General features: G+C 38.0%; 1 protein-coding gene across 1 annotated transcript; it reads left to right on the top strand.

Moving 5' to 3' along the window:
• The first annotated feature begins 699 nt into the window (after positions 1 to 699).
• Positions 700 to 102,483, top strand: PAWR (pro-apoptotic WT1 regulator). The gene is made up of 6 exons (XM_025438724.3): positions 700 to 1,387; positions 65,254 to 65,385; positions 75,641 to 75,675; positions 93,909 to 94,053; positions 96,461 to 96,565; positions 99,890 to 102,483. The coding sequence occupies exons 1-6, from the start codon at positions 872 to 874 to the stop codon at positions 99,974 to 99,976; spliced, it is 1,020 nt and encodes a 339-aa protein (XP_025294509.3). The 5' UTR covers positions 700 to 871; the 3' UTR covers positions 99,977 to 102,483.
• The last annotated feature ends 19,413 nt before the right edge of the window (positions 102,484 to 121,896 follow it).

Below are 121,896 nucleotides of genomic sequence, written 5' to 3'. Positions count from 1 at the left end.
GGGGGGGAACGGGGGAACGGGGGGCGGGGGGACGGGGGGGCCACGGGGGTCGGCCCGAGGGGCTGGGGGCTGCGGGGGGCGGTCGCGCTCGCAGCGGGAGGCGCGGGGCGGGGAGCGGGCGGCGCGCACCTGAGCGGCGGGCGGGCGGGCGGGGCGGCGGCCAGGACCACCCCCCTCGCGCGCCGTCTCGGCCCCTTCCGCCCGCGCCCCGGCGCCGCTCAGCTCCCCCCGCCCCTCCCTCCGCCCGGCCGGCCCCGGGGAGCCCCGAGCCCCGGCCGCTAGTTGGCGGCAGCCGCTTCCGCGCCGCCGCGGGGGCTCACCTGGGCGCCCCCCCACCTCCTCCCAGGTAAGGGGCTGCCCCGACCGCCTGCGCCGGGGGCGGCGGGGCGGGGCGGGGCGGGGCGGGGCGGGGCGGCGGGGCGAGCGGCCGGAGGTGCGCCGCGCCGACAGGTGGCGGGGCCGGGTCTGAGTCCGGGTCCCGCGCAGACCCCGGCGGGGCGTGGGCGGGGCCGACCTCGGGGGCGGGGCCAGTCCGTTTCCCCGCCCCTTCCCCGCCCCCGGGGGCGGCGACCGGCCCGGGCCGCCGTGTAGGTGCGTCGGAGCCGCTGGCAGGGAGGGGACGCGGCGGCCGCTCGCGGGGCAGCGGGGGCAGCGGGGCAGCGGGGCAGCGGGGGCGGCGGCGGCGGGCGGACCGCGGCCGGCGAGGACTCAGCCTTCCCCTCCCGCCCCCCGTGTGCGCCCCGCAGACCGTCGGCCCCGCGCCCGGGCTCGTTGCGCCGCAGCGTCCCTCCGGCCTGTGCAGGGCGGCGGCGGCGGGGCCGGGGCCGGGGCCGGGGCCGGGGGCGGGGAGCGCGGCCGCTCCGCGGGGAACATGGCGACCGGCGGCTACCGGGCGGGCGGCGGCGGCAGCACCACGGACTTCCTGGAGGAGTGGAAGGCGAAGCGCGAGAAGATGCGCGCCAAGCAGAACCCCGCGGGCCCGGCCGCCGCGGGCGGGGGCGCGGGCGGGGGCGCGGGCGCGGGCGGCGGCGACGCGGGCGGGAAGCCCCCGGCGGGGACTCCGGGCCCCGCGGCCGCCGCCGCCGAGCTGGGCAGCCACGCACCTGCCGGGCCGGGCTCCGGGGGCGTGAACTGCGCCGGGGGCCCCGCGCCGCTGCCCCGGCCCGGCCCCGGCCCCCGGCGGCCCGAGGACGAGCCCCCCGCCCCCGCGCCCGCCGCGCCCGCCGCCGCCCCCGCCGAGCAGGAGGAGCGGGAGGAGCGGGACGGCGCGGCGGGCAGGGGCAAGGGCGCGGGCCCCAGCGCCAGGAAAGGCAAAGGGCAGATCGAGAAGAGGAAGCTGCGGGAGAAGCGGCGCTCCACCGGCGTGGTCAACATCCCCGCGGCGGAGGTGAGCGCGCGGCCGCGCACACGTGCTCCTGGGCGGGAGGGCGGGCGGGCGGGTCCGCGCCCCGGGAGCAGCCCCGGCGCAGCGCCGGCGGCCGGGGGATGGCGACGCGACGCGCCCGGCTGGCGACCCACGCGTCCCTCCCGAGCCTCCGGGGCGCGCCCGCCGTTCCCGCGGCCCGTGTCGGGGGCACCTGCGCGGAGCCGCGGCCGGAGCGCGACCCCGCCCCGCCCCCCCGGGCCCGGCTGGCCTCGTCTCTAACCCGAGGCCCTAAGTCCCCGCGGCGCCCCCTGCGCCGAGCCGCGGGCCGAGCGCTCCCGACGCGCGCCTGGGCCTCAGGGGTGCTCGGGGCCACGGGAGCGCTGCGGCCGCCGCGGCCACGGTGCGGGCGGCCCGTCCCCGTCCCCGTCCCCGTCCCCGTCCCCGTCCGCAGTGCGGGGCTCCGTGCAGCGGGGAGACGGCCGCAGCGGGCTTGGTGTCTGGGGCCTGCGAGCGCCTCCACCCCCTGCAGGCTGCAGCCTCTTCCTGGGAGGACGAGTCTCCGCACCTCTCTCTACCCCCAAGGGAAAAAACCAAAGCAAAACCCAATTTTGGTGAAAAAAAAACCAAAACAAAGCCCAATTTTGGTGGCCTTAATAGAAGCTCCCCGGTTTTGGGAAGTGGTTCCACAACCTTCTTTCACCCAAAGTAGTACTTGCATTTTTTTTCCCCTTCCCATTGGCTCTTTAGGGTTTCTTTCTTTTTTCCCCATTGGCTCCTTAGGGTTTCTTTCTTTATTTGTTAAAACTTTTTTTTTTTTTTTTTACTCGGGGTTTTCTGATTTTTTTCAGCTTTGATACCCAGTAAATAATTAATAAGAATGTATTAACTTTGTGGTTCAAGTGAAAGCACGCACAGTAAGTTAGGGGGAGTGCCAGACATACCCAACTTCTTAAGTGTTAATATGTTTTCCATACCTGGAAAAATCACGGTTTGCCCTTTGAAGGGTATATTTTTATATGCAAGTTTCAGACAGATTTTTATCAGCCAGCAAAACTGCGGCTGTCCTCTGCGGCTTGCTACTTGCACAAAAGATCTGTTATTCATTAAATTGCTTTAAAAGGAATTCATGAAAGTGGTAATCAAATTTCTAGGGTTTTCTTTTTTTTTTCTTTTTTTTTTAAGTTAAAAATATGAAGATTAAGGGGGAAACTAAAGACAAGGCTTTGGAAAAGCTACATTCCTCAACTTTATTTTTAAAAGTAGCTGATGGTCCAAATAAAAGAATTAGTCATTTTCAATCTTTTCCTCATTGTTCATCTGACAGGGGTCTTATTTTGGGAAATATCTTGGCAGATGTTAGACTTCATTTTTTTTTTTTTTTTTTTGTCTGGCTGCTTGTGCTGGAATTGTTACTTTTCAAGTACCTTTTCTGTTTTTAACAAGGGTAATGTTTACTGGGGGAAATAAGTGTGGTGTATCTTGCAGGATCCTAAGAAACATCCTTTGTTAATACTCCTGCTTCGGGTTAGGGAACATAGTGCCGAGAATGTAGATGACTCCCCACTACAATTGAGTCTAATACTCTGGAATGTTTTTCGTTTGGGTGTTGGCAACTCCTAAATTTAATCTTCCTTAAAAACAAACAACCCAGGGTACCATTTTTTTTTTTTTTTTTTTTTTTTTTGTCTGTGGAATTTGAACCTTTTTTTTTATTGAATAGGGAATTGAGGACTGCTTTCTTTTTGTGGTAACTATGGCTCTATCTGTCGCTGTAGGACGCAACAAAACATGGTAATGTTTTACTGCAGGATCTAATTAGCAGGCATACTTCTGGAGGGCCTCCTCCTCTTTTCATAAAAGCCACTTAAATCTTTCAGATTATTTTAATAGTGGTAAATATATGACACAACACCTTAAAGGTGGGCCATCCTTATATCTTTAGGCGGTGGTTTGTTTTAGGATTGTGTGCCATTCATTTCTCTTGGTAGTTTCAACATTGAGAGGGTCGTTGCTGTGGAGTTTCTTGTGTAATAGAACTTAGCACTCCTGGGGGAAGCAGCCATAAAATGTCTTACAGAATTTTCAGGTTTGTAAATATCATAAAAACAGAAGATCAACAATCTGTCACTATTCAAGGGTAGACTTGTACTGTATATATTGTTGAGAAAGACTCCTATTTTCGGACAGTATTGTCAACCAAGTTTATAGTAGAGGAGTAACATGTAACTTGCATGCAAGATGTTTTGCATCTTGCAAAACCATCTATTTTGGTGGTTGATAAACATTGAAGTTCCTTCAGGAAGTATTTATTAAACGTCTCAGTGGCATATTCATGGTGACTTTCATTAGCTTCTTTTACTAATTACAGAGTATTATAAAATTGTTGTAGAGATACCTGACACTAGCTAAAGAGCCTACAGCCAAGCAGAAGATAGTTTTAGCAGGGAAGCAAGTCAGAAACTCAGAGTAGTGGATGGGGATGGGAAGCTGGGTGGGCTACTACTTGTAAGTGTAATAAAAAGTGCAAATATTCAGTAGTTGTTAGACAAACTTTGGCTTTCATTTACTAGGGTAAAAATTTAAAAAATTTTTTTCCTGAATTTTTACTTTCTCTATTTTTTAGGCAGTAGCCCAAATTGGATAATTTGGATATACTTCCTGCCAATAATTCTGGTATATGTTTGTTAGATCAGTCAGATGTTCATTACACGTCTGTGTTCGAGGCACTCTCGTAAGTGCTGTGGAAAAAAAGAAGAGTGAGGCAGTGTATATTCTCAAGGAGCAGGACTGTAATCCAGGAGGAGGCATAAGGCATAATTATATGAAAAAACTCAAGTACTGAGTTAACAGTTGAAAAGCCATCCTAACACAGCAGATTGTGAAATAGGACTATTTTGTGTGTAGGGGTGCCTGACTGGCTTAGTTGGTGGAGCGTGTGACTCTTCATCTCAGGGTTGGTAAGTTCGAGCCCCACGTTGGATGTGGAGATGACTTAAAAATCTAAAAAAAAAAAAAAAAAAAAAAATCTAAAAAAAAATCTATCATCTATCTATCTATCTATCTATCTGTCTGTCTGTCTGTCTGTCTGTCTTGTGTTTGGAGGGAAGAGAGGATTGGGCCATGAGAAACTTCCGAGGAGGGTCTTGAGCTGAGGCTTCTGTTTCTGTAGTTACGTGTCTATACATGTATATATATATATATGTATATGTGTGTATATATATATATGTGTATATATATATGTATATCCACACATACATGTATACATACCTATTTGTATAGTATTGTAAATATCAGAGGGCAGTGCTTCTTAATTGTGGCAGAGAGTTAATATCACATGAGGATCTTAAAAGAAAATGCTCCCCGTGCAGAACACTTCACTTTTCCCTCCCTGACCCCTGTTTGATTTAATGGGTCTGGGATGGATCCCAGGCATTAGTATTTTGATAAACTTCTCATGTGATTCTAGCGTGAGTCAGGGTTTAGAACTGTTGGGCCACAGTCTGGGGATTTGGGCGTGAATAGAAGCCAGGCCTTGTCCGCAGGCCTCTCAGGCTGTAGAGAGCTGGGCGCAGTCCTGGAAGTGCGGCCTGTTGCTGAGCCAGGGCACCTAGTTCGAGGAGGGGGCAGGTTGAGGGATTCCTAGACAGGACCACTGCTGTTTTCAGAGTGCTTATGAAGTCACTGCCATTTAATAGGTTTGCACGAGGACTTAACAGAGAGGGTTACCCTAGAAAATATAAATATCAATAGGTAGAGGTGGAATGGCACTCCAGTTTTGATTGAAACCATAAAGTTAGCATATATTGAAGCTTACTGTTTTCATAGTGGTTGGCTAGAGTGCTGCTTTATGCGTTGTTTTAATTAATGCTCAGAGCAATGCCATGTAGTAGTTACAGTTTCTCTCTTTATCCTCCTTTCCAGAGAAGAAAATGGAGGCTTGGAAAATTTAAACGACTCAGGATCCTATGGAAAGTGAATCAGTGGTAGAGCAATATTCTAAACGTTTTTTCTTTTGTTGTTTTTTGGTGTACATGTGCCTCTTGGGAAAGTGTTTTTTAAGAATTAACCTCCTCTGGGGGCACCTGGCTGGCTCAGTTAGTAGAGTGTGAAAATCTTGATTTCAAGGTCCTGAGTTCAAGCTCCACATCGATTGTGAGGCCTACTTAAAATTAAACAAAACAAAACAAAAAAAAACCTAAGAAAAATAAAATTAAAAAAGAATCTACTTTGCATTATTTAGCTTATTTCCTGATAGCTTTTTAAATTTTTTTTGTGACTTTTTATTAGAGGTTATCTTAAGTAATATAAACATCTGGCTGGGGAGAAAACAGTAAAAGGAACTGAATAGAAATTAAGGTCAAATTTGTAGATTCAGGTCTTGTGTTAGACCCTCTTACTTTATAATTGACTTGGAAAAATTTTGAGCACCAGGCCACCAGCAAAATCTGTTTTTTGGCTAGAAGTCAGAAACTATGACTCTTTGTTTTTATTTAAGTGTTACGTTGTTTTTCTGTCAGGATGGGGCTAAAACAGTTACCCTGTTATTTAAAGGAGCATATAATATATAGAAAGCACTTTTAGGTGAGCACACTTTTAAGTCATAATTATTCAGCATATTTAGTGAACATTATGTAGGACAAGTTCTACTTAGTAAATCATGTAAATCCAGGTAGATTAAGAAATGTCTTTTGGTATGCCCATTATATTCCAGACTGTCTACCTTTCTATGTGATGAGTCAGAAAAGGAGCTAATAGTGACTCAGGGTTGGAGAAAATTGGACTTGTCAGTAGGGTAGGTATAGTGTGAACACTAAGACTGCCTTAATAAGATAGCCCAACTTCCCTAAATGTTTGAACTCATTGGTAAAATAAATGGAAATTTTAATATTCTCAGGAATTGTAATGAGTTGTCTAAGGTGAGAAGCCTCTTTCTATAAAAAGAATTATGTAATGAAAGTAGATGACATTTATGGGGTGCTTATTAGGTTCTAGGCACTATTCTTAGCACTTTACATGTATTGATGCATTCTCATCACAACCTTATGGTAAAATGGGGTAAGTTATTTACTTGACTGAGGTCACATACGTGGTGAGGAGCAGAAATAGCCTGCCTTTAAAGCCTGATGCTTAATAGCCATCTTATCTATTTCAGTGTATCATATACTGTATACCTAGTTTAAGAAAGACAAAGGTTATTTTAGTAAACCAGAAGATGCTAACATTACTATAGACCTTGAAAATAGCCCTCTAATAAAAGTCAGATAAAGTGGGACTTCATTAGAAAAACTTGAGAGTAAATAGTGACACTAAAATTCTTACTTAAAATCATTATCAAGCTAGTGGCTTTATTTATGCTGTTTATTATTTCTACATTGGTTTTTAGCACCTGTGTTATAGGTCAGACTATAGCAAAGTTGGTACACATGTTTAATAGCAAGGCTAATTAATATATGTCTTTAAAATGAGTGGCAAATATTAGAGTTTGAAATTTTCTGAGTGCTTTTTTTTAAAGAAGTGAGATATAATTCATTTATCATAAAATTAATCCTTTAAATTCAGTTCAGTAGTTGTTAGTGTATTCACAAAGCTGTGCTCTAAGTGCTTTTGTATTTTCATCTTAATTTTTCATTATGTTTTTAAAACCTGTAGTACCTAAGTTTTAGCTTCCCACCCTATAAAATGCAGCAGTATCCGAATAATTAAATTTCAGTTTTTCCTGCATATCACAGAGAAAATGAAAGAAACTGTGATGGAATTTTCTTTTTTTTTTTTTTTTTAAATTTTTTTTTAAATTTTTATTTATTTATGATAGTCACAGAGAGAGAGAGAGAGAGAGAGAGGCAGAGACACAGGCAGAGGGAGAAGCAGGCTCCATGCACCGGGAACCCGATGTGGGATTCGATCTCGGGTCTCCGGGATCGCGCCCTGGGCCAAAGGCAGGCACCAAACCGCTGCGCCACCCAGGGATCCTGATGGAATTTTCTAACAGTTTTATGTTTCTTAAAACACCTGCTACCGTGTGTTTGTATAGGAGATTAGTATAAGAGGTATTTAACTCAAGGTAAAAATTTTAAATAAATTTTTAAAAATTTAAAATTCTGCATATCTTTCATGGAGATCCGCAATGCTCTACTGTCTAAACATATGGGAGCTTTGATTCCAAGTAAAAATGGAGTTTTAAACCACCTAAAACCTTAGTCATGTTACTTAAATCAATGTCAGAAAGGATGTGCCCGGGGTTTATGGGGATGGGGGCCACCTGCATACCAGTATCATCTGTGTTGCTTATTTGAAATGTGGATTTCTGGGATCCACCTCATCCTGGGGGCAAGGAGGGGTATCTGAGTCTTCAGTCTTAACATGTTGAGTGATTCTTGTACACTCAACTGGAGAGAACTGACTTAGATGCCCTGTAATGGTTTACTGATCTGTCAAGGGAAATTGATACTGATTGTCTAACAGGTTTGTCACCTGATCAGATAAAATAATGTTGGTGTCAGTGTCCTAAAACTGATAAAATGATAAATTATAGTTAATGTGTAGGTTTATATTGATAACTGGTTGCTGATGTCTAATGGAAATTTATTATTGGGATGCTGAAAATTCTTTTTTCCCTTCTAATAAAAAAACTTCATAGACATTTTAACAGAGCTACTTGGAAATTCAAAGCACCTTAAACATTTATGTAATAGACAGTTAGTGCAAAATGTTGCATCTGCCTTGCTTCTTGTCCTGAATTTATTAGAAGCCTAGACTACAGGGAAAAGAAAAACCAAAAATTCTACTTAATGTGTAATTTGAACTTTCATTCATTTTTCATTTTTAAATATCTTTAAGGGAAAGCATATAATTATGTTTGTAAATGTATTTCATTAGTAGCTCAAACTCTTAAAGCAGGTTTTGTCCATCTTATCAAAATATTCCCAAGTGAATGATTTTTTTTCTCTTGTTTACTCTCACATATTAAATCTATAGGCATTCTCAGCCAGTTGATTCTTAAAATAGTTATTGCTGAGGGAACTTTGAATTTAAATCTTAGGTATTTGTGTTTGTAGCCATATACCTACTGGTATAGAATTAAGCCTAAGCCACTTATCACATTGTCCTTGGGTTAAGTAAAAATACAATAGGCACCGTGTTTGAATGAAGTTGTAAGAACATTTAATTTCTAAAAGCAGCAGAATTATACACTTCAAAGGAAGAAGCTGCTCCAATGAGTTCAAAACCTAGCATGTGAAAATTGGATAGTAAACATTTATTCTGTGATAGAATTAAGAATATGTAAGTTAGGTGTGGATCAACTTTGGCTTGCACTATAAGATATCAAAAAGTCTTGTCAAGAATTTGAAACCCATGATATCTTCTTTGACTATTTCAGCTACTTTTTATTCAAGTACCATTTCTGTATGTTTAATATTGTTTTTTAAATTAAGATTTCCATTCTTTTTTAAGTACTACTAAAAATATTCAGAAAGAAATTCCAAAAGTAATAGAAAATCATTTCATACTTTGTATAACTTGTAAATTTCTCAGGTCATGATCTCAGGGTCCTGAATTTAGAAATAAGATTAAATAGTTTACTTTTATGCTCATAAGCTTAATATTAAATACTGTCTTTCAAAGTGAATTTTATTATAAAACATGTTTTCATCCTGTATTTCAAATTGTATTATTTTTATTTTTTAGTCCTCTAGAGTTTATGTAAAGAAACTGTAAACAGATTTTTAGCTATCACAGAAACGTAATCTGTAACATAAATTCTCTCCTTTCTATTCATTTCAGCAAAACCCTAACAAAATACCTTCAGAATACAACAGCCTTAAAAAAAAAAAATCCAACCGTATAAAACAAATAAAACTATTACTAAAAACTATATTTTGACCCATAAGAATTTGGTGAAGGAATTTAGTTAACCCAAGGACAATGTGATAAATGGCTAAGGCTTGGTGCTATACCAGTGGGTGTATAGCTAGAAACACAAATAACTGAGATTTAAATTTTTTCTGCTGGTAAAAATAACGTGTTTAAAAATAAAAAGGAATGTGTTCCTTGTAGTTCTCCTTCTGGAAGTCGAGGAAAAGATAAACATCACCTGTTATCTTACCCATATTTTTTTTTTTTAAGATTTTATTTTTTATTCATGAGAGAGACACACAAAGGCAGACACACAGGCAGAGGGAGAAGCAGGCTCCGTGCAGGGAGCCCGATGCAGGACTCATTCCCAGGACCCCAGGATCAGGCCCTGAGCCGAAGGCAGATGCTCAACCGCTGAGCCACCCAGGCGTCCCTTGATATATTTGTTTCTGACCCTTTTTCTCTAGATCTACATAAAAAACAGAACCACACTATACAGATTTTGTGTGTAGTTCATCATGAATATTTTTATGGTGGTGATCTTTAAAATTAAGGATGGATTTTTAAAAAAATTAGTTTCAGGTGTACAATATAGGGATTTTTTTTCTTTGTGTTGTGGTAAAATACTAATAAAATCTTACGTGCTTTGGAGTGTGCGTTCAATGGTATTGAATATATTTATATTATTGTACGGTCATCATCACTCTCTATCCCATTACTCTTCTCCTGTTGTAAAACTAAAACTCTGTAAGACAATAACTGCGTTCTACCTACCTGGCCCCTGGCAACCACCATTACACTTTCTGTCTTTAGGGATGGATATGTTTGTGTTGCTTGATATGAAAATACTTAAACATTACTTAATTGGTAAAGGACTCTACTACTTCTGTGCCCTATAGAGCTGTCTGATTGGCAAATAAGTAAGTTGTCTTAAGATAAACAGCAGTATATTTCTTTTCATGTATTGTATTTCCTTTTTTTTTTTTAAACATTTTATTTATTTATTCATGAGAGACCTAGAGAGAGAGGCAGAGACATAGGCCGAGGGAGAAGCAGGCTCTATGCAGGGAGCCCGACGTGGGACTCGATCCCGGTATCAGGCCCTGGGCCAAAGGCAGACGCTCAACCACTGAGCCACGCAGGTGTCCCATGTATTGTATTTCCTGAAGTTTCCTGAAGTGTACTTCAAGACAAGTGTTTGGATCTTTCAAAACACCTCATAGGTACTAGGACCTTCAAATAATTGTGAAGGATGCCCAGTTATATTTTTTAAAGATTTATTGATAGAGGTAGGGAGAGAGCGAATCCTCAAGCAGATTCCCAGCTGAGCTCAAGCAGATTCCCGGCTGAGCACAGAGTCAGACGTGAGGCTCGATCCCAGGACCCTGAGATCATGACCTGAGCTGAAATCAAGAGTCAGATGCTTTACTGACTGAGCTACCTATGTTCCCCATGCCCATTTTTTTAAAACCTCCTCTGTAGCCTTTGATTTCAGTGGGAAATTAGTAATCAGAGCTGCAATAGTTGTGTGTGTATAAGTAATAACGTCATATAAAAGTTCCTAATCATATGTGCAAGATCACACAATTAAAAGTATAGGACATAAGGAAAAGTGGAGTTTAGGGGCATAACACTCAGAAATTTTGTAAGTGAAGTGTAAAAAGATAGAAACCTAAAAAGACTAGCACAATTTTACATGTTAAATGCTTAAGAAATGTATAAATACTACAATAGATGTGACCTTGAAAAAGACTTGAGTTTTCTTATAGAAGTGGGGGTTGGGGGTCGAAAGGGTGGCAATTTGGAAGTGACGGAGGAAGAGTCATCGTAAATTGGACTGAAGCCATAACACTAGATGTGGGTGGGGAAGGCCTGTAACAGGAGCGCACGTCTGAGATGTGCACATTCTGTGATGTTCTGTGGGACTGGTTGCATTTTCTGTGCTTACCTAGTATTTCTTTCAGTTGCCCACAGGCAGGTGTGAAATTTGTATTGTGCTCAATTTGCTCCCTAATATATCTGGTGCATTGGAACGAATCCAGTTTTCTAAACCAATATTCTAGTTTTTATGTATATACCCATATTATACATCTGTTTATACAATTATGTGCACACCTATGTTTGTCCATCCAAAATCCATGCACCAGTGGCTTGAGAAGGTCATTCCAAGTAATGAGATGGAGAAAGGGTCAGGGAGCAGATGTGACTAGAGATAAGAAAACTCATTTAAGAGCATACTGATCCTGATTGCTAGGGCAGTGGTGGTAGGGAAGGAGAGGAATGGGTGGATTAAGAGGGATTTCACTGGTAATTAGGAAATTACATAAACTTTTGAGCTGGAAGATTCAACCTCAAACTCCGAACCTGTAGCTGAGCCAGGGCTCCCTCCCCTCAGGGCTACCTATACCCTGATCCCTATCTAAATCTTGCTTACTGTTTTCCTTCTTTCTTGAATACTTGGCCTATTCCTCTTGGTTTATCTTGCCATGAAGAGCTGTTACCTTAATTCTCCTTCACTTTCAACTTTTCTTTTTTAAAGATTTTATTTATTTATGAGAGACACAAAGAGAGAGAGAGAGACAGGCAGAGGGAGAAGCAGGCTCCATGCAGGGAGCCCCACGAGGGACTCGATCCCAGGACCCCAGGATCACGCCCTGAGCATGAAGGCAGACGCTCAACGTTGAGCCACCCAGGCGTCCCACTTTCAACTTTTCTTAATTGCTCAACTTGCAGGCATTGTTTTCACCTGCTGACTACCATTACATTGCTTATTTCCTTCTATGTAATTGAAGTTGGTCTCTTCAAGGTTGCTTGTGACCTCCTAATGGCCCAATGAGGCGGCAGCTTTTCTACTTTGAGCCTATTTGACTCTCCTGTAGTGTCTGCCCTTATCCTTCCCTCCCTTGGATTCTACTGCATTTTTTGTTAGATTCTTTTTTACTTGGTTTACTCGGAAACATTGGAGTGCCTGCCATGTGTTCCAGGCTCAGTGCTAGGTGATGCAAAGATGGATTACATGCTCACCAGTATTCAAGGAACTTTCAGTCTTTTCTCAGAGAAAAAGGTGATGACTTAGTTCAGGCTGCCATAACAGGATACCCTAGTCTGGATGGCTTACAAACGACAGACATTCTCACAGTTCTGGAGGCTGCGAAGTCCAAGGCAACAGCAGAATTGGTGTCTGGCGAGAGCTGCTTCCTGGTTCACTCTGTCCTCCCATGGTGGAAGGGGTGAGCGAGATTACTGGGATCTCGCTTATCAGGGCACTAATCCCATTTGTGAGGGGCCCCATCGTTATGGCCTGATCGTCTCTCAAGGGCCCCATCTATCATAATACTGTTGTACTGGGCGGTTAGGGTCTCAACATAGGAATTCTGGGGAGCCACAAATGCTCAGTTCATAGCACGTAAATGGAATTTGATGTAATAAGAACTATGGTAGAGAAGAGCATAGAGTATACTGAACCAGCTCAGAAAAGGGAGCCATCAGCTACATGAGGGAGTCAAGGAGGGCTTTACATAAGATAAAGTAGTATTAAGCCTCGTGTCTTGACTGATCCAAAGGATTTCCCAAATGGAGAGGGTTGACTCGGTAACATTTTATGTAGAGGAAAATAGCATTTGTGAAGGCACAAAGCCAGGAAATAATAGCATTTTGTTACATATACATCCCTCCTGTCTACCCAGCACTGTGCTGGGGGATTTCTATCTGTTAGTTGTAGTCTCCGCATTAACTCACGAGGTAGATTTTAAAACTATATTCCTTATTTTATAAGACCCCTCAAAGAAGTTGTGACTTGCCCAAAGGCCATACTGACAGAAATTGGATTTGCTTTAGATTTGTTTGGGTCCCAATGCACACACATTGGTTATCATTGGTGGAAAGAGAGAGAGATGTGTTCTAATAGAGGAAACTTTGGTGTGCAGAGAATTCATGGTGGGGAGCGGATGAAGAACAGCCGAAGAGGAATCGGGGACCAGTCGTGATGGCTCTGAATGTCATGCTGAGGAATTCAGACATTACTCTGCTGTTCTCTGCTAGTGGTGTTGTCTGGGTGTTTCTCTCCACTCTCTGCACCTGTATATACAGTAGCTCTGACAGCTTCTGGAATGGAAATTGCCTGCCTAGTTTGAAGTCATTAAGGGGATCTTCTTGTTTGGAGACAGGCATCTATTCAAGAATAACAAACAACACAACATCATGTAAAAATTATATGCATATGATAAATAAATCCCAAATTTCCATGTGGGTTAGAAAGAAATGAGAGGAGAGAATAGCCTCTAAGTAAAGTTGTGCCCAAGTAATTCTCTTTATTACAAAAATAATTCTGTAGTGTAGATAGATTTGGGAGTGACTTTGTTAGTGGAGCATGATGGAGTGGAGATGGGGGCTCTGATGCCATTAAATGGTCAGGCTCTGTACGGAGTGTTACCGTGAAGAAGTTCATAGTTTAATATTGTCCCTAGGTTCATATTTGGCCCTGTGCTTGATAGAAAAGCTGGTGTTTTTTTCCATTCCTATATTCTTCCAGTTGATCTTGCAATATAGATGCTTAGAATGCAAGTGCTGAAGAGTGAGCATTGCCTTTTTTTTTTTTTTTTTTAATTTATTTATGATAGGCACACGGTAAGAGAGAGAGAGAGGCAGAGACACAGGCAGCGGGAGAAGCAGGCTCCATGCACTGGGAGCCCGATGTGGGATTCGATCCCCGGTCTCCAGGATCGCGCCCTGGGCCAAAGGCAGGCGCTAAACCGCTGCGCCACCCAGGGATCCCCGAGCATTGCCTTTGAATTTGTCCTCCCATATTATTTGTTCAACTTCCACAGAAGCTCCCTGCCCCCCTTCATCCCTCCTGCTCTCTTTTAGAGGAATCAAGTGCTTCTGCAAACCATGTTTTAGGAATAGTGTTCATTTACTTTTGGTGATACAAAGAAAATGCCTACTTATTTGTAGAAAATTAGAAATAAACAATTCTAAAATAAAAATTAGAAATAAAATTTTAAAAATTATCAAAAACAGGATTGTGCAAAGGTTAGCTATAGATTACTATATCAATTTGACTTTTTTTCCCCATTTTTACTTATGCAATAAGATTATATTCCATGTATATTTTCAGAAACTGTTAAACATGACATCATTAAATATGGCCAATAATAATATTACTTTTAAGCTTTTTGAAAGATATTAAAAAATACTTTAAAGGAGATATTAACTGCTGCATATTTTTTTTGTTTCATAAACATAATTTCCACTATTCAATGATGACTATAACTTTATAGTTTTGGTATACAATTCTTGAGTATATTTTTAGTCATACACATGAAAAATACATCTCCAGAAGTTTAATCTTTCTACAAATACTGGGGGACACCTTGGTGGCTCAGTGGTTGAGCGTCTGCCTTTGGTTCGGGTCGTGATCCCGGGGTCCTGGGATCAAGTCTAGCATCTGGCTCCCTGCAGGGAGCCTGCTTCTCCCTCTGCCTGTGTTTCTGCCTCTCTCTCTGGGGTCTCTCATGAATCTTTAAAAGAAAAAAAAAAGACCATTCTACAAGTACTATTAAACCTTTTTGTTTTCAGTATTTTATGAATATCTTTGTATGGCAGTAAATATATACTGTGCTGTTTTTTTTTTTTTTTTTAAGTTTATTTATAGTTTTTAGTAATCTCTACACCCGGTGTGGGGCTTGAACTCACAACCGTGAGATCAAGAGTCACTTGTTCTGGTTGAGCCAGCCAGGTGCCCCACTGTGTTGTTGTTATTCTTAATGGCTACGGATTATTTCATAATTTGGATCTCTGATAAAGCTACAATACATTTACCACAGTCTAAGTACATATTTTATTTATTTTACTTTTCAGTCTCAGTACTTATTACATTTTAGACACTGAAAAAGGCCTTTTGAGCATTTGAATTGCTCTATCTGTTCTGTTACCAACACTCAGGATTTGGATGAACTCTGGTTCATCCTTTTGTCCTTGAACAATTTACAATCTTATTTGGAGAAAGAAGAGTACCTAAGATAATTTTGAAACATGAAAAATAAATATTAAATGTTACGCTGTGCTGTTAGTACAGGGAAGTGAGAGAGATCCCTAGAGAACTGGATGGCCCAGAAAGTTTCCTGGAGGGAGTGTGAGATTTGAGCTGATTGTGAAGGACTATAAGTAGTGGACACATAAAGAGGAGTCATTGTTTCAGACAGAGAGAGCAGGGTGGGTTGAGGTACAAAGGTGGGAGTTAGCAACCCCCACGATTGGAATAAAGGGTTTATATTAGAACATAATAATAGTTAGAAAAGTTAAGGAGCAGAATTGTGAAGGATCTTGAAAACTGGGCTGAAGGTTTTAGGCTTCTTGTATCAGCCTGTAGGAGAACCTCGAGCAGGATGTTTTGATATTTGTGACACCAGGAATGTAACAGGATCAGCTGAGCAGTGGTGTGTAGACTAGGTTAGAGGGAGCAGAGAACAGTAGTAAGGAGATGAATTGAGAGGCTGTCCTGCACCAGGCGGGGCAACATTGTGTGTGAAAGCGTTAGCACACGGTAGTAGAGTGTTGTTCATTAACATTTTCAGTTTTATGTCTTGTTCAATGGACTATTACTGTCTTCAGTTGAAGTGCTTAGGGGAGCTTATTATGAGTCCATGATAATTTCAAAGACAATAATTAAACCAGAAATTACTTATACTACAAACTGGCGTTTAGAATGCCTTACTATTTTGATTGTAGGGGAAGAGAAAGGCATTCGTTTCTCAGGATTAGCGGGCCATGTTGGTAGGTAGGTAGCACTTGCACGCTTACTGGGCCAGTAGGCACTCTTCTAGGTCCTTTATGGGTATTAACTCACTACATTTTTAGAAGACTCCAGCAGGTCAGTGCTCTTCCTGTTTTACAGATCAGGAAAGTGAAGCACAGAGATATGATAAACCATACTGAATTTCTGATTTGAGGGATTAGTTGCCTCTTTGGTTTTTTTCCTCCCAATATCCCCTTAGCCCGAGCAAAGTTGACCTCCTCGTATTTAACTTGCTTTCAGATTTCTATTTAAGTATTTTGTTTTAAGAGGTTTTTCTCTCTTTTTTTTTTGCTTATTTTGGGGTAAAAGCTACATGTGAGAGTCAGAGGCCTAGCAAAAGGCTTGGGAAGGTATCCATGCACTGATGAACAGTGATTCTCTCTGGATGGTAGAATGAAGGAGACGTTCGTTGGTGGAATGTTCTCTGTGTGATCTTTCTCGTGGAGGTTCTCTCCATGACGTAATGCACGAGACGTTTCTGTAGATATCCCTGGGGTATTTGAAGAGGTTGTGTATTTTCCGGGTCTAGAATTCTAAATATTTTCTCTTAAGCCAGTCTCCCAAATTACGTTTCAAATCATTAAACCTTATTTCTGGCTTGTTTGATCTGAAGACATACTGATGTTTACTGCTGTTGGCTTGTTAATTTGTCCTTGAACTTTGAGAGAATTTCATCTTATAAGCAGAAAATTCATAACTGAAAATGTACATACTATAAAATCTCAATCTTGAAACACATGGTAGAGGGGTACAGGTAATATAATTGGTAGTTTGCTTTGATTTTTTTTTTTAAGATTTTATTGATTTATTTAGAGAGCATGAGTGGGGGGAGGGGCACAGGGAGAGGGAGAGAGAATCCCAAGCCGAATCTGTGTCCAGCTCGGAGCCCGATGTGAGGCCTGATCCCACAACTCGAGCTAAAGCAAGAGACGCTCAACTGACTGCCACCCAGGGGTCCCTGATGTTCCTTTCAGAGCTCTCTCTACTCTGGATCATTTGAATCACTCACATTAGTTCATAGTAACATGTTGGAGCAGTTTTAGGTTTATAGAGAAATTGAGTAGAAAGCAGAGAATTCTCACATTCTCCTCGCCCGAGTTTGTCTCTTAACATCTTGCATTGGTACATTTGTTACACCTGATGAACCAGTATTTTTTTTTTTTTTAAGATTCTATTCATTCATGATAGACAGAGAGAGAGAGAGAGAGAGAGAGAGAGAGAGAGAGGCAGAGACTCAGGCAGAAGGAGAAGCAGGCTCCATGCAGGGAGCCCGATGTGGACTCGATCCCGGGACTCCAGGATCACGCCCTGGGCCGAAGGTAGGCACTGAACCACTGAGCCACCCAGGGATCCCCTGATGAACCAGTATTAACTAAGGCTGATACTAGAGTTTGCTCTTTGTATATACTTTTTTTGGATTTTGAGTGTATGTCATATATGAACCATTACGGTATCCTAGGGAATCGTTTCACTGCCCTAAAAATCCTCTGTGCTGTACCTGTCCAGGCTTCCTTCCCTCCCCTGTCAACTAACTCATCTTTTTACCGTCTCCATAGTATTACCTTTTCCAAAATGTCTTATAGTTGGAATGCTGCCGTATAAAGCCATTTTAGACTGGCTGCTTTCATTTTAGCAATATGCATTTAAGGGTCTAACGTTTCATTTTTGATCGTTAATTATTTTCCTTAACCTAATAATCTGAGTAACCCAGAGGACCTCAGATAGATTTCAAAAAGTCAGATCTACCCTCAGATGACAAACATTTGTTACCATTAAGGAGTTAATGACACAGCTGAGGTGATGAATTGATTTATCAAATGAACAGTTGTTTGGAAAATATACCGAAGCTGTAATGGAAATTCGAAAAGAAGGTCACCAAAAAATACTTTGGTTAATGATGGTATTTTCATTGAATGTGTACAGCTTCGTAAGGTGTATATAAAGCTTTGAGAAGATACTAATGTTTACCTGATCATGTCAACTAGAGTATGTTTATGTTAAAATATTAATCCTATCACTTCTTGGTCCACATTTTAGTTCTTATGTGGCTTTCCTCTAAATATCTTTTTTTAAAAGATTTATTTATTTTAAAGAAAGCTCGCATGCACATGTGCAAATGGTGGGGAGGAGCAGAGGGAGAGAATCCTCAAGCTGACTCCCCGCTGACTGTGGAGCCCGGGGCAGGGGCTGCAGTCTCAGGACCCCACGAGAGCATGACCTGAGCCGGAGCCAAGAGTCGTGGCTTAACTGACTGGGCCACCAGACACCCTCCTCTAAATATCTGATCAAGTGTTTTCACAAGGAGTCAGATCTACCTGTGACTTTCCAAAGATCCTTAGCAAGGGATACTCATTTGCATTGATTCCGTGAGATGTGTAGAGTAAGTATTTGTAGTTTAAGTGCCTTCTTTCTGCCCGGCTTCGTTTCCAGATGGCAGTACGTGTGCATTCACGGAAGTTACTTCCACCTTCAGGACACAGACAGAGGTCCTGTGTTTCTCGCATGTTGATTAAAATCTTTCCTGTGTCAATGAAGTCCATCCATTATCATTCTCACAGAGAAGGGATTCAGCTCTGAGATTAGTAGAATATTTGAGATGGTAAATTGATTAGAGAAGAGACTGTTGTTACATTTCTCAGCACTTCACCTTGCTAAGTTCAAGTTTTTAAAGCTTTTAAGCATGAAGGTAGAGGTGCCTGGGTGGCTGACTTGGTTGAGCCTCTGACTCTTGGGCTCAGGTCATGATTTCAGGGCCCTGAATTGGGTTCACCTCCAGGGGGGCATCCATGGGATTATCTGCGCCCTCCTGGCCCTCCGCCCCTCCTCCTGCTTCCTCTTGTGTGCCCCAGTGCTCTGTCTCTAAAGTCAACAGATCTTTAAAAGCATGCCCGCAAAACAACTTTAGGCTATGGTTGATTATGAAGTGAATATTTGAATATAATATTTTCTTTTTCAACTTAGTTTTGCTTGAGAATTTATTTAGTATTGTCAATACTCAGCTCATTGCTTGCTGTGTACAAATAAGAATGTTTATTAAGAATGTGGCACAGATGTCTTGATTGAGAAGTGATTTCATATATAAATTGTGTTTTTGCCTAGATTCCTGCTTTAACATCACAGAATCTTGAGGGAGACTTAAAATTTGGAGTTGAACCTATGATAGCCATTTTTTATTGTGAACTGCAGTTTTTTAAATAGTACTGTTATTCATTCCAATGAATATTTGAACATAAATAGTAGAAAATAACTGCCAAAAATTTTGTTTGGGCATGAGAAAGAGTCAGTCACAGCAATTGCTGTTATCTTGATATTTTGCACATTACTCCTTTTGCAGCATTTGCATCTCAGGAAACCTCATTTTTTTTTAAAATGTAAAATAGAATTTTTCAGAATGAAACTGAATAAGCTACTTTTTTTTAAAGCAAAGCTTAATTTAATTTTACTTATTTATTTTTAAGTAAGCTCTACACCTAATGTGGGGCTTGAATTTACAACTCTGAGATCAAGAAGTCGTAGGCGTGCTCTAAGAATCCTGTGGACTGAGCCTGCCTGTCAGGCATTCCTGAATAAGCTATTTTTAGTATTCTTGAAACCCAGTGATTTTTCTGTGAAGAGTTTTCAGTCTTACTAATTGGAATTTTTTGTTCAAGAAAAAAAATTACAATACAGAAGATGAGCATTTTATATGTATTTATTTATCTTAAAGATTTTATGTATTCATGAGAGACAGAGAGAGAGGCAGAGACACAGGCAGAGGGAGAAGCAGGCTGAGTGTGGGGAGCCCAATGTGGGACTGGATCCCGGGACTTCAGGATCACGAGCTGAAGGCAGGCAGGCGCTCAACCGCTGAGCCACCCAGGCATCCCAAGATGGGCGTTCTAATGTTAAGATGTTTGACTCATTTAATTTTGTTTTGGTTCCAAGAACAGAGTTGATAGTTTTTTTAAATAGATTTTATATTTTAGAGCAGTTTTAGGTTTATAGCAAAATTGAACAGAAGATAGAAAGATCGCCAATACATCTTTGCACCCACACATGCATAGGGCCATCCATTATCAGCATTCCCCACCAGAGTGATACATGCGTTAGAATTGATGAACCTGCTGTGACGCATCATTACCCAAAGCCTATATTTTTTATATTATGGTTCACTCTTGGTGTTGTCCATTCTGTTTGTTTGGACAAATGTATAATGGTGTGTATCCATTGTTACAACATCATATAGAGTAGTTTCACTACCTTAAGGACCCTTTGTGCTCCATCTGTTTAACCCACTTCCCAACCCTTGACAATTGCAAAGCAATCTCTGTAGCTCTGTCTTTACCAGAATGTCATGTAGGAATCATACAGTATGTAGTCTTTTCATACTGACTTTTTTCACTTAGTAATATACATTTAAGCGTCCTCCATCTTTCCATAGCTCTTTTTAGTGTTGAATAATAATATTCCATTGTCTGGATATACCACACTTTTTCCACTCACCTACTAAAGAAGGTTGCTTCCAAGTTGTAATTAAAATTAAAGCTATAACAAACATCCATGTTTAGGTGTTTGGATATAATTTTCAGTTTCTTTCTTTTTTTTAAAATAAATTTTCAGTTTCTTTAGGTAAATACCAAGATTGATGGATTGGACATGATTGATGGATTGAATGGTAAGAGTATGTTTAGTTTTATTTATTTATTTATCTTTAAATTTTTTTTTTTTTTTTTTTTAATTTTAGAGAGAACACATGCATGAAAGCAGGAGGACAGACAGGGAGAGAGAGGATCTCAAGCATACTCACCACTGAGAGCGGGGTTTTATATTTTGTATTTAAGTCTGTGATACATTTGTGTGTGTGTGTGTGTGTGTGATTCATTTTGAATTTTTTTTTGAAAGTTGTGAGGTGTTTATCTAGATTCATTTTTTTGCATACGGATATCCAATAGTTCTAGCACCATTTGTTGAAAAGACATCTTTGCTCCATTGTAATGCCTTTGCTCCTTGTCAAGTGACTATATTTACGTGGATCCATTTCTGGGCTGTCTGTTCCATTGCTAGTATTTGTTCTTTCAGTGGCACTACATTGTCTTGATTACTGTAACTTTATAGTAAGTCTTGAAGTTGGGTAGTGTCAGTCCTCCATCTTTGTTTTTCTCGTTCAGTATTATGTTGGCTATTCCTGTTCTTTGCCTCTCATATAAATTTTAAAATCAGTTTGACTATATCCACAAAATACTTGCTTGAGATTTTGAATGGTCTTTCATTGAATTGATGGATCAGTTGGGAGGAACTGACATCTTGACAATGATGAGTCTTCCTAACCATAAATAGGGAATATCTGTTTATTAAGCTCTTCTTTGACATCTCTCAACCAGAGTTTTGTAGTTTTCCTCATATAGATGATGCATGTATTTTGTTAGATTTATATCTAGGTATCTTTTCTTCTTTTATTTTTTTTGGTGCTAATGTTAAATGTATTGTATTTCTTTTCCAAATCCACTTGTTCATTGCTGGCATATGAGAAAACATTTATTTATTTATTTTTATTTAATTTATTTTTTAAAGATTTTATTTATTTAATCATGAGAGACAGAGAGAGAGGCAGAGACACAGGCAGAGGGAGAAGTAGGCTCCCTGCAGGGAGCCCGATGTGGGACTCGATCCGGGGACCCTGGGGTCACACCCTTGGCCCAAGACAGGCGCTAAACTGCTGAGCCACTCAGGGATCCCCTGATTTTTTTTTTTTTTAAATCATGTATTCTGCAACCTAGCTATAATTGCTTATCATTGCTAGCATTTTTTAAAAAAAGATTTTGAGAGAGAGTGAGCAAGAGAGAGAAAGAGCGAGAGCACTAGTAGGGGGAGGGCAGAGGGAGAAGCAGAGTCCTGTGCTAAGCAGAGAGCCCGATGCAAGGCTTCGTTCTTGGACCCTGGGATCATGACTTGAGCCAAAGGCAGAAACCCAACTGACTAAGCCACCTAGGTGCTCGATTTCTGGCATTTTTTGTTGTCGATTCAGGTTTCTGTGTAGTCAGTCATGTCATCTGTGAACAATGACAGTTTTATTTCTTCCTTTCCAATCTGTATACATTTTCTTTTCTTAATTACATTAACTAGGATGATAGTTTCATTTTTTAAATTTAAATTAGGTGATTCCATGGTAATCTTTGAGAATAAGGTCTTAAAAACAAACAGAAAAACCCTTTTGTAATTCTCCCTTGTGTTTTTCTTTTAGACCTTGGTTACATACTATCCATTAGTTCTTTAAAACTTATTGTTTCGGGACACCTGGGTGGTTCAGTGGTTGAGTGTCTGCCTTCAGCTCAGGGCATGATCCCAGGATCTGGGATCAAGTTCTGTATTGGGTTCCCTGCGAGGTGCCTGCTTCTCCCTCCACCTATGTCTCTGCTTCTCTCTCTCTGTGGCTCTCATGAACAAATAAATAATAAAATCTTTAAAAAAAAAAAACCCTTTTTGTTTTGTGTAAACTGTTTACATTGCTAAAATGAGGGGAAAATCATAAAAATTTGCTCTAGTTCAAGGAAAGAAATGGTGTCATTAAAGAGCTTTCTTTCCTGTTTAGAACAAACATCATTCTTTAGCTTTTCGTCCATCCATAAATAAAAATATTGGATGTATATAAAAATACTTTTTTTGGAAAAGTAATCATTAGAAACAAAGACTAACTACCATCCATAGAGAATAACTTACTTAACAATTTCAGTTTCTTTTTCCATTTATTATAGGATTTTTTTTTTTTTAAAGAATACTTAAGTGAGAGTTATTCAACTCAGGATAGATTATTGATAGAGTTGCTTCTTTTGGAGGTCTTGAAAATGAAACATATTATTAGATGGGGGAAAATGTTAGATGTTATTTATTTACTTATTCTGTTAGATGTTATTTAAATATATTTTTTAGTTATTTAAGTTCCTATGGATCTGGTGACTATATTTCCCAAACCAGTAGTCAGAATGTAAGACCTGATGACAAGATAGGATACTTGAAATGTAGATGATCCTGCATAAATAGACGTGGCCCTATTCTGTGGCCTACCCTTTCCTTCCATGCTGGACAAGTTCGAGGCCTTTGTGACTCATAAGTTTGTCATACAGATTATTTTTTAAAAACAAATAATATCAGTGCAAGAAACTCAGTTTAAGATTATTGATTTTAAATCCTTAATCTTTACATAGTTTCTGTTGGATGGGGTATCCTGTACATAACAAAGGCAGTACTTTTAGGGTTTGCCTTTCAACAACTCTAGGACTGAAGACTTTCAAATCAAAATGTGAAGACTACTCAGTCTTTAAAATGCACTCATTCCTTCCTTTCCCTTTCTGTTTTGAACTTTTCCATCATTTCTGGGCTGTAATGGACAACATGTGCCTGTGTGTAAGCCTGCTGGTATTTGTTCTATTAGGAAGAGATTATTTCCTTCTTGTGTGAAGTCCCCAACTTGTCCTGATTCCTCTCTTTGTCCTCTCTCAGTTTTTTGTTTTGTTTTGTTTTAATATTCTTGGAGGTGAAGAGTTTAGAAGTGAGATGCTGAAATAACCAAAGACAAACTGTTCAGGGCTATTATCAAGCTGCTTAGAGGAAACACTGATTATTGTTCTCTTTGGTTACGGTGTGAGTGAATGAACTTGCCTATGGAAATACATTTTCTCCTAACTTGAAACATTAAAAAGCAACAACCTAAGAGAAAAACTAAAAGAACAAAGGTAAACAAAATAGTATAATGAACCCTGTGTACGACCATAGCTATCTGGGTTCAGTGATTTTCATTTCCCTCAGTCCTCTTTATTTTGAGACATCCTTGAATCCTATCATTTCATTTGTAAATAGTGCAAGTTTATAAAGATGAAGACTCTTTTAAGGATATCACAGTATTACTTTTTTTTTTTTTTCACAGTATTACTATTACAGTACAATTACATGTAAATAATAATACCTTAATATCAAATATCCATTGTTCGCATTTGCATGATTGTCCCATATATGTTTTTTGTATTTTGCCTAAATAAGGTTTATACGCTCAGTTGGTTACTATGTCTGTGTTTCTGTGTAAATGTCATTTTATCTATTGGTGTTTACTTTATTAGAAATTAAAACAAGTTTAGAAATAATCAGTTATTTAAAAATAACAATAGTTGCATGTTTAAATGAATAACATTTTTGTGAAAACTATTTTCCAAAAGAAACTTAGAAAAGTGTCATTGTTTTCACATTTTTGTAAATCTCTTTATTATCTGGCTTAAGGAGGGGTTGCTGAATTCTCATATCTACTTTATCATTTAGCTTTTTATGATACCTATATCATGTAGCCTCCGGAAACTTCATGTACAGTAATGAGAGCATGAGATGGGGAAAATGTAGGTAACGTTTTAGTATTATTGTAATAACTTTGGCCTTGCAGATTCTCTGAAAGGGTCTTAGGGACCCACAGAGGTGTCCAGACCATGCTTTGGGCAGTACCCCTACATTTTATTAGGGGTTGCAAAATGGTTCTATTCTAATTCGTTCCTACCTTTAATAATATATTAGCTAGGGGCACTTGGGTGGCTCAGACGGTTAAGCAGCAGGCTTTTGGTCTCGGCTCAGGTCATGATCTCAAGAGTCCTGGGATGAGTGAGCTCTGCCCTGTTTGCTTGCTCAGTGGAGAGTCAGCTAGAGCTTCTCTCCCTCTGCACCCCCTATACTTGCATGTGTGTTTGTGCTCGCTCTCTCTCAAAAAAAAAAAATTATTATTAGCTGGAGTATTTTATAAAGAGAACTTTTCTTTTATCAACTATTTAGTTGCTCTGAGATATGGTTTGTACAAATAAGGTAGGTTAAATTATTTATTCTTTTTCTTTAGGGAGATAGAAGCTTTATTGCATTTGTTTCACCTTGTGAGAAAGATAAAGAGGACCACAAAACCCCCTTTGTACTAATTGAAACTACTTTCAGTTAGACTCCTAGGAGGGAAATGAAGCCCTCTGCTAATCCATTTGAGTTGCCTTCTTAAATTATTAAGATGCAGTTTGTATCTTACAGGTTGCTTATTTTAGTAGTATATCAAATAACATTATAATCTTTAAGACACTCGAGTTTAAAAAGGATTGGAAGCTTCCAAGTCATCTGATGTTTTTACCTATTTGCTTCCTTATAGAAATGTTGTAGAGATTAGCAAGATAATGTCTGTGGATAGTTTGAAGCTCTTGGTTATTGTGAAATACATTATTAACTCCATAGAAGGAATAATATAGGTTCTGTAATGTGATGTTAGATTTTGCTGCAGTTTGATTTTAGAAAACTGAACTGTGTCATCTACTTCCAGAATTGCTTCCAAAATTTGAGCACTCTTGAAGCAAGACTGGGAGTTGTAAGCTGTCATAAATGATAAAGCCCAGGGACTAAAACTTGGAATGGAATGAAGTCTGGAGAGAGGAGATGTGTTTCAGAATAGTGTAAGCAATAGATTAATTAGTCATAATAAAATTTCACAAGTGGAAGAGGGGAGGTCATCTTAATTCCTTACTTGTGTATACTTGAGATGAAATGTGGCATCAATTTTCCTGTACTTAACAATTTTAATTTTAATTGACTTTCGGAATTTTTACAATACAATAGAACCATGTTGAGACAAGTTTATTGAGCCAACTATCTATAGATCTTAAAATATTTGGCAGTTCAAATTGTTGTTTAATGTGGGTTAGAAGTGAGAAGGATGTGAGTTGAAGGATAGAAAGAAGCTGAACCACAAAGAATAATCTGTCAGCAAAGTAAATCTTCTCTAGTTAGACTTACTCTTTTGTTGTTCTTGGACCTGATGAAAATTATTTTAGAGATTAGAATTTAATAGCATAGTAATGGTTTGAAGGTATCTATTTTAGTTTGTATTTGTAGACTATAAGAAGAATTTTTTAAAAATATATTTTTCAGAATTTTTTTTTTTTTTTTTTTATGATAGTCACAGAGAGAGAGAGAGAGGCAGAGACACAGGCAGAGGGAGAAGCAGGCTCCATGCACCGGTAGCCCGACGTGGGACTCGATCCCAGGTCTCCAGGATTGCACCCTGGGCCAAAGGCAGGCGCCAAACCGCTGCACCACCCAGGGATCCCTATAAGAAGAATTTTAAAAATTTAATAGTTTTTGCATTTATACAGTTCCTTTGAAAAAAAACTACCTTTTGGGGTTTTTAAATTTTTTTTTATTTTTTGAGAATCTTTTGAATAACCACCATCATTTCATGGACACATGTCTAAGTTTGAAAAGAAATTAAATGTTTTTTTCATTGTTTAATCTGTTTTTAAAGAATATATATATTTATATATATACACACACACACATATATTTTAAGAATTTATTTACTTATTCATGAGAGACACACAGAGAGAGAGAGAGAGAGAGAGAGGCCGAGACACAGGCAGAGGGAGAAGAAGGCTCCATGCAGGGAGCCTGACGTGGGACTCGATCCCGGGTCTCCTGGATCACACCCTGGGCTGAAGGTGGCGCTAAACCGCTGAGCCACTCCTGTTTTTTAAAGGCTGTCCTGTTTTTTAAAGAATATTTCTTGGAGGTATATATCAAAATTGAACCCTAAAATATCAATAAGAAGTTTTGGAAAAATATGTGCCTTCCTGGAAATTAAAGAGGAATTGTCTAGTTGTAAATGATGAATGCAGTGAGTGAATATTCATTACAAAATTAAGATTTTTGGTTTATTAAAATAATTTGATATCAAAAAAAGGAGAAGTAATTTGGTATCACATTTACGACTTCCTTTTCAATGTTATGTTTAAAAACATTAGCTTTCTGGGGTGCCTAACTGGCTCATTCAGTGGAGCACATGACTCTTGATCTCAGGGTTGTGATTTTGAGTTGCATGTTGGATGTAGAGATTACTTAGAAATAAAATATTAAAAAAACAACACTGACTTAGTAAAAAACAATAATATGACCCAAAACAAGGTAAATGTCATGGGTTTAAAAACAAATAAAAATATACTTTCAGGGCATGTTCCAGTAAATATAGATTCAGTTTAAAAACTTGATAATGATAGTTCATGGTAATTAATAATCCAAAAGCACTACATGATCCTAAGTAATTAATAATCCAAAAGCACTACATGATCCTAAAGGGCCAAAATTTAGAGAAGATTCTTAGTTAAAGAGACCTCATTTTTGAGTATTTAATTTCCTAAATTTATTTTTTTTTTAATTGAAGGGAAGGTTTTGCTGAGGTGTAATGGAAGAAGAGGATCATTCAAATCCTATCTCCAAATCATTTTAAGTGATGAAAACTCACTTAAAAAAAAAAAAACAAAACTAAGGAGTGGGGCGCCTTGGTGACTTAGTCAAGTTAAGTATCTGCCTTTAGCTCAGGTCATGATCTCGGGCTCCTAAGATGAAGCCCCAAGACAGGATCCCTGCTCAGTGGGGAGTGTGCTTCTGTCTGTCTTTCCCTCCCCCTGTCTGTGTGCCCAAGCACCCCACACTCTCTCTCTGTCTAGCAAACAAATAACATCTTTAAAGAAACATTAGGGGCTAGTTGCCATTCAGCCCTTGAAGTGGTGGGCTTTGGTGACTTTTTTTCAGGAGATTTGTACACCTCTTATGAAAGTGATCACTTTTGAAAAGTAGGTAAATTGTAAATTTCTTACTAGGTCTATTTATCTTTGATGGGCAGTTTTTTGTTTAGAACATTAAAAACAATTTCTTTATAAGCTGGTATAGATGAAATGTTTTCCCCCAAAATTAATCTGTGATGATTGTATTTGGAGGTGGGGTCTTTGGGAGGTAGATCATGAAGGCAGAGTTTCAGGAATGGGATTAGTGCCCTTATAAAAGAGGTTCCAGTGAGCTCCCTTGCACCTTCCACCTTGGGAGGAGAGCAAAAGAGACCTCTGTCTGTGAACCAAGAATTGGGCTCTCACCAGACCGCCAGTCTGCCAGCACCTTCATCTTGGAATTCCCAGCCTCCAGAACTGTGAGAAATAAATTTCTGTTGTTTGCAAGCCATTTAATCTGTTGCAGTTTGTCGCAGCAGCCCAGAGAGACTAAGATCTGAGCTATGACTCCCTTTAACAGCATCCTATTTTCCAGCACTTTTCCTGTAATGTATGTTTTGCATATATGCTTTGCAGTTGGATTTTTGTCAGTTTATTACGTTATGGATACATAGCTTAGTTAATCATACTATTTTTAATTCAGATGTTAGTAAATCACTATATGTAGCATAACTTATTTCTCTTTTAAGTTGCTGTGTCAATTCATCCTAGGCTGTTTAAAACAAATGTTCCTACACCTTAGCTGCCATACAATCACTAAGGGAGAGTAAGCCTAGGATGGGACCTGTGAAATCTGTATTTTAAAGATCTCACCAGATAATTGCGATGAAAAATGGACCATCAAGATCTATGAGAAACATTGATTTACAGAATTTACTAATAGCTTCATGTTAACTAAAACAGATTACCCACTTCAAGTCTGGTTTCTTTTTTTTTCCATTTAAAAAATTCTGATTTTTCTTAGATTTCTTAGAGTTACTAAACTCTTGGTATTTGATGTATGAAGGTGGAGTAAGGAAGCATTGAGAAAATGCTATTTAAAAAAACGCTAATCCCTCGGGTGCCTTGGTGGCTCAGTCAGTTGGGCATTCCAATCTTGGTTTTGTCTCTGATTTTGATCTCAAGGTCATGGGTTTGAGCCCTGCATCAGGCTCTGTGCTCAGCAGAAACCTACATGAGATTCCCTGCTTATGTCCCTCCTCCCACTCACTCTTTCTCTTCTCCCTCTCTAAAAAGAAAGAAATCTTTAAGGAAAAATAAAAATTGCTAGTCATTGATCATAAGGAAATAATAAAAGTGATACTATATCATCATTGTTAATACAAATAGATACTATTTGAGAACTGTTAAATGGGAGATATTTTAGATAAGCACTTTTAATTTATTTAATCCTGACACTAGAGAGAGTTGAATGAGGGGCAGCCCAGGTGGCTCAGCGGTTTAGCACTGCCTTCAGCCCAGGGCCTGATCCTGGAGTCCTGGGATTGAGTCCCACGTCAGGCTCCCTGCATGGAGCCTGCTTCTCCCTCTGCCTGTGTCTCTGCCTCTCTCTCTCTCTCTCTCTCGTGAATAAATACATAAAATCTAAAAAAAAAAAAAAAGTAAGTTAAATGAATCTCCATTTTTCTAGAGTGCCACCTGTGCCCCTTCCCAGTTTTAAACAGCTACTAACTGATGGTGTCAAGATTGAAATTCAGATTTATCTCACTCCCACAGCCATCCTTCTTAATAACTAACATCATGAATAGTTAGCAATATTCAATAATAATTACTGAGAATTAGTATGAAGAACATATTAATAATTAATAAATCTTAATAATTAATGTTAAATTAACAATACTTTGTGTGGTAGGAAAATGATAAATGGATAAGATCAGTGTTTCCATGGAACCCTAGTCACTTACTCTGTATTTCACCAGCGGTAAGGGGATCTGCTGAGATTCTTGGTGGTGTCTTACCCATTTTTCCTGTCTCTCTTATGCTTTTAAGTGTTGATTCCCTGTTGATTTTAGAGCTATTTCTATGTTTATCTCTGTTCCTTTGTTCAGTAGGAGTTGGCCTGATTGGAATAGATGCCATTTTATCACGAGTTTGCAGATGCTTAAAAGGACTTTATGTGATTTGGTTTAAGCCTTCCGTAGATTTCTTACTCTGGAATTCATAAGAGCTGGGCTCCTACTTTGGCCTTTATGTGTGAATAATACTTTTTTTTTTACCTTGCGGAGGGAAGCAAGCTGAACTAAATTCTAGTTGTGAATCTGTTGGTGAATGGGCCAGAACAAGGGTGTGAACGGAAGCAAAAGATTAGTACTCTTAGATGATCTAGATTTCCCTGTATGCAGATACCGTAGAAAGTCACAGGCTAAGGGCTAAAATGGTTTTTACTTTTCTGTGGCTGACTGAGCAATTAACCTAATTTTTCTGATCTTTGATTTATTTATTAGAACACATCATAACTGACTTATTCTACTTATAAGGTTGTTGTGAGAATCAAATGAGAGGTTATCTGTAAAAATTATTTTGTCAAATGTTAAGTATTACCACCACAAATGATTTTTACAAATGTGTCCTGTCCCAAATGTCTGGATCTTCTAAGCCCTATTGTACTTACAGACATTTTTCTGTAATTCAGGTAGCATTTCCTGCATTCAGTGGGCCTTTTGGAAAAGATTGCTTTTTAGTTTGAGAATCTTTTTTTTTTCCCCAAACACGTAATTTATTTATTATACAGAGAACTTATTTTTTAAATATTTAGAAAAAAATAAAGAATTTTAGTTATTTTTATAAACTGAAGTGTAGTTGACACACAGTGTTATATTAGTTTCAGATGTGCAACATAGTGATTTCAGTTTGAGGATGTTTTCTAGCATTTCTTTGGAGTGGCAGCATTTGTTTGAGGTACTTTTTTTTTCTTTAAGACTTACTTATTTATGTATTTGTTACAGAGAATGCCCGAGCGGGGGGAGGGGGAAGGACAGTGAGGGGAAGCAGACTCCTCACTTAGTGGGGATCCTGTTGCAGGGCTTGATTCCATGACCTCGAGATCATGACCTGATCCGAAACCAAGATTCAGACACAACCAACTGAGCCACCCAGGTGCCCTTGATTGAGGTACTTTTATTTTTATTTTTTATTGCTATACACTTTACTTTCTGGGTATGATTAACCAGACTGTTGTAACTCTCCTGTATTATGATTTCCTGAACCCTAAAGTCTCGGAGCCCTCCTTATGGTATGACCCTGACTGACTCTCTTTTACTGATGACACATGAGCTTTTCATAGCTGCTTACTGAAATGTTTATGAGGATAAGGGGCATGGGGCTTTGAATTAATGCACATAATGATGCAAAGGCAGGAGCAGACTTTGTCATTAGCAGTTTCTCAGCTTCATGCGGCTTTATTTTTATTTTTTTTAAATAAATTTTATTTATTTATTTATGATAGTCACATACAGAGAGAGAGAGAGAGAGGCAGAGACACAGGCAGAGGGAGAAGCAGGCTCCATGCACCGGGAGCCCGACGTGAGATTCGATCCCGGGTCTCCAGGATCGTGCCCTGGGCCAAAGGCAGGCACCAAACCACTGCGCCACCCAGGGATCCCCTTCATGCGGCTTTAAGTCAAAGTGTTACTAATAGAAAATTTTTATAAAAAAGTAACAAAACAATCTTCTTATTACTAAAAGTGCAATATTACCTTAAATGTATTAATTTTTACAACTTATGACAAAATTTCAAATGGTACACACAGATAACCACATTATTTTCTTGTGTGCCTTCTAGGGATATATTTTTTTTAACCAACAAAAATGTTTGGATATCCCCCGAGATTCTTTCTTTCAAGGCTGATAATGAACACCATAGTAAATTTGAAATCTTTTGTTGTTTTCTAGTTAGAAATATTATATATGGTTAAGAGTTGAAATAGTTCTTAAGGGCAGATTATTTTCTTAGCTGTCAGTGAATATTTACTGTTTATATTAATTCTCTAGTTTATGTAAATTCCATCTTTAAAAAAAGATAAAATGGGATGCTTTTTGGCTGTCCTGCTGGATAGGCCGAGTCTGTGTTTCAAGGAAGAGGTGTGGCCGAGAGATAGCAGTTTGGAGCTGGTAAATCTGTCTGTGTCAGTGGTTCTCAAACTTTAGCATCCATTGACATCACTCAGAGGGCTTTTGGTGTAACACTCATTGCTGGGGGCCACCCAGAGAGCTTCTGACTCAGTAGGTCTGGATTAGTGTCCAAGAATTTGCATTTCTGACATGTCCCCAATTGATGCAGCTTTTCCTGTGGGGACCACACTTTGAGAATTAATGATCTGTGTTAGTTTAAACCCTATGAGAGTAGATAGATCATCTAGGGAGGTAGCTTAGGTCTACAAGAGCAAAGTTCTGAGGGCTGAGCACTGAGCATCTTTAGTTGATGGAGTCAAGGGATGGGGTGAGGTGGGGGTGAGGTCTTGTCTAGGAGGAGAAGGGTTCTGGTAATTAGATAAATTTGGAAAAATTTTTGTGTTCTATTGCTGTCTTGGAAGGAAGCTTCAGAATACACACGGACATGGTAAAGGATTTAAGAAATTCCTGAGGAAAGAATGTAGGTGTTTTAAAGCAAAGGTCTGTATACCTGCCTGGAGGGCAGAAGGACTGTTCCATATCTAGGCTGCCCAGGGGAAGTGGGTGTGGTGTAAAAATGGGGGAAGTGGTGGCAGTTACCAAGATGAAAGTCATTTGATTTTATGACAGAAGGAACAGGGTACCAGCAAGAAAGTTTTAGTAGGGTTTCTAATTCTGGAGTTAGTCTGCCTGTCTTTGAATTCCAGCCATGTTGGAGAATCGGTGATAACTTCTGGTTGTGTTTTTTAAAGACTGATATTAGACACAGTAGGTACTCAGATAATGAATTTTCACTCTCACCATATGGTCTTTTTTGGTTTCTGGATTGTTGATGTACCACTGCTGAATCTTTTCGACTTTGCTAGTGCAGAGGTTTATACTTTTTATATTTATTTTGTTGAATTACATCTTATTTTGCATTCAATTTCAGTTTTACTCTGATATACAATAAAAGGAGATGGAGTAAAAGTTTTCTCTCTTAATTTCTTTAGCAGTTTAGATAGGCACGAATGTCAGGAATTTGTAGTGTTCGGGTCAGTGAAACTTGTTTGTGTCGCCCTGTGGGGTTTCTGTATCTAGTATGATAGCCACTGTTACAGGTGGCTGCTCAGCACCTGACTAGTCTGAGTTGAGATGTGCTGTAAGTGTAAAATACACACTGGGAAAAAGAATAAAATATAAACTGGATTTTGAAGACTTTATTTGAAAAAATACTAATATAAAATTGTGAAACATTAAGATACTAAACTTTGTATGAATTACATATTAAAATTAAACTTTTGGTCTATTGGATGAAATACAATATATTAACAAAATTAATTTTACCTGTTTCTTTTGACTTGTTTTAATATGGCTATTAGAATATTTACAGTGACAATCTGTGGCTTATAATTTATTTCCATTGGACAGCACAGATCTGGGAATGGGGAAAATCACAATAGAAACATCTAACTTTTAATATTCTGGTATTAGTCACAGTAGTTGAAAAAACTTTGTACAGGAGTAAAGAGGTGAACCTAGATAGTGAATCATGTAATTTTATGAAAAGATTAACACAGGGGCGCCTGGGTGACACAGTCTAACCGACTGGCCTGACTCTTGATTTCGGCTCAGGTCATGATCCCAGGGCCTGAGATTGAGCCCCAGGTTGGGCTTCCCCCCTCCTCAGCTTGGAGTCCACTTGAGATTTTTGCTCCGTCTGTCTTTGCCCTTCCACTCATGTGCACATGTGTGCTTTCAGATAAATAACTCAATTCTTTAAAAAAAAAAGATTAACACAGATCTGTTATCTTTAAATGGCTTGATGATAGCAGTTTGCATAGGTATTCTAAAAATACAGTGGTAGGGAATCATCTATAAATGTCAATTATAAATATGACTGGAGAGAAAAATAGGTATTTGTTACATTGAGGCCTTTTTTTGATACCTCAAAAAAAATCATAATTTTTTAAAAATGAAGAGGACATGAATACTAATTTACATAGGTAGGTCTTGACAGTTTGAAGAAAATGTACGTGCATTATCTGATTTGATCCTATTGACCTCATTTTTGGTAATTGTAGAAAAATATCTAATATTGTACTGCTGACAGGTTTGTTATAGAAACCAGTGCTTCTCAAACTGCCACCAAATGACTCCTCGGCAGGTGAGAATACTGTTCTGTGTATTTCAAGTGGCCCGAGTCGTGCTGGTATGGTTGCCCAGTTCTTTGAGCTCTCCTCTCCTCTCCTCTACCTACCACCCCGCCTCCTGCATCTTTGAATGCAGTTGGTGCTATAAGAATAGATCATGCATGTATTGTGCCTCTACATAGCAGGATTTCATGGTGTATTTCTAGGAAGGTTGTATGTATCCTAAACCGAGATATACAGCTTCCAAGAAAGTAGAAATAGATCAAATCAAGTATATCTAGAGGGCCTATATTTTTATTAGTTTCGGACATAACGAGATGTTGTCTTCTTTTTTTTTTCTTTTATACTACCTCTCTCTTCTTACTTAGAGGTTCATTTTGTTACACAGTGGCCTCCCCGCCACCTGCCGTCACATACACAAAATCTTTTCCTATAAATGAGAAGACTCCATTCTCTAAAGTTTGTAAACTGTAACTTAAATAACTTAGTAGCGAGGCACCTGGATTGCTCAGGCTGTTGGGTGTCTGCCTTCCGCCAGGGTCATGATGCCAGAGTCCTAGCTAGAATCCAGCCCCTCATTGGGCTCCCTGCTCAGGGAGGAGCCTGCTTCTCCATCTCCTACTACCTGCTGCTTCCTTTGCTTGTGTTCTCTCTCTGTCTCTGTCAAATGAATAAATAAAAATCTTAAAAAAAACCTCAGCACTTTGAATATAGATAAAATAACCAAATTCAACGAATACTTTAATAGATATAGTTCATTATAGATCCTAGGTCCTATTCTCTTTTGGCTAGGACTAACATTCATCTCTGTGTTGATAATATGGATTAATAGTAATAACGGCAATGATGCTAATGATAATAGATGCTAGGTTTTATTGCTAGACACTCTTCTGAGCCCTGTGTGGCTGGTGGTCTTATTATTATATCCATTTTATAAATGAAGAAATTGGCTTTGTCTGGAATTTAGACCCAGGCAGCATTCAGTTCATTGGGTTTACACTTTGGTGCTCTCACCACCTCGTTATTGAGCACACAGGGTACTCATTAAATGCTAAGTTAAAAATAAAACAAAGCAACTGTAACAAAAAACTGACTTAATGGAAAGAATAAAAGTTCAGGAAGAGGTTAAAAGGCTAAAATATTTGCTCAAGGTTATTCTAGGGACTCAGGTCTAGGTCCTTCTGACTCTAAAGGCAAATGGTTTCATCAATTACGGTCTAGTTTCCTTATCTGTAAAAGGTAGAGAACAGCATCTAAAGTGGTTGATTAAAAGTAACTGCTTAATGTAGTATCTGACTCATAGGTCCTTCATGAATTCTTGCCATTGTGATGGTGATTAGGATCTTAGCTATCTAACAGCAGTAGGCCCATAACAGATCCTCTTCTCCACCTGAATGTCATTTACCACTATTTCCTTTTTAAAAATAATCTTTTTCATGATACCAAATACTCTGATTTTTCTTCCTTTACTTCTATTTCATTGTCACACACCTTTCTCTAGCTTATGACCTGTCTGGGAAATTACTGTACAGTTGCTGCCGTTCTCATTAAGACTTGGGCAATTCTTATTGTAAGTTCTTGTAAATTTATTGTGCTTGTTCTGTACATCTTTGTACTTTTAATTCTCTTTCTGGTGAATCTCCCCCACCCCCCGCCTATTTACTTCTGTTCTATATGCATTCCAGGTTTTTCCCCTTGGTCTTTATGCCTTGAATAATATTTGGAGACTATGATAATATCACCCATTGTGCTGGGTGATAGCCATACAGTGATGGATTGAACAGTCTTTCCCTTCCCAGATAACAGATAAATATTAAAAATATTATTATATTGTATATTATAAATATATTATAAATATATTAAAGGGTGATGACTAGGATAAGTGTTAAAAAAGGTAAGTAGAGAGCAATACTTAAACTCTGGTTCTGGGTCTGGCAGCTTCATCAAATGTTAAAATTTCTAACACCCTTGTTAGAAATTAAAATTCTTGTGCTTCGCTCTGGGCCTCTTGTTTCAGCAAGCTCCGTGGACACTGTTAGGGGCTAGAGCTTGAGAACCTTTGGTTTGGGCCTTTCTGAAAGCCTGTGGCAGGAAAGGGAGGTGATGGTGGTGGTTAGTGTGTGTGCAAGGGGGTTATCCTCAGGAGGGTTTTTTTTTTTTAAATCTTTGCTTTCCATCGTTCTCCTCTCTTTCTGTGGTTCCCAGTGCCTTCTCTTGGCACTTCTGCTGCTGCAGGTTCTGTCTTGTGGTACCTGATAACTATGTACCTTCATTCTCTGCCTCATAACATGTTCTTAGCTGATCAGGAAAGAACCAGATTCCTGGCCATGTCACTTTGAAGTTTACCTTAGGGGAAAGCCCTTTACTGTGCTGTTCCTATTTCCCTCGCTTCCCTCCCTTGCTGCTCCTGACCAGGGTAAATCAGCAGAGACTCTGGCTGCTCATTGTAGGTGGTCGCAGAGCTCCCAGGTACTTGCATCTTTGACTTTGTAGTAACATTTGCTTTTACTGCCTTTTATTTTGTAAAGATTTTATTTATTTATCCATGAGAGAGAGAGAGAGAGAGAGAGGGGCAGGGACACAGGCAGAGGGAGAAGCAGGCTCCATGCAGGGAGCCCAATGTGGCACTCGAACCCGGGTCTCCAGGATCATGCCCTGGGCCAAAGGTGGTGCTAAACCACTGAGGCACCCAGGGATCCCCAATGATAAAATTTTTAATTAACATGTAGTCTCAAGTGACTATAGCTTATTTTTCTCTTGCCCTTACATAAGAATGCAATAAATGTTCCAAGTGACCACAGATAGAAATATGCATAGTTGTAAAATGAAATTTACTATGAAAAAATTTTTTTGACACTAATCATATTTAGGGATCAATCAGTTGGTCTGGATAATATGTGAACTAGTGGATTTTCTCCAGTCATGTATTACTACTGTACGGGTGGAGATGATGCTGCTAAAATGAGGGAGAGTGTTTTTCATGAGAAGATCAAATAAAGCCTGTCCATGTTTGTGAATGTCTGTGGCTGTATTTGGCCTTCTGTATTGGCTTATTTTATCCAATATCTAAACTGCTCCTGCTAAAAGTAGTACAGATATTTGTAGCTTCAGTTTAGATTAAATATATATAAATATATAATATATATATAATGTATAATATGTATATATGTTAAGAGTCAAGAAACATAGAATCTATTTTATAACTTTTTCATTTTGAGATATTTAGTAAGTTGAATCTGTATAAACATTTAAAAGGAACAATAAAACAATCACTTTCTGGTATTTACTTTGAAGGATGACTGGTTTATTCTCTTGGAATTTTAGTGTTATATAACATAGATAAATCTGCATTTGTTTTAAAGAGTGTTCACTAACTTTAATGCGTACTGATGATGTGCATCTGTATGTAAACATAAATTTTTATTTTAACATGAGGCAAAAACAGTCCTGTTCTGCTTGGTTGGTTGGTTGATAGGAAGAACATAAATAACCCTATTACTCATTAAAAAAGAAAAACTGGAAGAATTTCAAGTATTTAGTTTCCTATTAAATTTAGATGAGAAGATAGACCTCCAAGTTGGATTTTTCCTCATGCTTAATGAGGATAATAACTCTTAGCCTGATTCTGATTTAATTTCCTTTAAAGGCTCAATTAAGGAAAATTAATTGCTGTTGTTTATGTTGCATATAGTATATTAGGAGGGTGCTAATGCCAGATGTAACAAAGTGTCGGCACCTAGGATTCATGGTCTTTCTGAACTGTCAAACCTAAAACAAAATTTCACCCTGTTTCTTAGTCTTTCTTGTTAAATTGACAAATTATTGGATAAAGAATGTCTTGGTGCTCTTTCTCCTAAACCATGTTGCCTACCTCATAATCTTCGTCTCTTTTGCACATTGAACCTTTCTTAGGCCTTATCTTACATTTCATGTTACAGACTGCTCTTTCCTTAAGAGACTCCCTGAGAGAAAACTCTTTGTCCTTTGCTTCAGAGATATCATACTCTCCAGATTTCTCCTCTAATTCTTTGGAGACTCCTTCACAAACACTTTGCTCTATTACTTCTTTAGATGTTGGCATTCTTTGTGGTCCTATCTTAGATCTTCTTTTGAGTCTATATGTGATTGCTCAGCAAGCTCAGCTACCCTCATAGCTTCAGATTCTATATATGCTGATAGGTTTTTTTTTTTAATTTTTAAGATTTTATTTATTTGTTCATGAGAGACACAGAGAGAGAGATAGAGACACAGGCAGAGGGAGAAGCAGGCTCCCTGCAGGGAGCCCGAGGGTGGGACTTGACCCCGGGTCTCCCAGGATCATGCCCTGGGCTGAAGGCGGCGCTAAACCGCTGAGCCACCCGGGCTGCCCTGCTGATAGTTTAAAAAAATTCTATTGAGATGTGATAAACACAGTGTAAACCACATATTTGAAGTGCGTGATATACAAGTTTTGACATTTGTATACACCCATGAAACCATCACTACAATTAAGATAATTGAACCATCCATTGCTCTCAAAAGTTTATCCATTACCCCTTTGTAATTTTTGCCCTATCCAAGGCAACCAGTGATCTGTTTTCTGAAACAATAGATTACTTGGCATTTTCTAGAATTTTATATGCCTATAATCATACGGTATGTATTCTTTTGAATCTAGCTTCCTTCGGCACGGTGGCGGTGATGTTGCCTGTTTCAGCTGTGTTTAGATTTGTTCCCACTAAGCCTCACAGACGATTCTCTCCCCAGCTTTGGGGGTGCTTCCTCATGCGCATGCACTGATCAATATTTAGCTTAAATCTAGAGAGGGGATTAGATTTAGAGTCTGCCCTGCAACTTCTAGCCACCTCGGTCTTCCAGGACTCCCACATCCATTCCTTCGGTTCTGGGAGCTTGCTGGGCTTCACCCGCTTTCGTCTGGGAACAAAGCAGTAACTGTGGAGCTTACTTTGGTAGTTCTTTCTCAGGGGTCATGATTGTGTGCAGCCTTATGTTCATTGTCTGAAAACCATTATTTCGTATGTTTGATCTGGTTTTTGTTGTTGTTTTTTCAGACAGAAAGGTAAATCTGGTCCCTATTACTCCAGCTTGGCCAGAAATAGATGTCATCACTATTAATTTATGGCTGTACTTTCAGTGTCTTTTTTCCTCTTGAGCCTGAGATTTGTATGCCAGGCTGCCTACTGAATATTTCTGCCTTTTTCCCTAAAAATTTATAATCTGTTCCTGCTGAGCTTTATTGTTCATGTGTTCTCTAACTTGTGAGTAGTAAGAGCATCACATTTTTCCAAGATATTGATGTGAATGCTCAGAATCCACGTGATTATCTTCCATACTTTCTTGCTCCACCTCCAAGTCACATCTGTTCATTCACCATATGTTGTCAGCTTTAGTTCCTGGATATTGCTCAGATTCACCTACTTTTTTCCCATCCCCGTTACTACTGCAGTAGTGCAAACCACCAGTATCACTTAATTTGGATCACTGTGGTAGCTTCTCAGGAGTTTATCTGTCTCTAGTCTGTTCTCCGTCCTGTAACGAGAGCTGGATTTCAAAGCACCAATCTGGTCATATTGTTTTCCCATTGGAAAAAGAGTTAGGAAAATTCCAGACTCTTCGTTTATAAGACTTGATGTTTTGGCCTTTGCTCCATCTGCCCCTTCGATCTCGTCTGTCAGATTCTCTATCCTTCACGTTCTGGACTTCAGACCTAGTGAACACCGGGTTCCTGAAATGTGATGTGCTCTTGCTCACCTCGAGACCTTCACGTGTACTGTCCTGTGCCCGTGGGCGGGGAATTCCATCCCAGATATGCTCGTGGTACCTCTGCCTTATGGTACTTAAGAAATCTCTCTCCATCCCAGGGTCTGCGTTAGGAATCTCCATCAGCACTATTTTAATTGCTGATCTCTTTCAGGTATCAGATGATCCACTCCGCAAGGGTAGGAAGTTTTATGTATCTTGTTAAGTTTTTGTAGTGGTTTGTCTAAAACAATGTCTGACACATTACGTGAATATTCTGAATTTGGAGATTATCCATAGTCACATTTGACTGTTGAGAATGAGGAGAGCAAAAACGCAAAACCTCTGTTTTTGACAACCCGGTCCTGCATTGTTGGACCACATGGACAGAGGCTGAGCTGTTCCTTCTCTGAGTCTTCTTGGGAATGCAGTATTTCAGGCCTCAATCCAGAGAATGGATTGGCATCTGCTTTTTTACAGTTTCACAGGTGATAGGTGCTCTGAAGTGTGAGGAGTCAGATTCTAGTTCTTTTATTTATCCTTTTTAGCTGTATATTACAGTCCCCTGGGGGACTGATGGTTGGCATTTCATCCTGTGATGTGCATCTTGGGCATCAATATTTTTGTAACACTCCCAAGAGGGTTGTAAGGAGAGCCAGGAATAAGAACCTACACTTTCATTAAAGTTCTCTCTCATTTTTCTCTGGTAATGGAGAAACTGTTCATATTCAGATTTTGAGCTACTTTTGCACTTCTATTTTATTTTATTATTTTATTTTATTTTTATTTTAATTTTATTTTATTTATTTATTTTATTATTTTTTTTATTCTTGAGAGACATACAGAGAGAGGCAGAGACAGAGGAGAAGGAGGCTCCCTGAGAGGAGCCTGATGCGGGACTCGATCCCAGGACCCGGGGATCATGACCTGAGCCAAAGGCAGACGCTCCAACCATTGAGCCACCTGGGTGCCCCTGACACTTCCATCTTAAAGTTTAAAAATGTTTGGAGAGTGATGATGTGTTTATTAAGCCTGGGCTAATTGGGGATGTCGGGTTGGCAAGTGTGGCCCTTTTAGCCCGAAACATCTCAGACTTTAATATGCTTACACATTACCCGAGGCTTTTGTAAAATGCAGATTTTGTTAGAAGAATCTGGGGCAAGGCCTGAGATGCTACATTTTTAGCAGTTTAAATTCTTTGGAAAACTAACAGAGACATTAAGTGACTTTAATAAAAACAAATGAACTTCTTTCAACTTCCTCAGTTTCTTCCTCAGCTACGGGAGAGCTGCTTCCCAAGATGAAGGATTCCTTGATGGTCACCAAAAAGAAGAGGGTGGCGAGGTGCCAGCAGCCTCCAGTACCCAAGCCATAGCTGCCCCTTCAGTGAGGTCATAAAGCACCATTAAAATTGGGCTTTTTGAGCATTTTCCACGTTGAGGGAAAACAAAGTGCATGTGATGTGACCAGAGCCGTCCTAGGTCAGTAGATTGATGGGAAGGAGAAACACCTTGCTTTTGTGCTGAGGGACAAGGGTGCTCTCATTTGGGTCGTAGTCTTATAGTTGATGCAAAGCTTCGTCTGTTACACCGGAGCATGTCCCCTCCCCCCCCTTTTTAATATATCGAGCTCAGAGCCTGCCTTATGAGTACTGTTTCTGTATTTGATCGTATCTTATGACCGATGGCTCAGTCCACGTCTTCTTCCCGACTCCCACACTTTGCTAGTGCTTTAGGAGAATATTATTTATAATTAAGGTGAGTTTTAAATGCAGTCAGGCTTAAGCAAACAGTATTTATGAAAATGGTGGGTGATGCCTTTTTGGGTAGACTTTTCATCCATTTTTCTAAACTCTGTTATTGTGCCAATAGGATGCTGTTTCCCTGAGTCATAGGACTGGACTGTTCTTCACAAGGATCTTTTGGTTTTCCCCCTTTCTATTCTTCAAGGACTGTCAGTTCATTTTTGTTAATCTTTTCATCTTGTTCTCTTGGGTTTACAGCAGCTGTTTTAACATGTTTGAGTACTTAAATTAAGCTGATCTGACAATTTGGCTCTTCTAGGGAGATTTTGTATCATTCAGATAGCACCTGTAGTGGTACTTGATTTTCTGTAATTTACCACACCAGGAATAAGGAGCCATTTCAGTGTTTAGGTGTAAACTAAATGTTGCAGAATTAAATGAGTGTCTGTTGTTTACAGTTAACATAATTTGTCAAATGAATGTTAAGAAAAACCCTAAGAGTTTGAAATAAAAGATAGAGTGGATTTATTTTTAATAAGCAGTAAACATCAATTCACATGAAATGTTTAAGGAGATTAAATTGCATCATTTAAAAAAATCATCCTGCTTTCTAGTAGAGAACTAGTTCAAAAGTAGATGGGTTAAGAGTTTTTATTATTTATTTATTTATTTATTTATTTTTTTGGTTAAGAGTTTTTAAATGACGGATTTGAAATAGGATTTCCTGTTATTGGAATTTTTAATTTATTCCTTTTTTGCTAAAAATAGCAATGTCATTTCAAATACAGGACGATAGTATAAACAGGTAAAGTCAGCACAGTAATGTGTAGAAATTTTAATTGAAATTCTGTGTTATTTTATTTCTTTGCTAATGATGGAGAACATAAATATGAAAACTCATGATAGAACATTTTAAGTTCTTTAGAAAAGAAACTCTTTGTCAAATTCTAAATCCAATTCTTTGCTTTTAAGCCAGGTTTCAGTCTCATACAAACTCATTTAAATCCTCCCAGGAATGCACAGTGTCCCTGCCAAAGGTTTTCACATGGTGATTGATGAAAAGATTTACTGCAGAATATGCATTCTTTGTAAATACATTTCAGGAAAAGGTTAATATAGAGGTCGGAAAATAAGTAAGTGCATGATGGTCCATATTTTTATCTTATTTTATTATTGAACTCTTTCCAAAGAGCTTTTGAAATGACATTCTCCATAGAATCACAAATCTGAAGCTTGTTCCATATGAAAGATTTAAGTGACTTGTATTGAAAGCCTTTCATTTATCCGCTCAAATCCTCACATTCATCAGGTTGTAGTCTGTATTACAAGGTGCATCTAGCCAAAGAATATCCTGTATTACTCAGGCAGTTAAATATTTAAACTCCACTGTGCTTTTGAAAGTCTTTAGGGTCTTTGCAGTGCGAGCTTAATTGTTTTTATCTTCCCTTTACCTTTTTTATTCTTGGATAGAATATACATACCATAAAGTTTACCATTCTATCTTAAAATGTACAGTTCAGTGACATTAAATATGTTCACATGGTTGTGCAGCCACTTTATCATCATCTTCCCAAACTGAAACTTTGACAGTTATTCCCCATACTTTCTGTTTATGAGTTTGACTTCTTTAGGTACCTCACAGAAGTGGAAGAAGACTGTATTTGTCCTTTCGTTACTAGCTTATTTCATTTAGCATATGTCTTAAGGCTCATCCATGTTGTAGCATGTGTCAGAATTTCCCTATTAAGGCTGTAGGTGTGTATACACACACACACACACGTATATTTTGTTTGTATACATGTATACTACTGTTTGTTCATTCCTCAGTTGAATGACGCAGAGTGCTTCCTTTTCTTTCCTTTTATAGCATTTATTTTATTATAATTTTTTTTTAGAGATTTTTTATTCTATGACAGAGCACAAGCAAGGGGAGCAGCAGGCTCCCCCCTGAGCAGGGACCTTGGAATCAGTACCTGCGCCAAAAGCAGACGCTTAACCGCTTAACCGACTGAGCCATGCGGGCGCCCCTATAGCATAAATCTTAAATACTGATCATATCGGTCCTTTCTAGTGTTTTACAATATGAACAGTGGTGTAGAAATCTGCTGTGGAAGGGACCAAAGAATTTAAGCCTTGGGACTATTCTTTTCTTCCTCGATTTTCTTATTGTTACTGGAGTCTTTGTTTTGCTAGTCCAGCCTGAGGTGACAATAGCCTGACCCTCTGGCTGGATGGAAGCTGAGGTACCACATGGAGCATCTCTCAATACAGAGAGATTAAACCAAGATATAGAAGAATAAAATACGGGATTGAGGATTCAGGGGAAGCTGCAAATGCAAATTGTGTTCCGTAATTTCTTTAAGCAGTTCTTTTTCTTTTGGTTGTAATATGCTTTTCTTTGTGATCGTCCATGTTTATACTTACTTAACCGGGTGTTTTCGAATTCATGTTTACAGTGTATTGGCTCTTCAGTCACGCAGAGTAAAAATTTAAGTCAGAAGAAAGAAAATACTTTAAATTTCAGAAATGTAATATTTTACTTAATTTTTAAAATGTGTATTTCATATGACTATACTTCATGCATCTCCTGGACACCTAGTTCTTTCTGTTCAAGATCATTTACTCTAGTATCCAATTAGATTTACTAATTGCAGATTTATTACTCTAGAATTGCATAGAATTATTTCTTCCCATCATACTGGCCTTGTTCAGCTGTGCTGAATATTGCTGTGTAGCATACAATGAATGATTATTGTGACATTAAAGCTTTGAATTAGGGGTTGCAAGTTCTTCCCGAGCACTTGTATTGTAACTTGCAAATTGATGTTTGCACAATCTAAATGGAAAGCATGGAGTATAAAAATCAGCTTTTGACTAGTTTAGCTAAGTCTTAACTCTGGGTATGGGCTTGCTGGAAACACCGTAAAAGGGAAAGGATGTAGATAATGTTTAAAGTATTAGTTGGAAAAAAAAATATTAGTTGAACCTCTTGTGTTTTAGTTGAAGGGATAATTGAGATAATACGATCTCCCATTGCTCTATGTAACAAGATTTTTCAAGTTAAATTGTGATTGGCTTCCAGTTAGGGAAGAATGTTCATCTAGATAGAGCCAGTGGTATTTACCAACTGTGCCTGTGAAAACATTCCTTTTTACCCTCAGATGCTCACTCAGCCTTCTGTTTTCCAAGTGACATTATTATAGCCTTTAGTAGTCAGAAAAATTAAAAGCACATTTTAAAAGCATGAATAGCAGAGTCTCCCTTCAGTTTCACAAAATTACTACTTTTTATGATAATGCAAATATGGGAGGATTTCTGAAAACTGAATTTAACTGCTAAACGTCCTTTGACATTTTAAGGATACAGGTCATAGAAATATAAAGCATATGGCCAAGTTGTTGGGCTGCTCAGTAACTTTTGACTTTGTTTAATTGAAAAGTAGATATGTGACCATTTAAGTTTTGAGCATTCTTTTTGCTATGACTCTTCATTGGCTGAACCAGCAATGTAATTAAATCCTCAGCTACAATAAGACAAACATGATGAATCTATTCTATCAAATTGAAGGTTTTTCTGGGGATAATATCTCCTTGGAATGTTAATTGTAGTAAATCTAATTTATTGACCATTTTGTTTGCCAACTAGTCTTTGGTCATTTACTGTATGGATTTTCATAAGTATTTTTGGTTGTTAGGAATGTTAGAAAACTATAATGAGAATTTAATTGTGATGCTTAGTTGGTTATCAAATAATGTTTTCCCTTATGTCTCAACTTTTTCCCCTTCACCTTACCCCCACGGGGATCACAGCTATATTATTTCATCTCTGAGTTTTAGATTTTTAACCTGTTAATGGAAGTTTTGTAAAGACTGCTTGTTTCTGTTGTCTGACTCAATATATATAATAGAACCTCAGTAAATGGTAGTCCCTATTAATATAACTTCTAATTCTCCTCTACCTTTTTTAAGTGCTTCCTTGTTTATTCATTATTATTTTGTTTTCAAAATAAAGAGTTTATTTGAGAGAGCAAGAGAGAGCATGAAGGGGGAAGGGGCAGAGGGAGAGGGAGAAGCAGACTCCTTGCTGAGTAGGGAGCCTGGTTAGGACTCGATCTCAGGACCCCGGGATCAGGATCTGAGCTGTAGGCAGACGGTTAACTAATTGAGCCACCCAGGTGCCCTGTTTTCAAAATTTTAAATTACTGTAGTTCAAAGAATAAATTTTGTCTAACATTAGATCCTTTCTTTTATTTTTTAAGTAATCTACACATGGGGCTCGAACTTACAACACTGAGATCAAGAGTCGCATGTTCTACGGACTGAGCCAGCCAGGCGCCCCTATTAAAAATGTTTTTAGAATCATAATTAAGAAATCCTTGGAGTTTGAAGGAATTTTATCTGGTCTTAACTACACCAGCCAGTTTAGTCACTGCGTCTACAGTAGTGTGCCTCAACCTTTAGATATTTACATACTGCTCTTATTTCTGCAAAGTGTCTTGTTAATACCTACAGTAATATTTTTTTAAATTTAGCCTTGACTAAGCAATAATATCTGTGAATTTTATACTAGCAATATTTTTTTCTAATGTACGTTAAAATAACTGTATAACCATTTGTGTGCTATTTAAGATTGAGTAGATTACCTTTTTACTCATTGCCTAAAGCATCCCTGACAGAGTGTTTTTCTAATCTCTAAAAATGATTCCTTATGTTCTCTTTCTATATAAACTTGAACATAATAAAAATATTATTTTGATAGTGAAATATGGCTTTTTGGTGAAGAAGAAGCATAATTATAAATACTGTATTTAGTAAGTTGGAGAAGTCTGAAATTATGGGGAGTACTTATACTTTTTTCATTTTGATGTTTTGAGATCCATGTGGTGAAAGGGGACTAAAAAGGACACTTTTTTTTTTAATGACACTATTAAAAAAAAATGACTCTATTTTATACATACAGATGTTCATTCCTGGTTTCAGTGTGATTCATTCCCTACCTCCACCCTTGACTGTTACTATAAGGTCTGAGTCCTAGCATTCTTTGGTTCAGTATTTGTAGAGAGTAAACCTCCCTCTGTTGGAGAGAAGATAGTTGACTGAGGAGGGTAGGGAGTAAGTTGTCCTAACTTTCTTTTAGGCAGGATTTTCAGTATTCCTCCTTTTTTTGCCCAATCCCCCACCCTCTTGCCTTAGGGGCAAGTACTAAAGGCCTTTAGTACTTACAGTTCCTAAGCCTTTTCTTCAATTCCTTGGTATACTTTTCTTTTTTTAATTGATATGTAGATCTCAGCTTTATCTGCTCTACTAAATCAGCAGTTGCCCATCTGCTTTCTGTGGTCCAGGATTTTAGCGGTCATCTCTCATTTTGTTGCCTCACTTTTTTTGTCATTATGTGCTAGTATCTTTTTATCATTTCTTCATTGTCACTTTTAGTGGGAGGAAACTGAGATTAAATATATTAATTATTTCCACAGCTAGAATCTCAGTTCCATGAAGAGAGGGGTTCTTTCTGTTTTGTTTATTTCTCAGTCCCCATTGCTAACACAATGCCCTGCATGTAAATATTTGAAGGAATGAGGTATCCACTAGATTGTGTAACAAGTAACATTTTATGAAGTGTTTTAATAAGCATGATTTCATTTGAACATCACTAAATGTGGTTATATAAAAGGGTCCCTTTTATGGTCGAGGACACTGGGACTCAGGAGTTAGAGAGACCAGTCAGTTTAAGGGTACCTGCTAGCAGAACCTGACTGCAGCTCTGAGATACTGGGCTTGCTACTGAAAAAGAGCTGTTTGAATTGCTACAACCAGATCAACCTTGAATTGGCTCCATGGGCCTTCAAATTTTACAAAGCAACACTATAGTTGGGATAATGAGGATACTGATATTTAAGGATATGGCTCAGAAAGTATTTTGATAAAGAGAATAGGAAAACAACTAAGATGAAATGGAATTTTTGTTACCTAATGTTTTATTTAAATCTTTCGCATTAAGTGATTTGGTCAATAGGAAATGTGTTCTGAGCCCCGAAAGAAGGTATGTAAATGAGTACTTCATGTTTGTAATTGTTAGGCATATAATTTGATCTGAACTATGTAATAGGAAAAGCATATTATTATCATTCTTTGAAAGGCTTTGAAAAGTACGCTGTACAAGAACATTTTTCAGTAAATGTCAGAATTAAGACAAAATGAACGTACCATTTTCTGTAGGCATTTTTGTTTTCTCTGTCATTAGAGAAGTCTTGTTCAGTTCTTCTGACATACGAGATCAAGAACTTTGGATCCTTTTAAAATAAACTAAAACTCAATGATATGGGATTTTGGCAATTTAAACAAATCTTAAATTTCAGTTACAAAGACAAGAAACCGCATAATAAGCACATCGGTACTGAAGGAATGTTTTCCTTTCTAAATAACTATTGTGTGTTAATGTTCATTGATTCAGATGTGTCAAGTCAAAGTGGCGTTATTACTATTTGCTTTCATACTTGTCTAAATTTATGGAGAAGCATGAACACAAATAATAAACTAAAAGTAGTCTACTTTTGTTCATGTATCTATTATGGTTAAGACCCCAACTAAACATTTATTTTAAGTGCCCATGAGCTACTGCAAGCGTGCCAGTGTCTGGGGGGTAGGGGTGGAGGAGAGGGAGAGAATCTTCAAGCAGCAGGGAGCTTGACCCAGGGCTCACTCTCACCGTGGTGAGATCATGACCTGAGCCTAAACCAAGAGTTGGATGCTGAACCAACTAAGACACCCAGATGACCCTCAGCCAAATATTTAGATACTGCTTTATTTTTGGTTTGTATATACATTCTGATACTCCTTGACAGATGAAAAATAGCAGGTAGCCATTAAGAATATTTCTTTTCACCTATCTCGGGCCTACTCTGTGCTTCCACTTTTCCCCTTGTAGAGTGGAGACATTCAAATGATAAACCCTGAATGAGCTGACAGCTTATTTAGTGGAAGGTTTCTGAATATCTAGGGGTTTAGAGGAGGCATTATATGTGTTTATGAAGGCCCTTTGGGGGACAAAGCCGTTAGAATTTTGTAAAAGTTTCTTGTTGAAACAGTAGAATTAACAGGCTTCAAAAACTAGCTTTTGAACTAGTAGACTTACTGGCAGTTAAATAGACCCCCTAAGCTTTGAAAAGTCTTTCTAAACTGTGTCTGTTTTCTGCTTTCAAATAACATTTAAATGCTCATTCAGGGGGAGCTGACATTTTGTTTATAAGATTTTCTTTCTACTTCAGTGAGTTGTAACATGAAACTAAGAACTTGCTGAGGTGTGTGTTAGACCTTAAATTTGCTGTATCTTTATACCTTCTCTGAATGTTAAGCACTTTGGTTCAAGTAATCTGCAGAGTATCTACTAAAAGCTGGTAAGAGTTAAGAGTGCTGTATCTAAATTGACAAATTCTTCTTCTCTTTCTCCAGTTTTCCCCTTCGGATATTTATTTATTTAGTAGCTACTACATGCCAGGCACTTTGTGAGGTGCTAGTGAGTCAAAGGTAAATGGTGATTCTTACCCTTAAGTAATATAGAGAATAATGTGCAAAAATTCCCTGAAAGCAGTATTTGCCATTGTAATATAAAACGTGAATTGATTCTGTGAGAATATAGCAAGAACCAGAAATAAGGGCATTTTTTTGAGCTTTAAACAATTTTTTAAAATCCCAGGATAATTTATTTTAGTCTCACATGAAGAGCTATTACGGTTGTTTTGTTTGAGTTGTTGCTCCTAACATAGAAATGACTATACTGAATACTCTTACCTCAGCAGTAGCTTCCTGTAACAGCAATGGTGTTTTGCATTCTAGGAATGGGTTCCACTAAGATCAGCTCTTGTATATTGTTAGAGACCGAATTTTGTCTCCTCCCACTCAACCAAGTCCTAACCTCCAGCATGACTGTATTTGGAGATAGGGCCCTTAGCGAGATTATTAAGATTAAATGAGATTCTTAAAAGTGGGGCATTAATCCCATATGATTGGTGTCCAGAAGAAGAGAGAGAGAGAGACACCAGAAAGACAGACACAGAGAAAAGGCCGTATGAGGATACCATGAAAAGACAGCTGGCCGCAAACCAAGGAGAGAGGCAGCAGTAGAAACCAAACCTGCTGGTGACTTGGTCTTGGACTTCCAGCCTCCAGAACTGTGACAAAATTAAATTTCTCTTCTTTAAGTCATGCGTTGTATGATACTTTGTTATGGAAGCCCCAGCTAATCTAGGCATATGGTTGGTAAACCAATTTTTCATATAGTTTTTGAAATTCTCTACAATCTCAGTTTAAGCCCGAGTCTTAGGTTGTTTTCAAATCTTTAATTTCTCCTATGTATGTAGACTCCTAGAATGATATAGCAGATTAGAAGAAATAATATTTTTGTTTTACATGGTTTCATCTATTAAGCAGCTGTATATTGACGTTTCCTTGATAAATGACTGTAGCTCATTGACATAATTATACCTTTGTTCACTTTTTATTTAAGATACGTTTTAAAATAACATTGTATTATATTTGGCAGAATTTTTTGGTGAGTGGCATGTAAAATAATGGTATGTTTTCAATCAGTGGCATCTTTGATTTAATAAAATAGGTTTTTCCTATTTTATTATTTTATTCTCCTCCACCTTCATCTTATATAGCATCTCAGATAAATATGCATGATGTTTCAGAATGCTCAGGAGAGGAGATAGACAGTTCCCCTTGGTAAATCATTAGATTTTCTTAATTTTGTTAATAGACATTGTATACAATATGTGCTGTATTTGAGACTTTTTAATAAGAAATTAAAAAAACAAAACAAAACAAAAAACCTAGGCTCTGTAGCCACATTGTCTGAATTCAAATTTCACTTCCATCACTTGCTAGCTTTGTGACCTTAGGTAAGTTGCTTAACTGCTGCCAAATTTGTCAAGTGGGATTAATCATAGTAGTTATCTTACGGGGCTGTGAAGGTTAAAAACATTATTCTCTGAAAAGCACTTAAAACAGTGCCTGACACAGAAGTGATATAGGATTGTTAATTGTTACTGTTGTTACTACATTTGAGTTAGCATGATCACTTACTAACAAATTAGAAAAAATAAGTTTATATATGTATAATCAATAAAGTCTGAGAATTAAGGGCACAAATAGAGTTTCATGTTATCTAATAAGATTGAGAGTAAAATGAATGGTGGGTGTTATATGGTAATTAGACAAAATTGAGATTAAATTTTTGGTTCTCCCTTTATTTTCTTTACCAGCCATCTAGCCCCTGCTAATACAAAACAGTAGTTTTATAGTTACTCCTCTTGATCTCAGGCTCTCAGGTACATATAACTCATAAGCAATCGTCCAGGATCCCTACCTGTCAAACTCTTCTAGGATTGACTTCCTTTAAGCCGCATCCTTGTGCCCCCAAGCACTCTTTCTCCAAGGTTCTTTGTCTCCTTCTTGCCTGAGATAGGAGTACCCAAAGTACTAAAGAGTTCAGGAAATCAGAATCCCTTGGTTATGCAAGTTGGCTTGCCTTTTTGGTTCACACTGTGACTGTAGGCCTGGATGGAAGAATAAGGTACAGCAAATAGGACTTGAATCTTTGAGTCTTGGGGCCAAGGGATGGAAGCGAAATGGAGGATCTAGGACTAAGGAAGAGCTTCGGTGGGTGGGGGCATGCTAGGCAAAAGTGGAATCATTAGTTCGCTTGTTAAGTCATTCATTCATCTACTTAATTTTTAAATACCTGTAGTGTGCCAGCATCTGTGCCAAGTGCTAGCTTACATTCAAGGTCAGTTTTAGTGTGTTTTATATAGACATACACTTTTTATTTTTTTGTGAGAGAAACCATTCTTAATGGAGTGAATATATATAGAGAGAGGACAAAGAAATGGAAATGGAAATGTAAAGCTTCCTAAGGAGGGGTTAGATGAATGTTTCTAAAGGAAAAAAGAAGACTGAAGCCGAAAAGGTAGGTTCTCTGTGGAGCCTCTACGGAGCTTTGTGCTGTGTAAGTGGAAACTTAGCAAGACTATGACGCTCAAGCTGTTCTTCTCTAGGATTCCTTTTCCTATAACCTTCCCTTATTTAGTAATTTCTTTTTAGTAGTATTGACCAAATGGTGTAATGTTCTTTATTGAAAATTGTGGCTAAAATAGAGAGAGAGAAGCTGTTTGCTGGTTTTGTTTCTCCAAGCATAAAAGAGATTCCAGGATAATTACTCAGTTCCAAAGGATTCAGTGCTATCATTCCTTTTGTTCAAGTATGTATACAAATTATCCTGTCATTGTGTTTATCCAAATATTTCTAAATTCTCGGAAAAAGCACATTGCATTGGAGAAATCTCAACATGTGGTAGGTTGCCTTCCGTTCCATAGTCTCTTCTCTCCCTGCTTTCCAAAATCTCAATAGGTAGTTCAAAGGAAGTTCTAAATGATTTTAAAAATAAACATTCCCACAAAAACCAGAAAGACATAACTTATTTTAAAAGTTGAAACTTCTGCCTGCAGTCTTTTTAGGTTTAATTTTAAGTCCTCTGAATTTATTAATCACTACTTTTCATTATTTGGGGGGGGGAGGATTTGAGGTGGACGGTGACCCATATTAATTACTTAGGACGTAGGGAAGTTTGGCTTGTTCAGTGCTGAAGAAACAGGCTTTACCGCATTTGTATAGTGTTTCTCAGAGCATGGTATGTATGCGAGTTCTTGAAAATCCCGTGTTTCTCATTAGAATCTGTAATGAAATTGGAATAAAAAAGAAAAGTGGTTACCAGAAGTTATTTCTATATGCCTGAGGATCTTTTGAATTGTATCTTTAAACAGAAGGAATGTCCTTGAGTAAGTGAATAAATTTGCTGTTAAAATTATTTTAAAATATAGGAGGTTCTCTGGAAATATTAGAATATATACATTTGTAGGTATTAGTGACAAGAGACTGAAGGATCCACAAACAATACTGGATGAGGTCCCTGCCTTGGGGAACCTGAACGTCTGATTAAGTAGGGAACATGAAAGGAAGAAACAGCGCAGAAGTACGTACTCAGGAACTAGAATGAGTTAAAGGTTAAGGATTTGGGAACTTATAAAATCTGGTTTTTACATTTGAAATAAACAGGCAAGGTTTCATTCAATAAATATATATATTCCTACAATGTGGAAGAATTGGGTACTTGGCGGTTGGAAGCGTAGAGAAGAAGTAAGGAGGAGATTCCAGTGGAAGCAGCATTGACCAAATAAATTTGTAATAGTACCTACCTGTGAGGATTAACTGAAATATTAGAAAAATGCCTGGTGCATAGTAGGTGTTCAGTAAAAGTTAACTATTACTGTCATTAGCGTGTTGAAATGTACAGCTGAGTTTCTTTGACGGAGTCACGGTGATAGAACATTTACCTAGTGCTCTGTGTGTTAGTGTTCTTAGCTTTTCCACACACATCATTTCCTTTAATCCTTACAGTTCTGTGAGGGCACAGTTACTGGTGTTCTCTCCATGTTGTAGAAGAACAAAACGAGCATAGAATGGTTGAGTATATTACCCAGATATCTTGCAAAATAACAAATAATTACCATGAGAGTAGATTGCATCATTGGATGTAGCTGAAGAAAGCCTGTGAATCCTGGATTGTTTAAATCTGATAATAATTGAAAACTAAAAATAGATAATTTGGATTATTCATTTTCTTTGATTATTCATATTGCTCTCTAGGACTATAATCAATAATGTGTGAACTATTGAGCTAAAGAGTATGGTGCTTATTTTTCTGATCTTAGCACTATGCTGAAGAGCCATCATTGATACATTTAAGATCGAATATGTCTTGCGTATTTTTCTGTTTTGATAATTCCTTCGGAAGATAGTCTCTTTACTTGTACTGGTGTCTGGTTTGTTTTCCTAGTATTTGTGTGACTCATGTTGAGGAATTTTTATGTTATAAATACCCAGGCCTATTACTCCCTACTGCTAATAAGCATCAGTATAAGTCTAATTAGGTTGAGACCTAGGTTGTAGATAATAGAAGAAAGTGTATAATATAAAGCTGTGGAAAGAATTTCCACCTAAAAGTAGTATGATCCTGTAGTAACTTTAAAAAGATTCCAGAGGGGAGTCAGATATTGATGGAAAATGATACTAATATAGTTAATATATTCAACTATAACTGCACAGTCACTATCTTACTGGTCAGGACTTGCTTCTGAATTACCTGTTTCAACAATTGAGGGATAAGGGAAGACCCTTTTTCACATTCACTCCAGAAATAGACAACTTGATGAAAAAAAATTTTTAAAGATTTTATTTATTCATGAGAGACACACAGAGAGAGAGAGGAGAGAGAGAGAGAGGGAGAGGGAGGGGCAGAGACACAGGCAGAGAGAGAAGCAGGCTCCATGCAGGAAGCCTGATGCGGGACTTGATCCCGGGGTCTCCAGGATCACGCCCTGGGCTGAAGGTGGTGCTAAACTGCTGAGCCACCCAGGATGTCCAGAAAATTTTGATAAATAAGTTTTCTTTATAGAATTGGACTCCTAGCCCTGGTGAGCTCTAAATACCAGAGATTAGCACTGTTTTGAAGTCTTATGTTCCTCATGCTGAGCTAGACCCTCAGCACTTGCCCGAAAGTCCTTTTCATATTTTTATTTCATTCACTTTTATGTTTCCTACTATAGGTATTTTAAACTTTTAACTCACCTCACACCCATTACCTTATCCTAAACTTCTACCCATGACTGTCAGCAGAAAAGCATAATTAACTTCTCAAAGAAGAAACTAGAGAACCCCTCAGTCAGAATTCCCTCAATTTTTTTTTCACCTGTATTAGTATTGTCTCACTTATTGCATTTAGATTCATATTGAGAACCTTCCCTGCAGTTTTAGAAGAGGTTTAGTTTAGCCTTTAATCTGTACTTTGGTCTTTTTCTTTCCTTTTACATCTCCCACAAATATTTCAAATGCTCAACGCCAAACTCATTTCCCTTTTTAAATTTTCTGTGTGCATGAATGACACCATGAGCTAGATGATTAGGAGTCCTCTTGTTACTGCTGCTACTTGATTGCTTTTGGCTCTGCCAGTCCAGTCAAGTTCTACTTCTGTTTGCCGTGTCTATCCATTGTCCATATCTACTTTCATTTCCTTAGTTCTAACTCACTGCTAGCGCATATAGCAACAGCCCTATTGTGTGGGCACTGCTGTTGTCCCCATTTTACAAGGTCACACAGCTAATAAATGTCAGTTTTCTCCAAGTAATTTATATATTACTTCAAATGTATTGAAATAATCTACTAGGAGAATGTGTTGGCTGGGAATGGCCTAGAGAGTTTTAAGAATGAATAATAATAGAACTGCCAGATATTTACTAGATCCTGTTAACTGTCGTGATCCTAGGATGGGGCCCACATTGGGCTCCCTGCTCAATGGGAGCCTGCTTCTCCCTCGCCCCCTGCCCTGCCCCACCTGTACATGTGGGCACCCACTCTCTCTCTCTCTCAAATAAATAAAGTCTTAAAAAAAAAAAGGAAACACATTTGTTTCCAGCCTGACTATATGACAAATTGTGAGATGAGTTAAAAAGTTAATAATGAGATAGTAAAAATTAGAAAGTATATTTGTTTCAAAAGGAAAACTTAAGCAGAATTAAAAGGTGAGCTAGAAAAAAACTGGCTGTATGACAGACCGAAGTTACCATCTTACTTGTATTAAGAGCTTTGAGAAATACTAGGGAAGTGAAGAAGCTGGCATAAAAATTTGAAGACATAGTGAAGAAAGTAAAAGTACATAAAAGCCAGTAAAGGGACGCCTGGGGGGCTCAGTGGTTGAGCATCTGCCTTTGGCCCAGGGCGTGATCCCGGGTTCTGGCATCAAGTCCCTCATTGGACTCCCAGCATGGAGCCTGCTTCTCCCTCTGCCTACGTCTCTGCTTCTCTCTGTGTGTCTCTCATGAATAAATAAGTAAAATCTTAAAAAAAAAAAAAAAAAAAAAAGCCAGTAAAGATAACACAAGTTCATTCTGCTGACCACGGCTCCATCAAACCATTGTTTGCCTAATATGTTTGGAGAGAGTTAAAAATAAGGGTGAGACAACTTTCTTGGCAGAAGATTTGGCAGCATGCTTAAAAAGCCGTGAAAATTAGAGACGTACACTAGAATTTACGTGAAAGACGATTCAGCTTGTATGACCCACAACCAGCTATGGTTAAACAGATCACGATGTATTCATAATGAGCTATCATACCATGCAGCTACCAAAATGTTTGTTGAAAACGAAGAAACATACAAATACATCTTAACAGGATGCCTGTAATTACCTGAATTTAAGAAAAAAAACATAGTAGAAGATTTGTACCAGAGTGATAACTTGCCAATTTTTTTTAAGTTTGTTTATTTTATAGAGAGTTGGGGGGGAGGCAAGGGAGAGAGGGGAGGAGATAAGCAGACTCCCCACTGAGAGCGGAACCCAATGCAGGGCTTGCTTTCAGGACCCTGTGATCATGACCTGAGCCAAAATCAAGAGTTAGACACTAAACCAGCTGAGCCACCCAGGTGCTCCTCTTTTTTTTTTTTTTTTTTTAAGTGTTTGGTCATGTACATGAATTAATTTTATAATCAGGAAAAGTGTCATTTTCTGTGTAAATGTATCTAACGACAGTTTTAAAATTATTTTTAAAAAACTTTATTTTTAAAAATATTAATATTAGTTGAAATTGCTGAAAATGAGAGTACTACCTGTCTAATCATGAATATTGCTATTTAAGCATTGTAACGCTGCTTTGCCCTGATGTCCAGTGGGATCCCAGCACAAGATGGTGTGATTGGGTCTGACCATGGATGAGTTGTATCTGATGGTATTGGTGTAGCTTCTAGTGGTGAGAAAGGTGCTTTAAAACTGTAAGAATGAAATTCTGATCTCATTTCCTGTTATTTTGGACGGTTATATTTTGAAATTCTTTACAAATACGATTTTTTTTATTTAAAATGCTAATAACTTATTGTAAATTCAGCTTTTTAATCTCTGAAATCAGAGTGCTTCTGTTAGATGTTTCAGTGTTGTTAGAAAGCATAACTAATTCAGTTACTGAATTATTGTTTAATAATTTATTTTGGAAATTTCATACATTTGAATTTACTCCATTTAGTTCTCATACTGTGTGTGTGTGTAGTAGTAGTAGTAGTAGCAGTAGTAGTAATAGTAGTAGTTTTTAATCATTGTGATATAGATAACATGCCTTTTTTCCAACCACCTGATGAGTGAAGACAGGCATCATTTGTTCATTTTCCTTCACTCTTTTCATGTAGAGATACTTACTCGTTTGATCTTATTTCCGTTTTCTTTTTGTTATGTTGGGAAGTTTCTTTTGCTTAACCATTCAAAATAAACCTCTCAGCTTAGGAGCAGGGGAGGGAAGGTAAGGAAAAGCTAGGCAGGGGTTGAGTGATGACAGACTGGTATATGCTAGATAAAGGGCTAATGGAGGATGTGAAAGGGTATTTACCAGGGAGGGAGGCAGATAAAGAAACAGCAGCACTAATGGGATTGACATGGCCTTACTGAAGAAAATCTCAACTTCTCTCATGCCTTTCAGGGATATGGCAACTTCATTTTGGAAAGCACAGCCACTTACCCATATTCATGGTTTGTAATGGTGTGATCCTAAATAGAAACTTTGTTCATTCTCTTGGAGCTATATAGCTTTTCTTTCTTTTCCCTAAAAGCTTTGCTAGGATTGCTTACTTAATTTTCTTTTAAGTACAAAGGACAATCCAGCATGCTTTTAGGGCCACATTTATATGATTTATTATACATAGATATAGTTAAATTTACTTGGCTGTTTGAAATATGCATTTCATTTTAGTTCTGTTGTAATTTTTGTCCTCATTCTGATTCATATGAAGAAAATGTTGCCCTGTTCCCTGGTGTTAGAGCTTTATAGAGAAGTATTTATACTTTGCAAAAATTTATTGAAAAACCAGAACACCTAAGGAATTTGTGTGGATTATTTCAAGATCAGATGTGCATATGTTACATAGACTTTAGCATTTGGATAGAAGAGAATATTAAAATTTAGGGGGAGGATTCTGAAAATTGAAGTAGCATTTTTTTTTAAACATTTAATCAGGAGAGACAGAGAGGCAGAGACACAAGCAGAGGGAGAAGCAGGCTCCATGCAGGGAGGCCCGATGTGGGACTCGATCCCAGGACCCCAGGATCATGCCTTGGGCCGAAGGCGATGCTCAACCGCTGAGCCACCCGGGTGTCCCAGAAAGTAGCATTTTTTAATGGGTTTTATGAACTATTCAATATTCTTTGGAGATGAATGAATTATTTCATTCTTTATAAGACTCATCACTTATGAAAGAGAACAGATGTGAAAAAATATAAAGGAATGTGAAGCATTATCTAGCTGAACTCTTCCAGGAACTAGATAGTGTACCACAAATTTATTCTGTCAAAATATCAAAGTCACAAAACTTGGCTTAAGCTTTTATATTTAACAAAAATAATTTTTAACAACTTCTACTGTGTTTGAATCAAAATTTTTAAACTGTATTTTGTTTTATATGCATAGTGTTAGATAAGTAATAGTTGTGAATGGTGATTATCTGTTATGCTTAGCTATAGCTCTACTGTTCAAAAATTCCTACTAATGTAAGTGGAAAGTCCTATGGAGTATGCTGTTTTCCATATATTAGAAGCACTTAAAAATACCTTAATAAAATTATGTTTATTATTTATTTAATATGTATATTTAAGATTTTATTTATTCATGAGAGACACAGAGAGAGAGAGAGCCAGAGACACAGGCAGAGGGAGAAGCAGGCTCCATGCAGGGAGCCCGATGAGGACTCGACCCCGGGGACTCTGGGGTCACACCCTGGGCCGAAGTCAGGCACTCAACCGCTGAGCCACCCAGGTATCCCCAAGGCTTTCCTTTATTGAACATCAAACCATGTCATGGTCTCTTGGACTTTTATTAAATAAAAAGGGAAATGAGTTTGAAATGAAAAAAAAAAAAAAAAAAAAAAAAAACCTTTGAGGTGTGGTAATAGGAATTTGAGTCGTAGTGGGGAACTGAGGCCTTAAGATGCCCAAGTCAAGTTGATGGGCCTGTTTCACACATACACAAGAGTGTCTCTCATTTGTAGAAATTGAGGGATACTTGGTGGGTTGCTTTGTATCCAGGACGTGAAGCCACACCTGCCCCTTTGTCCCAGGGCCCTTGTTACCTGGCGCAGTCTAGTCGGGGCCTGAGAGGCGCCCGGGATTCGGGCCAGCACACACTGACGGCGTACTACGCAGGCCACCTTTCCCGTGCCATACGCTGTGGCCATGCTGCTGCTGTGGTGGCCCGTCTGTTGCCTCAAGCAGAGTCTCAGAGCTAGGAAAACACAGTGCCGCGGCTTTCAAACTTTGTTTTGGAGTGATAAAAGTGTGCCTTATTAACGACTCAAATACCATGAATAGTTTGGCTGTTAGTGACATTTTCTGAAATGTCAAGCAAATTTTTTCATAAGATTACTAACAAAATGTCACTTACAGGACATAGTGGTCATCCTGGAAAAATCTACATATATTTTAAGATGCTGCATCCACCCGCCCCTCCCCCCCAAACACACACACCACACACACACAGTGTTTTAGAGGTAATACGTGGTTAGGCTCAGGTAATTATCCATCGGTTCTCACCTGCTGACTGTTCAGGATTACGTTGTGAGGTTGAATGACGTGTGGGTCGAGTCTTTCTGAGAGGGACTGATGGAAACTGCAGGCTCCTCCGCCCACGCTCCTGACCCATAAACCAGTCGCATCCCTTGTCCTCGATAGGACCAAAAGTGCCTTTGCAGAATTCCATGCCTTGTAGGGAGTAGCAGCGACTGACGGCGGGCGAGCCCCTGGGCCCTGCGGCGGAGGCGACCCTGGCGCTAGAGGGTGGCCGGGGAGCCCCAGGGAGCTCACGGCTCCGTAGCCTTGGCTGAGTGGCTGCCGCGGAGAGGGGTTTTTCAGGGACTTCATTCTGCAGCCGAGGAGAGCAGACTCCCAATCCGCAGGGACTCCGGGTACAGTGGAACGGCGTGGGGGGAAGAAGAGTCGCAGCGTTGGCTCAGGTGCCGACGCACGGAGCCAGGTGGAAATGAGGTGCGGAGGCGGCCGAGGTCCGAGGAAGCTGGGCTGGCCGCGTGGCCGAGGCGGATGCGGAGAGGAGGCCTGAGGGGCTTCCTCCAGAAAGTCTCCGAAAAATCCGAGGAGGAGGAAACACGAACAGAACACACCTGCGTAGGACTGCAGGTCGGCAACCGCCCGCCCCGCCGCCCGCGCCGCCCCGCGGCTCCCCTCGGCCTCTCGGCCCCGCAGCCCGGAGCCCGCGCGTTCACAGATGACCCGGAACAAGTCTCACAAAAAAAACAACGTTCTTTGCTATTTTCCATTCCGTTTTCTTTTTCCTCATAAAAATCGTGGGTTGGGTTGCTCTACGTGAACCCCGAGGCCGGGAAGTAGGTGCAGCTTGGAGTTGGAAGGGAGTCGGGGTCAGGCTGCAGGTCCCAGCTTCCGGCAGCTTCCGCCTCTGAGCCTCTTAGTCCTAATCCTCAGATTCCTCTTCTGCAACGTAGTAGGCGCCTCCCAGGGTCTTTGTGGGAATTTTACGTGATATTAGATGTTAGTGCTAACCAGTGCCCTGCACACCTGGAACCTACTTAATTGTAGACGCGATTAAGTATTCTAAGTGACGGACGCGGGATTCGAATCTAGGGCTCTGGGTTCCAGACTCTGAGATCTTATCTTAAAATTTTCTAATGAAACATAGTGCCTTACAGACAACTATAAAAAAAAAAAAGACCTAAGATAATGTGTATTTTTCTTTGTGTCATTTGTATCTTTTTCCCCCCACTCTACTTGAAATTACAAACATTTCCCATTTCTTGGAAAACACTTTGTAATACTCCATCATTTTGCTCTCCAGAGGCAGAAGTGTTATACTACGTAGAATAAAATATGTCTACTTTTATTTAGTCCTGATCAGCTAAATTTTATTGCTTTCCTAAGACTTTATTATGGGATTTTTCATTGTATGCAAAAATAAGAAAAATGGTATAATGAAGTCCCCCATGTACCCATCCTTCAGCTTCAGTGGTCATCAACTTCTGGCTACGTTTATCTGGACCACCACACACTACCCATTCTATTTCTTGTGTTATTTTGAAGCCAATCTCAGATGACCTATTATTTTAGCATGTATCATAAGTATATCTAAAGACAAGGAATATCCTTTTTTAAAAAAAATTTTTTTTTTTTTAGATTTTTTATTTTTTTATGATAGTCACACAGGGAGAGAGAGAGAGAGGCAGAGACACAGGCAGAGGGAGAAGCAGGCTCCATGCACCGGGAGCCCGACATGGGATTTGATCCCAGGTCTCCAGGATCACGCCCTGGGCCAAAGGCAGGCGCCAAACCGCTGCGCCACCGAGGGATCCCCCTTTTTTAAAATTTTTATTTATTTATTATTTATTCATGAGAGACCCAGAGAGAGAGAGGCCGAGACACAGGCAGAGGGAGAAGCAGGCTGCATGCAGGGAGCCCGACGTGGGACTCGATCCCAGGACCCCAGGATCACGCCCTGGGCTGAAGGCAGGCACTTAACTGCTGAGCTACCCAGGCATCCCAAAATCCTTTTTTAAAACCAAATCACTACACCTAAAAAAGTTAATCTCATGAAACTCCGGAGACTTACTTTTACCATATATGCATTGTTCAAACTGTCTCTTAAATGAAATTTTAAAAATGTTTTATTTTAATGAGGATGCAGAGAGGTCAGTATGTCGGTATTGGTTCACGTGTCCTTTGAGTTTCACATTTATGAGTCTCTTCTTTCTCTGTCCCTTTCTCTTGCAGTTTTTTAGTTGTAAAAGCTGGCTATCTTTTAAGCCCTAGTAGAGGCTTGTTTCTGTATGACAGAGCTAAGAATGGTTTTTGTTTTTAAAGGATTGTTTAGAAAAAAAAAAAAAAGCAACAGATCTTATGTAGCCCAGAAGACTAAAATATTTCCTTGTTTTTTTTTTTTTTTTTTTCAGTTTTCTGACCCCTGCTTTATTTGGATTTTCATGATTACATCTCCATGGGGGTTATCGAATATATTTTTGTGTCCCCTCTATTTTCTGTAATTAGTAGTTGGATCTAGAAACTTAAACAGATGTAGGTTCAGGTTTTTTTTTTTTTTCTTTTTTAGCATGTTGTTTGTTCAATACCTCCACCACTATATCTTTTATAAGTCATTTATTGTCATATATTTACAGTATTATGCTACTGTTTGAAAAATACATTTTGATGAATTTTGACAAACGTACACATCTGGGTAAACCATCCTGAGAATCAGGGTATAAAACATTTCCATCACTCCTTCTGTCCCTTTCTAGTCAGCCCCATCCTCTCACACTCAGCTCTTGGCAACCACTGATCTGCTTTCTGTCACTAGGATTTTGCTTCCTCTGGAATTTTATGTAAATGGAAGCATACATTATATAATCTTTGTTTTCTGATGCCTTCCACTTAGCATAATGCTTTTGAGATTTCATGTATTTTGTTACTGAGTTAGTATTCCACTACATGGCTCTACTACTGTTTATCTGATTACTAGTTGGTAGACTTCTCAACAATTTTCAGTTATTGGCTATTATGAAAAAAGTTGATTTTTTTTTTGTACAAGTTTTGAGTGAACATGTTTTCATTTCTTTTGGTAATAACTAGTAGAATTGCTGGGTCATATGATAAGTGTATATTTAAATTTATAAGGAACTGCCAAACTATTTTCCAGTTTTAGTTTTTTTTACCAGCGGGATAGGTGATACTCATTTGTTTGAAATCCTCATTAACACTTGATATTACCAGGGCGCCTGAGTGGCTCAGTTAAGTGTCTGCCTTCAGCTCAGGTCATGATCCCGGGTTCTGGGATCGAGCCTCACATCAAGCTCCCCACTGACTGGGGAGCCCGCATCTCACTCTTCCTCTCCCTCTGCCCCCCTCCTCCTACTCATGTTCTCTCTCTTTCTTTCTCAAATACAAAAAAAAAACCCAAACACTTGGTATTATCAGTCTTTAATTCTGATCATTCTGGTTTTATTTCACATTTCCCTAATAACTAATTCTACTGAGCCTCTTTTCCTGTGTTTATTTGCAACACCTGTATTTTCTTTGGTGGAGTGTCTGTTTTTGCTCATTTTTAATGATGCACTGAAATTTATCCTGGTGTGTGATACGTGGAATAAATCTGATTTCATCTTTTTAAATACAGCTTTCTAGTTATCCCCAAACCACATATCAAAAAGTTCCTCTTTTCCCACTGGTATGAGTTTCCACTTTTACTGTAAACTCAGTTTGTGAATTTGGATCTATTTCTGGATTTCCTATTCTATTCCTGTGAATTACATTTTTTGAGTCTCAACTAATAGGACTTTAAAAATATCCTGATTTCCTTTTTACTTGGCTACACTGTCAGATGTGTAGCAATAATCTGAATAATTTTTAGAACATATTATAGCATGTTAATGTTAGTAATTTGTTATTAGGAATGAAAATCATACTCTTGTTTTGTTCGGGGGTTTTATTTGTCAAAATATTGGTGCTCTAAAATGCAGTTTTGGGAATAGCAAAAAGCTTGGTGACAATCAGTGATACTTCTCATTTCTGTTTTCAAAATGTCAGTTTATAAGAAACAGCTTTTTAGTTTCAATTTAAAATAATTGTTAACTCAGTTCTCATACAGTTCTTTCTCTCTCTAACCTATGTAAAAAGAGAGAGTAAGTTTGACATGATTAATGTTTATCTAGAAATGAGAGCTGGGAAGAGAGAAAGGGCATTCAGTTCCATGTTATTGGTATAATTATAAAATCAGCATCTATTTTCATCTCATTTTTTTCTCTCTCCAATAAGAAGCTTATTTATTAGTAGAAAGAGACTTTTAAAAAGGTTTGGGTTCTTTTTGGTTCTCTTTTGCTGGTACTTATTTAAAAATTACGGTGGGGGAACTGGGCTGGCTCAGTAGAGCATGTGACTCTTGATCTTGGGGTTGTGAGTTTGAGCCCCATGGTGGGTGTAGAGATTACTTAGAAATAAAAAAAATCTTAAAACCAAAAATAACTTTGTCTCCCTTAAGGATGCCCTCAGCTGTGCACTTAGAGAATCATGAATCTTTGCAAGAAATACAGGTAGAAAATGTATTAACCAACCTTGGTCCAGTAACTCAGTTCTCTTTTGTTTTTATTCTTATTTATCACCATTTCCACCAAAGTATTCCTCCAGGAGTATTTATCGCAGTCACATAAAATAACTTAAAAAATATGTAGGATGCAAAAAAATATATATATATGTAGGATTCTTGTTGTGGAAAAAAAACAAAAAACAAAAAACTGTACCAGTTGCTAGAAGAACCTTGGAGGGAAGTTGTGATTCGTCAAGTAATCCCTATTCTCAAAGCTGCCTGGAATGTAAAATGAGATAGTATGTGTGATGACTAGGTTCCCTGGTCCGTGAGTGACAGTGTCGCCATGGAAAAGAATATTCCATTTTAACCTGAGGTGACGCCGCCCATCTCCCTGATTTGTCTCATCTTGGTAACTCATTCATTCACTTACCAAGCATTCACTGAATTTTTCTTCTTCTTTCTAATGCACTGGTGAGGGAAAGGAGGGGAGGTCAGTGCTGAGGGACTGGATCTCAGGAAGTGAAAACAGAAATAAATAAAATCCTAGTGTTCAGGGAGTTCACGGCTACCCGCTTCAGCTTTTACCTGCTGTCTACACTGCTTTAGGATTTAAGAGTTCTTAAGCTGCTGACGGTTTTATGGTCAGGGCTCCAGGTACAGGAGACTGAGATGATTCCTTCACGGAGTAGAAGGCTAGAAATGAGATCACTCATTTTTTCCAGATTTTACACACTTGCTTCTCAGCCCCCACTGTGCATTAAATGATTGGCCTCTTGTCTCACTATTGTGTATTGACCAGTAAAAAAATCTAGTAAGAGTACTAGAAGTTTAATTAGTCCTGATTAGAAAAAGAATCTTTTTAAGACTCTTTAAAACCTTTCTCAGACCAACAGACGGTATCATGTTTAATGGCAAAATATCAAAAGAAGACAACTTTCTACGATTTTTTTTTTCACGTAGAGTCGGGAGAGAGGTAATGCAGGTGTTGATCCATTTTTTTAGCAATAACCTTTCCATATGCTCTTTCCACCATCTGAAATTTTATTTTTTTTTTCAAAGATTTTATTTATTTATTCATGAGAGACACACAGAGAGAGAGAGGCAGAGGGAGAAGCCAGGCTCCATGCAGGGAGCCTGATGTGGGACTCAATCCCGGGTCTCCGGAATCAGGCCCTGGGCTGAAGGCAGGCGCTAAACCGCTAAGCCACTGGGGCTGCCCAGTTTTCTTTTTTCTATGTCTGCAATTCCAAATTTAACCTATGCCTTAAATTATAAATTTTTCTATGGAGTTTCTGTAAAGACTTTTTCTCCAGGTGAAAATACTCTTTCGGTATATATTCATAGGTACTACTAAGCCGAAAAATGGCCTTTATATTAAGTTATCTGCATCTATATCTACATATAACTTAGATCTTAAATCTTAACTTCCCACTGGACTATAAATTGTGTCTTGAGTGTGTCATTTGTTACTCTCTGAATAGTGTCTTAAGGTAGACACCATTCGTTTACTTGTTGAATGAATGTAAAAGAATGAGTAGTAGATCTTACCTTTAAGCAAGCCCTGTCTCTGCTATTTAGAGTCTAGAGAAAAGATAAGTTGTCAGGAGTGTGAATGTGGACGTTGGTGTTTAAGCAGATAATTTAATTTATAGGAATTAAATGTATATATTGCTGAAAGGACCACCTTTGCCCAGATACTTCTTTAGTGCTATCAAATGTATCTTCATATAACTATCAAAATATTCTGTTAATATTATGTGGAAATAAAATGGAAACTATTCTTTCTTTCAGTGCTTAGATGAATATGAAGATGACGAAGCAGGGCAGAAAGAGCGGAAACGCGAAGATGCAATTACACAACAGAACACGATGCAGAATGAAGCTGTCAGTTTATTAGATCCAGGCAGTTCCTACTTGCTACAAGTGAGTATTTATTTAAATTAAATTAAATTAAAAATTTAAAAAGACTATTTATTTGACAGAGAGAGTGCACACAAGCAGGGGGAGCAGTAGAGGGAGAGGGAGAAGCAGGCTCCCCACTGAGCAGGGAGTCAGAGATGGGGCTCAATCCCAGGACCCTAGGATTATGACCTGAGTCGAAGGCAGGCGCTTAACAGCCACCCAGGCGCCACTTAAATTTAATTTTAAAAAATTATCTTAAAAATTTATTTTCTTATGAGTTACTATTGATTGTGAGCTCTGAAACAAGAGTCACATGCTCTTCCAACTGAACCAGCCAGGTGCCCCTAAACATTTATTTTTTAAATTTTTTAATTTTACAAATGAATATTTAAAAATACTGGGATGTCAGTTGCTATTTTAATAATAATTTTTAAGTAGCTTTTAATAATTTTTTTCTAGTCTCCTTTTGGTTATATCAGCTCCATTTAAGTTTTTTCAATGTATTTAACCATTGATTATAACTTCTATCCAAATACTTCTTGACTTATAAGCTCTGGTTCTTAGTTCTTGATCAGTGAATATTTGCTGTCTGACTGGTGAAGGAAATAGGAATAATAATTTAGAAATAGGAAAAAAAAAAAGAAATAGGAAAAATAATTACCTCTTTGCTTTTAATAAAGTTAGAATTAGTGAATTTGAGTGGACAATTCTGCTGTAGTCTGATATTTGCATTAGAATTACATAGCAAATAACCGAATAGGCAAGTTTATACAAAGTCAGATATTTTAATGTAGTAACAAAATACCATATGTAGTATGTTTTTTAGGATTTTATTTCTTTAAGAGAGAAGAGCACAAGCTAGGTGAGGAGCAGAGGGAGAAGCAGACTTCCCGCTGAGCAGGGAGCCGGATCTAGGGCTTGATCGTGGGACTCTAGGATCATGACCTGAGCCAAAGGCAGAAACTTAACTGACTGAGCCACCCAGGTGCCCCCCCCCAATATGTAGTATTGTGAATTCCCAGAAGCATCTGTACTTCTGTATAATTATACAAATCAAACTCAATTTCAAATTAGCTGTTATTTTGGGGTTTTTATGGCAAAGGAGAAATTGGGAGTCGATGGTGTTGGAATGCCTCTACCTAAAGCGAACTAGTCCGCAGAATTGTTTAAACTGTAATTTGAGAGTGATCTTGATTTTATGTGAATTTAATGACATTTTGAGACCTTAAGCTACTCTGTTGTCTTTGCAGAGTTCAGTTTGGACTTTAAAAAAAAAATATAGGGCAGCCCCGGTGGCGCAGCAGTTTAGCGCCTCCTTCAGCCCGGGGTATGATCCTGGAGACCCTGGATCGAGTCCCACGTCGGGCTCCCTGCATGGAGCCTGCTTCTCCCTCTGCCTGTGTCCTCTGCTCTCTCTGAATAAATAAATAAATAAACAAATCTTTAAAAACAAATTTAAAAACCCATTTATGTATTTAAGTAATCTGTATACCAATGTGGGGCTCAGACTCATGACCCTGAGATCAAGAGTTGCATGCTCTTCTAATGGAACCAGCCTCCAGTTTTTGACTTTTAAAATGCATTTTGTTCTGATGCCACTTTAAAAGAAGTTTCTGAGCAGTACAAACATCTCCCCATTTTGTTGATGTAAAAATGAAATATAAACTTCTCTATGAATTTGCAAGGTTATGATAAAAAGGCATTTGACAGAGAGAGGCAAAATATTTTGAAGTAGTTTGGAAATGCAGATGCAAAACTCCTTTGTTGTCTGCTCTTTGAGGCAGATAAACCGATGTGAAGAATGATGGAAGTGATGCAGATTTATCTGTTCCTCTGTATCTAGGTTGATGTTACTAGAAGTACCTGTCCTGTTAGAACATGGTGTAAGCTAACAAGCAATGTTTCTCTCAGTATCTGTGTGACTGTTCATAGTCTAAAGTATCTTTGTATTCTTTGTTTAACAAAATTGAAGGCAAACCTAGATATACTCCAGGTGAAGATAGAAGCTTAATTTATTGGGATAGAGACAATACAGTATATTTATTTAGAGTGTAAACCTGATTTTAATTCTTGGTCATGCCACTTACTCTGGTATACTCAAATAGCACCAGGGAACAATAGCTTTTAGAAAGAGAGCTGTTATTTTTTTAATATAAAGATACATGTAAAAGCAAAACTGATAAACATTTTGTTCAACTTTAGAGTATCCTTTCTTTTTTTAATGTGTATAATAGTTAACACAAATATCTTACTGATGGAAATCCTCAGTGGTCAAAATTTTTTACTCTTGTAAATAATATTGGAATTAAATCTGTTATAGACTAAACTGGTGTTTTGAATTATTTGGCCAAATTTCCAGTAATAAACTTTTGGGCCAAAAGGGCTTAAGTATTTAAAAAATTTCTGCTTAAGTATTTAAAAAATTTAAGTATTTAAAAAATTTCTGCTACATATTGCCTAAATTTAAGAAAAGTTTTTCAGTTTATATAATCAATGGCATTTTGTGGGAGGGCAGTTATGAGTTTTATGTTTCTTCTGTTTTTTTTTTTTTTTTAAATATGTTCATTGATTTTCCTCTTAAAACAATTTCAATCTTAATGAAGTTACAGGTACTGTATAGAGAACTTTGGCCCCTAAATTGTTTGAGAATGAGTTGCTAATCTCATGCCCTATTACCCTCAGTATTTTACTATGTATTTCCTTTCTCCTTTTTAAAAAAATTCTGATGAAAGCCAACTTTAATTTTTTACCCTCACTCTTAAAAGGCTGTTTAATAGCTACCAGTTTCCCAATCCTAGCATTGATCACTAGCCCACAAATCTTTTTTTTTTTTTAGCCCACAAATCTTAAAAGTAAATACTTCTCATTTACCTAATGTTCAGTTCCAGTATACACCAGTGTAAATACCCTTACTAACTGTTGTATATACAGAGATTTAGTATTCTACAGATCCCATAGGGTTGTGGGATAAAACCAGAAGCCTCCATCTTTTATAGGAACTCTGGCGGTGGAGACCAAGGCAGTTTTGCTGAGGTTAAGCAGGATATACAAATTTGTAAGAGAACCCTCTTGCAACAGATTTATTCAGTTCTCCTAAAAATGGTGGAATTCTCTTAATTTATTCTTTCAGAATCATCAGTTACATAAATGGAATATTAAATTAAACCTAAAGATATGGGCCATAGTTAACTTTATTATTCTGCATGTGATTTTACATATATATTTAAGATATGTAAAAGATTAGGAAATTCTTCACGTTTCTAAATGAAATCCGATTCTAAGAAGCTTCTTACTGAACCCCTAGAAACAGCCATTTGAGAGTAAACCAGCATTGTGTTACATCATCTCAGTGAAACTGTAGGTTTTATTACATGCACCAACAGATCTACGTGGCTAGCTTCTGCAGTCCACTTTTACAGAATTTATATTATACCTGTTATTCCAAATAGCACTGTAAATATTGATGTATAAACTCCATAATAAAATAAAGCGAAGATAAAAGCGTTTATCTTACAAGAAACAGAGATATGCTACCACTTACAGTTTTCAAACATTACACTTTAACTTTCATAATTTGACAGTGCATTCATGGAACATTCTGCAGACAACTTATTTTAACAGATATATTAAGGAACACTTAATTTTACAAGCATTACTTATCTTAGCAGTAATTGTGGAGCTGGAGAGCATTGCATCTTCATGTCACACAGCAAGAACCCCCAATACCTACGGTAGAACTTGTAACTCTTTCCAAGGCCACATTCTTGAGGTCTGCAGATGTCAGTCCTTGTATCTCCCTGTGGTTTGGTGATCCCCTGGGTGTCAGGATTTCTTTTGATAGCTTTTTGGAATAGGTTAGTGAAGATAACCTCAAAGAATTTATACGTGGAATCTTTGCCAACCCAGTAAGAATTCAGGACTCTCAGACCCCACAGTGGTGTCTAGCTCTGTCCTCTGCAACAGACTGAAGGCTCTAGGCAAACTTTAGCTGGTTAACATCATGATGGACAGGTTTGCCATAGGTCACACCCTTAGAGACTGGGTGTTTGCGGCCACCACATTGTGCATGAATCCTATATATGATATGATCTTGCTTGGCCTTTTACCCTGGTCTGTGTGCTTTTTTTAGGCCAGGTTGGGCAGGGGCCTCGTGGAGCGCAGAGAGCTGGTGGTACTGCCAGCAGTGCACCCAGAGAAGAAAGTACATTACAGGGGACTGCTTCTTTCTCCGTAGCCCCTGGGTGTACTGCTGGGCGCCCATCATAGCTTACCTTTGGGCTGATGACTGCCACCAGACCGAAAGGAAAGAGCCTCTTTCTCCTTGCTTGGGTATTTTCTGCAGTCTCCTATGTAACCACAACATGGTCCTTAAAAATAAGAAATTAAAAATGACACATTCTTACCATCCAGTACTCAGACCTTGTTTGGGTTTCACTAGTTGTCCCAGTGATGTTCTAAAGTTTAGCAAAAAGATCTCATTCAGCATCACGAGTTGCATTTAGTTGCTGTTATTTCTTTAGTTTCCTTTAATCTGAAGCAGTTCCACAGTGTCTCTCTTTAAATTTCTTAATCTTCCCATTTTAAAAGACTACAGGGAAGTTTATGATATTTCCCTTCTGTTTGGGTTACCTAATATTTACTCTAATTGTATCCACATTATAGATCTTTGTCAGGAATATCGCAGAATTGATGCTATGTTCTTCTCACTGCGATTCCTATTGGGGCACATAATTGTAATTTGTTCTATTGCTGCTGTTGATCATTCTGGTCATGTGATTAAAGTAGTTGTTTCCAGATTCTGCTTTCCCTTTCTTAATAAGTATTTTGTGGAACTGCTGATTCACATGAAATCCTTTAACAGGAAAAATATATATTTTTTTATGTATAAGTGCTTTGAATCCTGTAGATATCTTAATCCCCATCAGACTTACTTTCTTTCTTTCTTTCTTTCTTTCTTTCTTTCTTTCTTTCTTTCTTTCTTTCTTTCTTTCTTTCTTTCTTTTATTTATTTATGATAGTCACACACAGAGAGAGAGAGAGGCAGAGACATAGGCAGAGGAAGAAGCAGGCTCCATGCACCAGGAGCCCGACGTGGGATTCGATCCCGGGTCTCCAGGATCGCGCCCTGAGCCAAAGGCAGGCGCCAAACCGCTGCGCCACCCAGGGATCCCCAGGCTTTCTATCTCTATCATCTTCCTGTGCTTATATCTGTATTGACTCGCTGTTACTATCTTCTCTGATGGATTATATCCTGTTAGCATCCATATTAGTTTTCTATTGCTGCTCTAACAAATTACTACAAATTTGTTGTCTTAAAAACAGTACAAATTTATCATCTTAAAGTTTTGTCAATGGGAAGTCCTCCATGGGTCTCATTGGCCAGCATCAAGGACTAAAATCAGAGGCTAAAATCTGGACCAGGTTCGTTATTGGAGGCTCTAGGGACGAACCCATTTCCTTGCCTTTTCCAGCTCCTGGTGGCTACCCACGTTCTTTGGCTTATGGCCCTCCTTCCATCAAAGCCTGCACTGGTGGGTTGAGTACTTCCTACATCTTGTCATTCTGACCTTTCTTCTTAGTCATATCTCCCTCTGACCTCCTTCTACCTCTGTCTTACACTCATTTAATGACTCCTGTGACTATATCGGGCCCATCAAATAATGTCCATGTCTGGCTGCTGTGCCTACCTACCTACATCTATTTCTGTGGATACTAATTTATACTGATAACTTCTAATCTAATACTATAGGGTTTTATTGTAGTAGTTGTAACTCCCTTTTATGACATTGAGAAACTTGTTTCCCATTCTCCTGAATGTCTTCTTATTTGTTCCGTCCCCTTATATGTAACCTATCTCCCATTGCCTCCCCTTCCCCATATTTATACCCTCTTCACCACAAGTGGGTTCTGACATCCCATGTTGGCTGTCTTTGCTCATGAACACCCTGCTGACAGTCTTCAGGCTTGGGCATCGCATGCAAGGCTGGCTATAGGATGCCCTCCTTACGTTGCTTGAATTGTGACTCTCCATACTGGATCCCCCCACCACACACACACACACACACACACACACATATACACACAATCCCTGGGATTCCCTCCCTACACTGCTTAGCCTCTGTCATCCTGCAATAGGCTCCTCTTCCTACTATCCTTGTTCATGTTCAGACTCTGAGACCTCAGGCTGGATTGTTTCTCCATGGAGACCTCTTATCAACCTGATTGGGTTTTCATACCTCCAGGCCAGACTACTACTCAGTATGGACACTCTCTTGATCCTGTTAGGGCTCTGGTATGTCACCCCTGTTCATCTCTTTGCAGAGAGGCTCTCTGCAAGGGCTATGAACTCCGCATGCCATGCTGCCTTTTTTTTTTTTTTTAAACCTTCTGAGGCTCTAAAACTCTTATGTGCCACCCTCTTGAAAGAATGACCATCACACCCTACCTGGGCCTCTTGATGTCCCTACGTGGGACTCCCTTCCTGACGTTGCCTCAGGACCTGACTTCCCTTCCCACTTTGTAGATACCCTTATTTCTGCTCTGGCCCTGATTTCTCCAGCCAAGCCAAGTCCCCCTGCTATGTGGATGTTCTCTGCAGTTAACTTGGACCCTTTCTCTGTGCCAGGCAGCAATTCATGTAGTGTTCCAGTACTCTGATACTGATTTGGGCCTCTTTATTTCCCTCCCATCTAGCTCTGCCTCACCTAATGGCTTTAGTACTGACTCATTTGGAAAGGAAGAGGAATAATGGGTTTTTCCTTTTTTAATCTTTGTTACTTTAATAAAGTTCTTGTTTAGTTTTTCATTTTCTTAGCTATTTTATCAATGATCCATTACAGATATTTTGTTCTGCATTCATCTTCAACAGCGTATCTTGTTACAGTAAGTGTACCAGTATAGGCACTTGAAGTTAGTCTGGAAGGCCAGTTAGCATGCCATGCCACAATTTTATTGAGGATTATGGCTTCATCACTAATTAGTCTAATCGAATAACCTCAGTATTCTTTTGCTATATTTAGCTGGGCTTGTATTTCTCTGATCTTATTTCACATATGCTTTTATATTTGTTTATACTTTACAAGTTCTAATCTGCCACTGCACCTGTAAAGAAAATGCATGGGATTTCCTTACTGAGTGTTCTAAGCTTGACTGAAGCAGAATGTTTTATTTAAACTTACACAAAACAGCTTGTGCCTTGCCAACATTTTCTAAGCTCACTGTAGGTCTCTCCCCCTCCTGTTAGTAATACAAACCATCCCATTGCAGGGAAGATTATTTCAGGCAAAGTATAATTTTAAATTAGTTGTGTAACAGGCTTTGGGGTTATTGTAAGGTCTAATTACATAGTCTTTGAAACTTTTAAGACCAATGTCAGTCTTAGCACTTACAGTTTTTATACGTAGTTTCAGTGATACTGGTATTTCTCCTACCTCCTGCCCCATTTAGAATGCACTTGTCAACTTTAACAGGTATACTAATTAATGAGTTGCCATCCTTTGCTTGGAAGTCTTTGTTGCCACAGAAATACAGAGGCTTCTAGTTAACAAATCTGAGGTGAAGTTTATATTTGTGTATTTAATGTGTAAAAACATCAAGCATGGGATCCCTGGGTGGCGCAGCGGTTTGGCGCCTGCCTTTGGCCCAGGGCGCGATCCGGGAGACCCGGGATCGAATCCCACATCGGGCTCCTGGTGCATGGAGCCTGCTTCTCCCTCTGCCTGTGTCTCTGCCTCTCTCTCTCTCTCTCTCTCTCTCTCTGTGACTATCATAAATAAATAAATTTAAAAAAATTTAAAAAAAAAATAAAATAAAAACATCAAGCATTTTCCTTCTTAAAATTATAAGGGACTCTTGCTGCCATATAGGATTGATATAGTTTTTTTCCACCTAATATTTCTCATTCAAGAAATGCCCAAGTTCCTCTTTTTGGCAAGAGTTTAGAGATCACTTTAAATTCCATCTTTAATTGACCATTTTGAATGCAGAGGAGCAGCAGACTACCTACCACTCCTCCCAATTTCTTCTGATACTAGTTCTCATATTAATATAGTCTATCCAGTTTGGGGAACGTTCCATTGCTAAGGAATGTCATTTGATTACTAGAATTACTGTGAAATAACCTTTAGCTACAAAATGTGTAGTTAAAAGACCCTATTTAAATATATCAATAAAGAATAAGCTTGAGTGTCTTCTGTCTGCTTCAGAATCTTAAATATTGAAATAGTAGTTGTATAGAAATAAGCTTAAATTCTAATTGGTTCCATATCTTGGATATGAACATTGAATGATTTGATCAGAGTTCTAATTCTACAAATTGCACCAAACTAGCAGTATAGAAAATACTGTGTGAAACTTAACTGCGATACATTTTTAAGTGACTAGTTGTTTAAAAAAAAAAAAAGCTGCCAGAAATATGGAAAACTGATATTACACAACTTCTTATTAGTATACTTAACTAGAAATTTGTCTGACACTGACCTTAAGTCTATTAAGTGGGTCAAAGTATAAAATTAGTATAATGCCACTATAGTGCAGTATTACTAAAAACAGCCTTCATCTCACATTTTTGTACTTGTTAAAATTCTGCTCTAAATCTGTATTAATCAAAAAATAAATAAATAAATCTGTATTAATCAAAGTTTTACCACATTCAGGAAAATGCTTCTGTGTTAAGCTTCAGAAGTATTATTTATTGCAGTGTTGTTCATATCATTTCAGTGTATCAGCAACCCACAAATCGGTAAATCCAATAAAGGCTGTTCTCATTTAGCAATTCCGCTTACTCCATTTCAGTAAAAGGCAGTCTGGGCAATCAAGCTGTCCATTTGGTGTCATGTTTTAAAATATTTCAATTATAATCAAACTGAGAGAGAAGTATTGTTTTGAAAACTATGGCATTAGCATTTTTTGACTAGGTTTTATTAAGATGAAACTGCAAAAATTATTTGGGGAGCTGGGGCTATTAAGAGATTGAACAGGGGCAGCCCCAGTGGCCCAGTGGTTTAGCGCCGCCTTCAGCCCAGCGCCTGATCCTGGGGACCCAGGATTGAGTCCCACATTGGGCTCCCTGCAGGGAGCCTGCTTCTCCCTCTGCCTGTGTCTCTGCCTCTGTCTCTCTCTGTGTCTCTGATGAATAAATAAATAAAATCTTTGAAAAAAAAAAAAAAAAGATTGAACAGGGGTGCCCTGGTGGCTTGGTTGGTTAAGTGTCTGACTCTTGGTTTAGGCTCAGGTCATGATCTGGATGGAGGGATTGAACCCTGCACTGAATCTGCTTGAGAGTCTTTCCCCCTCCCTCTCCAGCTCCCTCTGCTCCTCTTCCTGCTCCCATATACTTGCTCTCTCTCTGTTCCAAATAAATAAGTAAAATCTTAAAAAAATTTTTTTTTGAACAGAAAAATACCTGGTTGGGACGCCTGGGTGGCTTGGTGGTTGAGCATCTGCCTTTGGTTCAAAACATGATCCTGGTTTGGGGATTGAGTCCCACATTGGGCTCCCTGTAAGGAGCCTGCTTCTCCTCTGCCTGTGTCTCTGCCTCTCTCTCTCTGTGTCTCTCATGACTAAATAAATGAAATCTTAAAAAAAAAAAAATAAGAATGACTAAGTTAAAAAAAAAAGAAAGAACGAAAGAACGAAAGAAAGAAAGAAAGAAAAATAACTGGTTAATCTCAAGATAATAATTTCCCTACCCCAGTGGTTAATGTTAACTTTCAGCCACTTCCTTTTGGTTAGCATACAATCAACATGAACAGTACTTTCTTTTAATTTTTAGCTGTCTTTGAAAATAAGCATTAATCATTATACGTATGTGGTGAATCTTTTTTAAATTGAATGCATAAAACAGAAGGGAAATCCATGTGTGTGTATATATACATATATATACAAATACACACGTATATATTTGATTTTAATTGTTTTTGAATGCTCATTGGCTTCCATTAAGCCAATTGATTGATGAATGATGCTTCCTTTGTCAGTTTTGTTTTAAAAGTCATCTAAATTAAAAATTTAAAGATCTGCCTCTCTCTCTTTCTCTTTGCATCTCTATGAATAAATAAAATATTAAAAAAAATTTAAAGAAGTGTTTGGTTTTGTCTGAAAAATCAGATGTAGAGTCTTGTTTTGTTTTGCCAGCATTGTGAATTTTTTTTTAAAGCAACACTTGTGCCAAATTAATTTCTTTCAAAATTAGACATTTTTAACGGTTTTATGTTAATATCTGGAATTATGTTCTTGCATACTCACCCAAACTGATGTCATTATTTTTGCTTTACAGGAATCATCTAGAACAGTTTCAGGCAGATATAAAAGGTGAGAATCCTTAAGTTTTAACTTACAACATATTGTAGACGTGACTGTAATGTCTGTCTGACTGTGGCTTAACTAACTAGAACTGTTTGAAACAGCTTGTTGAAAATTAAGAAACCTTAATGTTGTGCTGTTAAGAAGAATTACATTGTAGGCAGGAACATGGTAACGTCTGTCTGATTCATGACTTTGACGTACCCTGCTGTCTCTGAAAACTGCATACTGTGAATTTGTATGGAACTGGTGAAATTAGCAAAATAAAAACTGAGAATCATTTTCCTTTGTGTATTTGAACTTTGAAATACAAGAATACTACCTTTATTAGCTTGGGATGCCATAACAAAACACGGTAGACAGGATAGACTAAATAGAAACTACTTTTCTGACAATTGTGGAACCTGAAAGTCCTGAATCAGAGAGCCAGCAAGGTCAGGTTCTGGTGAGGGCCATCTTCTAGGTTGCGGACTAAGAACTTCTTACACCGTCCTTAACCCTGGTGTGGAAGAGCCAAGGAGCTTTCTCAGATCTCTCTTATCTGCGTACTGATTCCATCCATGAGGACTCTACCTTTGTGACTTAAGCACCTCTGAAAGACCTCTGGAAGGCCCCACCTCCTAATATTATCATACTGAACACAAGGATTTCAACATAGGAATTTTGGGGGAATGTAAAACATTCAGACCATACCAAGTCTTCTACACAATGAGTAATGCTTTTACCAGAAAATGTGTTTGAGTGTGTATTTACATATATAGGAAGAAAATCAGAATTAAATATGTGAAGTTGTTTAATGGAGATGCTTGGGCTATTAGCTTCCTCTTTCCCGGTTGTTATCATAAGGTTGCAGAAGATGTTGGTCATACGTGTGCTAATAATTATAGAATAATGGTAAACATTATCAAGCGCTTATCATGTCCAACATGCTTTACATGGAGATAGCTCATTCGATTCTCAACAGGTATCTTAAAAGAGAGGTACAGAAGGTACAATGTTTACTTTCATTTTGTAGATGAGAGAAGTGGGGTTTAAGAGGTAAAATAATTTTATGAGGATACAAGCTTGGCCAACAGTAAGTCTAGATTGGAACTCAGACAGCCTGATTCCAGAACACACATGCTTGCTTGCTGCACCATCTACCTAAGTTTACATATATAAAACCTTTAATTTTCTCTATTTGTATGTTAACATTTGAAGTATTTGGTTGAAAATTGGTTATTATATTCCATCTAAAACAAAACATTGATTCAGAGGACCTCCAATTTCCATACTATTACATATAAATAAAACTAAAATTTTAAGTTTTACTATTGGCTGTAATATCTACTAGTGGTAGCAAGAGGTAAAAAGGCCAAAATAGTAGAGTAGGAAAGTCTGAAACTGTCTCAGGTGAACCTAGTATGTTTGCTGCTACTTCTTCAGTTTTAATTTCTGAGTAATTTTAATTTAGGTATAATGAAACCTGTGAATCTTTTAAGCATCTGACATTTATACATTGCTTAATAATTTTTACTTAACATGAATAGCTTAAACTGGAAAGAATCTTGTTTCTTTTGCCAGAAATTACTGCCAGTAAAATAGCTTTGATTTGGCTTATTTTCAGGCCACATTCTCAAACCAAAAAATTTTTTATCACTAGTTTTTGGTTTAGGGATAAAGATAAAACTTAAGTAACTTAATAAATGTATAAATACTTACTTGTTAAATAGTAAACCTTGAATTATAATTGACACTATTCAGATTACTGTTCTTTAAGTAGAATCAACAGGAGAATAATTTTCTTATAAATAGTCATCAAAAGGTTCATTAACATATCACTGTGTGAAGAAGATTGGTTTTCCATCATGTATGTTTTTATTTTTAAGCTTTCAGACCATTATTTTACTTAGGACCAGTTCCTCTGCTGGTACTTTTTAATTTTCATGACCTAGAGCATGTTTTGTTACTTTTCAATTTTCAAAGATTTAGCCCTGTTTAATACTGTTATAAAACAAAAATTTTTAAAGCTTCTAGTCATTATTCACTCTGACTTCCAGCAATTCGTTTCTGCATGCAGAAACTCAAACTGCATGCAGTTTGGATACTGTCTAAAAAGGAAAAAAATACTAAAACAACATAAAACCTAGAATCTGTATTTAAAATTATCAATTCCTTATCTAGAGGAATTTGTTAAATCATACATCAACAATTCATTACTTTCATTAATTTCTCAAGTTGTAGCAATGACTAGAGAATAGATGTTCTTGCAAAGGGTGTCTGCTGACTAATGGGCATTTTACAAAAAGGAAGAATGGCTTAAGAATAGAAATTTGTCCTCATCTGTTAGAAAATGTTTTCAGTGCACCAGATAGCTTATGTTATACTGTATACACCTTTTTTTTTAAGGTGTATGACAAATAGCTGGACAAATCCTTAAAAAGTCATTAGAGGATATAATGACAAGATTAGTTTGTATATGTGCTGTTATAATTAAATATATTTTTTCTTACAAATATCAAGAATGCACTTTTTCAGTATTGAGTCTGTTAAACACTATAGTTAGGCTGTATTTTATTCATCAACTCTTGTTTATGTAGAGCATCTTTTATATATTGACTACTTTCCTTTTTAAAATGTATTTAGAAACTATTTGGAGGTGAGAGGATCATGAAATCTCTGAGACTCAAGGTTTAGAAAAGATGGATCAGTATGTTTTTGTAGGTTTTTTTTTCCAATATGTGATTTAAAAAAAAAAAAAAAGATTTTATTTATTTATTTATGAGAGACACAGAGAATGGGGCAGAGACACAGGCAGAGGGAGAAGCAGGCTCCATGCAGGGAGCCCGATGGGGACTTGATCCCGGGTCTCCAGGATCACATCCTGAGCCAAAGGCAGATGCTCAACTGCTGAGCCACCCAGGCATCCCGTGATTTTTCTTAATATGTTTACTTGGTTAAGTTTATAGTCCAATAGTTAAAGTTTTTTTAAAGGACAAGACAGGTTATTAGCTTGTAGATACCCTGCTTGATGTGATATCTAAATAAAACTGTCATACACCTTAAAAAAAAAAAAAAGGGCAAGACAGTTCTAAGTGACTTGCAAAGGGCAGGATTAACCAGGGTGTATATAATTTACCATTTTTATTTAAGCGTATAATCAACCATCAGGAATGGTTCTGAATAAAAAATATGGGAAGCACGTTAAGACAAATATCATTCTCACATAGTAATTAACTGGTCCCTTTGTTTTCACAAATATATTTAGTGCAGTATTATTTTATTAAGTGTGCAAAGTCATAAGTGTTCTAAGTCCCCTTCCCCTCTAGTAACCTTACATGGGATATATTTATGTAGCCTTTAATAGTATGCAAAGCACCTTGATATACGTTACCCAACAAATAGGTTGGGGGGCAGACATCATCTTTTCAAAGTGAGGAAAAAGGCTTTACTTTGTGAACCCTTTGGTATACCACGTTCCCTTTGAGCAGAAATTAGTTAAGTTACAAGAGAAGAAATATTTTTATTTTTTATTTTAAAGATTTATTTTTTATTAGGGTGGGGGTGTGCACATGCTGCAGGGGTGGGGAGGAGCAGAGGGAGAGAGAGAGAAGCAGATTCCCCGCTGAGCTGGTCGCAAGGCTTGATCTCATGGTCAGTGAGAGGTCAGTGAGAGCATGACGGGAGCTGAAGTCAAGAGTCCAGTGCTTAACCGACTGAGCCACCACAGGTCTTGCTTTTATAAAGTATGTGAACACATCATAATATGAACGTTAGAAAGAATAAGCATTATCTTAGCTAAAACGTAGGTGCAAAATCCTATTTCAGACCGTAGTGTTTCATGTTATTATTGTACTTCTTTCTATAGCTATAACGCATGTACCTTTTTCAGGACTTTTCTTTCCTTACAATTTTTTTCAATTACTGAAAACGATTACTAAAAAATTGTTCTCTTCTTTTTAAAAGCAATCCTCACTACTGAAGATTTGAATTGGAAAAGCCTACTCACAAACTTGCCATCCAAGTCAGTCATTATTAACCTTATTTCTATTTTTTTGCTTCCATTTTATTTTTTAGGCTTCTTATTTGCGTGATTGTGAGCATATTGGATTTTGCATTCTGTTTTGCTTCTTAATGTAACATGAGTATCTTTAACTTTTAAGTTTTGGTAAGTTTTAAGTTTTAAGGCTGGTATCAGCGGAGCAGTCTCTGCTCTTCTCCCTTCCAATGAAGTACAGTATAAACCTACCAGAGGCACTCATTATAACTGCATTGGAGGCCCATAATTTCTTTATTTTTTATTTTTAAAATTGGTATTTATTTAAGTAATCTCTACACCCAACACGGGCCTGAGATCAAGAGTTGCATGCTATTCTGACTGCACCAGCCAGGTACCCACCCCCATTCTTTATTTGGATAAAACATGAATACAGTTCTTTTCCTTAAGACCCAATATCTGCTTCCAGTCAGTTCTGCTATAATACATGTTTTTGGAAACTTGAATTTGTCCCAGTTGATACATTAGGAAACAGTTTGACCATAACACATGTTTTATGTTTGCTTATGCATAATTTTGTTCATCAGAAACACTAGGTAAACACAGAAAACTGCACCCAGCTCAACTGAACTATGTAGGAAGACACAAAACACACACCGCAAACATCTACCAGCTGACCTCAGTAGGAGCCACAGCTATTCATTCACATGTGGAATCACAACTTCCCATCTGATTTCAGATAACTCTGCTTTTTACACTTCACTTCATGTGGTAAAGAAAAGAGGGATCACTTTTAAAAGATACTATATCTTAGATTATTTCTGTCTCAGATCTGTTTTTTTGAGCTACCATACAGAGGAGTTCAAACCCTTAGTTGTCACTTGATTCTTAGGCTCTTTCATAGGAAATTGAATAGAACCTATTTAAATTTAGGAAGTGAAGAAACAATTTTCATGCAGAGATACAAGATGTCGCAACTTTTTTCTAAATGGGACCGTCTTTATAACCATTGTTTTAAAACCAGTAGTTCTTGTTTGATTGTACATGTGTTTTGAGAACCACTGAGTCACCAGAAATTTCTTTGATTTATTGGTTAGGGATCAAACCAAAACAATCATCCATATTCTTTAATTGCAGACTAAAGACCAAATGAATCTTCCAGTAGCTGAAGAGAAACCAGTCTTCTTGGACTATGTGTGTTTTCTAAGGAAATCTATTCCTTCTCAAGATGCCTTATTTTTATATTAATATATTCTGTATTTTACCAAATGCTGTAAGACATACAATAGCTATATGTTCTAGCTGTGCTTAATGGGTATTACAAATGAACACGAATGTCAAAAAATGGTAATTTAAAAGTAATTGAGATACTAGTATATTTTGTGGACCTAATTGTTCCCTCGTGGATCTGAATTTTTATCCATGTCGTAAATATTATTAGCTAAGATTTATATATTTATTATGTACCATACGCTGTTCAGAGTACTTTCCATATACATTAATTCAGTCAGTTCTCCCAGTAGTCTTATGAGGGAGATGTTTTATTATCCCCATTTTATAAATGAGTAAACTGAGGCATATAATGACTTGTGTGAGATCAAAGAGATCGGTTGGTTTTATCAACATAGGTTGCTTTACCTCAGGGTAATATTATTTGCCTAGTATGGGTACAATGCAGAGCGTTTGGTCAGAGTTTGATTTAGCTTATTTTGACTCCCAACAAACTGGAAGGTACCAATAACCGGATATTTCTGTTTAACATGGTTTTTTTTGCAAAATAACTTCAACTTATGTAGCTTTGGATGTCATAGAGTCTACTCAGTGTTCTAGCTACAGTATAGGAAAATAACTTTTGTTCCTATATTCTTCAGATCCAGCAAGATCTTAAGTTATCCTTATAATCATGAAAGAGAAATTATGTAATAATATTTGGTATAATATTATTTTTAAGTGCATTTTAAGTATTATATTTCCTTGGAAACTAAGCACTAATCTGAATTTGCTATTCCATATTTAATCTCTATTTTTAAGAGTTTTGAGATGTAGTTCAACTATCATAAAGTTTATCCTTTGAAAGTGTACAATTCTGTGGTCGATTGTACTTACCCAGTGTTGCATAACTGTTACCACTATCTAGTTCTAAAGCTTCTCCTCCCCAGTTTTTTTCCAAAAAAGGGGGAAGCTCCATGCCTATTAAATAGTTTGCCAATCTCCATTTTTCCCTTCAGCCTTAGCAACTGGTACTCTGCTTTGTGTTTTTAGAGATTTGCATATGCTGGATAATGCATATGAATGAAATTATACAATATGTGGCCTTTTGGTCTGGCTTCTTTCATTTTGCATAACATCTATAAGGTTTATCTGTGTTACATAGTCTGCCTGGATAATACCACATTTTGTTTAACCATTCATCAGTTGATGGACATTTGAGGTGTTTCCATGTTTTGGTTCACATGAATTATATTAAGATATGTAATATATAGTGTGCTGTGAATATTCCTGTGTAAATTTTTGTGGTTCCATTTATTCATAATACACAGAAATATTTCTCTTTTTTAAAGATTTTATTTATTTATTCATGAGAGACGTAGAGAGAGGGAGACACACAAGCAGAGGGAGAAGCAGGCTCCTTGCAGGGAGCCCAATGTGGGACACCTTGAGCTAAAGGCAGACACTCAACCTCTGAGCCACCCAGGCGTCCCTCTTAATACACAGAACATTTTCATATTGCTTAGTTGAAGATTTTTCTTAAAAAATAAAATAGATGTTTTATGTCAAATATGTGTTGAATAATTCTGAGGTGCAAGGTGTACTATGCTTGGCTGTTTGGGAGACACGTGTTAAGATAATAATGAAAAGTGTATAATTTTAGCTCTTCTTACCTAGTGCAGTGACTTACATCTAGAAGCATGTTCTCTGGGCTTGTTTTGTCTATACCTCGGGTAGTGAAATTTAGCAACCAGGTACATTTGATGAGATAACTGTTATATTTGATCTTTTTAGGATAATTCACTATATGTAATACACCAGAAGTGAGTGTGTATGATAGATAGCCCTTAACAGGGAAAACTTAAATTTCTAATAATGAGGTAAGTTATAAGCCAAACTTATTAATATAGTATAAATAGTTATAATGCAGACATTAAACTGATGCTTTAGAAAACCATGAATTATATAGGATAATTATTACCTATTTATGTTAAATCGAGAGAGGGAGGGTATATTATAAAGAGAATGATGCAAAATGAAGTATCATAATATATATCAAGTGTTCATAACTTGAAATCTACTAAAATTCTATGTAATAGAATATAATATTTGCTTATAAACAAATATTTATCTTTTTGTCAGACTTTCAAAGGGAGCCATGATCCAAAAAAGTTAAAAACTATTATATTGTAAAATGTATCGACAGTTATCTCTGGGTTGGTGGGATTACTGGAGATAAATTAATTATATTTTTTGTTTCCCATAGTTAATATCTATCGACTTGAGTAGCGTCTGAGTTTTTTATTTTGATCTTTAGTTGTTGTTGTTGTGTGTGTGTGTGTGTGTGTGTGTGTAAAGGAAGAAGAAAGAAGATGTACAGAGTAAGGGGCTGTTTTGAGGAGTGGGAGTAACAGAGTAAGATAGCAAAATATGTTAAAAATATGAAGGCCAGTCATGTACTTGCTGATTATTTAGGGATTTCATAGTTTATCCAGTACTGCTAAATATTTGATATCCATTCTAAAAGTAGGATTTTATTCATGACTCTTGTATTTCTTCTAATTGCTAAGCCTTAAAATACCTATTTTAGTGGAAAATTCCTCTAGCTGTAATCTTATAATGCTGTGCCAATCTTGTTCTCATGATAGTTTTAGAATAACAATGTTTTATTCCCCATCATAACACCTCTTATCTTTCCACAAGAAGATGCTAAAAAATTCCCAGGGGGGGAAACTTTCAGTAAATGGAAGTATTTATCTTTGATGACACTTTATTCTTTTCCCTTTTCTGGACATTATAGTTAATATTTTTATAGCTAAGGACAGAGGGGATTCTTTTTGGAATTCTATTAGAGACTTGTGTTAACATTCCTAAGTAGAATATTACAAACTTTTTGAAGTTGATGAAACAAGTGTTATTAAAAAAAAAATTCATTTACTTGAGAAAGAGAGAGGATGAGAGAGAGAGAGAGAGTGCATGAGCAGGAGGAGGGCTACAGGGAGAAGCAGACTCTCCACTGAGCAGGGATCCTGATGTGGGACTTGATCCCAGGACCCTGGGATCATGACCTGAGCTGAAGGCGGGTGCTTATTAGCCAACTAAGCCACACTCAGTTGCCTCTGAAACAACCTTTTTTTGTTCTATGTATTTTGCACTGTACATATATGTCCCCCCAAATAGGTTGAAAACATTTGTTTTTAAAATAGAGCTAAATTTGCTAGAAGATCAAATAACAGTTATTCACAATTTTAATAGTATTCCTTATAAACCTCATATATAATGGGGATAAAGCACTAATTTTTTTAGTAATAATTATTCCTTGTTTTGAATTTGTATAATAATTTCATTTATGTAATGACAAGCCTAATATGAAGGATTTCAGAAATTGTCAATGGGTTAAATTTTCTAAAATTACAGTCTTAAGCTTGTGCATCAAACAAATACAGAGCTGTTAGGGGATATTCATGTTTCTAGATTTTTGTGTTTATGGTTGTCAGCATTGTAATTTCTACATGAGTAATATTGATGCAGGTAATTGAATTTTTTAAGAGAAAAGCTTTTTAAAATGATTCTGATGACCTTCTATAATATGATACTGCTTCAGTGATACCTTACTCTCTTGATTTCCTTTCTATCACTTTGCTGCTATTTCTGTCTTATTTGTAGTTCTTCCTTTCCTGTACTTGTCTTTTATGTGTTGGTTTACTCAGTTCTGTCTTCAGCTTTATTCTCTTTTTGTTTTCTGTGTTTGTGCCAGAAATTTTCTTTACTACTATGACTTCTTTCACTACCTGTATATATACCAGTGAATCCCAAGTCATCATTAACTCTATACCTGTCTAACCAACAACCTTTAAATATGTACTTACAAATATCTCAGAAATATCTGAAACTCAGCATGTTCAAAAGTAAACTTGTGAAACATGGTGGATTTCAGTAGTTGGAATCAAAGTCCACTTTTGGTCAAGCCAGAAATCTGGACATTGTTTATGACACTCCCCCCTACCCATCTACATTCAGTCATTTATCAAGTCTTACTGACTTTGTATCTTCAATGCCAACACATCAATCTAGGACATCATCATCTCTTACACAGATTATTATGATATGCTTATTTTGGAGTGTTAAGTGAAAAGTTTTAAAATTTTATTTTATTTTAAGATTTTATTTATTTATTAATGAGAGACACAGAGAGAGGCAGAGACACAGGCAGAGGGAGAAGCAGGCTCCATGCAGGGAGCCCAACGTGGGACTTGATCCTGGGACCCTGGGGTTATGCTCTGGGCTGAAGGCAGACCTCAACCGCTGAGCCACTCAGTGTCCCTTAAATCTGATTTTAAATATTCTCTAGCGGGATGCCTGGGTAGCTCAGCGGTTAAGCTTCTGCCTTCAGCCTGGCACGTGATCCTGCAATCCTGGGATCGAGTCCCATGTCAGGTTCTCTGCGTGGAGCCTGCTTCTCCCTCTGCCCATGTCTCTGCCTCTATCTCTTTCTCTCATGAATAAATAAATAAAATCTTTAAAAAAAATAAATATTCTCTAGCATGCGTAGTGCTACTATTCAAAGTGTGGTCCTTGAGCTGTTGGTTACCAACCCTTGACAAGATAAGAACAGAACTTGAGAGTAAAAACACTTAGAAGCTTGAATTGCATTTTAATATTGTCATCATCACTCCCAACTGCATGATCAGTAGACTCCTTTCTGAATAGGAAATTAATGAGTGTAAGTGCCATGATTGTTTAATTTCAAATTTTAAATTCACATTTTTTAGAGCTGTTTAAAATTAATAGCAAAATTAAGGGGAAGGTACCAAGATTTCCAGTATATCCCTTGCCTCCTCTCACACATAGCCTCATGCATCATCAGTTTTCCCCAACAGAAAGGCATTGTTAAAATCGATAAACTTCGGGATCCCTGGGTGGCGCAGCGGTTTAGTGCCTGCCTTTGGCCCAGGGCGCGATCCTGGAGACCTGGGATCGAATCCCACGTCGGGCTCCCGGTGCATGGAGCCTGCTTCTCCCTCTGCCTGTGTCTTTGCCTCTCTCTCTCTCTCTCTCTGTTACTAACATAAATAATTTTAATAAAAAAAAAATCGATAAACTTCCATATCACATCATAATCACGCAAAGTGCATAGTTTACACTATGGTTCACTCTTAGTGTTGTACATGCTATAGGTTTGGACAAATGAATAACAAATATTCATCATTATGATATGCAGAGTATGTTTCCTGCTCTGAAAACCATCTGTACCTCCCACCTATTTATCCTTCCCCGAATTATCTCTCCCCCCTGCTTCCTGGAAATGAGTGATCTTTACTTTCTCCATAGTTTTGTCTTTTCCACAGTGTCATATAATTGAAATCCTACAGTATATAGCCTTCTCATATCGGCTTCTTACACTTAGTAATATGCCTTTAAGTTTCTTTTTAGCACCGAATAATATTCTATTATCTGGATATGTCACAGTTTATTTGGCCACTCATCTAGGAAAGGATATTGTGATTGCTTTTAACTTTTGGCAGTTAGGAATAAAGCTGCTGTAAACTTTCCAGTGCAGGTTTTTGTGTAGACATAAGTTTTCAGTTACTTCAGGTAAATACCAAGAAGCATGATTGATGGATCATATGGTTAAAAGTATTATTTAGTTTTATAAGAAGCTACCGAACTGTCTTCCAGAGTGTCTGTACCATTTTACATTCCCACCAGCAGTGAATGAGAGTTCTTGTTGTTCTAGTGCTCAACGATATTTGGGGATTGTCACTGTTTTGGATTTTAGCCATTCTCATGGGTGTGCATTGTTTTAATTTGCATTTCCCTGATGACATAATATGGAACATCTCTTCATATGCTTATTTGCCTTCTGTGTATCTTCTTTGACAAGGTATCTGTTAAGATCTTTGGCCTTTTTTTTTTAATAGAGTTGTTTGTTTATTGTTGAGTTTTAAGAGTTCTTTGTACATTTTGTATTGTAGTTCTTTGTCAGGTGTGTCTTTTATAAGTATTTTCTTTCAGTGTGGCTTATGTTCCTATTTTCTTAACATTGTCCTTTACAGAGTAGGAATTTTTAATTTTAATGAAGTCCAACTGTCTATTATTTCTTTCATGGATTATGCCTTTGCCATTGAATCTAAAAAGTAATTGTCAAAACCAGAATTTCCTAGTTTTTCTCCTATGTTAATTATCTTATAGGAGTTATACAGTTTTGCATTTTGCATTTAGGTCTGTGATCTGTTTTGAGTTAATTTTGTGTAGGATATAAGGTCTTTGTTTTAATTTTTCATATTTGCATGTGGGTGTTCAGCTGTCCTAGCACCATTTGTTGAAAAGACTATCTTTTATCTTTGTTCCATCGTATTACGTTTGCTTCTTCGTCAAAGGTCAGTTGTGGGGATATTTGTGGGTTATTTATATGAGTTTATTTCTGGGCTCTCTATCGATTCTATTGCCCTGTATTCCTTCTGCACTACTACATTGTCTTAATTACTGTGGCTTTATAGTATAGTCTTCCAGCTTTGTTCCAGCTGCATATTATTCAGTCATTAAAAAGAATGAAATCCTGCCATTTGCAACAGCATGGATAGAGCCAGAAGGTATAACACTAATCAAAGTCAGTCAAAGAAAGACAAATAGCATATGATCTCATTAATATGTGGAATTTAAGAAAGAAATAAATTAGCAAAGGAAATAAAAGAGACAAACCAAGAAACAAACTCTTAATTAGAAAGAAAAAACTGATGGATACCAAAGGCAGTTGGGTTGGGAGATGGGTGAAATAGAGGATAGGGTTTAAAAAGTACACATGATGATGATTAAACACACACACACACACACAAAATGTTCAAAAAAGTCAACGTAATCCATCACATCAACAGGCTAAAGAAGAAAAATCAAATGATCATACAAATAGATGTAGAAAAAAAATATGGCAAAATCCAACACCTACTCATGAAGAAAATTCTAAGACAAACACAAAAGGGAATTTCCTCACCTTGATAAAGAATACCTACAAGAAACCTACATTACATTAAATGGTGAGACACTTGAAGCTACCTTGCTAGGACCAGGAACAAGGGTAGAATGTCTCCTCTCAGAACTCATTTGCAACATCTTAGAGGAAGTCTCAGCTAATGTAACAAAACAAGAAAAGGAAAAAGGTATACAGATTGGGGAGACAAAAATAAAACTATTTGTTCAATGATGACATCATTGTCTATGCAGAAAATCCAAAATAATCAACAAAAAATTCTTGCAACTAACAAACAATTACAAGTTATAGCAAGGTTGCAGGATACAAGTTTAAAACACAAAAGTCAATCAATCACTGTCCTATATACTAGCAATAAACAACTGGAATTTGAAATTCAAAACACAATATTTACATTAAGCTCCCCCCAAAACAAAATATTTAGGTATAAATATAGTAAGAAAGTACTGCATCTATATGAGGAAAACTACAAAATTCTAAAGAAAGATATCAAAAAAGAACTAAATAAATGGAGATATTCTCAGCTAATGAATAGGAAGACTGAATATTAGCAAAGCATCAATTCTTCTCAACTTGATCTGTAGTCAATGCAAGCCCAACCAAAATCTCAGCAAGTTATTTTGTATTAACAAATTAATGCTAAAGTTTACACGGATAGGCAAAAAAACAAAAACAAAAAACAAAAAACCCGAATGAGAATAGCTAACACAATATAGGTTGTGTGTGTGTGTGTGTGTGTGTGTGTGTATGTATGTATATCACCTCTTCTTTATCCATTCATCTATTGATGGACACTTGGGTTGCTTCCATAGTTTGGCTATTGTAAAAAGCTGTAATAAATATAGGGGTGCATGTATCCCTTTGAATTAGTGTTTTCATAGTTTTTGGTTAAATACTCAGCAGTGTGATTTGTAGGTCATAGGGTAGTTCTAGTTTTAATTTTTTGAGGAACCTCCATACTGTTTTCCACAATGGTTGTGCCAATTTGTATTTTTACCAATAGTACAAGAGGATCCTTTTTATCCACATCCTTGTCAACACTTGTTTCTTGTGTTTTTGATTTTAGCCATTCTGTGAGTCGTGAGGTGATATTATGTTGTAGTTTGATGTGCATTTCTCTGATAATGACTGATGTTGAGAATTCTTTATGTGCCTATTGACTATCTGTATGTCTTCTTTGGAGAAATATCTGTTTATGTCTTCTACCCATTTTTTAATTGGATTATTTGTTTTGGGATATTGAGTTGTATCAGTTCTTTCGGATACTAACCCTTTATCAGATTTGTCATTTGCAGATATCTTCTCTCATTCAGTAGATTGCCCTTTAGTTCAATTGTTTCCTTTGCTGTGTAGAAACTTTATTTTTTGCCATCCCAATAATCTATTTTTGCTTTTATTTCCTTCGCCTAGGAGACATATCTAGAAAAATGTTGTTATGGCCCTGAGAGATTACTGCCTGTACTCTCTTCAAGGATTTTTATGGTTTCAGGTCTTACATTTAGGTATTCAATCCACTTTGAGTTTATTTTTGTGTATGATGAAAGAAACTGGTCCAGTTTCATTCTTCTGCCTATTGCTGTCCAGTTGTCCCAGCACCATTTGTTGAAGAGATTGTATATTCTTTCCCTCTTTGTCAAAGATTAATTCACTGTATAATTGTAGGTTTATTTCCTGGTTTTCTATTTCATTTATCTGTGCATTTATTTCTATATGTCAGTACCATACTGTTTAATTACCACTGTTTTGTAATACAACTTGAGATCTGGAATTGTTATACTTCCAGTTTAGTTTTTCTTTTTCAAGATTGCTTTGGCTATTTGAGGTCTTTTGTGATTCCATACAAATTTCAGGGTTGTTTGTTCTAGTTCTGTGAAAAAATCTGTTGATATTTTGGTAAAGATTGCATTTTTAAATGTGTAGATTGCTCTGGGTAGTATAGACATTTTAACAATATTTGTTCTTCCAATCCATGAGCATGGAATATTTTTCCATTTCTTTGTTCATCTTGAATTTCTTTCATCAGTGCTTTATACTTTTCAGAGTATAGATCTTTTACCTCTTTGGTTAAGTTTATTCCTGGATATTTTGTTGCTTATGGTATAGTTTTTGTAAATGGGATTGTTTTCTTAATTTCACTTCCTACTGTTTTATTATTAATGTATAGGAATGCAACAGATTTCTTTATATCTATTTTGTATCCTGCTGCTTTGCTGAATTCATCTATCAGTTCTAGTAGTCTTTTGATAGATTCTTTAGGGTTTTCTGTATATAGTATCATATCATCTGCAAATAGAGTTTTACTTTTTCGTTATCAATTTGGATGCCTTTTATATCATTATACTGTCTGATTGCTGTGACTAAAACCACCAGTACTATGTTGAATAAAAGCGGTGAGAGTGGGCATTCTGTCTTGCAAGCTGGTGCAGCCACTCTGGAAAACAGTATGGAGGTTCTTCAAAAAGTTAAAAATAGAACTGCCCTATGAGCCAGCAGTTGCACTATTAGGTATTTACTCAAAGGATACAACAACACAGATTTGAAGGGATATATGCACCCTGATGTTTATAGCAGCAGTATCAACACTAGGCAAACTATGTTTCCATAGTTTGAATGGATACAGATGATCTGGATATTACTCAGCCATCAAAAAGAATGAAATCTTGCCATTTGCAATAATGTGGATGGAGCCAGAGTATATTATGCTAAGCAAAATAAGTCAGAGAAAGACAAATAACCCTATGATTTCACTCATATGTGAAATTTAAGAAACAAAATAAGTGAACATATGGGAAGGGGGAAAAGCAAGGAGAGGGAAACAAGCCTTAAGAGACTCAACGATAGGGGATAAACAGGGTTAATGGAGGGAGGTGGGTTGGGGATGGGCTAAATGGGTGATGGGTGTAAAGAGGGCACATGTTATGATGAGCACTGGATGTTGTATGTAAGTGATGAATCACTGAATTCTACTCCTGAAACCAATATTGTACTGTATGTTAACTAACTAGAATTTAAATAAAAACATAAAAAAACTTACTGACATAGTTATATAAAATTTAAAAAAGAGGTTTCAATATGGTGTAACATAACTTTTATATGCACTGGGAAACCAGAAAAAAATCATTTGATCCTCTTTTGCGAGACTTGCTTCATTGTGGTGGTCTGGAACCAAACCCAAAGTATCTCTGAGGAATGCCTGTACTGAGTTCAATTTTTAGCCATAATTGATGGGGAAGTGCTAAAACCACAGTGGGTTGTTTAAGTGGCATTTATAAGTATTACATAAATACATTCACAACCACAAATGCATTTTGAAAGAAGAAATATTACAGTTAAGAAGCTGACAGAAGCAGATCTCCAGGATTTCATATGTAATCATTAGGGCTTTTTTCGTTTCTTTTTAAGTCTCGTTTCATGTTGCTAACATTGAAAACAACTACATACAAACAAAAAGACAAAGATGTTTGTTTGGAAATGTTGGATGAATCTGTAGTAGCAAAGAAGGTAGTTCATGTAATACTTTTTGACAACACCATAGCTTGATATACTTGGGAATAATTTAGTGATACAGAATACCGACTGACTCTCTGAGACAAATAAGCTTAGGAAAGTAATTTTTATTACAATTTGATTAACACGTTGATTTTGTTAATATGACAGTGATATGAAGGCAGAATTTATTTTTCAACTTACTTGCTGACAAATGGAGCTTACTGTGAGTTATTTAAAATTTTAAAGGGTTAACAAATCAACCAATGTGGTTTGCAGTTTTGCTTTGCTTTTGTGGGAGTATGTTCTGATTATAGAGAGCTGGTGACAAGAAAAACATGCTGGAACTTGTGCCATAATGTAAAGCAACGTCCTGCTTCTTTCATTGAGAAAGTCTTGCTATGTCAGCTGAACTAAACAGTGTACTTGCTATATCAGCTAGATTAGCAGTAGTTCACTATAAAAGTGTGAATTGCTTACACTAATGCAATAAATTTGAGATTTTTTTTAAAAAAAAATAAGTGATAGTTTGGAAGCTGAGCCAGTCGACTGTTACTATACGCTAAGGAATACAATAATTTTCAAAGGAAAATATTCCAACAAAAGTGTTTGAACTTTGGGATGAATGCTTAGTGTTTTTGCAAGATACGAAACCAGTTTGGTCCCCAAACTTATTAAATATGTGAATTAGACTTATTTATCTGATAGCCCTACTCTTTTAAGAAAATGACCTTATTAGCCTTCCACGCAAAAAAGAATGTCAGATGTTTTTAATGTTACATAATATCAAAGGACAAAAATGAAAGTTAGAAATTTGGGGGAAAAGTTTCCATAAATTGTTATGGGTTTCACAGTATAGTACCAATTATCAGTAAAGTAGTTGGTAATTCTTGTAGTGCACATTTATAAATGTTAAAATCAAATGGGTAAGACAAACTTGGTAAGAAGTTTGTCAAATTTACAAATTTGGTTAAGACACACTTTGAGTTTCATTTTTCATTGAAAGAAAACCAATGCATAGGAAATTAATAGTTTAAGAATCCATTGTTTTTTATCAAAAGCTATTTTAGACTGAATTATAATTTTGATGGATAAGTTATTGGTTTTGGCTACCAACGAAGGATTGAGGACAAATTTTTAAAAGCATCATTTTCTGGATTTTGAGTTAAAAGTTAAAAATTAATACCCTGAGCTGAAATTGCTTTAAAATCTCTTCTATTCCTGTCAACGTACATCTATGGAACCAGTTTCTCTGTTAAGTGCTGTTAAAAGAAACCATAGAAGTAGCCAGCCTCTGAGAGAGCTCCCAGATGGATGCCCTGCCTCCTGTATTTACATCTTGCAATCCATTTCCACACGGCAGTATGCGTAGGATTGATGTGATAGGATGTCACTTGTAAGATTAGGTCATAGCAGATATGCGTGTCTGTCTTGTCTGTTCTGGAAACCAGCTGCCATGTGGTAAACTGCCCAGTGGAGAAGCCTGCGTACTGAGAACTGAGGCTTTTGGTCAACAGCCAGTTAGAAACTGAAGCCTTTTGCCATCAGCCATGTGAGTGAACTTAATGGCGAATTCTCTAGACCAGTCAAGCCTTCACATGACTGCAGACCTGACCAAAACCTCATAAAAGACCTTGAAACATAACCACTCAGCTAAATTGCTTCCAGATTTCTGACCAACAGAAATGATGAGATAATAAGCGTGTGTTGTTTTAAGCCACCAATTTTGGTGTAGTTTTTAATGCAGTAATGGGTAACAAATACAAAAAAAACAAGAAGCAAACTCACTTATAACATTAAAAACTCTTACATACTATTAGTTCAGAGAGTTTGAACTGGTATTTGATATGAAGAATTCCCATTTCAGTCGGTCATCACTTTGAGTTAAGTTAGAATTCTGAAATGACAAAAGTTATTAGTGTGATGGCTGTTTTCTGTGATTGCCTATATGCATACTTCAGTGAAAGCACACAGTTTTATGTAATTCTTTTTTCTGTTCATTCTAATTATATTATTGAAATTAATTTCGTGGGCATAGCTAATAAAACATTGAAATTGTATTTTATATGGCCTTCTAAATTTTTATTTTTCTACTAGTTTGTTTTTATTTTATCTTACAAGTAGTATTAGTCCATGATGGATTGGAACTTAAGAAAAAGGAAACAAAATGCTTTTCCGTCACAGATAATCTACCTTAAGTCTCCTGTCATAGTTGTCATAGTACCTTAGGCCTCTTACCTTATTGTCATGGTCATCTTGCTTTATTATGATTGGTTTTGTTCCCTGGTAAACTGAAAGCCCTATGAAAGGCAGAGTCCATGTCTTTGTTGCTGTTACATCTTCCTGCCTAGAACAGTGTCTGGTACTTAGCAGCTACTCAGTAATTATTGGTCAAAAGAATTAACTAAAAAAAATTTTTTTGGTTGTGTTGGAATAATTAATTTCTTTAGTTATAAATGAGTCGGCTACTAAAACCATATGTCCTCAGGGAATGGTAGTTATCTCAGGTGAATAGAAAATATTCCTGGCATTCTTCTTGCTGAGTATTAGGTACTTATAAAATACATCTTTTTATTTCCATAGCACAACTGCCTCTGAAGAAGATGTCTCAAGTAGATATCCCCGAACAGATAGAAGTGGGTTCAGCCGATATAACAGGGATGCAAATACTTCAGGTAATTTGGTCTCAAGTAGCATGTTGGAAAAGAAAATTGAAGATCTTGAAAAGGTATGAATTACAAATTACTTAAGATTGATAAAATTAATATACCATTGGGATTCCTTTTTTTTTCTCTTACTTTTATAGCAGCTGAGAAAATAAATTGAAATTTGTACGGGAGAGAGAGTGCCAACAAAGGGGAAAAAATGAGAGGCGCTAGTGGAAGATATCATTAGTGTTAATTGGCATTTCCATATATAGTCAAGTAGCAGTTCTGAATCACGGTCTTAAGTATATATTTTCCAGATGCATTGTGGCTAGGCATTTTCTGATTGCCTTAATACTTTCCTATCCAGTTCTGTTGATGTTAAGATTTTTAGGAATGGAGCCTATTCTTATATTCCTTAATATTTCATGGGCACCAAAAAAAATATTTAATGGGCACTTCCATTCTGCCTCAAGTTACCTCTAATATATTAAAGACAGTCTGTCTTTGAAATGGTTACAAGTCTATGCTGGCAGTGTGTCCTGCTGTGCGTTTATTACGTTATCTGTACAGTTTATCATTATCAGACTTTCTTCTGGTTTTTAGTTTGACCCTAGAGCTATCTTTGGTGTTTGAAACTATTGTCAGAATAAGCCTGTTTAGGAGTATCCTTGAAAACAGGTTAAATGAATATTGGCATAAATTTATTAACCATACACTCAGGTTTTCTTCTGTCGACATTTAATCTGTGAAGTTGCTAATGGTGCTGATTACTTTCTGATTGTTGAAAATATGTTTTGTTTTGATGAATTGAAATTATTCCCTGTGATATAAAGATTGTTTTACTTAGAAATTTAATTTAAAAAAATTTTATGGCATTATAAATGTTTTTAGTTCACATCTCAGTTTTTGATATGTTTCTGTGAGTTTAAATTAAAAACTTTAAGGAATACATAGTCTAATAGGTTTCAAGTGTTTCTTCAGAAAGACTTTTACAGCTCCCCACAAATTTGGATCCACTTCCTAGTAGTTTGGCAACAGCTGATAAATGAGGGTGACTGGTCGCCTTTTCTGAGGGTTAATAGGATAGAGATTAAATTCTGTGCAAAATTTTTCAGTTTTGCTTTTCTTTCACCCCCAATATAGTCCACCCAGCCCAAGGCCCTGGATTCTAAATAAGATTTCTTTGGAAAAGGTGTTGTGTTATTTAAAGAAAAAAAGTTTAAAAACCAGTAATCTATTTCAGTTCCTTTATTTTATCTATTAACTAGCAGATCCACAGGCAACCTCGAGGACCATTATTTTTCTGTTTAGAGGTTTCCATACAGCCATCACCTTTTCTTAAACTTTGTATTTCTTAAAAAGATTTATTTATTTATTTATTGTGGGGGCAGGGAGAATGAGAGAATCCTAAACGGACTCCTGCTGAGGTGGAGCTGACAAGGGGCTCTATCTAACTACTCTGAGATCACTGCCTGAGTCGGAGGCTTAGTGGACTGGGCCACCCAGGTGCCCCTTCAACTTTGTATTTTGAATTAAGATTTTTAAAAAGATTGTATTTATCTGTCAGAGAGAGAGCCCAAGCAGGGAGAGCAGCAGGTAGAGGGAGAAGCAGACTCCCCACTGAGCAGGGAGCCTGATGTGGGACTTGATCCCGGGACCCAGGGATCATGATCTGATCCTAAGGCGGACATTTAACTGACTGAGCCACCCAGGCGGCCCAAACCTTGTATTTTGAATAAAAATTTGAATTTCCTCAAACAGGATATTATCCATTAAAAAAGTAAGCTACTTTATTACTAATGGTGGTGAAAAGTTAAAGGAGGGTAAGTCATTGGGTATTTGTATTGTTTTGTTTTTAAGAACTTATTTATTTGAAATAGAGAAAGAGAACAAGTTGGGGGGGGGGGCAGAGGGAGAGGGAAAAGCAGACTCCCCACTGAATAAGGGAGCTCGACCCAGGGCTTGATCCCAGGACCCTGGGATCATATCAAGGCAGACATTTAACTGACTGAGCCACTTAGGTGCCCCGGGTAATAGTGTTAAAGAATTGTGTAATCATATTCAGAAATATGGAGCACCTGGATGGCTCAGTTGGTTAAGCATCCAACTCTTGGTTTCAGGTCATGATCTCATGGATTGTGGGATCAAGGCGGCCTGGGGCTCCATGCTCAGCAAGGAGTTTGCTTGGAGCCTGTCCAACTCTGCTCCTCTGCCCATGCTCACACGCACTTGCACTTGCGGACTCTCTCTCTCTGAAATAAATAAATCTTTGAGACAAAAAAAAATACATCTTACAACTCCTGTATTCCTCTCATTCTTTGGGTCTTTCTTAGGATAGGTTTTTCCTTCCCTCACAGGTTACTTAAGAAATGCATTGGAAATCTTCCTATGTCTAAGGCACTACGCCAGACTTGACAGATGCATGTTATTTAAGGTTAAAAACAGCCAGTTACTTCCCAATTAATACTTTGTAATTATATCTACCAGGAAGTAGTAAGAGAAAGGCAAGAAAACTTACGACTTGTGAGACTAATGCAAGATAAAGAGGAAATGATCGGAAAACTCAAAGAAGAAATTGATTTGTTAAATAGAGTGAGTATTCACACATTCCAGTTTCATAGTTTTTTTTCTTCTTTTTTTTTCCTGGCAACTGAAAAAAATATGTATATGTAAACATGAAATCTGTATATGTATACATGAAAATATATGTATATGAAGAGATTATTTAATTTCATTATTTTTTTAATGAGATGGTAATTTGTGGTAGTAAGAATCATCATTTCATTCTATAAACTGATTTCCTCTGGCCAATTATCAGTTGTATTCAGTTAATACTATTCTTTTGGGGATGGACTGATGAATGGATTAGTTCAGTGCTTTGTTAAGAGTCTGGAGGTAAGAGGCAGCTTGGTCACCACCACACATAAAAGGATATTGGCACAGAGTTGCCTCAGTGAACAACTAAACTTGCTACTTTCTTGCCATAAGAAACTCCAGATGTCTTTGTGTGTATTTTCACCAGTTTTTCCCTCTCCAGTTATACTTAGACACCCCCCACTTTAGGTTTAGCTTACCCCCCCGAGGTCTCTATTATACTATTTTGTAACTCTTTTTCTTGCATTCAGCCCTAGAATTTTTTTTAATTTTTATTTATTTATGATAGTCAGAGAGAGAGAGAGAGAGAGAGAGAGGCAGAGACACAGGCAGAGGGAGAAGCAGGCTCCATGCACCGGGAGCCCGACGTGGGATTCGATCCCGGGTCTCCAGGATCGCGCCCTGGGCCAAAGGCAGGTGCTAAACCGCTGCGCCACCCAGGGATCCCCAGCCCTAGAATTTATTTTTTGCTTAAGAAGCAGGTATTAGTGCTAAGCCATATTTAGGTAATAGTGTTGAGAAGAGATTCCATAGTTCTGCATATTAAAAGGCTCTAAATAAGATGGAAATACGTTTGCTTCAGGGAAAAGGGGAACAGATTCCTAAGCCAATTTTAACTCTAACAATGAAAGAAGAGAAAATAGAGGCCTCCTTATGTGCAGATCCATTCTAATAAAGCTCTGGAGCATTAACTACAGGTAATAGATGAAGACTGCGAAACTTAGAGTTTAACTTGCTCAAATCATAGTTAGTAATCACATAATAACTATCTGAGCCAGTATTTGACATTAGGTATTCCATAGCCCCAAGTCTAAGCTCTTCCATAATTGTAGACAGTCTTTCATCTTGGTTAGAACCCGGGAAATCTGCCTCTGTTGGTTTTGGAATATGATTTAATAAAATCTGAAAATAGTTTTGATGTCTGTGATATATTAGTACTGTCTTAGGCACTGTGTGCATTAAAAAGATAAAACACCTGCTCTTATAGCTTATAACTTAGTGATGATACAGGAATATAATTTATTATTTAATTCTAAATCTTAGGTCTCAAAAAGAAATAAATCTTGGGTCTCAGTTGTAGTAATTCTTGAAATCTTGTATGTTTTTTGTTGTTGCTTTCAACAAGTAAGTTCCCCACCATCATTCATTTAGTTTGTGAGTAAATGCAGATTCTGTTTTTGCACATTTTAAAAACGTTTACCTATTGTCCAAAGGTAGTATGCTAAATTTATTAGAATGCTGTTATCCAGCAGAATGCTTATAATTTAAATTGATTACTCCAAGTTTTAGTATTTTGAAATACAAGGATAAATTTTAAAATGTGTGCTTTCACAACTATCAGTAAACATAATGCCTTGAAATAGTTTCTTCTAAATGAAACTTAGAGTGGATTATCTTCATATTTACCAGATGGTTATATATTTGGCACTAGGATTGATATAGGGAACGGAGACGTGGAATCATATGACTTTAAAGCTGGAGGATAATTACTTAGTTTAGTGGCTTTCATTTTTCTTTAACCTCCTCAAACACGATGTTAGAGAAAAGCTTAACACAAATTGAACCAGATCAACTCAATGCTCTAGATTTTTACCTCACAACGTGCACTCTTGTTCAAGATCCTACAGAGTGAGAGGGGTGCATTCAGAACTTACGCCCTGGGGACCCCTGGGTGTCTCAGCGGTTCAGCGGCTGCCTTCAGCCCAGGGCATGACCCTAGGGTCTCAGGATCTAGTCCCACATCAGGCTCCCTGCATGGAGCCTGCTTCTCCCTCTGCCTGTGTCTCTGCCTCTCTCTGTGTGTGTCTCTCATGAATAAATAAATAAAATCTTAAAAAAAAAACAAAAACACCCTTACACCTTGATCTTTTTGATGCCCCATTTGACAGACTGTAATCCGAGGTCCTTAGCCTTCTATTGCATTGCCCACATATGTATTTTCTTTAGCCCTCAATTTGGGGGAAGTGGAGATCTGTTTTTAGCTAAAAAATTAGATATTTATAATGATTAAAAATTGGAAGACATACAAATTAAAGAATTCTGATTTTTGGCTTCTCTTAAACTGAAAAATCTGGCACGAGATGATCTATCTTATCGTGATACTAATGAGAAGGACTTGAAGTGGATGCTCCCTTCAGGCGGGGGGGTGTATTCCATCTAAAGTTGTTTTCAGAATTGGCACTTGGCACTTGTTTTTTCCAAATTAAATGCTTGTATGAATTATCTTTGCATGTATGTATTTTATTTTATTTTTTCTCCACTATTTTATTTTTTAATTAATTAATTAATTAATTTATATTTCTTTTTTATTGGAGTTGAATTTGCCAACATTTAACATAACACCCAGTGCTCATCCCGCCAAGTGCTCCCCTCAGTGCCCATCGCCCAGTCACCTCAACCCCCCACCCACCTCCCTTTCCACCACCCCTTGTTCATTTCCCAGAATTGGGAGTCTCTTGTGTTTTGTCACCCTCCCTGATATTTTCACTCATTTTCTCTCCTTTCCCATTATTACCTTTCACTAATTTTTATATTCCCCAAATGAATGAGACCATATAATGTTTGTCCTTCTCCGATTGACTTATTTCACTTAGCATAATACCCTCCAGGTCCCTCCACATCGAAGCAAATGGTGGGTATTTGTCGTTTCTAATGGCTGAGGAATATTCCATTGTATACATAGACCACAACTTCTCTATCCATCATCTGTCGATGGACACGGAGGCTCCTTCCACAGTTTGGCTATTGTGGATATTGCTGCACATGTATGTATTTTAATTTTTTTAAAGATTTTATTTATTTATTTATGAAAGACACAGAAAGAGAGAGGCAGAGGCACAGGCAGAGGGAGAAACAGGCTCCATGCAGGGAGCCTGACATGGGACTCAATCCTGGGTCTCCAGGATCACGCCCTGGGCTGAAGGCGGTGCTACCCCCACCCGGGGGCCCACATGTATGTGTTTTAAAGTGTTTTTATCACCTTTAGAATATTTTTAAGTATTTAAAAAACTCATATAATATTTTCTTTTTTGTTTCCTTAAGGACCTAGATGACATAGAAGATGAAAATGAACAACTAAAGCAGGAAAATAAAACTCTTTTGAAAGTTGTTGGTCAGCTAACAAGGTAGAAGATTGAAGTCCCCATGTGGAAAAAATATTTTAAAACTACTGATTGAATGTTATGGTTAATGCTAGGACAATACTCCTATGCTGCAATACATTAAGTATGTATATTTATTTCTAGAAAACAGTGGATGTTTTCAAAATACTTCTTTTTCATTATTTCAAAAAAGTATCAACCTTCTATTTCACAAATAAGTAACATCTCTCAGTTATTAAATTGATAGGTTATGCCTGTTGGTTCCATGTGGTATTCAAATAATATATGGTTTAAAGTCACAACCGCTTGAATATATTTTATCTATGGTAGTGTGTTTTCTCCCTAAAGGAATATACATAGTCTTTGTTTACATGAATTCCAGTACTTTTGGGGAGTTACCCGCAATTGCCTTATTACTGATGTGTGCAAACTTATATGTGTTGTTGATGTACTTCTCATAAAGGCTTTGTCTATTGTCATTTGTTCTTTCAACTTATTTTAAGCCATTTAGAGTCCTAGAGTGTCACACCATTTTGTATAACAGTCATCTTCAAAAAGAAAAGCTATTATGAAAAGTCATTTAATATCATGTACTAGTTGGCTAAATATAAAATTTTAGAGAATACTTGAATTGTGCTACAATGAATTAAAATATATAATTTTTGTATCTGAATGTTGAAAAAAATCTAAAATCACTTTAGCTTTTGAAAAACCTACAATTGTAATTTCATTGTAAAATTTCTTATGTAGGTACTACCTTTTTTATTATTCCAAGGTTTATAAGTGAAAATAGATGTTTAAAAAGTTGTTCACTCATCAGTTGTGGAGTGTGTACAAGAAAAAAAATCCATATTTTTAATTATTATTTGCATTAAAAACAAAACCAAAATATTTATCCACACTTAAAACATTTATACTTAACATTTACAAAGTTAGTACATAAACAGAGTATTGAAATATTTTCCTTATTTCTAACCTGGAGAGTAACACTGTGATAGTTGTTCTCATATGAGAGAATTATTCCCCTACCTCAAATTTAAGGGATTATTTTTTTCCTAACATTGGATTTTTTTTTTTTGTAAAACAATTTTTAAAAATTTTGAAGAATTGTATAAATTTTCTATTAAATATCACTTAGTGTTTAGAGTCGTTTTATATTGAATTTTCATGTTGAATAAGGAAACCCCCTCTAAGATTTATTAACATTAAAAAAATATCTGGTAGTTGAATCCTGAGCAATATGCTCATACTTTACTTATACTTATTTGTCCAGTTAAATATAGTAAAATCCATTTTGGTAACGTATTGACTCTTTCTTCACTTGCCGAGTCGCTTCGTTATTTACTATTAGAAAAATAGGGAAGTGAGACATTTGGACAAATGTAGAGTAAATGATAAATGTCACACGTTGAATCCTAAAATTCTTTGTGATTACCTAGATTGGCTTCTCACTTTCAACCTTGGCTGAATCACTTGGGTTGCTTACAGATAATTCCCTGGCTGTAATTTCTAGATAGATTTAGGGTGAGACCCTGGACAGAATTTTTAAATTTCACCATCTGATGATTCTGATCATAACCTAGGTTTGGAAATAGCTGCTGTCACCTCTTTCCTCCTCTCTCTTCCACTGGAGACCCTAGAATGAACATACGTTAGCTACCAGCGTTTTGTCCCCCTTATAGTTTATTTAATAATTTATCTGGTCTCCGGGGAAGTTTTCATAGGTTTTAAATACATTTACCAAAAAGTTCAATGTTCAATCGAAACTGGATGTAGGTGCAGAATTACTACATAAGGGCATCCTTTTCAGAGAGTGTTTACCCAGCATCCTGGAAGAGTGACCTGCTGTCCACATGTCCGAGTGGCATGCCAGGCGCCGGCGCTGCGCTGCGCTGGCCCTGGGGCACTCGTCCCCCTTCACTTACCCTTAGGCATGTGGTGGAAACATTGGTACTACCTAGTTTTGCCTGCAAGCTTTGGATGTTGTAAAATGCTGTCCGTGTCCAGCCTTAAAATATGTTCGTGTGCTGGTTTTTCAGTAAAGGATTTGAAATTTCTATTTAGTCTGTATGTAAGTAAGGGATATTTCATTTCCCTTTCAAAATTATACCAGTTTTTAATGCCTTTAAAGACTGAGCAGTGTTTTAAACTTATCCTTTTCTTCAGTTTATTAGGAAAATTTCCAGCACTGATCTTAAACATAATGGTACCTAGTGCAAATACAGGAGCCTGACACTCAGGCAAAGCAATTCACAAGCAGTCCTGCCTCCTGCCCTTAAGATGTATATTTATATCACATGTAGATTTTTACACTGAATATTGAAAAATTTAGAATCTCCTATAATTTCCCTTTGAAATGTATAAAAAGCATTGAGATTTTAAAAAGGTAACTTAAATACATGTGCACTACCTTAGAAAATTTGGCTGTTGTCAATAAAGTGCTAGTATTTGTGATATTATTAGTTCCATTCAGAAATTATATTTCTTATATTTCCTGGGAATTTATGGTATAATAAAGCATATTCAAAGTTTTAATGTGTTTATGATATTATTTTCAAAACAGTTCACTAACTTTAAAATGAACATGACTTCTTGTCCCCTGATTTCTGACATGCATTAACTTGAGCAAAATAACCTCCATTTCATTTTTCTAGGATTGTTACTCATTTTATTGCACCACAGTTACCTTTAGAGAGCAAGAGGGTAGTGTTTATATATTTCTTAGGGAATTAACTAAATGTAGAGATTAGCACTGTCACATTGGCTCAAGTAGTTTAAAACAGAAAATTAAATATCAGGGGCAGACATATGAAGCAATGTATTCTTTTTTTTTTAAAGTAACTTTTTAATTGTGGTTAAAGCAATGTTTTCCTAAGGTGAAAAACCTACCTCAGTTATATGTGGATTTATGTTTTTTGGATTAACCTGGATTTTTATAATTAGAAATTAAAATGTAACATTTTGAGCCCACTAACACTTTGTTGAAAATAATACAAGTCAGTATGCAACACTGTAATATAAAACAGAAAAGACCTTGGGTTTGATCACTGATCTGATGTCCTAGACAATATTCATTTGTATAGTGATGGTCATCTTTCATCTTTTTTTGTATTTTATACTCTTGAGTCTGTGCCTAGTAAGTTCCATGCAGTGTTGGCACTTAATTTAATAACTATTCAAGGTTCAGTTAATAGCCTGTTAAAAGATTCGGGCGTAGATTTTCATCTCATAATGTAAGAAACCAAACACACCAGCTTTTCACTGGGAAAAATAAGTGAGAAAGAACTAGCATCCAGGAGTCAGAATTTATAACATGTTGAAGTCAGTGCTAACATTCTCTTACTGTATCTGAACCATTCCCAATATGTAACAGACTTAGCTTCTTTTGCTTTGGAACCATGCTTACTCGGAAAAGTAGAGGACATCCCATCAACTAGGATTGCAAGCTGGTGCCGCTTTTGTTGTTCCATTAAACTGAAAGCATAATACTAATAGACAACAAGTATTTTGCTCATCAGGTACTTTCCTCCATGTTGTTAAATTTCTCATTGATGTATAGAAGTTGGTTGGTTCATTCTCGGTATTAAGACTTGAAAAATTACCCTGGAAAACCTAAACCCATATTGTTTTTTTATTTTACTTAGCTAGACTCTCCTAGCATGTTAAAACCAAATAAATCCCTATTCTAAAAATAATTACATGTGAGTATGTGAGAGGAATATGGATGAGGAATATAAATACATTAAATTTTTATATCTATTCTTTTAGTAAGTATTTATTAGTCTAGTAGGTTCCTTATAGCCATTTTTAAAAATGGACATGGACCAGCCCTTCCACTTAGCAGCGGACAATCTATGTGGTGTGTGTCAGTAGCACAAAGTGTAATCTGAATTAGCATGTAACTGGTCTAATCTGAAGAGTTCATTCAAAAGTTGGTTTTTGGTTTTTGTTTTTTTTTCTATTAACTAGCCATTGTCTTTAGGTCTAGTTAATAGGTACTGTTTAATTTGCTGCAGCATTTAACCCAGTGGTGGAGTGGAAGACATGATGCATATTGGGAAATACCTTCCCGTATTTTATTTAGGTAATTATGGTTTATGAAAAGAACATTAAGGAATTTATAGAAGTAATGAGGCAAAAAGAATTCAGTGTATTTCAGATACAGCAAACTATTATTGGCATTCTCTCTGTACATATTGATTACTGGTTTGTTTTTAGGTATTTACATCTAATAAGCTCATAGACTGACACATATTGCTTTGGTAGTAACAGAATGTTAGTGATGATCATCTGATGGACACTAATTACATGTGTGTTTTGTTTTGATTCCCCCTCTGAATGCCTATAATAATAATAATAGATAATAATAATAGATAAATGTTACTTTTTTCAGTGAACTTTGTTTCTTAAAAGATTTGGCTATTTTATTCAAGTTTTTTCTTCTACATTTAAGTGTCAGATGGCTGCTGCTACCTATAAAGACTGTATGGAAACTAAAATTGACTGTTTTGTCGCAGAATCAATTAATTCAGATACTTAAATATTTGTAGGAAAACACCTGGATAATTTATTGACCACATTAGGATTGTGTAGAGAGCTTTCATAATTCCTGTTGCATAGAGTTTCAATGTGGAATAGTCAACTTGATGGAGATTCACTTTTAATATGCTGTGCATGTAAAATAGTAAATAATAAAAAGAATAAGTTTTCATTTATTTTTTAACACTGGTTATTTTTTTCTCTCTGAACTATCAGCAAAACCTTGACCACGAGTTTTGCTTTTTGGAGTTAAGGGATAATGTTAATATTCTAATTAATCTGTGTGCCTCTTACTAAAACTATGCAATATGTGTACATTACGGTGGGAGGAATAATGTTTTAAAAAAAATGCCATGTTGATAAGACCTGTACACATTAATGGTGGGATTTCTTGAGTAAGTGAGGAAGTGCACACATGTTGAATCTAACTGAAAATTGTAATTGTCTTTGTGTTTTAAAGCTACATTAATAATTTCTTAATTCAAAACGAACTCTTCAGCTAAATCCGATGGTGTTAAAGAATTTCAGGTCTTTCATAGTTTGAAAAAGATAAGTAGGGGTCTGGGAATGTAAAACCCTGGTCTTTGTTTTTTGAGTAAATGGTTTACATAACCTTTTGCTAATGTGTCATTCTTCATACACCTGCACAAGCTAATCAGTCTTCTTTACTTCTAGAACTCTAAATCAATCTTCTCAGTAATGTCATACATGTCTGACAAGTGAACAAGCCTAGTGAACAAGCATCCTTCAGTTAGACTGTTTAGACAATGCCTCAAGTCCTTATAGGAGAACCTACTCCATTAGCAAGCCTATTGAAAAACTTTGCAAGGTGCCTTAGTCTTAATTGGACCTGGAGCCCTTTATCTTAGACTTTGTCAAATCTCTGTTTTTATTCTTCGAGAGTCGCTCTGTACATGCACACAATTCTATCAGTAGCTGTATACCACCCACATACTTTCTTAATCTCTTGTGTCTAGTTTCTCTTTTCACCTCTGCAAGAGGTTACATTTTCTTCCCGGTCAACTTCTTGGAAAGAATTTATGTAATGTTGGACCTTCATGTTAACGAGATAGCACTGTTCTAATAACCCTTACAATTCATTCATTTTACTTTGATATCTAACCAGATAAGGTTAAAAAGGAAGCCAGAAAGCAAAAACCTACCTTTTAATAGTGGACTGAATGCATAATTTTACTCTTCATTTTTAAAAAAAGTTTCTGTGATGAGTCAAGATGGATTTAATAAAGGAAGAGGCTCTCTACTTGGTGTCAGATAGTTGAGCAATACGAAAAAGTTAATATGAACCAGTTAGGAAAGGTAGATCGGACTTTGACTTTACACAGGTGGAAGATGAAATAAGGGTTTTGACAGCTAGGTGTGTTATTCATGTTAAAAATGTGCAAAATTGTTCAGTATGTGGTCTTAATTCATATATAATCAGCTGCTCTTCCTGTTTAGATATATCATGGGACATAATATTCATAGTCTTTCTATTATATTACAAATTCTTATCCAGAAAAATATTTGCAGCCCTTTAAAGTGGGAATTCTTGGGGCGCCTGGGTGGCTTAGTCAGTGTCTGCTTCTGGCTCAGGTCATGATCCCAGGGCCCTGGGATGGAGCCCCAAGTCAGACCCCCTGCTCAGTGGAGTCTGCTTCTCCCTCTCCCTCTGCCCCTCCTTGCTTGCATGTGCTCACTTGTGTTCGCTCGCTCTCTGTCAAATGAATAAAGTCTTTAAATAAAATAATTGGGAACTGTTTATTGTGGTTAAACAAAGTAGATGATGTCATCAGTGGGCATTTTAGCTTTATGGAAAAAATTATTAAGGAAAACTAATAGAAAGGTACCTGATTTCTTTTAGTATTGTAGTGCAAAAGTAAAACCAAAGCTATCAGTCAAAGGCATAGGAAATCCCATTTTGAAGAACTTGCAAATCACATTTGGTAAGAATGCATTTGTTTGATACAGTGTTAAGAAAAGTTGAAAAATCATAGCTTTCCATAGCAGATCAAAAGTTTCATGTATGGGTAATTTGGGACAATGAACAACATCACTAAAGTAAAATTATGCCAGTAACTGTCATATTAGCTGTATTCTTTAAGGTGAATCAGTGAAAATTTAAAGGGATGAATGATGGTCGCTTGGGAAATGCTAATTGTGATCACAGGGGGCCTAAAAGTGCCTTTTGTGTCTTAACTCCGTTAAGATCTGTGTACCTTAAGAAGTTCAGCTAAACATAGTGATTCACTGGGTTAACAGTTTGAGCCCAACTTTAACCCTAATGTACTATAGCATAACAACATGAAATAATTAGAAATTCAGTGGCGCTGTTTGCCAGGCATTGTGGTTAAGTGCTTTAAGTATTGTTTTTATTTGATTCTTTAAAACTTGTGCGAAGTACAGATTAGGAAGGGTAATTTGCCCCAAATCACAAAGCAGTGCTTTGTTCTGGTACTTGTACATAACTCATGTTTATGACATAATCAGTAGTCTATTAAACGTTTTGCCAGTGCTTCTCAAAGTGTGGTCACCACACTAGTAGTGTTGGCTTCACTTAGAAACCTATTAGAAATAGTAACTCTTGGGCCCCTTCCCAACACCTGGATGGGGTGAGGCCCAACAATCTGTGTTTTGTTAGGCCCTTCAAGTGATTCTGATGCAGGTCAAAGATTGCAAATTTGCATTGTGCGTTTTTTTTTTTTTTAGGTGTGTGTTGTGTTTTTGTTTTTTTTTTTTTTTTTTTGCATTTCTGTTTTTAAGTTAAGATCTTGGCCTTTCTTTTTGGACATTATATAAATAATATAACATGAACTTGTTAGGAAAAAAAAGTGATCTTTTCATTGTTGTTTACAATGCAAAAGATTGTATCGGGAAAAGCCCCAGCATAGATAATGGCAGCTTGACATAACTGCATTAGTTTTAGTATTATCTCTGGAACTCAAATGGATTCTTAAGTCCAAGAGACTGTGGAAGGAAATCTTTGTTTTACTGTGTTAAGGTCCATCTCTGTTATTGCCTGAAGGTTTTTGGTAGTAATAATGCATTTGGTAACAATAATGCCTTTTTTTCAGACTCTCAAACTTGATTGGAACAAAGAAATGTATGTTTCATCAGTGACAGTTTTATTTTTGTTGGTTTTTGTCCTTTTTTTTTTCATGTATGGACACTGGGGTTGGCCATGGGCAGATTGAATCTTCAAAGTTTATTGAACTCAGAAAATCAGTAACATTTTCTAGCTAATCGATCAGTGAGGAGGACTCCAGTATTCGAACCCGGTGAGTAAAGAAAAGTTTAGTCTGTGTTGATTGATTTAGAATAACTTTTTTCTTTTGAGATAGTTTATTATTTTTAATTATTTCTGCTTTTTAAATACTTTAGAGCAATTTTAGATTCTATAATTACCTTGAAGGTAGTACAGAGAGCAGTTGGAATACCTCACACCCAGTTTTCCTCATTACTAATGTTTTGCATTAGTATGGTGCACTCGTCACAATTAAGGAACCAAGATGGATACGTTATTGCTAATTAAAGTCCATACTTGCTTCAGATTTCCTCAATTTTTCCCTAATGTTTTTCTCTTCCAGGACCCAATCTAAGATACCACATTACATTTAGTAGTTAGGTCTCTTACGCTTCTCTTAGTTGTGACAGTTTCTTAGACTTTTCTTATTTTTGATGACCCTGACAGTTTTGAGGATTACTGGTCAGGTATTTTTTACTTCTTACTATGGCCATTTTCACATATGCACAGAAGTCGAGACAAAAATGATCCATATGTTGCTAATCTTATCCCCCATTTTTATTCTTTTTTTGTTGGGGTACTTTAAAGTTAAATTGTTCATTCATTCGTTCATTCATTCACTCATTCATGAGAGACAGAAAGAGAGACAGAGGCACAGGCAGAGGGAGGAGATGCAGGCTCCATGCAGGGCCCCAGGATCATGCCCTGGGCAGAAGGCAGATGCTCAACCGCTGAGCCACCCAGGTGCCCCCGTACCTAACAAATTTAATGCTGACTTCTTGATGTGCCTGTTTAGTTTGGGTTGTTGAGGAGCAGGCCTGCAGGAGATTTATTGGGGGAAAACATCTGTGAGGAAAAAGGGCAGAAGCTAGGAGAGGTAGGGAGAAGGAGAGAGGGAGGAAGGATGGCTGAGCAGGAAGTCTTAATACATAGAGAAGTTTGAAAAAGTTATTGGGAAGATTTAAAAGTCCTCAAACCAAAGGAGGCCTGTTCATCAGAGTAGACTCCTGTCTTACAGGGGTGTCCCTGCTGTGCTCCTTAGGGGCAGGGAACAGCCTAGGGCCTCAGCTGAATACCGGGGGATTCCCACCCCAGCAGCTGAACTGACAGTAGGAGCTGGACAAGCCCTTGTGTGGGGCTCTCCCACCAGGTAGGTCTTGATGTTCACATTTCCCCAGATCCCTCAGAACTGCCCTTTTACTATTAGTTTATTCAAATACAGACCCAAATGAGAGCCCTCCACTGTATTTGGTTCATATGTCTCTTTAATCTTTATTAGCTTATAAATTACACACACTTCCAATTTGTATGTCCTTTTCAAACTGAAGAAATAATTTGCTTTTTGAAAATTTCCCACATTCTGGAATGAGTGATTGCATCCTTATGCATCTTGTTCCTCTATCCCCACTATTTCTGGTAAATTGTTGATTAGCTGTGGAGGTTTTATTAGATTTGATATATATATACCTTTTGGTAATAATTCATAGGTGGCGTGCACTTTGAATTGAATCACATAAGGAGGTACCCTGTGTCTTTTCTCACTTTTAGTGATGTTATGATTAACAGATGCAGACACTGTTAACTTAATTACTCTATTTTAAAGTTCCCCATCAACCTTTCACGTAACAGTTTTAGCAAACATCGATAATTGTCGCTCAGATCCGTTATGTCATGAGATACCATTGTATCCTGTAGTTTTCTAATTCTATCATTCTATTTATATTAGTGGTTGGAATTCTTAAAAGGAAAACTTTCATTTATCAATTACTTGGTTCCTTAAAGTAGGAGTAAGATATGATCACAGTGTTTGTTTCCTTTTATTTTTATTTATCATTTTAATAATAATGGGCCCACAGCCCAAGCATTCTCCAAAGGTAAGTCATATGTTTGTTTATATATTTCCATGTTGTTATTTTTATGTCCAAGTTGTCTCATGTTTAGCTAGTAGGAGTCCTTTCCAAGTTGACCTGCATCCTTTGAGTCCTTCCTTGTTTTTTAGCATGAGGTATTCGGTTTCATCCTGTACATTCCCTTTCGGGACCTGGAGTCAAGAGCTACCTTTCTTTGTGGAAAATTAAAGCCTTGATAGCCATTGAAATTATCAGAGGATAGAAAAACCAGAGGGCATTTATAGAGCCCCTTTTTTAACTGTGAAAGTTATGTGGACATTGAAACATTCCAACTGGTACTTCTAGTGGAAAATTTTTAAGGTGATGAATCTACTTGTTCCTTTGCCATTTTTCGTTTATCTTCTCACTCATTTTCTATGCAAATAGGAGCCAGATCTTAAATATATCTTGATTTTTTTTTTCTGAAATTTAAGCCTATTCATGCTTGTCGAGAATCTCAGGAAATTGATTATTAAAGTCAAGACTTTTTTTGAGTAGTTAAATCACTTTAAAGTGGTGTTCAAATTAGAATGCAGCCACATAACCGTGTAGAAATGTGTAGATATTCATTAAGTTGGGCACGAAAAGGGAGCTTATATAATAAGTAAGCTAAAATTCAAAATAAAAAAGCACCCAAGTTGCAGTTTCTCTACTCCACCACATTAAACTTTGACTCAAACTCGTCCTGTGGATTTTAATAGAGATAATATCCATGTCTAGTCACTTCTGAGTGAGTGTCTATGCAGAGGTGCCAAAGTTTTCACAGCTGGTTGTGGGGCGTTCCTGGTGAGGAGGAAGGAATAATATTAGATGATGGAATGCAAACTGGTGCAGCCACTGTGGATAACTGGATGGAGGTTCCTAAAAAACTAAACCTAGACTACTGTATGATCCGGTAATTCTACTTCAGGGTATTTATCCAAAGAATATGAAAATACTAATTTGAAAAGATACGTGCACCCTGTGTTTATTGCAGCATTATTTATGATAGCCAAAATATGGAAGCAGCCCAAGTGTCCGTTGGATGAATGGGTGACAAAGATGTGGGGTGTGTGTGGCGGGGGGGGGGATATACAATGGAATATTAGCCATAAAAAAAAAAAATGAAGTTTTGCCATTTGCAGTCACGTGGGTAGAGACAGTTTAAGTGAAGTAAGTCAGAGAAAGATGTGTGATTTCACTTATAGAATTTAAGAAACAAAGGAACAGAGTAAGTAAAAAAGAGACAAACCAAGAAACTGACTCTTAACTACGGAGAACAAAACTGATGGTTACCAGAGAGAGGAGGGGTGAGGGAGCTGATGGGAATTAAGAGAGTACACTTACCTTGATGAGCACGGAGTGGCACCCAGCGTTGCTGAGTCACTGTGTTGTACCCCTGAAAGTCCTAGAACACTGTGTGTTGATTATACTAGATCTTTTTAAAAAGGCATCAAGTTGAGTATTAGGGTGTATGTTGCATAATATAAACTCCTTTACTTTTTTAAATGAAAAAAAATTGCTAGGGACGCCTGGGTGCCTCGGCGGTTGAGCGTCTGCCTTTGTCCCAGGGCGTGATCCCAGGGTCCTGGGATCGAGTCCTGCATCGGGCTCCTACAAGGAGCCTGCTTCTCCCTCTGCCTGTGTCTCTGCCTCTCTGTCTCTCTCTGTGTGTCTTTCGTGAATAAATAAATGAAATCTTAAACATTGTGAGATGATGGATAGAGGGTTCACAACCCTGTGAAGTGACGGTGTGACTGAGCCATCAGGAGTTGTTAACATGATTTGAATCCAAGCCCAGCTGCTGGCAGCCATCACCTAGAGGACCACCTGATAATACTGACAAAATCCTTTTCTCTACTTCTGCCAATACCTTCACCCAGAAAGAAGGATCCACTCACTGTCAAATGGGGAAACCACCTGTAGCCTAAATTCTCGCATCTTGCATGAATCACAGAGTTGTACACTACCTTGTGCTAGGCTTATTCTAGGTACGAATAGAATAGAAAGCAGTGAAAAAATCCTGACCTATATAATTTTCTTCTTTATTACCCAATAAAAAAGTTGACATAGGGTTGAGGAGTGGTTGGTCCTTAGGATGTACTTTGGACCTTTCCAGAAGATGAGAATTGACATTTAATCTTTTGACTGCAATGGTAGCCTTCATACATGTCATGGGCTATATATCAAAATCCTGCTTATAAATGTGTCATCAAAATCATGCTTGTAAATCTAATGTTTGAAAAATATTTATTCCCCTGATCTGGAAAAATTGAAAGTGATTGTGGATTTAGAGCATAAATTCATATTGCCATTAATTTGTTATATGAATTTTAATTTTGCCCCCAAATCATGTCTTCAATGGCTGATGCTAGAGTAAGTCCTCAGTGGGAGTCAGGGCCCTACATTTTCTAGTACTTTCTGATCGTCCACAGCCTTCATAATTGTTCAGAGTTTCTATGCTTAATTTTGTAATGGATTTCAAATATCTGTGTTCCTATAGCTCATAAAATTCCCAAAGTCATTTACAGTCAAAACTTTTCCTGAGTTTTTCTTTTCTTCTGAGCTTTGTCATTGGAGTGGAACTAAGTCCGGTGTGCTTTACAGCTTTTATTATCTAGTTACCTGAGAAACACCCCCTGTGATGAAATCATCAATTTCCTTTTTTGTTGTTGTTGAAATTGAGTGGTCAGGACATTTTATCCTTTTCCTGTGATTCCTGCCTAAAGATTTATTTCATTTGGGAAGGATGTATGTGGGAGAATTAGATCCAGTTTTGAGGATTTACCCCCGATTCACCTGTAGAGTAGCATTAGTCTTTTTATACTTGGATTTTTAAAAACTCTTAAAAATAACAAACTAGTAAGAGCTATCTGTCTTTCCCAGGCTCCTTGAAGAGGTTCTCTTATTTGGCCTCAACTGGATTTTATAACCTCTTCCTGACTAACTTAAAGCTGATGATCTCTGTTGCAGATGAAGTAAAAATGAAAAGCGCCTGTTTACTGGGATGTCCCATGGTGGTATCAGTGGAATCCTATCTTGCCGGTACCTGAAAACCCAGGTGTCTGACTACTGACAAGATTAGTCTGCAACACAGGGCTGTTTAGAGGGAAGATTAGAGATTACAAGACACTAGAAGATACAAAAGGTCATAAAACATATTTTTTGATGAAAAGTAGAAATTAACCCTTATTTTTTCCTTGCCTCTTCAATGTAGTGTTACAGAGAGAGGCAGTGTGTTTCAGTGGGATAGTCCCTCTCTTCCTGTACTGAGGTCCCCTGGCATCCCCAGGAATATTCAAAGGAACCGGGCTGTGTTCCCAGAACACTTACATACCGTTAAAGAATAGAACCTACACAAGCAAAAGAGGAGTGAGAGAGATTGAATTCCTAAAGGACTGGGGTGGACTTCCTTAGGACCTAGCATTTGAAGCAAACTCTGAAGGAGTTGGGGAGGGAAGGTTGGTATCCACCACAGTCAGGAATATTTAGAAGATTTATTCATCACTGGATGAAACCTGGTATTAAGCTAGGGACCGCGCCTAATGCTCTTTGTAGACCCAACACCTCAGGAAGGGGCAGCTTCCAGATTCGACCCACTTGATCACTAGTTTCCAAGTTAGAGCTACTTGAATTCAGATCCCAGCCATACCACTTTTAGCTGGTGTGACCTTGAATACTAGCTCTTTATCTGATATGTCATTTGCAAATATCTTCTCCCATTCTGTAGGTTGTCTTTGAGTTTTGTTGACTGTTTTTGCTGTGCAAAAGCTTCTTATCTTGATGAGGTCCCAATAGTTCATTTTTGCTTTTGTTTCTCTTGCCTTCATGGATGTATCTTGCAAGAAGTTGCTGTGACTAAGTTCAAAAAGGGTGTTGCCCGTGTTCTCCTCTAGGATTTTGATGGAATCTTGTCTCACATTTAGATCTTTCATCCATTTTGAGTTTATCTTTGTGTCTGGTGCAAGAGAGTGGTCTAGTGTCATTCTTCTGCACGTGGCTGTCCAATGTTCCCAGCACCATTTATTGAAGAGACTGTCTTTTTTCCAATGGATAGTCTTTACTCCTTTTTTTTTTTTTTCCTCCTTTGTCGAATATTAGTTGACCACAAAGTTGAGGGTCCACTTCTGGGTTCTCTATTCTGTTCCATTGATCTATGTGTCTGTCTTTGTGCCAGTACCACACTGTCTTGATGACCACAGCTTTATAGTACAACCTGAAATCTGGCATTGTGATGCCCCCAGCTATGGTTTTCTTTTTTAAAATTCCCCTGACTATTCGGGGTCTTTTCTGATTCCACACAAATCTTAAAATAATTTGTTCCAACTCTGTGAAGAAAGTCCATGGTATTTTGACTGGTGTGACCTTGAACAAGCTGCTTTATCATTTCACCATCTGCAGCAAAGACAAAGTAGTGCCCAACTTAGTTGGGTCGTTGTGAAGAATAAATGAGGTCATGCTCATAGAGTGTGCAATGCAATGCCTGTTCACAGCCGTGGTGGGAATTCAGTACAGGAATTGAAGTGACTCTTCTAGCGTGACTTGTACCAGTGAAGTTGAGAACATTATAATGGTTCTCTTTCCTGAAATTAAAAAAAAAAAAAAAGTCATCAGGAAGCTCTGGCTAAGTAATAAAACTACCTACCATCTGGTTTTCTAATTCTGCTCTTCAGAGAGGCTGTCTGTCCTTAGAGGTCCACCTGAAGCAAGTCAGAAGAACCCTGTCCTAAAAAGGAAAGCAGTATGTGTTGATTCGTGTATCACCTCTGTGTCCCCTGCTAGCTGTGGCTGTTGGAGGAACCCTGAACAGTCTTGGGTAAAGGAAGGAATCTTTTAGAAATAAAGAGCTTCTTTATTTAGTTCATGTTCTCGAGAAGCTCTGAATATTTCCCAGTTAGGTCTCTCTTCTCTCCAAATCCCAGCCTCATCCTGGGCCTGTTTTCCTGCTAAGCAATGCCTCTGCCTGGACTCCTGAACAAATATATTCCAGGGCAGTGTCATTAACCAAGCTGATACGGGAACTAAACAAACAGGGTGATTCAGCTTGAATTCATGAGGGTTGGCAACCAGTCAAGTTCTTTCTCTACTTCTCCACTTGTTTTTTCAGTGAACCTGATTGCCAGTGACCAGTATGTCCTGATAACAGAGAACAGGAAGCGTATCAAAGCAAGAGGTTGTTTGTGTACTGGACCTGCTCCTCAATAACAAGAAGCAGTTTTTGTTGATGTGGCTACACACGCTCTAAAGCACGACACAGACGGTGGCAATTATAGCGTCGGTACCAGGGATGATTTTTTTTTTTTTTTAATCACTGTGGCACAATGCAAAACATTTTTCCCTCTGAATTGCAGAAATTTGAAAGTAATGTTCGTCTTCTGGCCTAAAATAGTTAACTGGAATGTGGACACTTTATTGTCCAATTATATATATATTATACTCTATGTATATACTATGTCCTATTAGAGCATAATATATATGTGTATTAATTTGAATTATACACACAGTCTAATTCCTTTTGTTGTATTCTCCCCTCAAATACTGGATTTTATATACTTGTCCATTCCTAGATCTTACATATCTGATTAATATCCCTCTAGTAGGACAATACCTTGCTTAAGGTGACTTAAGGTGACAGGTGACTTGCCATATGAAATTTGTAGAGTAGAAGAAAGTTTAATTTCTATTTTATTTATTTATTTATTTATTTATTTATTTATTTATTTATTTATTTATTTATTTTAAGGTTTACTTGTTTCTAGAGAGAATTGCATACATGCAAGGAGGAGGGGGTGGAGAGAGAATCTTGAGCAGACTCCCCACTGAGCACAGAGCCTGACGCCCACCCGACCCATCTCCCGACGCTGAGATCATGACCTGCGCTGAAATCAAGGGTCGGACCTCAGCCGACTGAGTCACCAGGCGCCCCAATCTCTATTCTGAATCAAGTTCAGAAATAGGAACTTTTTTTTCCCTATGAGTGAGATTAATGAGAAAAATTAAGGCAGGCGATAGACTCTTTTCAACTAAAAATATTTGGGGCTTCAGTTTAAATTGGTGGGGGTTACCAGAAGTAATACGGATTGAAAGAGATGTTGGATTTTCTTAACATCTTGAAAATGGCCAACTAAGCACTACACAGGAAAACATATCGAAAGGATATTTAAAATCTATATATTTCCAATTGAAAAAATTCTGTGTACCAAGGGAAAAGCTATTCCTAAAATAGTGAAGTGCTGCTGTATCTAGAAATAAAACTCTAGGACACCCCTTTGCTCTTCTAGATCTGCATCCTTTCTGATGGCTACTCCGGGCTGCGTTGGGAGCAGAAAGCTTTTCCAGGACTGTCAGCTAGTGGTATAGAAATAATCAGCTTTGGGCCCCCTGGGGGGCTCAGCTACGGAGCGTCATGCCCTTTGGCTCAGGGCATGATCCCGGGTTGGGGGATTGAGTCCTGCATGGGGCTCCCCGCAGGGAGCTTGCTTCTCCCTCTGCCTGTGTCTCTGCCTCTCTCTGTGTGTCTCTCATGAATGAATGAATGAATGAATGAGTGAATGAATGAATAAATAAATCTTAAAAAAAAGAAAAGAACAGAAAAAAATAATCGGCATTCAGTGTCTGCCAGCATTTTTCATTTGAAAGCCCAAAAGAGAGTTTTAAATACTTGTTGAATAAGTAAATGTGACAATGACTGAACGGAGAGCCCTTGATTGTTATGTTAGCTTAACCCTGAGTCTTATTTATTACAAATTTTGTGACCATTAGGAAGTTAATTACCCTTGGCTTTGTTTTCTTGTTTATAAAGTGGAATTAACACCACATAAAGTATTTAGTAAATGTTTATTGAGTATCTGAATTAATCACTAGGTTCAGTTCAGCTATACTGAGTCTAGTTTTCTGGGGCCTGGGGATTTGCCCTTTTAACGAAAAATGCTGATAATTCTCATGTACCCACAGTCTGAAATCCATCCATTGAAACTCTAGTACTTAGTGGGCAGGGCAGATGATAGATGCCCAAGGCGGTATTGGAAGCAACCAGACTGCCTCTGTTTTCAATAAATTTACAAATGGCTCAAGTATAGACCTCAATAAGCACAAAGGAAGGAGAGATTAATTCTCTTAAAGGACTGGTGAGACTTTTTAAGGATCTAGCATTTGTAGGAATTAAGATTTAAAGAACGCCTGCAGGGACGCCCGGGTGGCTCAGCAGTTGAGTGTCTGCCTTCAGCCAAGGGGGTGACCCCGGGGTCCCGGGATCGAGTCCCACGTCGGGCTCCTTGCATGGAACCTGCTTCTCCCTCCACCTCTCTATGTGTGTGTCTCATGAATAAATAAATAAAATCTTTAAAAAATTTGTTTAAAAATTTATAAATAAATAGAATAAAGAGTGCCTGGATCAGTATGTGTGACAAGGCAAATGCAGAAGCCTGGTGTCCTTATTTCCACATGAGCTTTGTCTGTGTTCCCCATTCGGTTCTCTCCAATCTGTGAGGACGAGGTCTGTCTGCCCACTAGATCTTCTCCAGCCAACCTATAAATTACTTTGGATGGCTGTAAGAACTTTTCTGAAAGGTTTCCATGCTTCTCTATGGTTTTGTCCTAGGGACAGAGTTGTGACAGGTGTTTTTCTTTCTCTTTTAGTAAACCAACTTACGCACTTTCTCATCTCCATGTTAGGACTCTGGGAAAAAGCTTTCATGGAAATGAAGTTCAGCTGCGCTCACATTGTATCCGGAGACTCCCCATCTGATTTCAGGACATTTGCTTTCTCGACTATAGAAAAGAAATCCACTTAGTTAATTCTCATTTGGTCAGGTTGTTCCGGCTTGTGGATTATTCACATTCTTTGCCTCTGCACTTACAGGTTTCCTTTTATCTGTGCCTTTGCTTGGTAGGCATGAGCAGAGAAGGAGAAAGCAGCAGATCTGGTAAAAAGATTTAGTATGTGCACTGAGAGAAACTGGTGGTGAGAGGAAGGCTCAGCCGAGAAACTCTGTTGATATTAGGGAGGGCGGCACAGTTCTCACTTGTTAGCAGAGATGTCACCTAAGGATCCCGGCAGGCGCCATCGATCAGAGATTCTGACCTTTGACCCTGCTACGAACTCCCTGTGTAACTTGAGCAAACCATTCGCGTAATAGGGAAATGCCTACATAATTCTGGATTCATGGTCCAAACGAATGTCAGTAAAAGGAATTTAAAGAATTCACTGAATGTGAACACAATATTCTAGATATTAAACAAGAAACCTCAAAAAAAATGTACCTTGTCTCTTAAGATACTACATGAAATAAAACTGGAAATGAGCTGGTTTTTTTCTGTGCCTTTTCAGAATCTGTATACCAGTGGCACTAGGAACTATGTAAAGTTAAAATATTTTAGAATTAATGAGTTTGTACTGCTTGTAAACCATAAAGGGCAGTTTTTCTACTCCTTGGATAGTGTGTGAAATTGTGGCACAGAGCGTGATGGACGTGCCCAACGTTAGTCAACTAAATAATGCTGCAATGGGGACTAAATCGTTTTTTTCTGATTTCCTGTCTGCCTAAATGATACGCTCCAACCAAGAAGTGAACACTTTTGTTCTATTTGTGAAAGTCTGAGCTATCTACAGTCTGTTGTTAGTGTGTGTTTAATTTTTTGTTTCTAAATCAAGTGGGCCAGATGATAGGTTATTAAAGCAAAACCAAAGATTTCGGACTCAGCAAGAATCTTCTGCATCATTAGGAGGAATTCTCAGTCGGAAATACTGTGCAGGTTTGTAACATGAGCTGCAGCGTATTAGTGACTTATCACCTCGTACGACACCATATCCAGCTATTATATTATTAGCTCTCCGGTTGTTATCAAAGGAAATTGGCTTTATCCTTTAGAGGTCAATCTTGACTTCAAAGAAGGCTTAAAAAAGTCTAAAATCCTTTGGATCAAAGAACCCCAAAACTATCAGTTGCCAGAATCAAAAGGGGGGGTTGTAAATTCAGTTCCTAAATTACTGAAAGATAAAACAGATAGAAAGTAAAGCTTGTGCCCGGAGATGTCACGGCTTACGTTCAGAGCAGAACTGGACACCGGAAAAGCCAGATGTTCTCCTCAAGTGTCCTATGTTGAGGTCCCTGAGTTTGGGAGGGCTGAGTGTACGGTAGGTGCTCGACAGCGGGTTGTTCAGTGAACGAACGCATGAATGAATGATGTGTAAATGCGACTGCATCTGCTTCTCTGTTAGCTGCTTTTCCTGTTGGAAGACTTGATCTTTTATCATTTGAATTCCACAAAGAAACATCTTAACCCAGTATGTCTTTGGGCCAATCTGTTTCCAGGCTTGTTTGTGTTTTGCACATTCTTTTTTTGGCCTGCAGTAATATTCTGTGACCTTGCTCATGAATTCCAGTAGGTCGTTCAGTTGGGACCCAAGGAAGTCAGTAAATTAAACTTGATTTGGAATGGAATACATAGGGTGTGTGGTTTGGATTGGAATCAAATTAGGTCTGGCTAATCTTATTTTGGTTTAATCTATGTGGGAAAGAATAGAAATAGGGGAAAAACAAATAAACAAAAAATAGAGGAAGCTATTCTTGTATGATGGTAGGCAGTTTCTGGAAGGAATAGCTCTGAGGGCAAAAGCCTAAATTATTTTTATTGGAAGTTTAGGGATAAGATTGAGCAAAAGAAAGATTAACTTCTCCAGTCATCAGAGTTGGTGTTTACTTTTTTAGCTTTCCCAAACCAGAATCTCTGGGCTTTTATTTAACATGTGGATGCTCCATAGACAAGGCTTGTTACTTAATATAGTTCTTGCTTTTTCATCTTCTCTGGGGCTCTGGGAATTGGTAAGGAAGCCCAATCTTTGGGGGAACCTCAGCAATCAGGGAGGCAGAAAAAGTGTCTGTGACACTGAGTTTATCTGTAGTCGGATCATCTAGACTCTTAAATAGGCCTAAGGAGAAGAAATGTCGAGAAAACACAGGAAGTTCCTACACTGACCATTTCTTTAAGCTGATTTTTTCCTCCAACTATTTCCAACTTGCAGTTTATTGGATTCTGAAGACTCCACCTTGGTGCTCAGAGGAGAGGAGATCCATCCCCGCTCTGTGCACTGACTCATTTGAATAAAATGAGAAACTTCTTCAAAGCTCCCAGGCAAGGACGAGGCTGGGAGGGAGCAAGGCAGGCCGGAGAGCACAGCCCTCAGTGCGGAGTTCCCACTGCACGCCAGGGGTCAGGGAGTCGGGAGCCGGGTGGTTCTTTGAATGTATTTCAGGTGATGGCCTGCTCAGTTCTCACAGAGGAGAGACAGGAGTTACCTTCAGGACTTTCTTGACCCTAAGAATACTTGTTCCTGACAATTGGATTTCCCCTCCCATGAAACTCAGTATTTTGTCCATTTTAGCAGCAAATTAAGTTTTCATTTAGAAGAGGGGAGGAGTCATCACAATACTCTGAATTTCTCAGTTTGACCTGGGGGTTAAAGGCATGAATTGAGGAACTGAAACATGAAATTTTTCCAGTTGCTACAGAGTTCTAAGCACCCCACTTCCTACGTGGTTGCTGCCTGTCCTTGCCTGGATGGAGGGGTGATGGTGGGTGGCTCTGCTAAAGGTATTTGTGTAGACTTCAGCTTCAGAACCATGATGCCTAAGCGGCAATGAATTTTGGCTTTGGTTCATTTTCCAGGAGCAAATCTAATTAGTGACAATCTTTTTTTTTTTTTTAAGATTTTTATTTATTTATTCATGAGACACACAGAGACACAGGCAGAGGGAGAAGCAGGCTCCATGCAAGGAGCCCAATGTGGGACTTGATCCCGGGACCCCGGGGTCACACCCTGGGCCAAAGGCGGATGCTCAACCCGGGCGTCCCTAGTCATTTAAATGTAATAAATGACTTTTGGCTGGTTCGCCAGGAACTTAAACATTTAGAAAATGAATTTATTGCGGAATATTTTCTACATATAATATTAGACATAAATCTACAACTACACAGGCACACGTACGACATATCCTACACTACAGATAGAGGTTTGAAAAATAAGATCCAATTCCAGGTCAGCTCAAGAGACCACGTATCCTGTACTTGGTGACATTTGCTGTTTTAGAAAAAAACAGTCACAGTTATACTTGCTCAGCTCTGCTTCTGGGAACTGACCTTTTTTTTTTTTTTTGGTCTTTGGAAACAGCATCTTTAAAAACACAAACTCAGTGGCCGAGACGTTGCCGCTTATGTGTCACGCGGGGTGGCTGGTGGCAGTGAGGAGTGGCCTGGCTCAGCGAGCCGCGGGCTGGTAAATGACCTTTTTAAAAGGTCTTCAAATCCACGGGCACATGAAGCTGCCCTGGAACCGGGAGATGCCCGAGTAGGCACGGTTCCGAGGGGCTCACCCCATTCCAGGCTAAGGAGGCGGCGGCACAGCTGCGCCCCAGCGTGACCGCGGCCACTGGGGACCTTGCGACAAGAACTAACCCCCCTGCCCCATCTCTGGGTGACTGGTTTCTTTCTTCCCGAGCTTTAGGGGTCACATTCCTTCTTCTAGTGGGAAAGAAGGGGCCTGCTGGGCCTGCGCGTGTCTGCGGCCTGCTGCTGCCACCTGCTGCCCTCGGGCCACCACCGCCTCCCTCGAAGGCAGGAAGAGCTTCGGGCCCTGGTCCTTTCTTTGCAGATAAATCTCCTTAGTGTGGGAAGAGGACGACAGGGACACGTTTCAAACACATGGAAGATGATTGTGTATGTGTGTGTGTGGGGGGGGGCAGCTGGGGGCACGTTCACTAGGTTACATCAGCCTTAAAATGACATTTTATCGCCGGCGACGGCCACCTGGTAAAGGAGAGCGAAGGCCGTGCTTCCAGTGCTGGTAGCAGTGAGCTCCGTGAGGGGCCGGCCGTTCCGTGGGCCTTTCTATTCTTGCCTGCTCTTTAAGGCATAAGGACCGAACCAGACACTTGTGCCTAGAAAGCTCTAGGTGGCTCGTTACACGTGGCTCTTTAAATTAAATCGCCCGCGGTGTTTACACCGACTGTTTTCTCTGCACACAGCGTTCCCGAGCCTTCCCGAGCCTTCCCGGGCCTTCCCGGAGCGGGGCTCCAGCTCCCTGCATGGGCGGCTGGACCGGCACCTTCCCGCCGGCCCCGCTGCTCGGCTGGGACCGTCCCAGGGCCTCAGGTCTCTCCCTTTAGGAACCGATGTGCAGGCGTTTGATTTTGAACTAGTGTTTAGGGGGCCATGGATGCAAATGGTTCCCGGTGTCACTTGGGCAGACCCCTGGGGTCACCTGGGCAGACCCTGCCACAGGACTGCAGGGGATCAGTCTCG

The sequence above is a fragment of the Canis lupus genome, chromosome 15, assembly GCF_003254725.2.
Source record: "Canis lupus dingo isolate Sandy chromosome 15, ASM325472v2, whole genome shotgun sequence".
NCBI classification, from domain to species: domain Eukaryota; kingdom Metazoa; phylum Chordata; class Mammalia; order Carnivora; family Canidae; genus Canis; species Canis lupus.
This window is presented reverse-complemented; position numbering and strand designations above follow the sequence as displayed.

Coding starts and splice junctions, on each gene's coding strand:
- PAWR (XM_025438724.3), top strand. CDS start 872: ATGGCGACCGGCGGCTACCGGGCGGGCGGCGGCGGCAGCACCACGGAC. Junction 65,386..75,640: donor GCAGTTCCTACTTGCTACAA/GTGAGTATTTAT, acceptor TTTGCTTTACAG/GAATCATCTAGAACAGTTTC. Junction 75,676..93,908: donor GTTTCAGGCAGATATAAAAG/GTGAGAATCCTT, acceptor TTATTTCCATAG/CACAACTGCCTCTGAAGAAG.